At 44.0% G+C, this 144179-nt stretch overlaps 3 protein-coding genes and 1 long non-coding RNA gene across 18 annotated transcripts in view; 1 reads left to right on the plus strand and 3 right to left on the minus strand.

The window, feature by feature from the left end:
* Positions 1–6732: 6732 nt before the first annotated feature.
* Positions 6733–31339, plus strand: LOC125642718 (uncharacterized). Of its 6 annotated transcripts, none has more exons than XR_012670047.1 (8): positions 6733–6821; positions 9499–9649; positions 11511–11660; positions 12372–12454; positions 19490–19534; positions 22516–22622; positions 26451–27501; positions 29667–31339. It is a non-coding gene; the product is annotated as an uncharacterized LOC125642718 (long non-coding RNA). The 6 variants fall into 6 exon arrangements; XR_012670049.1 differs by lacking the exon at positions 29667–31339 and having other exon boundaries at positions 26451–26671; positions 27342–28207; XR_012670050.1 differs by lacking the exon at positions 26451–27501.
* Positions 31340–33343: 2004 nt separating this feature from the next.
* HPRT1 (hypoxanthine phosphoribosyltransferase 1) lies at positions 33344–62759 on the minus strand. The gene is made up of 9 exons (XM_048864428.2): positions 62602–62759; positions 55284–55390; positions 53456–53639; positions 46941–47006; positions 43816–43833; positions 40962–41044; positions 38018–38064; positions 35113–35189; positions 33344–34504 (listed from the first exon to the last, which is right to left on the minus strand). Exons 1-9 carry the CDS (start codon positions 62626–62628, stop codon positions 34457–34459), a joined length of 657 nt encoding a protein of 218 aa, XP_048720385.1. The 5' UTR covers positions 62629–62759; the 3' UTR covers positions 33344–34456.
* Positions 62760–81003: 18244 nt separating this feature from the next.
* PHF6 (PHD finger protein 6) lies at positions 81004–119521 on the minus strand. Of its 7 annotated transcripts, XR_007358487.2 has the most exons (13): positions 119356–119521; positions 118859–118981; positions 112873–113055; positions 112552–112653; positions 108754–108887; positions 108434–108477; positions 93926–94092; positions 93611–93754; positions 89434–89538; positions 88059–88192; positions 85659–85788; positions 82789–83611; positions 81004–81351 (listed from the first exon to the last, which is right to left on the minus strand). XR_007358487.2 is itself a non-coding variant. In XM_048864433.2 (12 exons), the coding sequence occupies exons 3-11, from the start codon at positions 113008–113010 to the stop codon at positions 85659–85661; spliced, it is 1098 nt and encodes a 365-aa protein (XP_048720390.1). In that variant the 5' UTR covers positions 113011–113055; positions 118859–118981; positions 119356–119521; the 3' UTR covers positions 81004–81351. The 7 variants fall into 7 exon arrangements, 6 of the variants coding, with proteins under 6 accessions (XP_048720390.1, XP_048720386.1, XP_048720391.1 ...); XM_048864433.2 differs by lacking the exon at positions 82789–83611; XM_048864429.2 differs by having other exon boundaries at positions 81004–83611.
* Positions 119522–142090: 22569 nt separating this feature from the next.
* The window catches only part of CCDC160 (coiled-coil domain containing 160), a 5618-nt gene continuing 3529 nt past the window's right edge, over positions 142091–144179 (minus strand). For all 4 annotated transcript variants that reach the window (XM_048864436.2, XM_075132578.1, XM_075132577.1 and 1 more), the window contains one exon: positions 142091–144104. In XM_048864436.2, coding sequence (XP_048720393.1) covers positions 143115–144086 — 972 coding nt within the window. In that variant the 5' untranslated portion in view covers positions 144087–144104 and the 3' untranslated portion in view covers positions 142091–143114. The remainder of the gene's footprint in view (positions 144105–144179) is intronic.

Below are 144179 nucleotides of genomic sequence, written 5' to 3' on the forward strand. Positions count from 1 at the left end.
CACACCCAATAATAAAAACATTATTGGTTTAAAGAAGTAGTCCCACCAGAATTCTTGGTAGCGATTGCATTTCTTTCAAGAGGAAAAAAAGAGTTCTAAACAAAAAGCAGCAGTGGTCCGCCTGTTACTAGATCTTGAGTAGAAAAAGCACAGAACTGTAATACCCTTTAGCAGGGAGACTTTTTCCATTTTCACTGCTGTTATCAGTTTTTGTAGTTGCAAAAAAAAAAAAAAAAAAAAGCTTTGCCCTTATATGATGTTGTCTAGCAGAGGATTTGAAAGCACTTTGCAAAATGTAATATGTTTAGTTTCACCGCTCAGTTGGGCGGCAGGTTGGTATAATTCCCATTTTACATCAGTAAAAACTGCAGCAGAGAGCTTAGGGGATCCAGTGAAGTCTCACTGAAGTCAACAGAAAGACTTCAGTAGCTCACACAGGAAGTCTGTGGCAGAGTTGCAAGTAGAATCCAGGATTTCTGACTTCCCATCCTTTGTTCTAACTACAAGCCCCATTCTTCCTCCCACTTAATGGGGCCTCACAGAATTGGCCCCAATGTCTGTAGAGTGCTTTGGGATCCTCAGATGAAAGGCACTATAAAAGTGAAAAGTATTGTGTACATATAATTAATAAATGCCTCAAAGCAGCCCTGTCTACTTTCTTCCCATGGCATATGGGGAAAAGGCTTTGGAGAGATTAAGTGATGTGCCCAAGGTCACTTGAGAAGCCAGTGGCAAAGCCCAGTGCTTGAGAACCCAGGAAAACTGCTCTAAGCACTAGATTAGAAGCTCCTTCAGGCTTTCCCAGTCTGTATGTAACAACCCCCTTTGAAAGACATTAACCATTTGGAGACATCTTCTTTACCATGGGGCTCCCAGAAACATAAATTCCCTCCTAGCCTCTCTATTCCTTAGGCTCCCTTCCCCTCAAATTCCACAGTCTCCCCTAGATCTCTGCTCCTTCAGTCCCCAAAGCCCAGTCATCCTGCCTCAAAAATCACCCACCCAAATACCTCACCTTTTACTTGGTCCTCCAAAGTCTCCAGGTTTCTCTCTGCCCCCTTCAATCTCCCTCTGCCTACTAGGTCTCCCAGAAACTGACATTCTGTGCCTCCCAGATGGTACTTATCTCCCAGTTCTTGACACCCTGCCTTCATTGTTACTCTTTCACTCCCACTCTCAAGACTCCCTTTGACTTCAGTCAGCTTTGGATCAGGCCCCCAGCCCAGAGTGTGCATGTGTCGGGGTATGGAGCTGGCTGCAATTCCTGGCTCTGCCACAGACTTGCTACATGACCTCGGGAAAGTCTCTCTGTGCCTCTGCGGCCCATTTGCAAAGTGGGGACAATAATATTTCCTGAGCTCACAGGTAGGGGGAAGGAGGGCTAGGAGGCATTCAGGTACAATGCTGATGAAAAAAAAACCCTTATTCAGGGCAGGGTTTGGTCTGTAAATGAAGCACAGGACCACACACTGAATGACAAGAATAAAACAAATCAATATTGAATGGCTGTCTCATTCACTAAGCACCATCCATCCCTGTGCACTTAGTAAGGCAAAGGTCCTGTGGGGGGAAAACAGCATACGATCATATCAAAACTGGCTGTGCTGTAAAGCAGACACACAAGTGGGCAGAGTTAAGGCTACACAGCCAACCTTAACTTTATTTTAATATAATAACTTCTGAGTTTTCAAACACTCAGCAATCTTTACATTAGTTTCATGTAATTTTTTGGTGTGCAGCTATTTGTTTATTCACTGAGGCTTCTGGGCTGTGAGAAGCTGTGGCTGACCCAGGGGAAGCTGTGGCTGACCCAGGGAAGCAGATATGGTGCTTGACAGACTCTTCCCCTTAACCTAGGAATGTAGACACCATTGCAAGGAGAAAGAGCAGAGATAGACTCACCAATTCCATTTCCCAATTAGCCACCACAAACATCCTGGTTTTCACCATATCCCTTGAAGTTTGGGGATCTCCATATCCTCGACTCAAGGAGATCAATCCATTGAGCTTGAAAAAGAGAAGGCTAAGGGGTGACTTGATTACAATTTATGAGGACTTACATGGAGAACAAAAAATTAAGAATGGTCTCTTCAGTCTAGCAGAGAAAGGTACAACACAATCCAATTGCTGGGAGCTGAAGCTAGACAAATTCCGACTAGAAATAAGGCATACATTTTTTAATAATAAGGGAAACAATTTACCAAGGGTCGTAGTAGATTTTCCATCACTGGCAATTTTTAAATCAAGATTGGATGTTTTTCTAAAAGAGCTGCTCTAGGAATTATTTTGAGGAAGTTCTCTGGCTTCTGCTATACAGGAGGTCAGACTAGATGATTACAGTGTTTCCTTCTGGTCTTGGAGTCGACGACTCCTTGTACACTTGCCATACTAAAATCCCAGGAAACCCAATAAATAAAATTGTCATTTAGAATGAAGCATAAAATCCTTCCGCCACAACACAAACCCTGAAAAAAATTCAAGAAATGCCAAGTTATGAGATACCCCAACTCCCACACAGCAGTTTTCATGGACTCCAGTGACGGACTCCACTTCTTTATAAAGAACTTCCATTTGCTGCCAAGAAACAGAGAAACACTACATCCAAACACATTTACCTCCTTCACAGTATCAGATAAAAACTTTAATTACTACCGCTTGCTCCCGTCACGATCACATGGCACAGCACAAACTTTAACCTATGGTGCATATATGTCAGTGCTAAGTATTTGCTAATGTTGCTGAGGTTGTCATTAATGTTCTGCCATCATGCAAGTGAGATCAGTGTGTTGTGTGAAGAGTGCTTGATCATCTGCTGGAGGTGGAAGGGAATTCCTTGTGAAGCTATGCAATCTGGTACTGCCAGCAGAGCATGTTCGGTGCACCTGTAGCTCTGGTTAAGAGGTGTCATATAACTTGGCATTTTCTTGCTCTTCAAAGTTTACAGTAGGTATATGCCACACTGAGACTACACGTAAAAGGAATTAAGGTTGGGTTTTGTTTATGGAATACACAGAAAATTTATTTCTACTATCCCCTCACCCACTCAGAATACCACCACCCAAGGTGTCGTTCTGAAACAAAAATGCTTGATGTGCCATCTTTTTAAAATGTACCAGGGGAACTGGATAGCTCTGGTGGTTAGTAATGGTGGGATATGGTGTTTTCATCTCTAGGGAGCTGATGTGAATATAGCCAAAGTTCACAGTAACAAGCTCATAGACTTTAAGGTCAGAAGAGACCAGCATAATCATCTAGTCTGACCTCCTGCACATTGCAGGCCACAGAACTTCAGACACCCACTCCTGACCCCTAACCTCTGGCTGAGTTACTGAAGTCCTCAAACCATGATTTAAAGACTTCAAGTTACAGTGATTTCACTATTTACTCTAGTTTAAACTTGCAAGCGAACTGCGCCCCATGCTGCAGAAGAAGGTGAAAAACCCCCAGGGTCTTTGCCCATCTGACCCAGGGCAAAATTCCTTCCTGACCCCAAATATGGCCATCAATTAGACCCTGAGTATGTGGGCAAGACCCATCAGCCAGGCACCTGGGAAAGAATTCTCTGTAGTAACTCAGAGCCCACCCTATCTAGCCTCCCATCACTGACTGATTGGGATATTTGCTGAAAGCAGTCGCACATCGGCAACATGCCATTGTAGACAGTCTCATCATACTATCCCCTCCAAAAACTTATCAAGCTCAGTCTTGAAGCCAGTTTTGTTGTTGTTGTTGTTGTTTTTTTTTTTGCCCCCACTGGCTTCAAGACGGTCCAGTGGCTGTTGGACAGCACATTAGGTGAAATGAGCCCATGATGTCAGTTCGCTTCCTACTGGATAAGGTAAATGTTACCAACCTCACTGGGCCTCCGCCCCCTTGTTGGCTGACTGAGGGGCCTAGGTACTCTCTTATCATGGCTAAGGCATGGGGGACACTGCCACTGCTGCCCCATGGGCTCTAGCCCTGTCCTGTAGGCATGGTCTGGAAGGCTCGCACTTCTCACCAGTGCTTCCCTGTTACTAAATGCCCAGTCCGCCCTTGCTGGGCCCCAGTTTGGGAATAAGGTTTGCACACCCATGGTGGGCTTTTCAAAGGAGATTAAAGGAATAAAGCATCCAGCTCGAGAAGCAGCCCAGCCCAGGCACCGTTTCCTGGTGAGAATGCCTTGCGCCAGGCACGGTAGGGATGAAAGCCAAGGTGCATCTCAGCACAACACCTTTCCCTCAATTCAGGGTACAGCTCCTGCCAATGCATCCCCCAAACTCTCCAGGAGGCAGCACCCCCCAATGCACAGCCCCCCCCAGCTATACCCTCAATGCACACACCCCAGCTCTGAGGGTGTGATGCTCCCCCCCCCCACAACCCCCAAGCTGACCCCCCCCACTGTACACCCCCAGCTTTCCAGGGTAAAGCATGCCCCAAGTCCACAATTCCTCCAGCTCCCCCCAGTGCAAGCCCCCCCCAGCTCTCTGGGGGGAAGCACTGAACAACATCTCCTGCCAGCTCTCTGGGGTATCCAATACACCTCTGCCCCACACCCAGCACCCCAGCCCCAGCACTGAGTGGCACAGGGCTCTGGCTCTGACCGATCCACCCATCTGGAGGCTTGGCCTGGCTCATACTGGCTGCAGCTACTTCAGGGCAACCCTCCCCCCACCCAGGGCACAGCTCCGCTCCCCACCACACATTGTCCATGCCAGCAAACAGCCCAGCGCACAGCCCCGCTCCCCCACATTACCCCTCCCGAAGGGCACAACCCCCCCGCTTCCCCCCCCAGCGCACAGCCCTGCCTCCCCAGGGCTCCATCCCTCCCAATTCACAGCCTTACCTCCCCCCATCACATATTCCTGCTTCCCCTGGGGCATCATACCCCTACCCGCAAAAAGATTAAATACTTTCCACTGCAACAGTAACTCAGAATGATGTTAACAGCAGCTACTAAAGTTGAACATTTTTAAATTAGTAAGTCCAAATAAGTTGTATCCAAGAGATTTAAAGGAGCTGGCCGAGGAGCTCCCTGGCCCATACATTTTGATTTCCAAAAAGTTTTGGAACACTGAGGAGCTCCATAGGACTGGATCAAGGCAATATTTAAATGGGATGACCTGGGTAATTATAGGCCTGTCAGCCTGAGATCTATCCCAGGCAAAATAGAGACTTAAAAGAGGGTAATGTAATGCCAATCAACATGGTTTTATGGAAAACAGGTCCTATCAGACTAACTTGATATAATTTTTTGACGAGATTACAAGACTGATAAAGGTAATAGAATTTAGGTAATAACTTAGACTACTGTCAGGCACCACATAACTTCTTGATTAACAAATTAGAACAATACAAAATTAACATCACATGTTAATAACCTGGCTAACTGATAGATCTTAAAATGTAATTTTACATGTGTAATCATCGAGTGGATGCGTTTTTAATAGGTCCCAGGAATCGGTTCTTGGCCCTACACTATTTAACATCTTCATCAATGACCCGGAAAAAACCAAAATCATTACAGATGAAGTCTGCAGATGACACAAAGGGCAGAGATACAGATCGCTCTGGATCGCTTGGCAAGCTGAGCGCAGGCAAACAATATGTGTTTCAATACAGCTAACTGTAAGGGTGTGCGAAGCATTCAGGCCATACTTACAGGATGGGGGACCCGGCTCTGGGAAGCAGTGACTGTGAAAAAGACTTGAGGGGTCATCATGACGGATAATCAGTTGAACGTGTGCTTCCAGCGCAACGCTGTGACCAAAAGGGCTGACGTGATCCTTGGATGCACAAACAGAGAACATTGAGTAGGAGTAGAAAGGTTATATTACCTCTGTATTTGGCACTGGTGTGACCAGTGCTGGAATCCCATGTCCAGCTCTGCTGATCACAGTTCAAGAATGATGTTGATAAATTGGTGTCCGTTCAGAGACTAAAACGATTAAAGGATTGGAAAACAGGCCTTTCTGTGATAGATTCAAGGAGCTCGACCTGTTTACTTTATCGAAGAGAAAGTTAAGGGGCTACACGATCAGTCTGTAAGTGCCTATGTGAGGAAGAGAAATGTGATGATAGAGGGCTCTTCACACTAGCAAAGTTCTAACACCATCCAATGGCGGGGAGTTGAAGTTAACCAAATTCAGACAGGAAATAAGGTGCAAACTTTTAACAATGAGGGTACCTAACCACTGGAACAACTTACCGAGGGCTGTGGTGAATTCTCCATCACTGGACATTTTTAAATCCAGACTGGACGGTTTTCCAAAAGGTCTGCTCTAGTTCAGTCACAGCTATTGGACTGGAAGCAGGAATTAATTAACACAGGGAAGTCCTATGACTGGTGTCATGCAGCAGGTCGGACTGGAGACAATTGGCCCTTCTAGCCTTAGACCCAGGGCACAGGAGGGCCATCCTTTCCCCTCCCACCAGGGCACAGCCTGCTCCCCCAAGGCCAGGCCCCCTGCCCTAATTGGACAGCCTTCTTCTCCCCTAATACTCAGTGTCGCTTGACCCCAAGACCATCACCCCCAGTGCCCAGCCCAGCCTCCCCCAGCACCATCACCCCCCAGCCCAGCACCCAGCCTGGCTCCCTCCCCCCAGCGCCCACATCCCCCTTCCCTTCCTCCCTTGCCCGGCCCGTCCAGTCCCGCGCGCATCCCCCGGCCCGGGCGCAGCGCAGCTCGGCGCTGCGCGGGCGGCGCCGGGCCGAGCCGCGCCGAGGCGGGGGCGGCGCCTGCCCCCCCCCCCAGCCCCTCTCCCAGCAGCCCTTGCAAACGCCTACAATGAAATTTGCGAAGTTTTTTCGGTTTCGGCGCCATTTTCGAGTGGACTCGGAGGTGAGGAGGGAGGGGGGGGTGCGGGGAGCCGCCGGCCCGGCCGGGTTGGGGAGAGGGTTTCGGGGAGGGGAGCCCCGGGAGCGGGCGGGGGGGGGCAGACAGCGACCCCCCGCAGGCCGGCGGCGAGCGGGTTAAAAACTTTCTAGAGGAAGGAAAGAAACCAAAAAACTTTTAATTTGCAAAAAGCCCCCAAATGCAGCGCCCCCCCTCCTCAGCCGGAGGAACGGGGACGGGGGGGGCATGTTTGGGTCGCACGGGTCCAGCGCCGCGGGAGGTGGGGGGGCAGGAGGGCGCTCACCGGGTGTGGGGAGTAAACAAGTTCTGCGAGGGGGCAGCTTCGCAGCCGGTGATGGGGGGGGGGGAAAATCCTTTTTAACGAAAATTAGGTGCGTGCCGTGCAGAAGCCCCAATGGTGGCAAAGGGTTAAAGTGCAACTCCCCCTTGCACACTGCCCCGCTCACACCAAGCCCCGGGCTCCCCCCCTTGCACACTGGCCCGCTCGCCTCCAGCCCCGGGCTCCCCCCCTTGCACACTGCCCCGCTCACACCCAGCGCCTCCAGCCCCGGGCTCCCCCCCTTGCACACTGCCCCGCTCACACCCAGCCCCGGGCTCCCCCCCTTGCACACTGGCCCGCTCGCCTCCAGCCCCGGGCTCCCCCCCTTGCCCACTGCCCCGCTCACACCCAGCGCCTCCAGCCCCGGGCTCCCCCCCCCTTGCACACTGCCCCGCTCACACCCAGCCCCGGGCTCCCCCCCCTTGCACACTGCCCCGCTCACACCCAGCCCCGGGCTCCCCCCCCCTTGCACACTGCCCCGCTCACACCCAGCCCCGGGCTCCCCCCCTTGCACACTGCCCCGCTCACACCCAGCGCCTCCAGCCCCGGGCTCCCCCCTTGCACACTGCCCCGCTCACACCCAGCAGAGCTTGCCCAACGCCCCGGCCCCAGTTGTTGACTCTCGGCCTGCGATCGATGCCCTCGCTATTGTATCAGCTAATGACGCAGTTGAGAAGTGACAGGAGACACTTTGTAACCTGCCTTCCCGGGGGGGCACGTGCGGCCTCCCCCCAAGCGAGGGGTGGGGGAGGGTCTAGGTTACAGACCGTTACAAAGTTGCAGGCCGCCGGGAGGGGACGGGTTAAAAAACGGGATGAATTAATTCGATCCAAGCAGTTGGAAAATTGCAAAAGAGATTGGGAGTGTAATTTGGCCGCGTGTGGACACGTTCAACCCAGGGCAGTTTCAATTCGACTTTTGTTTTCGGAACGAGTTTATGCGGAAACATTGCTAAACTAAACGTTTTAGGAGACTAGACCTGTAACGTGTTTGTATACATGTTACTGGTCATATACATTTTAATGCCGTTTCCCCCTTCCCACCCCCGGTCCATTTTTTCAAGTATATGCTTCTTGTTTTATTGAGAGGGAACGTCAGCAATTTTTTTATTGGCTTGTCAACAATACCAAAGTATTTTGTAATTAAATGACTGGATTCAGGATTAAAATCTAATTTAAATTGTACCGTTCTGCGTGTGGAAAGCTTTTAACGTGCTTAAAACTGAGTTTTATAGTATTTTAAAGCTATTGTATTTTGTGGGATAAACCCTGTGATTCTGTTAACTTTTGTTTTGACAGGCTGGAAATGTGAAAAGGGACACTTTAATTTCTAGATCTAAGACTCCTACTCCCTCCCCAAATTCTGTTTTGAAAAATTTAATTTTCTAATAACTTCCAACGAGTAGCTATTTAATTTCTACTGTACTTTAACATTTAGTTTGAAAATATTATTGTAATTAATATTTTTATTTGTTGAGATGTCTAGTGTAATTTAAATGTTTAATTTATATTTCACATCTAATTTGGTATCAGAATAATTTTTTTTAAAGTATTGCATTGTTTGTTACACATTAAACTTACTAAAAATTCCAGAATTAACATTATTTTAAACAATTTATTAGTGTGGAAAAGTTGATGAAAGATACTAGATTCTCATCAAAATATAAATACATGAATGTATATAAAGTAGTAGATTATTATCCATTTTTTCAAGTATATGCTTCTTGTTTTATTAAGAAGAATATTAAGACTGTCCAAAGTGCCAAATAATTGAAAGAAGGGGGGTGAACAAAAAAATCCCTAAGTATTTAACAGTTTTTACTGACCTGTTTCATGCAGGAAATATGAATATCCTGGCAAGCTTGTGAACCTCTAAAACATGTTTTGGTTAGATGAGTTACTGTCTTTCTGTCTGTTTCCAGTGAGGAGAGCAATGTGTATAATTTGTGCATATTTTTAGGAAAATAATTTTCCAAAGCTAGAACAACAAATGTGCAAAATAAATATATATTTTTAAATGTACTGTTACATATACATACATAGGTGTGCCAACATCTGTCTACCTTCAGCATAATCTGAAGAAATTAAAAGAATTTCATTGCTCACCATCTTTATGAATATTTAGTAACCCAAAAGAGCCCATTTTTATAGAAACCTAGTAAAACAGTGAACTGCAAATACAGTAAATAGGAGGAAAGCTTTAGGTGGGCTTTAAGGAAACTGATCCAAATATGAAGAATATATTTACTGCATGCTCATTAGCTTTGAATGAATATTCATCTGACCAAAAAAAAAAAAAAATCCATAGTTTTTCTTTCTGTTCTTAACAAATAAATATTTTTAGGAGTTCAGGTTCCAGATCCTTACCGTATTATTTAAAACTGGATGAGATGATGGTGAAAAAAATGGAACCAAAAAGCACCGTACTGTTCTTCAATTCTGCAGTTTTGAGGAAAAACTGGATCCTGGGAATTTTACTGATGTTCTGAAATACAGTAAGTTAGGATCTGATCTTACAGGCCTTGCAAGCACAAGTAGTCCTTTCTCACATGAATAGACTCATTTAAATAAATGAGACTAGTCATGTCAGAGTTTGCAGGATCAACCTCTTAATTTTGTAAAACTAGAAGCTTTAATATTTTTATTAATCAAATGATTATGCACTTTATTGTAACAGTTTAGTATCCAATTTTCTGTTCCATTCTCAATACTACCTTAAAAGAGAAGTTAAGTACTTAATCGTGTAACTTTTAAAGGTAGAATATGCCAAAGCTTAGGTTGCAGCTCAAATGTATTTATGTTCATATAATGCTCTTTATTTTAAGAGAAATAGTAGAAGTTAATTTGTGGTGGTGAAAGGATAGATTAAGTACTTTCAATACAGGTGCACTGGAAAAGATTAATATTTTATCTTCACCCAGTTTTATATATATAAAAAATTTAAAATTATTTTGTTCACTTTTATATGGGTACTTTGCTACCCAGTAAGGAGTGCTTAGTAATGATTGTTGCACGACACTTTGCACGCAGATTAGTTTCACTTGAGATGTCTGTGCAAAGGAAAACAACTTCACTATGATACATCTATTAATACAGTGAGCTGTTAATTTAATAGATAGTAATTTCTCTTTACACATCTTCAGCTCAATCTTGGCAGTCTGCAAGTTGAACTGTTTAGGAAATTTAATAGTGAAAAACATGTGGCGGTTGTCAATAAAACATAGGCTATGTTTCTGCCTGTTAAACACATTTGTGAATATTAATATCTTACACTGTTTAAATTCCATTGTTCAAATTAAAACAGATGAAAATGACTGACTTATGAGCACAGTCAGCTATGAACTATTTAAGTGGGTGGGACTCACCACTTCAGGTTTGTTTCATCACCATAGTCAAAATGAGTGGTGTCTTATTTGTTGGTTATCTATTTTCAGATTGCAATGAGGATGACTAGTTCTAAAGATTTTTTAGAAAGTAAATGCTTTGTCTGATTCCCTTCCTCCCCGCGCCCGCCCCCCTCGGTCCATGGCAATATTTTAGTGTTTCTGCTGTGTCGGATGTCTCCTAAATAGCCATTTGATAGCTAATCTTTTTTATTTTGAGTATATAGGAAACAGTGAACTAATTGCCATAACTTGAGGGTGAGGGAAGGAATTTGCCCCCCATCCTGGGGGCATGTGGGTTGGGATTTGGGTTAAGGAAAGAAGGAATTTCCTGCCAGCCTCAGGTTCTTATTATGCCCTGAAATGTAGACTAAGCAAGTTAACAAAGTGGGGTGGGTGTCCGTCCGTCCATCCGTCTGTCTCACCCTTGGTCCTAATACTTATACCTTTCAGTCCTTTTCTTTTTTTATAAGATACCCCCTGTTTTCTTTCATCGGTTTTGATTTTTAAGAGGTGCCTTCTTGTTTTGAAAGAGAATTTTCATATAACATCCCATTGTACTTTGGCAAGAAGCCACGGTATAGGTATTCTCCTAGGGATAGCATTACAGTGCACTTCTGCATATCCAAAATGCCCAGTTATCCAGAAATATTAATCAATCAATCATAGAATATCAGGGTTGGAAGGGACCTCAGGAGGTCATCTAGTCTTGCACCTATATACATCACTGCCATAAATCTGCTGTATCTGACCTGCAGAAATTTCTGCCTCAGTATTTTCTGGAGTTTAAATTATACCCACTGGGGTCTCCTGCTTGCTGGTAGAAAATACAGTAGCAAGTGACTTAACTGCTAAGCCTCCGTTTCAGTCTGTAAAATAAATGTAATGGAAGGTTGTGAGTCTCAATATTTTGTGAAGTGCTCAAAAAACGTTAGATACGTGAATGAGCTTTTTCCCTGTCTTACTTGCACAGCTGAGGAGGACTGTATGAAACTAAAGAGACGATAAATGTTCTTCTGCGTTGCTTGAAGGGTGTTGCGAGAGAGCACTGTGGTGTTCACTCTATTTCTCCTCTCCCTCCCTCAGTCAGGAAGATGAGATTGCTGCCAGATGAAGGCATGAGGTACCTAGCATCAATTTCTGATCCCCTTCATTGAAGAGGAGATGAACTGTATTTAATGTTCTTGTTTAATGGTAGTAGATCTTTAAAATCAGCATAAATAAGGGTTTTTCTTTTCTTCTGGTCTGTCCAACAAATCTGCTTCTATTGCTGTTGTGTATGAAGCAAATGTATGAAGTGGTGACACTTCCTTTTTCATCATATTTTTGTGTGGTATTTTTATTATGCATTAGTTTATAGAGCCCAACTCACCCTCATAACTGCCATTTCTTCCAATATGAATTCTACATAGAGAATTCATTGCATACAACCTTCCTAATATTACTGTACCTAATTCCATTATGCATGGATTGTGTATAATTTGTAATAAGCAAAATCCAGGCAACCAGTCTTTAGTGATCCTGGTATTATATAAATTATAGTACAATGATGAGAGAAGGGATAGATGTGCTGCAGCACTGTTTAAATACTTATCTTTGTATTAGTGTATTTTGGAATGAAAGCATGAGTCCCCCTGCTCCCTCCTCCACACAACCCTCCCCTGCCAGTTAATAGGATGAACACACATTGAAGCCTTTACTAGTCTTTGTCTTTCGGCCTAACTGGCAAAAAATTTGATTGCTGTTTGATTAGTCAGTGCACTATAATGTGTATCACCTGCCTAAGGTACAATCTGTTGGAACACTTTATAAACTCTACTTTGTTGTTTTCTAGTTCATATTGAAAAAGAAGTTAAATTGTGTCCCAAGAGAGTCATATTTTCAGAACAAACTGATGCATCATTGCGTTCAGTCAAGGTGAGTTGGAAAAGTGAACCTAGTATAGCCAATAACTTTTCAAGTACCCTTAGGGCAGGGATGGGTAAACTACGGCCCGTGGGCCACATCTGGCCTGCCAGCCATTTTAATCTGGCCCTTGAGCTCCTGCTGGGGAGTGGAGTCTGGGGCTTTCCCTATTCCAGCACTCCAGCCGGGGAGCAGGGTTGGGGGCCGCTCTGTGCGGCTCCTGGAAGCAACAGCATGTCCCCCCTCTGGCTCCTGTGCACAGGGGCAGCCAGGGGGCTCCACTTCACATGCTGTCTCTGCCCCAAGCGCTGCCCCCGCAGCTCCCATTGGCCAGGAACCGCAGCCAATGGGAGCTGCAGAGGCAGTGCACAGCAGAGTTGCTTGGCCGTGCCTCCGCGTGGGAGCAGGAGTGGGGACATGCTGCTGCTTCCGGGAGCTGCTTGAGGTAAGCGCCGCCCAGAGCCTGCACCTCTGAGCCTGCATCCCAACCCCCTGCCCCAGCCCTGATCTCCTTCCCCCTGCCCTCCGAACCCCTTGGTCCCAACCTGGAGCAACCTCCTGCACCCCAATCCCCTCATCCTTAGCCCCACCCCAGAGCCTGCACCCCAACCGGAGTACTCCCCCTTCCACGCACCTTCCTCACCAACCCAGAGCCCCCTCCCACACCCCAACCCCAATTTTATGAGCATTCATGGCCTGCCATACAATTCCTATATCCGAATGTGGCTCTTGGGCCAAAAAGTTTGCCCACCCCTGCCTTAGGGTCTAGCCTGGAGGTGCTGGATATATGGAATTCCTACTGAAGTGAACTGCAATTAACAGCAAGAGAGAGTCCTTCGCCAAAACTTCCTTAGGGAAGATGCTCTTAAGTTACAGTCTTTACTTCAGTACTGACTTATGCAAAGTACAAAACTGGCTATTTAAACCACAAAACAAAAAACCTAATTATACTGCATGAGATGATTAACAGCATTATACCCTTTGAGAGAACTGTTCTGATAGCTTGCATTGGTAAGAATATTTTCTCATATCTATATTATGTTGTACATCTCTACTGGCCTCGTGTTCCTCTCCCAAATAACCCTATTTACATTGTGAAAACTGACTTCCTCTTTTCTCCAAGTAAGAGCTTGGTGGTAATAGATTGGCAGTGGCTTGGAAACGTCACCCTTCTTTTTAAAAGGCAGGATCTATTTGCCCTCTTGGTTTAGAATCTGATTTATTTTAAGGATTTTGAGAGTTCTGCACACCCAATCCCTTGAGATCATCATTCTATAACTTGAATCTCAATCTAGAATCAAAATGGAGTTCTAGAACCGAGGACTTGTTTATTTTTGCTTATTAAACTAAACCACTTACCCTTTTGGGTATTATTTTATTTCTTCTCTCAAACAGACTAAGCAGGTACGGTCAAGCAAGATATTGTTAGAGAAACAGTACGAAAAAGGGTTAATAGCATTCACCCTTTGAGTTGTTTGGCCGACAATGCCAGTATTCAAGTGAGAAAGCAAAATAGATCTGCTAGCAAAAAAGCATTAGTGTAAATTTTCATAAATTCAGCACAAACCATTAGAATTCCCATTTTAAAGTTCTGTCTAAAAAGGGGAGGGATAACATGGACCCCAAAAATGTATTCAGAGTGCTTAGCACAGGTGATAGCATACCATTGGTGGGAGACATCTCAATGCCATATGTCTAACACAGTTCCTGTTTTCTTCATGATGACAAGCCCTAAGAAGATGAGTTGTACGAACATATACCTGTTAGTACTGCTCCTAACTTATTTATCACATAACTGTGAAAATGTCAAAAAGAAATGCAAAGAAAAGTCAGGCCATCTGTACTGGTGCTTAGGCTAACTTGTAATTACATCTTAAGGTGCCACACTGTGAAGTCAGGGACCCCACAAAAAGACCTACTCGCACTCCTTCTCTTCTCCCTCCTTGCCTCTTCCAAAAGTGTGGTGTTCCCTATCTGCATAGTCAGGGAATGCTCTGAAAAATTTCAAGGCAGCTGTGATCATTTCTCATCGCTGATTTCATTCAAATTTGAAAGGGGAAATCTGAGCAGCATGAACCCTAAAAACAAATAGAAAAAGAGAAATATTTGCTTCAAATTATGCCCTGAAAGTGAATCTGAGGAATCTGGATCATCTAAATTGAAATACTTCAGGGAAATGGCAAACAAATACTTTAGCACAGGGCTTCTCTAGCGCGGGGTCGGGACCCCTCAGGGGGTTGCAAGGTTATTACATGGAGGGGTCATGAGCTGTCCGCCTCCACGCCAAACGCTACTTTGTATCCAGCATTTCTAATGGTGTTAAATATAGTAAGTGTTTTTAATTTATGGGGGGGGGTTGCACTCAGAGGCTTGCTATGTGACAGGGGTCACCAGTAGAAAAGTTTGAGAACCACTGCTCTAACACTATAACTGTTCCTTACACAGCTATCACTGCTTGTAAGAGCTCCTGATCCCAGTATATGCAGCGTGCGCACAAAAGAAGCTGTAGACCTGGGGTGGCCAGCCTGTGGCTCCAGAGCCACATGCGGCTCTTCAGAAACTAATATCCGGTTCCTTGTCTAGGCACCAACTCCGGGAATGGAGGTACAGGCGCCAACTTTCCAATGTGCCGGGGGGTGCTCACTGCTCAACCCCAGGCCCTGCCCTCACTCCACCCCTTCCCGCCCCCTCCCCTCAGCCTGCCGTGCCCTCGCTCCTCCCCCTCACCTCCTGCATGCCACGAAACAGCTGATCGGGAGGTGTGGGGAGGGAAGGGGAGGCGCAGGGGTGTGGGAGCTGATGGGGGGGCTGCTGACATAATACTGTGGCTCTTTGGCAATGTACATTGGTAAATTCTGGCTCCTTCTCAGGCTCAGGTTGGCCACCCCTGCTGTAGACTCTTGAGATTTCCCAATAGCCTATTTAAAAAGGCTGGAAAGGTAGTATGGAGCGGGAGCAGGAGACCTGGCTGGTCTGAAAATGTAGTTACCTGCAACAAGTCTACTGTGCATTTTGGGCAAACGAAGTAGGTTTTTTTATTTTTGTTTTTTAAAAAATGATTGCAGTCATGATACACTTGTATAACTACTTGCTCTCTTTTTTAGTTGCAGACTTTCTGGTAGAACAGAATTGAAGAACGTTTAACGTTTTGTAATAAGCGAATGTTACAAATGTCTTCATTGGATTGTATTGTGCTCTTCAGTACCTTTGTATCATGTTTAAAAATAGTCAAAATACCATTTGGAATTTCAACATTGTTGGGCTTTGAGGAGATGTAGCAGCACATCATGGTTTGTAGGGACAAGGAGATACAGACCATTCTGGGCTGCCTCATTACCTCAAGGATAGACAAGAAAGGGAGCTTCTGGGTGTCAGCTGTGGAAGCTACCACATTCTCATGTATCTCTTAGATCAGTTGAACAGGTATGTTTAGATACATTTTTGTACTGCTTTTACATGTACGCTTTCTTTCCAGCCTGCAAAGGTAGAGTATTGGTTTTATGCCTTTGGTGAATTTGCCTAAAATGGGTCCAGGGATTTGCGTTATTCTAACCTGTTGCCCCGATCACAGGCCATGTGATTGTTCAATATTTCATTACCTTCCAGTATCCGTAATAGTCTATTAAGATGACGCTAAGTCATCTTTAATGTTGTGTCTTCAGTTGACTTACACCAGTTGCATGTTGCCTGAAGTAATCCTGCTTCCTGTTTTCTTCAACATTCTTTCCTCTGTTTAAGACAAATAAATTGTAGGTATTGTGACAACCATCAGGGATTGTAAAAACGGGGTTCTGGAAGTCACAGAGACCTCTTCACAGTGGAAGCATGTCAGCAGTGCTGTAGCAGCACGTAAATACTGGAGTTTAGGATTGCCTAGCTGCTCTCCAGTATTGCATTGCTGCTTTAGTGAGGCTGGATGGTCGTGCCTACGGCAGGAACCAGTGCTGCTGCTGCCAGCCTGTGGTGCCTAGGGCAACAAAACAACCTTATCGCACTGTTAAATGTGGAGAGATGCTGTATGATCAGGTTTTTAAGAGGGGTATTAAGAGGTTTCCTGGTCTGTAGATCTGACTTAAGAACAAAATAATATGAAGGTGGGAAAAATTGTTCTTGAACTGTGTATTATTTAATGGGCTAGTGATGCCGGAGAGGGAAGCAAGAGGCATTTGAAGGATGGGTAGGGAGAGATCTGTTTGCAGAGCTCATTCACTTCACTGTCCGAACAGCAGGTATCTTAATGCGGTTTATTAACAGCAGCCCCCAGATTCCGAATGTGCTCCAGGTGCCACGGGTCCCGTAGAATAAGAACCCAAGGAGCGTTGGCTGGGTAGGCCATGGGCCAGCCGCACGAGCACAGGACGAGGGTCCCGATGGCAAGGGCCAGCTGCTGGGGATGGCTCGTGTCTCGCTGAGGGTGGGCAGAGCCATGGGTGCTCACCTGGTGGAGCCGTTCCCTGAGCTGTGGGGCTGGGGGCTCATCGCAGACCCACCTCTCAGTCTGTCCCCTACTTGCTAAGAATAAAAGCTGCAGTAGCCAGGGCCCAGGACTGGCCTGGCTCTTCCTTGGAGGTGCTGCGGTGGGTTAGACTGGGTAGTAGCCCCAAGGGAGGGTAATGTCCATGCTCTGGGGGGGCTCATGGGGGGCTTGGGTAAGCATCATCCGCTATAAGGTGGGGTGGGGGGCTGAACCCTAGAGCTGTGCCAAGATGCCAGCTGGCTCTTCCCTGGAAGCCCTGCAGCTGGGGGGGGGGGGTCCGTACCGGGATCGGTTCCTGGGCCGGGCTGTTAACGCCAAATGCCCCGAGCGGCCGGGGTGGCGGCTACGCCCCCCGCCCGGCCGCGCTGCAGCGCCCCCGGCCTGGGGCCCCCGGTCTCGCCGCGGGGCCCTGCAGCGCCGCCCGAAGCCGGCAGGGGGCCGGGCGGGCGGGCGAGCGAACGCGTGTCCTGGGGAGCTCGGCGCGGCCTCCCCGGAGCTGCCGGCTCCCAGCCCGCTCTGCCCATCAGCCGCCCTGGGGGCCCCCGAGCCCGGCCGGGAGCTCCCCGGCGCTGCGTCCTTCCGGCGGCACCTCCAGGGGTCCTGCCCCGGGGGCGCTCGGCCGAAGCGCGGGCCCCGCGCCCGGTGGGCGCCGGAGCTTCGGGCAAAGGCTCTGCCGGGGGCGCCCCGCGCGGCAGCCGGGGTCCGGGCGGCTGGGACGGGCCGGCCCCGGCTCCCCGGGCGTCTCCGCCAGCTGCGCTCTGCGCCCGCGGGAAGCGCAGCGGGGGCCCCGGGGCCGCTCCGCGCCCGCGGCAGGGGGCGGTCGCGCCGGCGGCAGGTCCCGGTTCCGCTGCCCGCCCGTTCACACTCGCCACGTGCTCGCCGCCGCTGCGGGGTGCCGGGGGCGGTCGGGGTGCGCGGCTCGCTCAGGCTGGAGCCGCTGCGGCGGGCAGAGCGGGCGGAGATTTGAGCGGAGCCGGCGGCGGGTCCGAGGCAAAGGGGCCCCCCTCCAGCCGGGGTTCGAGCCCGACCCGACGCTCCTGGGGGAGAGGCGCCGCCCGCCAAGGCGGGCCCGGGCGGTGGGAGGCCCCGGGCGTGGGGGAGCCCGCGAGGGACGGGACGGGACGGGACGGGGCAGCCCCGATGGCAGAGACGTCGGGCAGGATCCTGCCCTAGGCGCTCAAATCTTGAACCCCGAGCCCCACGGGGCGGGGACTCGCTCCTCGCCCTGGAAGGGCTGAGCCCGGCGCAGGCTGCGACCCGCCCGCGGCTTGCTCCGGGCTACACCGCTCTGATTTGCAGCACCCAAGGGGGCTCTCGCCTCGCCTCTCCAGTCCCCCCGGGGAGCGGCCAGTGCTGGAGCTCCGACGGGCGCTGCGATCCCTGCCCCGGGCTGTTCTCAGAGTCCGAAGGTGGAGAGCAAAGCAGGGGCCGGCGCTTCTGAGGTGCGGGCGGGTGAAGCTGGGAAGTTTCTGTCGAGGAGGCGGGAAGGCCCGGGGAGCGGAGGGTTTGGGGGAGCAGCGCGTCCGAAAGAAAAGGCAGCAGCCTCCTCCCAAGTGCAAGCCCTCAATAGCAGTCAGGGCTGCTCAGTGCCTCTGAAAAAAGGGACCCCTCTTAGGCACCCGTATTTGAAAATTTGGTCAAAGTGTTCAGTCCTAAGAGCCCGTCTCTGGCAAACTCCTATTCAAGTCCATGGACATTTTGCCAGTACAAGCTGTGTGGCTGGGGGTGAGGGATAGGTAGAGAATAACTCAGCTTGGCTTTCAGACCCCAGGGAATATTTGCTGGGCTGGCAGAAAAATACCGTTTATCACAGAGAGTATATGAGATCTGGAGCCAGATCCTGCAACCTGCCTTCTCAGGCCCATTTTATGTAGCTATTTTTTGAAGCACCCTAGCCATTCACCTTTCAGGAGCAACTTGTTGCAGTCTTTCACCTTCAACCTACCAATACCTTGCCCAGCACCTCTCAACCCTCCATGGTTCCTAGGCTTCCCATCTGGCATGATGCTTTTACCTGTAGCCAGCAGGGCAGCATCTGAGCACTTCCCATGAGTGCATTAAGTAATGTGAGTAGCACCTGTGATTGATGGTTCTTTCCTCTCTTTTTCCCATCCTGTCTGTCGGAAAGTGATTGGTCACAAGAGGAGCTGGTCCCCTTGGTGGTTTGCGGCTCTGAGAAGGGATCTCCCCTTGCTAGGGTGGGGAAAATCACAACTAGCTCTTTAACCTCCAGGCTGGGGTCAGCAGACAGTTACCAGTGAGAGGTCCAGCTGCTACAGGACTCCCGCTCAGTGCAGTCGCCCACTTGTCCTCAATTAATTCATTTGTCAAAGACAAATGTTCCCTGCTTCTTTGCTGCAGCGTGGGTACATCATTCCAGCAGAGCAGCTTTGCCATTCTAATGTCTCACAATTCAACCATTTCTTTCTCAGGCTTTAAGATGGGTTGGCTAAGTTCTAGCTTTGCATATTAACATGAGAAAGAGAACAGGGATTTTCTAAACCTCCCGCAGCTTCCAACAAACACACACTTATGACAGTTTTGTAAATTCTCTTTGCTTTTTCCTTTAGTCATTTCTGAAGAAACCTAGCCACATACTAATCATGAAAGTCAAGGTAAGCAATGCAGTGGGTTCCATAAGTGAAATTGATAAGGCTGTTGAATATACAGAGGATGGCTCGTCTTAACTGGGTCATACTTTCTTGATGTGTACCACAGTAGCACCCAGACATCACCATCAGGGTTGGGGCTTTGTTGTATTTGCTGTTGTACAGATGGACAAAAGAAAGAGCCCCTGCCCTGAAGAGCTTATGCAGCCTAATCTTTCCTGCTGGATTTAGATCTGTTATCCACAGTTTACATTTGGTTCCCTCTGCAGAGTACAGCCCTGAAGCCAGCCAAAGAACCCATTCCTACAAATTATCCATATTTATATGTAGTGCACAGGAACGCAGAGCCTGCAGTGTAGCTGAGAGCTAACTGGTGATGTTACTCCTCCAAAGGAAATGGTGATTTGCTCAGGGTCCTCCTTTGTGGGAGGGTAGCTGCTCTTTTACGTTGGCTCACAATCTGAGGGGCTTCTTGGATCTCCAAGTCCTATGCTCAGACTAGCATTTGCTGGAGCTGCTCTTTAATCACCTGCACTTGACAAGAAGGTTGCAGCCTTTTCTTTCAAAGGCACCGCTCATCCCAGCCATCCACTCCTTTTGGGAGCGTGAAGCTGAAATATGGCAACCTTCCAGTAGAGAAACAGCAGAGGGCACGGGTCTAGTGGCTTGAAGGGAGGGCCTGTGAGCCTGGATAGGACCCAGTTTAAGTTCCACTGTGGAATTGGCTCATGGGTCTGAGGGTAAAGCCTTTCTAACCCTTTAAAAACGTGTATGGACGTGTTGTGCGAGAAGACGGATCTGCCGCTCACCAGCAGATGGAACGCTGAGATCATCACTAGATGAAACTTGTTAGATGCGAGGGCCAGACCTTGTTCCTTCAGATGGAGCAGGTTTTCCAGCATAGATTGAAGGGAAGACTAAACGGAGAAATGTTTCCATTTAGCCAGGTAAGTAGCCATGATGGACTTGTTCCTAACAGGCTTGCTCCTCTGAGTTCAACCATGGAGCTTCCACATGGTCAGGTCAGGGCCAAATTAATCTTTCATGGGCCCCAGTGCCCACCCCCTGCTCTGCCCAAGCTCTGTCCGGGCTCAGTCTCTTCCCCCCAGAGCCCCGTCTGCTGCTTGCCCAGGAGGGGAGGGTGGGAAGAAGTAAGCCCAGGAGGGGGCAGAGCAGAGAGGGTTGGCGCCACAGTGTGGGTGATGGGGCCCCTTCTTACTATTGGCCTGGCACGACTGTAAACTCGGTACTGGGTCAGGTGAAAGGCCCCGAGGTTTGGGTGAAGTAAACGTCTGTGGTCTTGTGAGATCAGATCTGGGCGGGGCAGGCGTGGCAGCGGGGGTGCTACTGACAAGTCGAATAGCCGGCCGAACCAGCGCAGACAGCGTGGTATGGTTAACTTTCATATGTCCAGCGATTTTGACGGTACTGATGCAGTTCCATCCTGGAGAATCAGTCTGGAAAGTAAGAGATAAATTGGGAGAATGTTCAAAGGCATAAAGGGCAGTTAAGCACCTATCTCCCAATAGAAGTGGGTGGGATCTAGCTACCTTACCCTTCTGTGACTTTTGAAAATTCCCTTTCAGTCCAAGATGGGGCAAAGCGGTGGTATAAATGTCCCTCTATAATGATGTTAGATTATGAATCAGAAACTGAGGGAGCTGCTGTAATATAATCAATACTTGCAAGGCTTTCATATGAAAGCAACAGCTTGATTGTTCTTCAGAACACCCACCTTTCAGGACACAGTTACGGGGGGGTAGTTAAGAAGTGCTTGTGAGAGAGTCTAAATATTTAATTTTCTGTAAAATAAAACTGAAAAATGCAAGTAGTTCTAACTGGAAGACCACAATCACTAGACAAAAAGAAAAGGAGGACTTGTGGCACCTCAGAGACTAACAAATTTATTAGAGCATAAGCTTTCGTGAGCTACAGCTCACTTCATCAGATGCAATCATTAGACAGGTTAGCAGTTAAAATTCAACATGTCAAACATTGGGTTAAAGCTATGCTGATAACTTTAGAATCCAGTTTCAAAGGCAGAAAATGTGCTGGGAGCCATGGCAGGCACCGTTATGGTAAGAGATGTGTAAGTGTAGCAGAGTGGTTGGCAATGATTTCACAGTAGGTGAATCATGCCATAAAGATAAGGGGGTTGACTCTTCCTCACAGTGCACATGGGAGAAGTCAACAGGATTACTTGCATGAAGTAAGTGGTCTTTAGTCTAGGCTGTAATAATCTTTAGATATATTTTCCTACTCAGATTTGTGGTTGAAGTGAAATAGCTTATTCTTTACATACAATGTCTGACTGACAGAAATAACATAATACCACATTCATTATTTAAAAGCTTTAGTTTAAAGCTTGTAAATTACCACCCTAAAACACTTTTCAAATATGTGGCATAGTGTTAATAAATCAAGTTAAATAATAGATAAGCAGAAACCTTCAGAACGGTAAGGGGGGATGTAATTCTCTTCTTTACACACACACACACACACACACGCTCTTCAAGTATTATAATTTAGATTAACTCTTTCACTTTACATTGCTAGTCTTAATACTATTGAGTGTAAACTCTGGTAATGCCACAAAGCTGTAAGTATTGCTTACAGTACAATAGTGAATCAAAATAAATGCACACATTTGGGACTTGATTTTATAGAGGCCTCACCTGACAATTTTGCAGGCACAGTTTTGTGCCCCAAATTAGTTATAGGTACAAATTGTAGTATTTGGACATCTAGCTACCTAATTGCAACAGCAAATTAGGCAGATATGTCTAGCCTTTAATTTGCATTTGCAAAATAAGAAACTTTTTGAAAATCAGTCACTGTGAAAAACGTATTTCCCTGCTAGTCATTTCACTTGAACATAGCAAACAGAACTGACCAATTTAAAGTGGAATTAGTCAGAAAAGTGATTAAGTAATTCTGAATTTCCATATTTCTTCATTACTTGCACATCAGATTTGTTTGGTTTTCAGGTCAAAGAATGTTTTGAATTGGTAGTCCTACCGATTGGGTCCGGATTTCTTAAATAATCACCAGTGATAAGACTCTGCAATCAGAACTTGACAATTTCGTTCAACAGGTAGGAGGCAAAATCTATTTGAGTCTTCTACAGCTGTAGTTGTTTCACAGCATTAACTCAAGCAACAAATTTATCAGCAATTGTGACAAACACAGGGAAGAATGTGGTGCCATTTTTATCATCACTTTTCTGACCATGGCCAAACTTTAACTGGTAAACTAAAGCTTTACATTTTAAAGTTAACTCACATGGAGTCTAAATGTTACAAAATATAGGGGTCCTTTTAGGTCGCTACGTCCACTTGCTGCAAACACTCAATGTAGTCTACCCCTAGGGGATGTTACAGGGTTAAAGTGATATTACACTGGTGCTGAACAAAAAGGAGAAGAAGCTGTAAGAACTCTGAACAAGCAGGCAATTTTGGTAGATAAATCAAGCCACCAGGAAATATTGTACCATAGTTAGTACGCTACGGCCCTCATAAAAACCAATTTAACGGAAGATGTTTACCCAATTAACATGGCAAGTCTCTGTCTAAAAGAATAGTGCATAATCGAGTAGAAGCATGATTTGTCAGAAATTAGATGTTAGATAGCTATTGTCAGAGTGGAGGTGTTAGCTGCCGTGAGCACAGCAAATCAGGAGAACTGTTACATCAGGATAGCTCACTCACGGGTATTATTTATATACTTGTAACTTCACCGTGAAGTAGGCACCGTACAGACACATAGGACTATATATAGTACCTGCTTCAAAGAACTGAAGGTATTTCTAAGCATAAGAATATTTGTGTGGTCACAGCAAGGAGAATGTAAGGATGTGTTTCTGGGCCTTTGTTCTGTTGAAAGGGATGGAATGGAAACCCTTACCCATATTTCTGTAAAAGAGAGTTCTTCAATCCATGGGTCGTGACCCAGTAAGGTGCTGGGTCGCCTTGCTGTGAGCAGCACTGCCAACCGGGCCGTTGAAAGTCCCGTCGATAGTGCTGCCCGGCTAAGGCAGGCTAGTGCCTATCTGTTCCGACACCGCACGGTGCCCCGGGAGTGGCCAGCACCAGGGCCGGCTTCTAGGTAGGAGGGGCCACGGGGCTCCACACTCCCGTTGTCTGGGAACTGGCCAATGGGAACGGGGGCTTGAGGGGCGGTGCCTATGGGCAAAAGTCACACCACGCCACTTGTGCGCCTCCACCTAGGAGCCGGACCTGCTGCTGGCCGCTTCTGGGGCACAGCGCGGTCTGCGGTGCACCCTGGCTGAGCCGCTGGAGGTAAGTCCATGCCTGTGCCCCAATCCGCTGCCCCAGCCCTGAGCCCCCCCAAACCCAGAGCCCCTCCTGCACCCCAACCCCGTAACCCAGCCCAGAGCCCTGTCCCCCTCCCACACTGCAACCCCCTGCCCCAGCCCTGAGTCCCCCCAAACCCAGAGCCTCTCCTGCACCCCAACCCCGTAACCCAGCCCAGAGCCCTGTCCCCCTCCCACACTGCAACCCCCTGCCCCAGCCCTGAGTCCCCCCAAACCCAGAGCCCCTCCTGCACCCCAACCCCGTAACCCAGCCCAGAGCCCTGTCCCCCTCCCACACTGCAACCCCCTGCCCCTGCCCTGAGTCCCCCCAAACCCAGAGCCCCTCCTGCACCCCAACCCCGTAACCCAGCCCAGAGCCCTGTCCCCCTCCCACACTGCAACCCCCTGCCCCAGCCCTGAGTCCCCCCAAACCCAGAGCCCCTCCTGCACCCCAACCCTGTAACCCAGCCCAGAGCCCTGTCCCCCTCCCACACTGCAACCCTCTGCCCCAGCCCTGAGTCCCCCCAAACCCAGAGCCCCTCCTGCACCCCAACCCTGTAACCCAGCCCAGAGCCCTGTCCCCCTCCCACACTGCAACCCTCTGCCCCAGCCCTGAGTCCCCCCAAACCCAGAGCCCCTCCTGCACCCCAACTCCATAACCCAGCCCAGAGCCCTGTCCCCCTCCCGCACTGCAACCCCCTGCCTCAGCCCTGAGTCCCCCCAAACCCAGAGCCCCTCCTGCACCACAACCCCGTAACCCAGCCCAGAGCCCTGTCCCCCTCCCACACTGCAACCCCCTGCCCCAGCCCTGAGTCCCCCCAAACCCAGAGCCCCTCCTGCACCCCAACCCCGTAACCCAGCCCAGAGCCCTGTCCCCCTCCCACACTGCAACCCCCTGCCCCAGCCCTGAGTCCCCCCAAACCCAGAGCCCCTCCTGCACCCCAACTCCATAACCCAGCCCAGAGCCCTGTCCCCCTCCCGCACTGCAACCCCCTGCCCCAGACCTGAGCCCCCCCCAACCCAGAGCCTCTCCTGCACCCAACCCCTCATCCCCAGCCCAGAGCCCTGACCTCCCTCCTGTACTTCAACCCCCTGCCTCAGCCCTGAGCCCCCCCAAATCCCCAGTCCAGACCTCTCCCACACCGCAACCCCCTGCCCCAAACCTGGAGCCCCTCCTGCACCCAACCTCTCATCCCCAGCCCAGAGCCCTGACCCCCTTCCTGCACCCCAGCCCTGAGCCCCCCAAAATCCCCAGCCTAGACCCCTCCCACACCCCAACCCCCTGCCCCAGACCTGAGCCCCCCCCAAACCCAGAGCCCCTCCTGCATGCAACCCCTCATCCCAAGCCCAGAGCCCTGACCCCCTCCTGCACCCCAAACTCCTCATCCCTGGCCCAGAGCCCTGACCCCCTCCTGCACCCCAGCCCTGAGTCCCCCAACCCCAAATCCCCAGCCCAGAGCCCTGATCCCTCCCACACCCCAACCCTCTGCCCCAGACCTGAGCCCCCGCAAAACCCAGAGCCCTGACCACCTCCTGCACCCCAACCCCCAGTCCTGACCCCCCGCATCCTGGAACTCCTTCCTGCACCCCTGGCCCCAGCCCAGAGCCTGCACCCCCAGCCCAGAGCCCTGACCCCCTCCCACACCTCAACCCCCAGCCCAGAGCCCCTTCCCACACCCTGAACAAAGTGAGAGTTGATCCAGCATCATGTTTATGAAGAGCTCATGGTCACAGTGCTGCGGCAGGCTGAGCTTATATAAAAAAAGGCCTTGCCACAGAAATCTTTGCTTTTATACATAGTTTTTTCAATACTTGTCTTTAATGCACATACACTCATTAAAATCAATCAGGTGGAACAGTCCCAATACAGGTTTATAAAAAATAGTAAGTCTGAGGCCATGGAAATGTCATAAACTCGTGCAGTTGTATGGCTGTGGAATAAGATTCTTCAATTTGTCTTAGTGATCAGTTTATAAAGTTGCAAACCTGAGGTTCTTTATGATAGGTTAATGTACATCCCACTACGTCACTTCCATTTAATTGCTGGGTTTAGGATGTAAGGTCTAGACAAGACGATCTGCCACTCACGGTTTCGCTAGTCTTTGATCTAGACTGAATACCAAGCGACACCCAACATCCGCTGCTGCTTATTTTAACAAGGTTATGTTCTGAGATCCATGTTAGATTCCCCCCCATGTGCCAAACTGTCTCATTGTCCTCCAGTTCCTTCGATAATACTCTCCTTTGCTGGGATACCTATAACCTTCCCCCCCCACCCCACACACTTGACTGTGGTTAGGCTCCTGATGCGCTGATACCGTTGTCTATCATGCTGACCTATCTTGTCTCATTGCATTCCCCCATCTACCTGTCTGTATCCATCTGTTATCTCTTGTCTTATACGCAAGTTTGTAAGCTCTTTGGGACAGAAGCGCTTTTTGTCTGTGCAGTGCCTAGGATGCTGGGAACCTGGTCCATGGCTAGGCAATACGGGAACACAAATAATGATTATTAATTGGGCCTTATTCCTTGCATCAATGGGGCTGGAAGTGCTGCAAAAGTGCTTGGAAAGAGAGTGAGGATGCAAGAAGTGCCTCCTTTTACTAACAGTACTGCCTCTGCTGAGACCAAGAGGGCATCCTATCCAGTTTTCTCAGGCTGGCATGACAGTGTCCATGACATGAAACCATGAGAGCTGCAAAGTGAGATACAGCATCACGGCTTAAAGATGTGGAAGGCCCACAAGCATCAGGCAAAACAGAATGCAAGTCAGAGCTAATAACAATAAAGCCGAGCCCTCTACAGCAAGACTCCAGTGAACTATTCACAGAGTAAGTGGTGAAGGGTCTGCTGGATCCAGTGGTAACTGCAGGGGTCTTGGAAATTAACTCACTGTAAGAAAAAGAAGAAAAAAAAAGCACAACTTGAAACCTTACTTTTCTGGATTGAAAACTGTCAAGTATCATGAAAGCGGCAGACTGCACTTACCTTACAGAGTCCCGCACGTATGAGGGAATGGTTTTCATGCTCAAATAACAAAGGAGGGTATTAAAAACTCCTCAAAATACAATTCAAAATTCAAGTTCAATATAAGTCTCTATATAAAAACTATCCAGTATCTCGGGTCTCAGTTTATGCTAAACCAAATAAGAGCATGCCTATAGCCTTACCCATAAAATGAAAACAATTACCTTTGAGTGTGCATAACTGTCAGGAGGTGTATCAGACATGCAGAGAGGGGAGCGTGGAAGATGCACAAAGGCTGGTGCTCTGTAGCAGACAGAAAAGCTAACTAACTTGTGCTGTTACTAGCCAAAAAAGTTACAAAGTCATATACTGCACATGGCATTCTAATACTAAATAACGTTTCCTTGTCAAATCCCTGTAAGTAATTTTTGGTGTGTTTGGGACAGGGAGGGGGGAGAGAAGGAAGAAATGCCAAGAAGAGATGTTTAACGGACAAATGTCTGATAAATAAATATATTGCAACATTTTTTAAAGGTGACCCTTAGCACCTGAGTCTGCCGGAGGGTCTGTAGTGCACAATGAAGCCTACTTGTCACTGGGTGGCAGCAGCAGCTTCTAAAGTGGAGTGGTTAGACACCAAATTGAAAAGTACTTGGCAGCCAATGTTATCTGGGGGAGAATCATTCCTTGGAAGGTAAATAGCCTCCGTTTTGCCCTAATGCTATTTGCAGGTGTACACTGAAGATGGGCTTTTCAGAGGGGCTCCATGTTGGCCTAAATCTGTTCCCATTTCAGTCAGTGGGAGTTTCACACTCTCTCGAGCAGAGTTAGGCGGACACGGAGCCCTGTGAAAAGCCTGACCAAATGCTTGAGCACGTTTACAACAGGCACTGTTCAGCAGAGGGCGATCTCCTCTACCAAATGCAGGGTCAAGACGAAAACCTCCGAGACCAGGGGTCGGCCACCTTCCAAAGAAGAGCCATTTTTTGGTTTTTGCCTTTGATCAAAATATTTCAAGAGCCACATCACACGCAAAGCTACTTGTAGAGTTAGAATTTATCAACTAATAATAATTGAGCATATTAAAGTTATTACTACTCACCAATCCTTTTTTTTTTTTATTGAAGGTAATTATCTGATCTATTTTATTTCTGGTGTTAGACTTTTTACACTGTTGGATGTTGGAACATACTAGTAATGGCTGAGCACATCCTTTCCTTTTCACAAGAAATTCCAAGAGTTTTATTGGTAGACAACAGTTGCCTTGGTAATGAGCTGTTTGAATTTGATTATAAACAGGAGGCGGCTCTGGGCTGAGGCAGCGGATTGGGGTGTGGGGTCTGGGAGGGAGTTTGGTGCAGGAGGGGATTCTGACCTGGGGCAGGAGGTTGGGGTGCTGGAGGGGGTGCAAGGTGCAGGCTCTGGCCGGGAAGCACTTACCACAGGTGGCTCCCATCTGGCAGTGCAGTAGGGCTCAGGCAGGCTGCCTGCCTGCCCTGGCCCCACGCTGCTCCCGGAAGCAACTGGCATGTCTCTGCGGCCCCTGGTGGGGGTGGAAGGCAGCTCTGCGTACTGTCCCGACCCCCAGCACCATCCTCACAGTTCTCATTGGCTGGGAGCCAACCAATGGGAGCTGCCGGGGTGGTGCTTGCGGGCACAGACAGCGCATGGAAACTCGCTGTCCCCCTCCCCTCAAGGGGCTTGCAGAGGCATGCCAGCAGCCAGCCAGCCGCTTCCGGGAGTAGCATGGGGCCAGGGCAGGCGGGCAGCCTGCTTGAGTCCTATTGTGCTGCCAGCTGGGAGCCGCCTGTGGTAAGCGCCTCCCGGCCAGAGCCTGCACTTCGCACCCCCCTCAAAAAACGGCTGCCCATAGCTCCGGAGCCGCAGGTTGCCGACCCCGTCCTAGACCCTAAACAGCAAGGTTGAAAAAGTTAACAGCATTTACTGCACCCACGCAATTTAATAGACTCTGGAGTAAAGGTGTTTAAACATCTGTCATATAAAATAGAAAAAGCTACCACAGAAATAATCAACATTCCGATGGAAACCGGTGACTGGTTACCACTGACAGAGCAAGAAAAAGAAATGGGGCCAAATTCTGACCCCACTGATATCCTGTGGCAATCCCAACAACAGAAGGTGTAAACTGGGCAGTGGACAGGTTGGGGACTAATTAGCTAATTGCAGAGGCCAATTTACCATGGATATGTGTGGTAAAAGTTGGACATAGATGTGGAGTTAAAAAGGGACCTAGCAGGACACTTGCTGTGTATTTGGTTCTTTTTCTGCTGCAGTTGTGAAAGGAAAAAAAAAAATCAACACCGGGCCCTCTCACAGGAAGTGGTTCTCTCCTGGGAAGAGGCCCTTCCTAATGCCACAGTTTATAGTTCACCAATATGCAACTGATTGACAGCAAACTGAAGACACTTGACAATCACAGCAGGTTTTTTTCTGATTGTAGCTGGAAGGGGAGAAGCCAAGAATCACTTTTTGTTACTTAAATAATAGCAACTGCAAGGAAGGGGAGGATCCAGCTACATCTGAACGAACAGACGCTGGCGGCCGAGGGCCCGCTGCCAGTCCTGCATTCATTTTAGTGTAATACTAGAGAGGTTTTTCAGCATCAGTGACTGATTAACTCAGAGCGGAGTCAAGTTTAAAGAAACCTGTCCACCCTAGCCATCCAAAGTAGCTTTTTCTTCACCCAGTCTGACAGTGGCAGCAGATACTTTTGTTACCTGACCACTGCCAGTACATTCCCTCCCACAGCAGCTCCCCTAGTAAAAAAATCACTCACCTTTATCTCTGTCCTTTTCTTTGCCCCACTCTTCACATGGCTCCTCCTGTCTTCATTTTCAGGCCTGCAACAGTTGTGACCATGGTGGATCCTGGTACCTTTACAGAGTCAGGAAGCTATCGCAAAACAAAAGTGCTACCTTCTCCTTTCACTAATAAAAGAGGGTTTCACACTTTTGAAACCTGATCCTGCAAGGTGCAATTGGGAACGAGCAATTTGCACCACACAAGAACAGTCCTTTGGTGAACCCTGGGCACCTACTTAGTAGCGTCAGATAGCACTGTTGATCTACTAATATAGAAACATAAAGGGACTTTAGTGCATAATTTAAGATGCAATGCAACTAATGTCTAGTTAATCAGTGAAATGTACAATTACAAGGCAATTTAAATGTTTTTGTTTGGCTGGATCCTCAGACAGTAAATTTTCTATTGCAGTATTATACAAAGATGAAACTGAATGAACTGCAAGCACTCAAACTGTATCAAGGCTTTTAGTCAAGCTTCATCAATGTGTTCTCTAGAATACTTTTAGTTCAGCCTCATTAATGCTTTATTTATCTAGCCTACTTTAAGCTTCACATAATACCAAAGATGGTGAAAAAACCAAAGTTCCACACAACAGAATTGTAATTTGTAGAATTTAGGCAGCTAAAATAAATATGTTCCATGGTTTGAATTATCCAGTGTAAAATTACAGATGCATCAGGGATTGCGTATCACCTTCTGTAAGCATTCAAAACCAAGCATTTCCCCCCCAGTAAAGACATGGCTCCTGTAAATGAAGCAGGTCAAGTGCCCCTGTGCCAGAACAGGTGGTCCCAGTTTGGCCAATTCAAGAGGATGGGGCAGCATCTGGGGCTGTAATAAAAATCAGGGAGACTCTAAGAAAGGGAGACCTGGAGAGTCAGGGCTGTCTGAGGGTCAAGTCAGGAAAGAGGCAGGTGAGAGCTGCCTGGGAGTGAGTGGTTGGCAGGTGAGAGCTGCCAGAGCCAGGAGACAGTATGTGGCTCCTGGGGGAAAGCAGGAGAGCAGCAATGGGGATTTCCAGCTGACCTCCCCAATCCAGGGCCAGAGAGGAGGGAGAGCAGCAGAGGGGCTTATCTGCTGTCACCTCCACACTGGAGAGGTGGACCCAGGTGAACGTGAGAGCCAAGGGAGTGAAGGATGCTTCCCTGGTAAGATGATCTCCAAGCACTGAGACGGGGGAGGGGGTTTCCCCACTGGGAAAAGTGGGGTTTTAGGGACTACGTACACTGGCTGTGAGAAACGGCCTTTTGTTGGAGATTATTTGAACTATGTTTTGGGACTAAACCAGCCCCAAGGAGGGGTATTAAGCAAGAGAGCCTGAAGTGGAATCACAGGGAACTCAAAGTGGAATCTGATGCAGCTGAGCCTGCTGTACCACAGCCTCCCATAGGAGGGCGCTCAAGGCAGGGCTACCCTATGACAAATGTATATTTGACTTACAGAAAGAGAGAATTTAAACTAAAAAAAAATGCAACTCAACCCCCAGTCCTTTATACCCGGACTACAGAGTAAATGATCTTCTATTTCTTTTCAGGCGATGACTGTGTAATTTGTATCAATGTAGTACATTTTAATGTTTAAAATTAGACTGCAGTAATTCAGAAGTGTTCTGAATTATTGCAGTCTAACCTAGCTAGGACACAATAGTGTACAATGAAGTTTCTTACTGTGAACAATATTTTTAATATAAATAAACTTTTAAATCAGAGCACTGCTTCTGAAGGGTAAACAAAGTTCATCTGTGATGTATACAAGATTTTATATATGAAGTGCAAAAAAGAAGGGTCTCTTCCTTCCCAGAATTTTACATACTGAGAAACTAAACAAAGCATTGTTCAGAACAAAATGTTTCACAACCGTTATAATTTATCAGTCCACACATCACGCTGGTTTTTAAAGCCTACAGGCTGTTTGATCCTATGGAAGAACAGTTCTGTGGTTAAGATAGTTTAATGGAAGTCAAGAGGACTAGAGCAATTCCCAGCTTTGCCACACCTCCTGCATGACCACGAGCATGGCACTTAAGATGCATCTAACCTGCAGCCAAGGGTATAGAAGTACCCAGGCTTGCTTTACCCCAGCTAGCTTGCCTAAAAGAGTGGGGAGGATGCCATGGTGCCAGCTTCAGCTTGCTTGACCCTCTCTGGATATGTCCTTGTTTATGCAGCTTGGGCCGCCATAGTCTCACTGCTATTTCCGGGGAGCTAGCTGGATTAAAGCCAGCGCAGGTACGTCTACGTGAGCTGCAAATCCCACCCCTGGCTGTAGTGTAGGCGTACCCTTCATCTTCCTATGGCTCTGCTCCCCATCTGTTAGGGGCATTGTGAGGATAGCAGACTCATCACTTTGAGGCACTCAGACGCCACAGTGATGGGGTGTATACAAGTACCTAGAGAGACAGAATACTTCAGGGCCTAATCCTACAATGTGCTAAACATCCTTGACTCTCACTTTTTGTCCTTTATCAAGGTAGGTACATCTATGCCCCTCCAGCCCACCATTGTAGTAGTATCTGAATGCCTTAGACACATGGATGGATTTATTCTCAGAGCATCCCTAGTGAAGCAGGGAACTATTACTCAAGTCAGTGGGTCCTCAGTATCTTGAAGGATCAGGCCCTAAATGCAGCCAGGACTGAGGCTTTGTCTACGCTAGCACTTTTGTCGGTCATAGGTGTGAAAAAACTCCCCCAATGGTATAAATGTTGGTATAAATTTCACTAACAAAAGTGCCGCTGTGGACAGTGTTATGTCGGCAGGAGACACTCTCATACCAACACAGCTGCCGCCGCTTGTTGGAGGCGGTTTAATTATGCTGGTGGGAGAATGCTCTTCTGCTGGCATAGAGCAGCTACACAGGAGACGCTGCAGCGGTACAGCTATGTTGCTGTAAAGTCCATAGTGCAGACATAGCCTAAGTCAAAGGCCAATTAGGTGAACTGATTTTGGAGAGTTTTACGCATTTCTCTCTTCAAATATTTATTTTGCTCCTTCTCTCCTTTTCTTGGCATTGCCAAGTATACCAGATACCACGTATACTCAAAAGTAAAGTCCAAGGGCCAAGGCCTGACCTTGAAAAGACATGCAAACACCATTTTAGAACCTAAGACAAAATGCTAAATAGTCAGCTACTGCATCGTGGATTTAGAGGAACTCTTTGGAATATTAAATATAAAACTCATAATGCTAAAAACATTTAAAAATGCGGTTCAGTCACACACGACCTGTATACTATTCTGTAATGACAAGATTCACAAACAAAAGCCTTCTACAGATTATGACTATTAAGACTAACCTAAATTTTGTAAATAATGCATACTGTAGTTAGGCCAATTACCTATACAGCTGTACCAGAGCACACTAGGCATGGACAATATATCTCAGAGAATGTGCACTACTAGGAAAAATTATGGAAACAAGTTAAACTTCAAAAAGAAAAACAGAATGATCCAACATATGCTCATACAGTTAGAGTAGCTTGCCTGGCAAGAAAACAGTATGTATTACGCCCTGAATTATGTGAAGTCCTGAAAAACAAGGCAGGAATCTAAGTATGTTGTACAGGAACTGTGAAAGTCAAGAGACTAAAAAATGTGACCAAGATGGACTCTGTGTGAGGCACCATGTCCAGAATAATACCAGCATTCTTCAAGGTATCTCCAGAGCAGAGACAAGTCAACAAGACAAAACATAAGGATCACTCACAAAATATTTGTATATTTCCATATGTATGTGTTTAATAAGCAATTATCTTCACTATTTACCTTGTCAAAGCAGATCAAACAACCAATATATAAACACTATATTCTGTGAATCTAGTTTGGTATAGTGCATGGAAGCATTTCTATATTTTCCCCCCCAGTGCAATATTTTTTCTACATATGGTATACTAGAATTTACTGAAGTCTTTGAGAAACTTGCAAAGGCAGAGAGTCTGCCTTCACTGTTAGAAAGACTTAGGACCAAATATCATTAGCAAAAAGCACATTTCAAGAGCATTTTAATGTATACCATGAGGGTGCAGGTGTATAGGTTTTATTTTAAAGAAACAGTCTTTAAAGTACTTTGCTTTGTGGCTCTTATAAACATTACCATATTTTTTCACAAATGTAAAATATATTATAGCTGTTTAGATTTAAAAGGCAATTCCCACTGGGTGATAAATATTTTGAAGAAAATATTAACCTACAAGAAAGGGGCAGCTCCGTGAGAACTAGTTTTTAAACATTCAGTTTTGTCAGTCCATCTCCTTTCGGCCCAAACTGACATTTTTCACTCAGACTTCCTTTAATGGCAGTAAGGCTACTCCACGAGCCGTGGTTAACACCTTGGCAATTACAGGTACTATAACTGGCTGCTCCTCATGCTTTCTAACACCCCAAGAGTGCAGATATCAATAATCACAATTGTGCATTAAAATATAATTTATACATTTCAAAATATTGTTAATAGACTTCCCTACCTTAAAATGGGCTTACATTAACAGTACTTTGAATTATTTCAGGGTCGATTAGGTTTAAGCAATTCACCACTTCAAGAGTGCAGCTCACAAACAACACAACCCACCGAGGGGTAGCGATAGTTGATAGATTCATAGTGCAGATAAAAATCAGAACTGCACTAATTATTTGACATTTCAAAACTATAAATGAACAAGACAAGTTTCTTATACTGTACATGCAATAAGCTATAGTGAGCATATGACAATGAGGTTGGGACATTCTACACAGTTAGCTGGTGTTTCAGACTTGAATCTGTTAAAACATAGGACTCAGGAAATAAAATGTTGCAAAGCTCTGTTGTCACAGCACTTGAACTATGCTCTCACGCTTTGTATTTCTGTTTCCCAGTCTCACTAATCACACAAATATGCTGAAACAAAACAGAAAGCTGATATTAGAAAACTAACATCTATGAAGTTTTAGACATTCATTCAATAATGCAATTCTACTGAGAAAAAAAAAAAAGGGTATCACACATTTCCATGTTATTTATCGCTAATTTCATTAGTTGATTTATACAGAATAATTTTAAAGTCTGTTTTTTGTATCAAAATGTTAATTCCCCCATATCCCACCTGATCCCTGCTAAGAGACTTGTGCCACCCAGAGAACAAGACTCAGGAATGGGTGGGAACTCAAGGGCAATTCATTCTTTATTCCAAATTGTCCTTCTGTTGTTAATTGTGAAAAAACCTGGTGAGACAAGACCACTACAGCTGTTCCATTCTTTCCCATCTAGTCAATAAGGAGCATGTAAGCCTCCTTTCTCCAGAGCTAAGCAGAAGATCCATGTTGGCCTGCCTAATGAGAGTTGAAAGGTTGCTCTGCTGCTAAAGTTTTTCCCTGGCCACTACATCACTAACAAAGTGATCAGGCTTGTGTATGAAAGTACAGTTTAAGTAGGAAAAAAATGAATTATCCTATTTCCTCCTCCCTAGTTTTGAAAGAGTAAAAAGTATTAAGGAAAACATTACTTACATTCAAATCTCGGAAGTATTCATTATAATCAAGGGCATAACCCACAACAAACTTGTCCGGCACTTCAAATCCAACAACTGAAAAGGACCATAATTCATTGTCTTGTTAGACTTCATGTACCAGTGGTTTTTTTGTTTTTTTAAAAAGCACTGTCATATTAGCATATTTTTTTTTAAAACCCAAATGTCCTTATTTGTTCTCCTCAAGCATCCTCAGTTTCTAAACTATTTTACAAATCTAATTTACTTTTCACTATCTAGTCCGTTAACTTCATTCATTTCACTTATCTTAGAAATGAAAACAGACTCGTTAATTTCAATTTCTGGTTTTCATGCAGTAGCACAATGCTGCAATGTATAGCTTACAAACGTTTGCTCCAAATAAAATCTATTTGTATTGAAATTTTGAAATTCATGAATGCATTTCTACTAATTTAGGTTTCATTTTAAAAGTTTCACATGCAAAAGTTCCTTACTCTATCGTAACCATGATTCTTCACGATGGATTGGCCACATGGATTCTACTTCTGGTGCACATGCCCCCGGTGCAGACAAGATCAGATTTTTTTGAATAGCAGAGTCTGCTGTGGCCAGGCCTGTACCCCCGCACTCAAGGGCATAAAGGGCAGTTTGGGTCAAACCGTCCCTCAGTTCCTTCGCCCATACAGAATGCAGGTAATTACAGGATTCCATTGTAGTGGGGAAGAAGGGTGGGTCATGGAATACATGAGGTCAACACATCTCAAAGAACCACAGTTACTCTACGGTAAGTAACCGTTTTTTCCTCCTCAAGCAACAGTCCATGTGCAGTCCACTTCTGGTGACACTCAAGCAGTGCCATGGTAGATAGGAAGTGGGTGCTTGAATTGCATCTGAATAAAGACGACTGGGCAACGTTGCCGAAGTGGGCATCGGATCTTGATGCCTCCACGCGGGAACAGTGCTTTGTAAAACCATAGACTTTTCCTGCACTACTTCTACAGGGATCTCAACAGTGTCTGCCATTCAGCACAGAAATTCCTGGAACATCTTATGGCTGTCAGGCTGTGAAGAAGGAATGTGCCTTGTCTGATAAGGACAAGGAAATAGCTGCTGTTCTTCATTTTCACGTTCCTGCTGCTGACAGTGTGAGCCACCTGTGCCTTTTTACAACCCTAGGGGATCTTGTAGAGGAGGGAGACCTAGCCTTAGAAGCAGCAGTAGAAGTTGGCTTTCTTGTTAGCTGTGCGCCAAGGGGCCCAAGCAGAGCCAGATATGACCCTGGTAAGATTAAGGGGCTACGGGGGTGGGCACCATGGAGAATGCGCTTCCCTAGATCCCCTAGGTTTGTGTGTGTAATAATAGGTTCTAGATGCCCTGTCTGACAAATAGGGGTCATACGAACGGGACCAGGGTTGGTGGGCAGAGGATGCCTCCCTGCTGTGCTCAGAAGCTGAGGAAGCGAGTACTCCTCTTCTAGATGTGGGGCTGCTTTAACAAGATTCCCAGGGTGAGCTGTGGGCTCCGCTCTTGCCAGGATCGAGAAAGTGCTCTGCACTGTAATGGCACTAGCAGAAGGCACTCTCGCACCACTGAAGACAGCAGTGGTGATTCAGGCTGAGCAGTCAGTTAGATCACTCGCTACCAAAACTGGCTTCCGTGCTCAGGTCAGTACCAAGAAGAGCTGTACTGTGGTCATCAGCACGGGAGTCGTAGATGCTGACACTGTCAGCACCAGGTGGACCAAGATCAGTGCTGGGTGAAGCACAGAGCTCTGCTTGAGATAGTACTCTTGCTTGGTGATTGGTCTCGGTGATGGATATCAGGGGGATCCCTTCTGGGCCATAACCTACCCTTTGAGGAAGCAGGTTGAGGTGATCTCTGCCTCTTTCTACTCAGTCCCTCTGAAGGTGACCAATATCTGGGCTCTCTAGAGCCTAGAGGAGCCATGTTCTTCCCTGCCTCTCTCAGATGACTTAGCTACTTTGCTGGTCTTGGCTGACACTTTCTTAGATCAGTGAGCCTGGGAACTAGGAGCTGAGCCAGAGCATACAGAAGTGCTGCAAGATGACGGCTGCTCAGACCTAGCAGGGCCTTTTTCTCCAGATACAAGGAGATCGTTCTAACCCAAGGCAAGCCTCTTGCCTTGTGCGTTCTTTTAGGAAAAAATGGCCGATAATACACAGTACATCAGATTTACCCCTCCCTGAGGCACAAAGACGCCTTGGGTGTCTATCCTGCAGTGGGATAGCTGCATTGTAAAAGGGGCGAGTTTTGAAGCTGGGCTAGATCCTTGTACTTGGTAAATCCCTAACTCTAAGAAGACTTTTTTGTTGCTTTGTTTGTCTTATAGTCCACAGGTATCAAATACTACTACTAACTCCACTAAACTGTCACTACCCTGTCTATACTAATTATTTATAAAATAAATCAGGTTTTAGGTTGCAGAGTATGCAAGAGAAGCAGACTCTATGTAGGGGTCTGGCTTGTGGCTACAGGCACCAAGCAAGAACTGAGGGATGGTTGGACCTACTCTTCCCTTTATGCCCTTGGGCACAGGCGTGATCCCAACAGACACTGCTGGCCAAAAGAATCCAATCTTGTGTGCATCGGGCACGTGTGCATCAGAAGTAGAACCTATATGGACAATCGCTGGAAGAACCACCTGTATTTTGGACATACCTACTAGACAATGTCCCTTTAATATAAAAAGGGTGTCAAAATAAGGTACATTCTGCCCATACGTATTGTTATGCACTAGATAAATCAGAGTACATTGCCCAAGAATCATCAGAAAAAAGTGAACTGGAGACAAACATTCCAAATATTCTTACAGTTTGATTAAAAACATTCTATATACTTTGATAATGTGTTTCTTTGTTAATTTCAAAATATTTATTGATGACTGGCAAAAAGGGGTCACTTACAGTCAGGCCGATATCCCACACTTCGAGGAGTTCTTTTTACCAACAAGCTGTCAATTAAAACCAGTAGAAATTTGAAATATGGAAATCAGCAGCTACAAGATGATCAAAAAAACTAGATAGAGAATTAATTACTAAAAACCAAGCCAGTCTTGAACTTCACTGATATTGAATGGGTATAACTGAAGGCAGAATTTCGTCAATTAAATATATCCTGTATTGTACCTCCCAGCAATCAATCAGATTGATCGGATGAAGACTTCTGGTTGAATCACGAACAGTTGACAGTCTAGCTAAAAGGACAAGAGTCAAACATGCGCCTGACGCAGAGAGTAGAAAAGTCAGCCAGGAGTTATAGTATAATTCAGTTCTGAAAAGTGATTCTGTAAACTGGCATAATGAGACTCCATGTTCATTTTGTCTAAGAAACCTCAGGTACAGTGCTCTGTTCACAAGAAAAGAGAGAGCTTTTCTAGTTATCACACCTGCAAATTCAGCCTGTGAGCTGAGAGCCAAACTGGGTTCCTTCCTTCTTATGCACCATCACCAGTACATAGAAGTTCTGTAAGCCAAATTGCATCCACCTTTACAACAGTATGTCTTCAACAGGTTTGCACAGGTGCTCCTGATTATCCCTGTAAGTGGAATTTAATAAACATTCCTGTTGATGAGGCACACAGGGGCATGGAATCCAGCTCCCCCTTTCTCAGCTGCGTTGATTCTGCAGAGCTAACAGTATTATCACTAAAGTCAGCAGATGTAACAGAATACAAACATGGAGCAGATTTGCCAAGTTAAGACAGTGCCATTTTTACTGTCACTTTTCAGAACAAAACTGCACTTTCCAGGAAGTAGAGAGAAAGGAGAACAGAGTGAGTGTTCTCATACTTTTTGTCCATCACCATATATTGAGGTATCATTCCAATGACTCAAGGTAGTCCATGGATGCTCCTACACTCACATAAAGGGCCATTGTGGTGTCTCGTGTTTGGCTGCAATTGTTTGGGGAAGGCTTTGTGTGAAGAAAAGGAGAGAGAAAGTCACGTGTCTGATGGATGAACACTGGAGACAGCTCAAGCTGATTATGTACTCAAAAGTGTCACCTACTTAAGGGAAGAGGCTCTCTGAGAAGAGAGGAAGAAGAAGAAGCCCTGCTAAGCCCCACTGCCTGGTATCATGATGCCTTTAGTCCTTTCTCTCAGGGATACTTGCCCTCTGGTCAACTTTTCACAACCTCTCTGTATTCACCCATATGACTTTCCCTACCTGCAAGACAGCCACATCCTTTAAGGGTGGAAGAGGATCTGCCATTGCCTATCAACGTAACACTAAATCCCTTTGTATCTCTGAACCCAGCATTCAGCTGGGTTTCTGGAAACTTGTCAGCTTTCTGACTTTGTTGACATTTGAGGTTTACAGAAGTTTTGGCTGAATGACTTAATTTTTGGGGGCTGCTACCAGTTTGGGATTTGACCAAGGAACTTCAAATCCATACTGGGATCTGTTGGAACCCCTCTGCACAACAGCTGCAACACAAAGCAATGGAAAACACAAACAGGCAAGCGTTTACAGGTACAAAAATGTAAAGCATCTTCACCTTTATGCATATTTATGGCTTAGATCTTTTGACAAATTTACAGTATTACAAAAAGCTTTTTTCAAAGTTACATAATGTGACCAGAATGTCGTTTACTATTACGCTATATGTATATGATGTAAAATGTAATGGCAGGGCCCACAAGCCCTTTAAAAAAGGCCCCTATCAGGGACATACAGCCATTTGACACACTCTTCAAACTCCCCAGTGTGTTGTCGTGACCTCAGAGATAACAAACCAATAAGAAGTCTGTAACTGTCTCACCCTCGACATGTCACTCCAAGATTACCAGAAAAAGGAGCTACCTGAGACACGTCTAACAACTGTTTTAGTATTGGTATGGCAATGCTGCCTGACTAGACGCCACCTCCACCCCCTACTTATCTATAATTCCTATAAGTCAATATATCTTTATTGTAAAATGCAAATAAGATTCAGCTTGATAATGAAAGAGAACAAGCCATCTGAAGTTGGGGGGAGGGATAGCTCAGTGGTTTGAGCATTGGCCTGCTAAACCCAGGGTTGTGAGTTCAATCCTTGAGGGGGCCATTTAGGGATTTGTGGCATAAATTGGGGATTGGTCCTGCTTTGAGCAGGGGGTTGGATTAGATGACCTCCTGAGGTCCCTTCCAATCCTGATATTCTATGATTCTATGAAGTGTAAAAACCATTAGGCTTGACAGCTACTTTGTTAGTAACATTAAATGGTCATCAGTTTTGGTTGTTTAGTCATAAGTTTTTTAAACAAAATAAGTGTTTTAAAAATATTTTGACTAAAAATGTTAAAATCCTAAAAAGTAAAACCCAGCAGATGATATGGCCAGATTATTCTCGGACATTTGATTGTTATAGCCGAGTTGCACACAGTTACTGCAGGCTAATGGCAATTTTAAAAATTGCTAACCAGGGTTCCAATTTTGCAATCAGGCTCGCATCCAATAATATTAAAAAATACCCCTTAAGATTATTGAGAAAGCTCAGAGCAGAAATATTAGGAGGCTTTTAAAAAAAATCCTAGGGTAATCAAGACAAAATGCATGCCCAACACACTCATACACACAGAGGCAGCCCCCACATCGTTCTTCACTACAAAATCCCTTAAGCAGTCGGAACACAAATGATAGAAAAGTGCTCCTGTCGGTCTAAATAAGTGCACCTTTTCACAATGAACAGACCCTATACTAGAGAAAGTGTGACCACGTACAATACTATGAAGGGTGTTTTCACCTTTGAGTCAAGGGGGAAAAAAAATTCCTTTCAAATATAAAAGTATTCTATAATCCTATTTCACTATTTTTGTAGTTCTTAAAAAAGTAATACACAACACAAGCAGCTGTAATAACAACTCACCTGACTACTTTTACCATCTTTGGATTGTACTGCTTCAGCAGAGACAGCAGTGTTTTCATTGTTTTACCAGTATCAATTATATCCTGATGATAAAAAAGCCACGTCAGAAAACTATATAAAAGCTGTTAAAGTAGCACTCCCAGATTCTAATCGAAGAGCCCATGTCATACTGAGATGCAATAATATGAAATTCTAAACAATTAAATAGAAGGTTAAATGATATGTAGCATGATAAAAATCAGTAGCCTCCATATTTTAGGCACTACTGATTAATTTAAAATAAAATTTAATAAATTGAAAAAAATAACGTTGTCCATTGGTTAATCTATTGCACCGTCTTTAAATGAAACAGCACTTTGAAACTCACAAATAAAAAAGCAGCACTCTCTTTTAATACCAACACCACTGTAACACATACCTTAGCGTGGCATGCAAATCCACATCTGCAGTCATTTTTTGTATTAACAAATGGAATGGTTATTTTCTATTTCAAATATTAGTAGCATAACATGTAAGTGCAGATCATTCTGGCCACAAGTGTGGTAAGCCTTAACAAGTGTGTATTACAAGAGCATAAAATGCATAATGTAACACTTACATCCAAAAACTTTTGTTACATTATGCATTTTATGCTCTTGTAATACACACTTGTTAAGGCTTACCACACTTGTGGCCAGAATGATCTGCACTTACATGTTATGCTACTAATATGTCTGTGTAAATAGGAAGTTGTTTAATTGTTTATTGCCACTACTTCTCTATCCTAGGGTTAAAAAATAAGGCCCTACTTAATTTGCGATACTGTGGAAATTACGGATCCCATAATATTGGGCTTCCACCACAATTTTGACATCTGACTGGGGCTGACAATGGGAGCCTGGTTGTCAGCCCTGGGTGGCTGGCAGTCCGGCTGTTAGTCTCGTGCATTAATGACTGTAATACAGTTGCAGCAAAATATCTGGTTATCAAAAAAATTAGCAGGCATAACATAATACTTGAATGCTTATATTGTTCCAGCAAATTTTTCTTAAACAAATAGGTCTTCTCTGGCTTTTCCAAATTACTGCAATTAATAAAGGACCTTTATTACCTTTCCGAGATTTTGCATGTCTTGTCCGCAACTCAGCTGCAATTATTTTACAATCATCCCACGCTGTAAGTAGGGCCTTAGTTATAAACCTTGTTCAAGAACATTATCTGCAAATGAATCAATGTTTACTCCTGGGGGGCACTCTGCAGAATTCTCCAAATTTTATTTGCCAAACAACACTACATAATCACACCAGTTTCAATTATTTTGGTAATTTATTTCAAAATACCTGTCAGCAAGTATGTCTGTAACAATACAGAAACATACAAAAATTCCTCCAGGAGGAGAGAGTTTAAAAAAAACCCCTACAACAACCCAGTTCCTGTTTCTCTGCCCTCCCCCCAAGCCCAGCCCGGCAGGCCAGACACCCAGAACCCATTCCCCCCAGAACCCAGCTGCAGGGCCGCCCATCAACCAATACAACCAAATCTCCCCCCACTCCTCCCCCCCGAGCCCAGCTGTGGGTTCCCCCAGCCCAGATACTCGCACCCCCTCCTCCCCAGAGTCCAGCTGCGGGGCTTCCCCTGGCCCAGATACCCACCCCCTTCCATCCCAGAGTCCAGCCGAGACATCCGCCCCCTTCGCCCCCAGAGCCCAGGGATCCAGAAGGAGAAACAGTCTGATGTTCAGCCCAGGCTTGCATGGAGTTTCCTGCACGCTGCCCAGTCCTTCCCTCAGGGCATGCTGTAGCTGCCAGGAGCCCTTTAGCTCCCTCCCCCTCCCCCTGGCAGTGTCTTCTATGTGTGAGCTGGGCTCTATTGGGTCCAGCAGCACCTAGAGGCAGCCAGCAGCACTGCAACCTATTTCTGTGGGGAAAAGGAAATTCTGCATGTAGAACATTAATTTCTGAAAATTCTGCATTGCGCAGTGGCGCAGAATTCCCCCAGGAGTTAATATTGACTGGCTAGAACAAGCCTCCATCCATCAATAAAAGGAGGTATCAATGTAAGAACTAATTTATCTTAACAGCTAGGAAGTCAGATTAAATTGTATTGTGCATATTAATATCCAGAGGTGCATGATGAGCTACAGTAGAAAGTGAAAAGAAAAGGAGTACAAATTTATTTGAGCATAAGCTTTTGTGAGCTACAGCTCATCCGATGAAGTGAGCTGTAGGCTCATGAAAGCTTATGCTCAAATAAATTTGTTCATCTCTAAGGTGCCACAAGTACTCCTTTTCTTTTTGCGGATACAGGCTAACACAGCTGCTACTCTGAAACCAGTGGTAAGTGAGACTCTTTATGCAACACAAATGTATTTATTGTTTATTTTTAGTATATAAATGATACGTGCAAACATCAGACACTGTTGAGTGTTTTATATATTTTAAGATATTCCCAATAAGAATCTTTTTCCATAACTATTGCAGTTTAAATTCTTGTCTGTGCATTAATAAAGTGACAGAGATCCTTAATTTCACTTAGTTCAAGTTCCTTTAGTATATAAACCAGTATGATTAAATAGGATCCCAGCAAATTGAAAGTAACAATTGCAAAACTTTGACATGGACATTCTCTCCCTGCAGTTAAGTAAGATGAGATGGGGCCAACCTGAGAATTCAGATCCAGACTTCACATATTTCTAACTTTGAGGGTTTGTGGGTCAGCTCATTATGAAAATTAGGGGCCATTTGCAAAATTCAGGCCTAGATTCAGGTTTCACAGCTCGCTGAAATATAGAGGTGTTCAGATTCAGGACCATCTCCTGTTAAAATGTTATCACAAATCACACATTACAGAACCCAAAGCGAAACATAATACTTACTTCTACAATCAAGACGTTCTTGTGGGGGAAAAAAAAGAAAAAAAAATCCATGAATATTTAGTTGGCGATTATGTTGATTCCATTAGCAGTTTTCTGTTAAATTACTTATATTATCAATGCAGTGACATATGCTAATGTCACCATTTACAGAATTTCACATTCTCAAAAGCTGAAAACTGTAGAAAAAAAATTTGTAATATTATTACATCCAATTCAAAGACATTATGCAACAATGCCAATTCTATTTAATTAACATTTCTGAAGTGCTGGCAAGAAGATTCTCATTGATAACCGTCTATTGACACATGCAGAATACTAACTGGTCTGTAGAATTCTTACGACTTTGAAAAACAGCATTATAAGTATGCAACAATAGATCAAAATATAAGAGCCTACACATTTTTGCGTGCTTTTAATGAAATATTCATCATTAAAATGATGACTTGCTACTCACAAACGGGGAAGAATTAGTAGGGGAAGCAAAAGTGGATGGGAACCTGGGAGGCAGTGACCATGAGATGGTCAAGTTCAGGATTCTGACACAGGGAAGAAAGGAGAGCAGCAGAATATGGACCCTGGACTTCAGAAAAGCAGACTTCGACAACCTCAGGAAACTGATGGGCAGGATCCCCTGGGAGAACAACATGAGGGGGAAAGGAGTCCAGGAGAGCTGGCTGTATTTTAAAGAATCCTTATTGAGGTTACAGGGACAAACCATCCCGATATGTAGAAAGAATAGTAAATATGGCAGGCAACCAGCTTGGCTTCACAGTGAAATCCTTGCTGATCTTAAACACAAAAAAAAAAGCTTACAAGAAGTGGAAGATTGGACAAATGATCATGGAAGAGTATAAAAATATGGCTCGGGCATGCAGGAGTGAAATCAGGAAGGCGAAATCACACCTGGAGGTGCAGCTAGCAAGAGACGTTAAGAGTAACAAGAAGGGTTTCTTCAGGTATGTTAGCAACAAGAAGAAAGTCAAGGAAAGTGTGGGCCCCTTACTGAATGAGGGAGGCAACCTAGTGACAAGAGGATGTGGAAAAAGCTAATGTACTCAATGCTTTTTTTGCCTCTGTCTTCACAAACAAGGTCAGCTCCCAGACTGCTGCACTGGGCAGCACAGTATAGGGAGGAGGTGACCAGCCCTCTGTGGAGAAAGAAGTGGTTGGGGACTATTTCGAAAAGCTGGAGGAGCACAAGTCCATGGGAGCGCTGCATCCAAGAGTGCTAAAGGAGTTGATGGATGTGATTGCAGAGCCATTGGCCATTATCTTTGAAAACTCATGGCAATCAGGGGAGGTCCTGGACGACTGGAAAAAGGCTAATGTAGTGCCCATCTTTAAGCTGGCTAGATTGTTGGGCTCAACAGGTAGTGATCAATGGCTCCATGTCTAGTTGGCAGCTGGTGTCAAGTGGAGTGCCCCAAGGGTCGGTCCTCGGGCTGGTTTTGTTCAGTATCTTCATTAATGATCTGGAGGATGGTGTGGACTGCACCCTCAGCAAGTTTGCAGATGACACTTAACTAGGAGGAGAGGTAGATACGCTGGAGGGTAGGGATAGGATACAGACAGACCTGGACAAATTAGAGGATTGGGCCAAAAGAAATCTGATGAGGTTCAACAAGAACAAGTGCAGAGTCCTGCACTTAGGATGGAAGAACCCCATGCACCGCTACAGACTAGGGACCGAATCGCTAGGCAGCAGTTCTGTAGAAAAGGACCAAGAAGGCCAATGACACTTTGGGATGTATAAGTAGGGGCATTGCCAGCAGATCGAGGGACGTGATCGTTCCCCTCTATTCGACACTGGTGAGGCCTCATCTGGAGCACTGTGTCCCATTTTGGGCCCCACACTACAAGAAGGATGTGGAAAAATTGGAAAACATCCAGCGGAGGGCAACAAAAATGATTAGGGGACTGGAACACATGACTTATGAGGAGAGGCTGAAGGAACTGGGATTGTTTAGTCTGCAGAAGAGAAGAATGAGGGGGGATTTGATAGCTGCTTTCAACTACCTGAAAGTGGGTTCCAAAGAGGATGGATCTAGACTGTTCTCAGTGGTAGCAGATGACAGAACGAGGACCAATGGTCTCAAGTTGCAGTGTGGGAGGTTTAGGTTGGATATTAGGAAAAACTTTTTCACTGGGAGGGTGGTGAAACACTGGAATGCATTACCTAGGGAGGTGGTGGAATCTCCTTCCTTAGAAGTTTTTAAGGTCAGGCTTGACAAAGCCCTGGCTGGGATGAGTTAGTCGGGGATCAGTCCTGCTTTGAGCAGGGGGTTGGACTAGATGACCTCCTGAGGTCCCTTCCAACCCTGATATTCTATGATTCTATGGAAATGGCATCACACTTTTCAAGGGCTTATGATTCCGGCATTAATATCTCCTCTATTTTGAAACTTTGCATGCATTTTCATTTAAAACACACACATGCCTTGACGACTGATTTGGTTATATGTCTAGCTTTATGGGAAAAAATGTGTTTTGACACTCAGAATATTTTAACCTATTTGGCATTCCACTAATTTGCCAGTTCATTTTTAAATATGAAATTTTGTAGATGATTAATCCATACACATTTTGGATATTAAAAAACACTTTTAAAGACCACTATTGCAAACATGGAATACCTGCATTATAAATGCAAAATTATGGAACTGTTGTGACAACAATAATGCTAATGCCTCATGATTTCACAACTAGATATTGCATATTGTCATGGTACCAGCTTCACAATAGGTAATGCACAGTATCCTGATTACTGACCACATACTGTAGCTGCTATGGGGTATACATGAAGAGGATACTAGTTTTAATCCAGCTACAGTATCAGATAGAGTGTGTGCTGATGTAAAATTGAGTACTGGAAAGCTGCTGGGCAATAATCTCTGCCAAAGCCAGAAAACACAGAACTGCCCTTGCAACAAGTCATAATACAAAGCAATTATATAGTGGTAGCCTTTGGAACGCCATTACCTTAAGTTAGACCATTAGAATAGTACTATATGAACATAGATAAGTCTTAAAAATAAAGCCATCTTGCAAAATTTAGTTAGAAAAATGATGCAGAGCAGCTTAAAAATGTGTTGTGTACTTCTTTTGTTTCACACTAAAAGACATACCTTTCCAGTCAAGGTTGAGAGGTCATCCCCACCAATTACTTTTATCTCTCCAGTTGACTCATCATTCTAGTTAAAAAGGGGAAAAAACAAAGTATTAGCGTGATTAGAAGTAATTAAAATAGGAACCAGGCTCCAGCAGCCGTGGAACATCCCCACCAGACGCCGGTTGATAGTAGCCCAAGGAAAAGAGATACTGGTCCTACTGTGTTGCTGGGAGGACCTGGGTTGGGATGCGGTGGAGCAGGGTGGGCTTGGGTCACCCTGTCCCCAGCCCTGCACTGGGGGCTGGATAGGGTTACCAACATATTTTAAAAATAAGGGACTGTTTTTTTTAGCACACCTGCCCCACTCCTACTCCCAATATTAATATCATCATCATCATTAATAATACTACTAAACAGTACCCACCTATATCTGACAGGGGTATTTCTCACTGCTTTTTGCAGCACTCAGCAACTCCAGATTTTGTTGTACAGAGAGGAAGAAATAAGGGACGTCCCTTCTAATATGCGACTGTTGGCAAGCCTAGGGCGCAATGAGCGAAGGCCTGAGCAACTGGTGGTTTATTTTCTCAGCCATCAGTCAGGGGGCCAGAGCTACAAACTGTGGATTTGCGCATCCCTCAACCAGGGAGCTGGAGCTACAGAGTATGGATTTGCTCAACGCTTACCCAGAAGAACTGAGCCACTGACTGTTCACTTGCTCAGCTGTAAGCCTGGATGCCCAACAGACTAGCCAGCCATGAGCACTGATTCCCTGAGGCTGTCAAAGGGGGGCACCCCGGCCCTGAGATGCAGCAATGTTACACTTTCATTGCAACAGTTATTAACATATTGTTGATAGTGATTTAAATGTAACACTGGGTATTACCATACTAATTAATTACAGAAACAACTGAACCTCAAACTACAAAAAGAACGTACAACCTAACATGAAAACTGGCAGGTGCTCAAGAATGACCTTTGAATTTAATTTTGGGCATCCAACAGACTTTGATCACCTTCAGTTTTCCAGCAGCCAAAATTAGGTATGTGTTACTTCCATTATTGTGCAGACTACAAAACAGACTTGCCATCATAACCCATCATTGGGGGGAGGAGGGAGAGGACGGAGAACGGAACTGAAATAGTAAACATGGACTTTCCTTTTTACTTTACCTTTTCTGTTTTTCACTAGCCTCAAAAGTTCTTACTTACAATTCATCCATCAAAAGAGTATTTGAAAGGTGTAAACCCAAAGGAGGAAAAGTAATTATTTAGGGACACACAATGGGTTATAAATTAGAAGTATTGGGATGAAGTTAAGAATTAAGATTATTTGAAAAACTCTCTGACACTAAGATCTGTTAGGCTCTGGAATATTCTCCACAAAGAAATGTTGAAAGTTCAATAGCTGGGGATGTGTAAAATGTGACGGGATGATCTAATAGAATCATCCATCTCTAATTTTTAGGATACAGTCTCAAGCCAAGAAAGAACAGAAATAGTCTCACTTTTCAAATATTTTGATAGATTTACTTCATATATTTTAAGGGAAAACAGTAGTTATGCTACCTTGAAAAGCTACATATTTACTGAATAAGAAATCTAGAAATACCAGTCACTGTCTCAGAAACTCCATAACTGACCAGAGACAGAGTTGCCTGACGAGAACAGCCATTTTACTGAAATGGTCCAAAAACGATGCCCAAGATGATGTGGCTTAAGACAGAGGATATTCATCTTAGTATCTGAATGTTTGAGAAAGTGGATAAATTAAACCACAAAAACATATTTAAGTTTGTGAGAGCACTTGAAAGACTTCTATATTCAAAATGCTGAGGTGCATTTCCTGTGTTCACCCCGCGTTAGGCTATTAAGATGATAGTTTCTTCTTGTCAAGTTTTCTTTGACACATTTTTAGTATATTTTATACTTACAATTGTTTATCTTCTATTATAATTATCTTTTCATCTATTCCTATACTAAGGATTTTATACTCCTTCCAAAAAGAAAGATGAAAAATTTTCACTCTTTAGAAAAGGAAGGACGGGGGGAAGATATTATCAGTATTTGTTCCTTTAAAAAAAATGAAAGCATGTACATGTGTGACAATTATTACAAGATTTTTAAATGTCCAAAAGCAAGCTATCTTGCCCACTCATAAATTACACCAGTGCTCTGGCAACTAACGTAGATTTTGGAGTTCACCTTTAGAAAAGAATCTTAGCTGCACCTACAGAAATTCTTCCATTTCAAGATACAAATAGCTCTATTCTTTGCGGTTTCTCTCTTAGCCCCTCGCTCTTCCCTTTTTAAATGTTAGGTCACAAGGAGACTGCTAAGCATCAACCGCTGATTGGAAACTTTCCCTCAGACTGGTATTCTCAGCACATGTACAAGATCAGGGTCTTGATGCAGAAAATACTATGTTGGGGTACACAGCAGCACACAGCCCATCAAACAGGAACATCATTCATCACATATTACGAGGAACTTCTGGCTTACCCCTGCTGAAACATGACAACCAGCAGAGCACACAAGTGTTTTAACAGTTTCTCAAAAGCTTTGTCTTTCAATCCAAATATTCCTACATTTTAGAATGCTAAGTACAAATGTGAACCAGCATATAAACCAGTATTCTTCACTATGTATGGACTGAATTTCTAAACAACCTAAGGATAAAAAAGCTAAAGCATTTGAAACACTGGCAGCATTGGTACCTAGTTTCAGACTATAAACCAATTTCCAGTCTTCTCCAGTGTTGAGAACTTTGTTGTTTAATAATTAAACAATGAGTTTTCATTTCACATAAGGACACTATTTGTGACATTAGTAGCAGCAAGGGCCCAGTGATGGACAATGAAATCAGTTTCTACCTTGTTTCAATATTGATTTAACATTCAGTAGAGATTTACTCTTTAAGACTGTCCCCAGACTCCATTCTGGCCACTGCCAAATGATAGCAGTATTTTATATGATGGAGGCCACTAGCTAATGGCTCAGAAATAACTTTAAATAACTTAATTTTAAACAATTTAAAGTATATGTGCTGTAAAATACTTACCATGAACTGTTTTTCAGAACAATGCACTAAGCAGACTGCATTCAGTTTTAAAGCCATTTTAACCTCCAAGATGAAACCCTGACAGTTTTCCTAAAACATTGACTGGTAGTAACGGTAACACCCCTCCCACTTTTCCTCCCTCCCGCCAAAACATCTAGTGTTTTTGGCTCTTCTTCGCCCCTATACAACTTTTTTTTCACAGTCTGTTAGGAAGGAAGAGTTCTTATTTCTTAAATGCTGCCTTTCCATCCCATGATGGCATGCCAGCTCATTCTGGAAGCATTCATTTGTAAAAACTGTGAAAGCAGAAGTTGCAAGTGAAGTTTAATTGCGATCACATTATGTGCTTCCTGTTCCAACATTCAGTAGCTGTATACTTCTAAACACTGAAACAGTCAATGAGACATATAAGAAAGTGATCTCAAAATTCCAGAACAGTTATACAAGGTTCAGCTGTCTTGCCTAGCTAATCATGGCACTTCTGATTCCTTTTTTCCAGATTGTAAAATATGTATAATGAGGAAGGCTGTGTGGTCTAATAATTGTATCCAAGAACTTGGTGTCAAGAGACCGGGGTTCAACTAGCAACTCTGCACTAGTTTGTTATGTGACCATGGGCAAGTTACAGAGCTCATAGGCCTCAGTTTCCCCATCATCAAAATATGGATAGTATTTATTCATTTTGTGTGTTTGAAATCACTGGAAAAAAGCACTCTAAGTCCTGAGTAGTAGCAGTATTAATAACAAAAAGTCTAGTCAGCCAGTTCCATGGATGTCTGTGTTAGGACAATCTTCTCCAGTCCATAGTGTTTTAATCTAAAGAGCCTAGCCCTGGATATTAATCACCATCTTACAGTGCTGCAGAAGTAAAATGTTTGTAAATTTTGTATTAGCCCTGTACATCAGTGACCAGACTTCTGCACTTATACAGAGCGGGACATCATTTTTTGTATGGTTGCCTGATAACCCCCACCCCATCCCACAAAGAGTCAACACCCCATGAAAGCATTCTGTTTAGAAAGCTTCCCATCCAGGATATACTCTGTACTTCTCTTTCCTTATTCTTTATTACTAAGAAAATCTGCATAAAAATAGGATCTTCATTTATTTAAAATTCCTCTTGATGCTTTTCCCCTCTTAATGTCAAAGGACTGATATAGCAGAATTCCCTAAAATTCTGGAGTGGAATAAGCAGAAGGAACAGAGATACTAAAGAAATTGATGTAAATATGCCCAATAAACTAGGAAAGCGAAATAAAGAAAACACACTATGTAAAACCAACCATCTTTCAACAGATTGTTTTTGCAGAAGCTTTCCAAGTGGTGTCACTGACTCTCGCTTTTTCAACTGCAATCTTGTTTTTTAAACAAACCACAGAAATTTACTGAAACTGTCCCTTGGACTAAGTGTAAAATACAGAGGGTTTGTTGCTGGTTTTTGCTCAGAAGAGCTGAAAATCATTATTTTTTTCTTCTTTTATATGTCCTTCTGTCACTGCATTAGTTCAAGGAAATTAAATTATTATAGGCTGAGCGTGTGTGTACACTCCTGTTGGTGGTAGTGGTGGGAGAGCCAAAATCTTTCCATGGGCACTGGGAGAAAAGCATATAAAAGCAGCTTGTACACTACTTCATTCATTAAGGGGCAGGGTGACAAGGAGGCATATCCCCCACTTTCCCCAGCCATGCCTCTCCTTTGCTTCACTGGCTGTAGCAGTCCACCACACCTCATGTTCAGAGAGGGCATATATCCTGGCTAATGTTCTGGCAGCCCCCTGCATGTGCGCACAAGGTGGTGGAGGGGAGCAGTCGGGGGCCGGGGGGGGTGGGGGGCGGGAGAAAACACCTTGTGCTCTCTTACCCAACTGTATAACCTCATGGGGCAAATCCAGAATCAAGCACTTAGATCTGGCTTTTTAAAAAATGAGATGTTAACGGATAATGCCACATCAGTGTGCAAGTTCATAAAGTCCTTCCACAGCCAAAACTCCTAATGTTGCAGTTTAATCTCTGGCTTCATGGTCTAATCAAATGAATGAGAAAGTTATGTTTTCAATTTAATAATCTCCATGGGTTTTTTTCTTCTCATTTACTGGAATGGGCTCTCATCCATGATAAATAGTTTGGACTACTAATTGGAATGCAAAGTTCGTTGGACACAGAGCTAACAGAAAAACCTCTTGAAATAATTTATTTTTAAAATGATTTTCAGAGTCTCATCATTTTATGATTTTATTTCTACACCAACTGCCGTCTTGTGGAGTCAATCCAAAAAGCACTTTTTTGATTTATTTTGAAGAAACAAAACCAGCCTTTTGCTAAGTCAGAAAACACCTAGCATTTATGGATAGATGCCTTCATTAGACCTATGTAGTTTAGTCTTATGCTTTCTAAGGTTTAAACATAACCTTGTGCAGCGCTGCAGTCTCCGTTTTCTAAAAAACTTAAACGCTTAAATGTCAGTACAAAAACAGTCTTAAAAAAAAAAAAATAAAAATCAGCTACAGGGTAGAATGCCCTTTCCCAGCAACTGATGGCAAATTAAGACTTATAACCCTAACATTTTTCCAAAGCTAAAAATGCTACTAGTTTTAGTCCTATTGGTTGATTCAGGAAAATAAAAGATGGGCAGGTGATGGTGTGGCTCTCAGTATATTCAGTGCAAATCAATGGATATCAGATGTAAATATTTTTGAAAAAAGAAAAGGAGTACTTGTGGCACCTTAGAGACGAACAAATTTATCTGAGCATAACCTTTCGTGAGCTACAGCTCACTTCATCAGATGCATTCATGTAGCTCACAAAAGCTTAGGCTCAAATAAATTGGTTTGTCTCTAAGGTGCCACAAGTCCTCCTGTTCTTTTTGCAGATACAGACTAACACGGCTGCTCCTCTGAAACCTTTCATTATACAAGGCACTAAATATTTTTGAAGTTTTCAAATATTCCCTATCCAGTTAGTAGGGTCCTAGCCATATACAACTTTCCGTAAACGATGCCATAACTTGAGGGAAGATTATGTTATAACCACGGCTCTGGATTTTGGATAGCAGCGGGGCTGGGGGGGAAGGAAGTTGGATAGCTGGGAGTTACATAAGGAGTCACTTAGCTCTGGAAGGAGATTTTCATGAGTTGGCGTGTTGGAGACAAGGGGGTTGTACATAATGGAACATTTTTAGCAAGATGTGTGAACAAGTAGCCACATGACCTTATTTTTTAACTCTTCTCACCTTCCTTCCTATTTCCCCGCTGTCACCATGTTGCAATATGTTTAAAGAGACTGAATCTGTAGCTTTAAACACACACACGATACCTAGCACATTTAGGCAATAATAATAATAATAATAAATTTAAAACTACCTTTGTTTAATAAAAGCCGCGACTAACACAGCTACCCCTCTGATATTTGTTTAATAACTTCAAGTTAATCAATTTTATACAAAGTCATGTTGTGTCAGCAGATATACTTACACAATAGCTCTTCAGCCTGATGAAGTCCACAGTCATAGGGATAGATTTGTCACTATTTCTATTCAGTGCTTTGATATAATCCAGTAAGTCAGCAAAAAACTTATAGCCACCCTTCAGTACACAGAGGGCTACAATATGATGTTCCCCCATGCTCTTCATAATGTCTCGTGCCAATCTTTCTGTCCTGTAGAAAGAAAAAAGTTACTTACTACTCTTCTGTTTTGTTTTTTAACTACAGCAGCAGAAGCATTTGGTATTGGCGCCAACAGTGGGGAAAATTGGAAAACATCTTCCTTGCTCCATGTAATACTTGCATACCACTTCACAGCCAATTTTACTGTTTACTGGTCAGCAAGGCTTTTCTCACTTTTCAAGGTTAATGTAACAATAACACTGCCAAACTTCCTCAGTTTCATAGGTTACTATAGCCAAAGCAAATCTTAATCAATTACTGGATAGCTGCCAGAGATGTGAAGCACACATTGGGGGTTTTTTGTTTGTTTTGTTTTTTAAGTAAGATAGGTTTGGTTTCTCAGACACAGAGCAGTATAAACTTATTTCCTAATAACCCAGCAGATCCAGCAAGTCCTTGACAAATCAGGAAAGATCAAGACATTACTCAGATTTTAAACTAGTCCTTTATAGCCAGGTTAAAACACTAGAGAGAAAGACTTTACATTAACTCCAAAATGAAAGACAATACAAAGAAACCAGATCACACAAATGATGCCTTCTTTGAAAAATTACTGCTAAAAGTAATGTAATCTTCATTCATAATTTGTCTTCTAATTTGTTTTGGAAAGTGCTCTGTATATTTGCAGCACACCATCCAGCAACACACTTCCTAGGAAAAGACTATAAATTCAGCACTTCATTTAATAAAATATTACTCAAACGACATGTATTTTATCCGGCTTTTATTTCATATTGGAAGCCCATCAGTAATGTTAATGTTAATGCTGGGGACAGATATTAAAAAAACCCAGTCACATCACTGAGAATTCAAAACCACAATGCATACTACAGGTGCATCCCTGCCTTCACTTCAGTCTTTTAAATCAGAAAGATCTTTTCAGAACTACAAACTACTTATTTAAAGATGCCTTTTCTGGTAGTCACTCCATTGAATCTGTACTCATTGAAACAAAATGCTTCATGATTATACTACACCCTTCTCTGATCGGATGCAAGATACAAACTTCATGAGCTCACCATAGATTTTCAGGAAGTACAGAAATGAAGAACTAGTATTTTGCATTTCATAGCAAGGAAGAGAATGGAGAATGTTAAGTTTGCCAACAATACTAATTTGCAAGAAGATCTGAGACAACAAATGTCTTCAATAACTTATGTTCATGCGGTTAGATTAATTTTCTGATGAAATTCAGGAGGCTACAACACTTCCAATTTTCAGTCTAAACTAACGTGATAAACATAATGTGCCTTTTACTTAATTCTTTAGACGGCAAAGGGCCCTAGAACTATTCTGAAGGAGGTCATGTACCACTGTATATTGTATAGGATCTCTTGATAGCTATGCTTTCGTTTTGAAACAGAGTACAACAGCAAATGTGCCAATTCCTAGGGTTTGCCATAAGAAAGTAATTTAAATATTTCTTAGTGCTTGCACGTCTCTCTAGAAAGGGGCATGTGGGTCCCAATTAAAGGTCTTCCATGTGGTCCTGCACTTACACCATCTCCACCACTAGAAATCAAGAGAGCTACAATTCTCTTAACAGCATGCTGACTGTTACGAATAGAAACATTTTAAAAACTATGATTTTCACGTAATCAGTTGCTGCAGTGTATTGTTTGAAGTCAAACTAACCTGTCCATAATAAGTCCATGAGGAATATAGACTTTTTCCAAATCATCTACATAATGTTTAGGTATGCAGAACAAGTCCAGGTCATAACCTTTTTCATGATCACCAATCTAAAAAAGAAATACAGAAGATGAGACTGGGTACAATGCAAAAATCCTTGCAGAGAGAAACATGATCTGGAACCATTCAGGCACTACACTGATCTGGATCATTTTATCCTTCCCTCACTACAAAGATACCAATCATATTGAACACAATGCAATGTATAGGTTAGTAGTTATCATCTACGGTGCATGAGAGTCTCCTCAAATATTGCATGAGCAGTTACTTAATAAATCAAACATCAAACATGGGGAGACATTTATTTAAAATTCTAGCAATGTTCCTCTGGATCAGAGAACAGGAAATTAAACTATACCCTGAGTTGGGTCTCAATTCCCTGCAAACCCAAAATCATATCTTTTTGGAAAAAAATTCTTCATTTCTAACAAGTTCAGTATTTCAACAATATAAGCAATAGATCAAGTACACTTTATAACACGGGCAGCTTCCAAATCCGTACACTACCATATCTACACTATGAAATTAGGTCTAATTTATAGAAGTCGGTTTTGTAGAAAGCGTTTTTATACAGTCGATTGTGTGTGTCCCCACACAAATGCTTTAAGTGCATTTAGTCAGCATTTAGTCGGCGGAGTGCATCTACAGTACCGAAGCAGCCGTCAACTTCCAGAGCGTTGCACTGTGGGTAGTTATCCCACAGTTCCCGCAGTCTCCGCTGCCCATTTGCATTCTGGGTAGAAATCCCAATGCCTGATGGGGCAAAAACATTGTCGCGGATGGTTCTGGGTACATATCGTCAGGCACCCCCTTCCCTCCCTCCCTCTGTGAAAGCAATGGCAGACAATCGTCTCGCGCCTTTTTCCCTGGGTTACCCGTGCAGAGGCTATACCATGGCAAGCATGGAGCCCGCTCAGCTCACCATCACCGTATGTCTCCTGGGTGCTGGCAGACGTGGTACTGCATTGCTACACAGCAGCAGCTCATTGCCTTTTGGCAGCAGACAGTGCAGTATGACTGGTAGCCACCATCGCCGTACGTAGGGTGCTCCTTTAGCCAGCCTCGGTGAGGTTGGTCGGGGTGCCTGAGCAAACATGGGAGTGACTCAGCCAGGTCATTTCCCTTTTAAGTTTCGTCTCATGGTGATTCAGTCCTGCCAGCAATCCTACTGCACTGTCTTCTGCTAAGCACCCAGGAGATGATGATGGCCAGCAGTCATACTGCACCGTCTGCTGCCAGCAAGATGTACAAAGATAGATGAAGTGGATCAAAACAAGAAATAGACCAGATTTGTTTTGTATTCATTTTCTCCTCCTTTCCTCTATGAAATCAACGGCCTGCTAAACCCAGGGTTTTGAGTTCTTCCTTGAGGGGGTCATTCTGTTTCTCCTTAATGCAAAGCCACCCCCTTTGTTGATTTTAATTCCCTGTAAACCAACCCTGTAAGCCATGTTGTCATTTGCCCGTCCCTCTGTCAGAGCAACGGCAGACAATCGTTTCGCGCCTTTTTTCAGCGCAGACGCCATAGCACTGGGAATATGGAGCCCGCTCAGATCACCGCAGCAATTATGAGCACTATTAACACTGTGCACGTTATCCAGCAGGATATGCAGAACCATAACCTGCAAGAAAAGCAAAACCAGGCGAGACGGAGGCGACTGCAGCGCAGTGACGAGAGTGATGAGGACATGGACATAGACGTCTCACAAAGTACGGGCCCCTGCAATGTGCACATCACGGTGTCAGTTGGGCAGGTTCATGGCGTGGAACACCAATTCTGGGCCCGGGAAACATGCACAGAGTGGTGGGACTCCATAGTGTTGCGGGTCTGGGACAATTCCCAGTGGCTGCGAAACTTTCGCATGCGTAAGGGCATTTTCATGGAACTTTGTGACTTGCTTTCCCCTGCCCTGAAGCGCAAGAATACCAAGAGGAGAGCAGCCCTCACAGTTGAGAAGTGAGTGGCGATAGCCCTGTGGAAGCTTGCAACGCCAGACAGCTACTGGTCAGTCGGGAATCAGTTTGGAGTGGGCAAATCGACTGTGGGGGCTGCTGTGATGCAAGTAGCCAACGCTATCACTGAGCTGCTGCTATCAAGGGTAGTGACTCTAGGAAATGTGCAGGTCCTAGTGGATGGCTTTGCTGCAATGGGATTCCCTAACTGTGGTGGGGCCACAGACGGAACCCATATCCCTACCTTGGCACCAGAGCACCAAGACAGCGAGTACATAAACCACAAGGGGTACTTTCAATGGTGCTGCAAGCACTGGTGGATCACAAGGGACGTTTCACCAACATCAACGTGGGATGGCCGGGAAAGGTACATGACGCTCGCATCTTCAGGAACTCTGGTCTGTTTCAACAGCTGCAGCAAGGGACTTACTTTCCAGACCAGAAAATAACCGTTGGGGATGTTGAAATGCCTATAGTTATCCTTGGGGACCCAGCCTACCCCTTAATGCCATGGCTCATGAAGCCGTACACAGGCACCCTGGACATTTGTCAGGAGCTGTTCAACTACAGGCTGAGCAAGTGCAGAATGGTGGTCGAATGTGCATTTGGGCATTTAAAAGCGCTGGCGCAGTTTACTGACTTGGTTAGACCTCAGCGAAGCCAATATTCCCACTGTTATTACTGCTTGCTGTGCACTGCACAATATCTGTGAGAGTGAGGGGGAGACGCTTATGGTGGGGTGGGAGGTTGCGGCAAATCGCCAGGCCGCTCATTACGTGCAGCCAGACACCAGGGTGGTTAGAAGAGCACAGGAGGGCATGGTGCGCACCAGAGAAGCTTTGAAAACCAGTTTCAGGAATGGGCAGGCTATGATGTGAAAGTTCTGTTTGTTTCTCCTTGATGAAAACCCCGCTCCCAGGTTTCACTCTACATTCCTGTAAGCTAACCCCCCTCCCCTACCCCCTTCAATCACCACTTGCAGAGGCAATAAAGTCATTGTTGCTTCATGTTCATGCATTCTTTATTTATTCATCACACAAATAGGGGGATAATTGCCAAGGTAGCCCGGGAGGGGTGGTGGAGGAGGGAAGCACTGGGTGGGGTGGTGGAGGTGGGAAGGACAAGGCCACACAGCACTTTAAAACTCATTGAATGCCAGCCTTCTGTTGCTTGGCAATCCTCTGGGGTGGAGTGGCTGGGTGGCCAGAGGCCCCCGCACCACGTTCTTGGGCGTCTGGCTGAGGAGGCTTTGGAACTTGGAGAAAAGGGCGGTTGGTTACACAGGGGCTGTAGTGGCGATCTGTGCTTCAGCTGCCTTTCCTGCAGCTCCACCATACACTGGAGCATATGAGTTTGATCCTCCAGCAGCCTCAGCATTGACTCCTGCCTTCTTTCAGCAAGCTGACGCCACCTACCATCTTCAGCCTGCCACCTCTCGTTGCGGTCATATTGTGTTTTCCTGCACTCTGAGATTGTCTGCCTCTATGTATTTTGCTGTGCTCTGTCAGTGTGGGAGGACAGCAAGAGGTCAGAGAACATTTCATCACGAGTGCGGTTTTTTTTGCCTTCTAATCTTCGCTAGCCTCTGGGAAGGAGAAACATATGCAGCTGGTGGAGGGGAAAAAAGGGAGAGTGGTAGTTAAAAAGACACATTTTCTAGAACAGTGGGTACACTCTTTCACGGTAAACCTTGCTGTTAACATTACATAGCACATGTGCTTTCATTACAAGGTCGCATTTTGCCTCTTATTGAGGGTATGTTGGTTTGGTGTGAGAGATCACTCATGCAGGGCCGGGCAGCAGAATTCAGCTTGCAGGCAGCCATGGTAAACCGCAGTCTTTTGGCTTCTTTAACCTTCATAACGTGGAAATGGCTTCAAACAGCAGCATCCTCATTTCCCATACGAAGTAGCCATTGGGTTGGCCATTAAAAATGGGTTGGCAATTTAAAAGGAGGGGCTGCGGTTTCCGGGTTCATGTGCAGCAGAAACCCAACTAGGCCCGCACCCCCACACACCCCAATTCTCTGAGATGATGGATTCACCCCTCCTCCCACCATGTGACTAACAGCAGGGAAGATTTCTTTTCAGCCACAGGCAAATAACCCAGCAGGAACGGGCACCTCTGAATGTCGACTCACTAAAACCACCCTATTTCAACCAGGTGACCACGAATGATATCATTCTCCTGAGGGTAACAAGAGAGATAAAGAACAGATGTTGTTTGAATGCCAGCAAACACCGGGACCATATGTAGCAAAGCTTTGTTCTGCAATGATTCCCAACTATTTGCTACTGACCTTGTGTGGTAAAGTGTCCTACCATGGAGGACGGAATAAGGCTGCCCTCCCCAGAAACCTTTTGCAAAGGCTTTGGGAGTACATCGAGGAGAGCTTTATGGAGATGTCCCTGAAGGATTTCCACTCCATCCCCAGTCACGTTAACAGACTTTTCCAGTAGCTGTACTGGCCGCGAATGCCAGGGCAAATTAATCATTAAACATGCTTGCTTTTAAACCATGTATAATATTTACAAAGGTACACTCACCAGAGGTCCCTTCTCCGCCTTCAGGGTCCGGGAGCCCGCCTTGAGTGGGTTCGGGGGTTACGGGGTCCAGGTCCAGAGTGATAAACAGATCCTGGCTGTTGGGGAAACCGGTTTCTCCACTTCCTTGCTGTGAGCTATCATCTTCCTTGCCCCCAAAACCCGCTTCCGTGTTGCGACCCACTCTTTGGACGGAGTCAAAGCACAGCGTTGGGGTAGTGGTAGCTGCACCCCCTAGAATGGCATGCAGCTCATCATAGAAGCGGCATGGCGGGGGCTCTGAACCGGAGCGGCCGTTTGCCTCTCTGGTTTTTTGGTAGGCTTAATTTTGGTAGCCTTAATTTTTACACGGCACTGCTGCGGGTCCCTGTTATAGCCTCTGTCCTTCATGCCATTGGAGATTTTTTCAAATATTTTGGCATTTCGTCTTTTTGAACAGAGTTCTGCCAGCACGGATTCATCTCCCCATACAGCGATCAGATCCCGTACCTCCCGTTCGGTCCATGCTGGAGCTCTTCAGCAATTCTGGGACTGCATGGTCTCCTGTGGTGATGAGCTCTGCATGGTGACCTATGCAGGTGAGCTCGCCACGCTGGCCAAACAGGAAATGAGATTCAAAAGTTTGCGGACCTTGTTCTGTATACCTGGCCAGTGCATCTGAGTTGATAGTGATGTCCAGAGCGGTCACAACTGAGCACTCTGGGATAGCTCCCGGAGGCCAATACCGTCGAATTGTGTCCAAAGTACCCCAAATTCGACCCGGCAAGGCCAATTTCAGCGCTAATCCCCTTCGTCGGGGGCGGAGTAAAGAAATCGATTTTAAGAGCCCTTTAAGTAAAAAAAACGGGCTTCGTCATGTGGACGGGTGCAGGGTGAAATCGAGATAACGCTGCTAAATTCGACCTAAACTCGTAGTGTAGACCAGAAGTCACACCAAATCCAGGACCCAACTTCTAATATATGCAAAACAGGTTTTACAAATATGACTAGTTATGCTTACATAGAGAAAAAGTTTGGCAAGTTTCTAAGGTTCTGCAGGTGCTCAGTGTTTCTCAGGATCAGATCCTAAAGCCCCAATTTAACAAACTGTTTTTCACAGGCAAACTGTTGTATAGTATTGATTAGGATTTGGGATTAGTATACGTATATCATTAGACCAGACATTACATTTAGGTTCAGGATATATCCTTATGACAGCATCAAGATCTGGGCTTTCACAAGTCTCACCCATATGCGTCTTGAAGTTAATACAGTTAATAAAAGTTGAAGGTACAGTTTATTATCTCCTCATTTTTGTTTTCACAATTTAACAACATTATATGTAAAGCATAGGTAGGAGCCTACTGAGGAAATAGAATCCTATTGCTGGTAATTCACCAGTGTATTCATTTGGAGGAGCCATCTTCACTACTGTTATTCCTATGGAATACCCAATATCTTTTCAATGCCAGATGAAGCTGCAAGTTTTTGCTGCGCTACCATCTAAGGATCATTTCACACAGGAATTAGTACAGCTTATAAAAAAGTAGAATTTGTATGACAAACCTGTACACCAGACTCAACATTTAGTTACTGGATTACAGATCTCTGGAAACATTAGTGAGCCTGTCAATTAGTGAGATAACTCTCTTCAAAAACAGGTTTCAGAGTAACAGCCGTGTTAGTCTGTATTCGCAAAAAGAAAAGGAGTATTTGTGGCACCTTAGAGTCTCTAAGGTGCCACAAGTACTCCTTTTCTCTTTAAAAAGCTACGGACTTTTCCTAGGGTTCAACCCTTAAATTTTATTTAACAGCTTATTTGACAATCCCTTTTTTTTGTATTTAGAGAAAGAGTGGGTCGTTCCTACAAATTTAGCATACAGATTCTTACTGAGATAGCAAATTATGTACAGTTGGGTGGAGAGGAGTGGTCACAACCCCTACGGCTAAGCAGAATTTTAAAGCATGGAACAAAACATAAGCTGCAAAGTACTGTAGTCATTCATGGACACCAGCGGTTGTCTTTTTTTTAAGAATCTGTAATATCCAGAGCAGAAATACATTCCAAATGGACAAGATACTCCTAGAGTCCCTTCAAAATAAAATAATTAATTTCTGACTATATTATATCATTATAAGTAACACACAACCCTCCAGCATATTATACCAATATATGTTAGTTTCCATATTACAAACAAGGAGGGACACCCGAAATTATTTCATTGTATAATTTGGGAAGGAAAGAAGAGTCTGCCTATGCTCAGGAGGTTACTCTTGTTTTTGGTTTTTTAAGGTCTTTAGCAAAACACCTGTCTGTAATTGAAAACAGGCCATTCCTCATGTCGGTGTAGGTTACCTCCACCTCCGGGGTCCCTTTTGCTCTACTGGCCACAGAGCCTCCCCGACCTCCAGGGTCCCCCCAATCTCTAGGGTCCCCTCACCCAGACACTCTCCATCTCTGGGGTCCCCCCCATCTCCGGGGCCCCTTTCCGGCCCCAGACACTCTCCATCTCTGGGGTCCCTCCCCCCCCCACTGGCCCGAGAACGTGCCCCCCCCATCTCCGGGGCCCCTTTCCGGCCCCAGACACTCTCCATCTCTGGGGTCCCTTTCTCCCCACCGGCCCCAGAGCCCCCCCATCTCTAGGGTCGTTCCCCCTCCCAGATCCTCCCCCCGATCTCCGGGGCACCTCCCCCCGGGACACTCTCCATCTCCGGGGCCCCTTTCCCGCCCCAGCTCCGGGCAGGCCCTGGGCAGGCGCGCGGCAGGGTGGACCTGCCGGACTCACCACGACGCAGGGGCTGGAGGTCGCCATGGAGCTCGGCTCTGCCGCGCTAGCTGCGGGAGGCCGGGGGCGGGCGCGGGCCGCGTCGCTCGAGGGAGGAGCCCCGGCGCCGCTTCCCGCTTCCTGCCTCCGCCGGCCGGCGGGCCACAGGCGGGAAGCGTGCGCCGCCGCGCCGGGTAACGGCCCCCCCCGGGTCACCCCACCCCCACGCCGGGTAACTCAGCCCCCCCCCGGGTCACCCCACCCCCACGCCGGGTAACTCGCCCCCCCCCGGGTCACCCCACCCCCACGCCGGGTAACTCAGCCCCCCCCGGGTCACCCCACCCCCACGCCGGGTAACTCGCCCCCCCCGGGTCACCCCACCCCCACGCCGGGTAACTCAGCCCCCCCCGGGTCACCCCACCCCCACGCCGGGTAACTCGCCCCCCCCGGGTCACCCCACTCCCACGCCGGGTAACAGCCCCCCCCACACACCCACACACACTGGGGTCACCCCACGCCAGGTAATGGCCCCCGCACACATACTGGGATCACCCCACCCCCACGCCAGGTAACGGCCCCCCCCGGGGTCACCCCACCCCGATGCCAGGTAACGGCCCCCTCCACACACTGGGCTTCACCCCACCCCACGCCGGGTAACGGCCCCTCCCCAGGGTCACCCCACCGCCATGCTGGGTAACAGCCCCCACGCACACACCCTGTGGTCACCCACCCCCACCCCACGCCAGGTAACAGCCCCCACACACACACACACACTGGGGTCACCCCCAGCCCACGCCGGGTAATGGCCCCCACACGCACACTGGGATCACCCCACCCCACACCGGGTAACAGCCCCCCCCCGGGTCACCCACCCCCACGCCAGGTAACGGCCCCCCCCACACTGGGGTCACCCCACCCTCACCCTGCACTGGGTAACGGCCCCCCCGGGCTCACCCCACCCTCACGCCGGGTAACGGACCCCCACACACACCCTGGGGTCACCCCACCCCCACCCCACGCCGGGTAACAGCCCCCACACACACACACTGGGGTCACCCCACCCCCATGCTGGGTAATGGCCCCCCAAACACACTGGGGTCACCCCACCTCACGCCGGCTAATGGCCCTCCTGGGGTCATCCGACCCCCCCCAAGTAACAGCCCCTCCCCCCACACACACCCTGGAGTCACCCCACCCCCACCCCACGCCGGGTAATGGCCCCCCACACACCCTGGGGTCACCCCACCCCCACCGCACGCCGGGTAACGGCCCCCACACACACACTGGGGTCACCCCACCCCATGCCGGGTAATGGCCCCCCTGGGGTCACCCCCCTGGTAACAGCCCCCCCACACACACACACTGGGGTCACCCCACCCCCACCCCACGCCAGGTAACGGCCCCCCCCGGGGTCACCCCACCCCCATGCCGGGTAACGGCCCCTCACACACCCTGGGGTCACCCCACCCCCACCCCAATACCAGGTAACGGCCCCCACACACACACTGGGGTCACCCCACCCCATGCCGGGTAATGGCCCCCCTGGGGTCACCCCCCTGGTAACAGCCCCCCCACACACACACACTGGGGTCACCCCACCCCCACCCCACGCCAGGTAACGGCCCCCCCCGGGGTCACCCCACCCCCATGCCGGGTAACGGCCCCTCACACACCCTGGGGTCACCCCACCCCCACCCCAATACCAGGTAACGGCCCCCACACACACACTGGGGTCACCCCACCCCAATGCCAGGTAATGCCCCCCCAGGGTCACCCCACCCCAACGCCGGGTAATGCCCCCCCACACACACACACACTGGGGTCACCCCACCCCAACGCCGGGTAATGGCCCCGCCCACACACTAGGGTCAACCCACCCCCACGCCTGTTAATGGTCCCCCCACACACACACTGGGGTCACCACACCCCCACACCGTGTTATGGCCCCCACACATACTGGGGTCACCCCACCCTCACCCCATGCTGGGTAACAGCCTTCCCAGGGTCACCCCACCCCAATGCCGGGTAACGCCCCCACACACACTACGGTAACCCCACCCCCACACCGGGTAACAGCCCTTCCCCCAGAGAGGTTACCCCCCTCATGCCGGGTAATGGCCCCCCCCCAGGGGTCATCTCACCCCCACACCGTGTAATGCCACACACACACACAGGGGTCACCTCACGCCGGGTAACGTCCTCCCGCCGCACACACACGGGTCACCCCACTCCCCACCCCACGCCAGGTATTGCCGCCCTCCCACATGCACACGGGGTCACCCCATACCAGGTAATGCTCCCACACACACATGGGTCACCCCACCCCCCCCAGCCCGGATAATGCCCCCCCCCACACACAGAGGGCACCCCACTCCACGCTGGTAATGGCCCACACACACACAGGGGTCACCACACCCTGGGTATTTGGTAATGTCCTCCCCAACTTACACACAGGGGTCACCCCACCCCATGCTGGGTAATGCTCCCCCCAGGGGTCACCCCACCCCGGGGAATGGCCCTACACACACAAAGAGGGGTCACCCCACTCCTCTATGGGTGATGCCCCCCACACACAGGGGTTACCACACCCCCACACTGGGCAACGGTCCCCCACACGGAGGGGTCACCCCACTCCCACCCTAAGTAATGGCCCCCACATGGAGGGGTCATCCCACTCCACCTCGGGATGGTCCCCACATACACACGCACAGGGGTCACCCCACCCCACGCTGGGTAGCAGCCCCCCACACGGAGGGGTCACCCCACTCCAACCCCTGATAATGGCCCCCCACACAGAGGGCTAGCCCCACCGGGTAATGGCCACCCACGGGGGGCACCCCCACACCCACCAGATAATGGCCCCCCACATGAAGGGCACACCCCTACTTCTACACTGAGTAATGACCCCCAACATGGAGAGGTCACCCCACCCCCCCACTGGGTAATGGCTCCACACACACATGGAGGGGCAGTCCACCCCCAAGCTGGGTAATGCTCCCCTCATACAATGCCCCCCCAGAGAGGCACACCCCCACACCAGGTAATCCCCCCCCAGAGGGGTTACACACTCCACTGATGCTATGGGATGTACCCCACATGCACATTACACATGTGCAGGGGGAGACTTCCACCAGTGTTAGCAATGCTGGGAGCCCTAACATAGGCTACTAGCTGCGGACACTGGTTTAGTCACTGGTGAGTAGCCCAGCTTGGAGCAGCGTTATATGCCACAAAAATGGTGATGGCAGCCAGCAGCCGAACTGCACTGGAAGACCTCCCACTGTTGCTAACACCCTAATGTAGACACAATCATATATTTTTCACATACACACAGAGCCAGAATTCTTGTAAAGGCAGAAGCATTACTGTCTCAGGCTTGGTCTACAGTTAAAACCTATATTGGCATAACTATGTCAGTAAGGGCTGCAGGAAAACCATCTTTCCTTGTTTACGTTAAAGGTTTGTATCTGTGCAGCTACACTTACTATTGGCCACCAATGGCTGAATTGGGCCTAATTCCTAGCGTAGAAAAGGCATTGGTTCACATCTTCAAGGTTATTTTCACAACCAGGAGAGCAAGACAGATAGGGCTTTTTATTTTATAATAAACATGTACGTTCTGGAACACAATTTTGTAGCAAAGGACAAATTCTGTGGCTGCAGAACGTAAGTAGGGTCCTACCAAATTCATGGCCATGAAAAATGCATCACGGACCGTGAAATCTGATCTTCCCCCGTGAAATCTGTATAGTATAAGTTAAAAGCACACAAAAGACCAGATTTCACGGGGGAAACCAGCATTTCTCAAATTGGGGGTCCTGACCCAAAAGGGAGTTGCGGGGGGGGGTGTTGCAAGGTTATTTTAGGGGGTCACTGTATTGCCACCCTTACTTCTGCGCTGCCTTCAGAGCCGGAGCAGCTGTTGGCCAGGTGCTCAGCTTTGAAGGCAGCGCCCTGCCAGCAGCAGCCTAGGTGTAAGCCTGACAACGCCTACCATGTAATCCTTGCTTCTGCGCTGCTGCCTTCAGAGCTGGGCGGCCGGAGAGTGGCGGCTGCTGACTGAGGACCCAGCTCTGCAGGCAGCAGCACAGAAGATTTTTTGGAAAATCTAGGGGACAATTTCCTGGTGCAAGTGCTGGAGGAACCAACTAGGAGCAGAGCTCTTCTTGACCTGCTGCTCACAAACCGGGAAGAATTAGTAGGGGAAGCAAAAGTGGATGGGAACCTGGGAGGCAGTGACCATGAAATGGTCGAGTTCAGGATCCTAACATAAGGAAGAAAGGAGAGCAGCAGAATACAGACCCTGGACTTCAGAAAAGCAGACTTTGACTCCCTCAGGGAACTGATGGGCAGGATCCCCTGGGAGAATAACATGATGGGGAAAGGAGTCCAGGAGAGCTGGCTGTATTTTAAAGAATCCTTATTGAGGTTACAGGGACAAACCATCCCGATGTGTAGAAAGAATAATAAATATGGCAGGCAACCAGCTTGGCTTCACAGTGAAATCCTTGCTGCTCTTAAATACAAAAAAGAAGCTTACAAGAAGTGGAAGATTGGACAAATGACCAGGGATGAGTATAAAAATATTGCTCGGGCTTGCAGGAGTGAAATCAGGAAGGCCAAATCACACCTGGAGTTGCAGCTAGCAAGAGATGTTAAGAGTAACAAGAAGGGTTTCTTCAGGTATGTTAGCTACAAGAAGAAAGTCAAGGAAAGTGTGGGCCCCTTACTGAATGAGGGAGGCAACCTCGTGACAGAGGATGTGGAAAAAGCTAATGTACTCAATGCTTTTTTTGCCTCTGTCTTCACGAACAAGGTCAGCTCCCAGACTACTGCATTGGGCAGCACAGCATGGGGAGGAGGTGACGAGCCCTCTGTGGAGAAAGAAGTGGTTCGGGACTATTTAGAAAAGCTGGATGAACACAAGTCCATGGGGCCGGATGCATTACATCCGAGAGTGCTAAAGGAGTTGGCGGATGTGATTGCAGAGCCATTGGCCATTATCTTTGAAAACTCATGGTGATCGGGGGAGGTCCCAGATGACTGGAAAAAGGCTAATGTAGTGCCCATCTTTAAAAAAGGGAAGAAGGAGGATCCTGGGAACTACAGGCCAGTCAGCCTCACCTCGGTCCCTGGAAAAATCATGGAGCAGGTCCTCAAGGAATCAATTCTGAAGCACTTAGAGGAGAGGAAAGTGATCAGGAACAGTCAGCATGGATTCACCAAGGGCAAGTCATGCCTGACTAATCTAATTGCCTTCTATGACGAGATAACTGGCTCTGTGGATGAAGGGAAAGCAGTGGACGTGTTGTTCCTTGACTTTAGCAAAGCTTTTGACACGGTCTCCCACAGTATTCTTGCCAGCAAGTTAAAGAAGTATGGGCTGGATGAATGGACTATAAGGTGGATAGAAAGCTGGCTAGATTGTCGGGCTCAACGGGTAGTGATCAATGGTTCCATGTCTAGTTGGCAGCTGGTATCAAGTGGAGTGCCCCAGGGGTTGGTCCTGGGGCCGGTTTTGTTCAATATCTTCATATATGATCTGGAGGATGGTGTGGCTTGCATCCTCAGCAAGTTTTCAGAGGACACTAAACTGGGAGGAGTGGTAGATACGCTGGAGGGTAGGGATAGGATACAGAGGTTCCTAGACAAATTAGAGGATTGGGCCAAAAGAAATCTGATGAGGTTCAACAAGGACAAGTGCAGAGTCCTGCACTTAGGACGGAAGAATCCAATGCACCACTACAGTCTAGGGACCGAATGGCTGGGCAGCAGTTCTGCAGAAAAGGACCTAGGGGTCACAGTGGACGAGAAGCTGGATATGAGTCAACAGTGTGCCCTTGTTGCCAAGAAGGCTAACGGCATTTTGGGATGTATAAGTAGGGGCACTGCCAGCAGATCAAGGGACGTGATCATTCCCCTCTATTCTACATTGGTGAGGCCTCATCTGGAGTACTGTGTCCAGTTTTGGGCCCCTACAAGAAGGATGTGGAAAAATTGGAAAGAGTCCAGTGGAGGGCAACAAAAATTATTAGGGGACCGGAACACACGACTTATGAGGAAAGGCTGAGGGAACTGGGGATGTTTAGTCTTCAGAAGAGAAGAATGAGGGGGGATTTGGTAGCTGCTTTCAACTACCTGAAAGGGGGTTCCAAAGAGGATGGATCTAGACCGTTCTCAGTGGTAGCAGATGACAGAACAAGGAGTAATGGTCTCAAGTTGCAGTGGGGGAGATTTAGGTTGGATATTAGGAAAAACTTTTTCACGACGAGGGTGGTGAAACACTGGAATGTGTTACCTAGGGAGGTGGTGGAATCTCCTTCCCTAGAAGTTTTTAAGGTCAGGCTTGACAAAGCCCTGGCTGGGATGAGTTAGTCGGGGATCAGTCCTGCTTTGAGCAGGGGGTTGGACTAGATGACCTCCTGAGGTCCCTTCCAACCCTGATATTCTATGATTCTATAAGTAAGGGTGGCAACACCACACCAGGCCATCCGCGCTTCTGCTGGCAGCAGCTCTACCTTCAGAGCTGGGCTCCCGGCCAGCAGTCACCCCTCTCCAGCTGCCCAGCTCTGAAGACAGCACTGCTGCCAGCAAGCAGTGCGGAAGTAAGGGTAGCAGTACCGCAGCCCCCCCTACAATAACCAGCTCCTTTTTGGGTCAGGATCCCTACAATTACAACACTGTGAAATTTCAGGTTTAAATAGCTGAAATCATGACATTTACTATTTTAAAAATCCTAAGTCCATGAAACTGACCAAAATGGACCGTCAATTTGGTAGGGCCCTAAACATAAGGGTCTGTGCCAACATGTAATGATAAATATATTTATATTTATAATATTTACAATATTAGATATTGTAAGCCTTATGGATGTTTTTGCTAATACTTGGGTGTATGTGTCTTAGATCATTACTTGGGTGACCAAGGTAAGACAATGCTATGCTGGAATGACAGAACTATGGTGGGTTATCCCAGTGAAAAGAGCATGGGGAAATTTGTGTACCCTCACTGCCTCCCCAGTAATACAGGAAATGTCCATGACTGGCTGGTGGGAAGGATCTCTTGTGAATATCGCATCTAGTGCTGAATAGAAGGCACAAGTCATGAGTGATGCATCAGATTTTGTTTCTGTTCCTAAGATGCTGGCACCCCATGTCAGCTCCTTTCCCTTTGAATGGCACTGTGTGTTGTCTCATAAATAGCCCAGAGTGAGACACTATCTACCCTGAGAGGTGCTTTTAGATATCCTGATTCCTGTGTGAATTTCTTAGGCCAGATCTACATTACAAACTTTTGCTAGCATAGTTATGTCAGTCAGGGTGTGATGAGGTATGGTTTGAGACTGACATTGCTGTGCTGGCAAAAGCCACTAGTGTAGACACAGTTATATGGCAAAACTATGCTTTTATCAGTCTAGCTTATTACATTCAGGGGGCCGGAAGAAGCTATCTCAGCAAAAGCACAGTTTTGCTGGTATGTTGTGTCTACACAAGGGATGCTTTGCCAGTATCATATAACAGGATAGCTACACTAGCAAAGCCCTCGAATGCAGAGCTGACTTTAGTTGTTTCTGCACACACTCCTTGCTTCAGAAACAGCAAAGTCAATGGCTTCCCTTCAGGCCAGGTAGACGCACAGGGCATTAGTGCACCTTTGGTAAGAAACAAAATGCTTTTGAAAGCTTGTGAGCAGTGTCAGTAGCTTGCTTCTAAAGCACATGTGTCTTAGCAAGACCTTTTAAAGCGAGGGTGGACTTCGGGTCAGTATGACCCCAGGGCAGTGGAATCAATGGTTACCAGACAAGTCGACTCTTCATGGAGCCATGCAACAACAGTGGATGTAGGTGGCCATATTAGTACTCTTATGACATAGCTCCCACCAGTGTAGAGTTGTGCTGGTTAATAAAGGGGAAACAACTACAGGTGAAGCCCATTTATCTGAATTTCAATGATCAGCCTGGATCAAGTGTGTGTCCCCCTGCCCCCTTTTAGGCCTGTGTTAGTTAATCACCTGCTGATTAACAAACATTAAAGCTGTGGGAACTGTGATTGGGAAGAGGAAGGAAAGAATAGGGAGTAGCCGCAGGAGACAGTAGCCTCTTTGGTAGCACTTCACCACTTCTTGGCACTGTCCGCCCCAGGAGCAGGAGCTAGCTATGCCCCTTGCTATTTGTACTGGTGCTTGCAGAGCACAGGGCTGCCAGTGCAGGTGTCTGTTCCCCCTCTCCCATCATATACAGGGCTTATTGCTAGGCCTAAATAACCTGACATTAAAGTTAATTTTACTTTCTAGTCCTGAACACCAGTCAAGGGGAAGACTGTTTTGGCCTGGCCCCAATCTGCTTGAAAATGGGATGGCATAGTGCTGGGTACCTAGACAGAGTGGCTGAAGTTCCAATATAACTTCCCTCGTGGATGCTCTTTTTCCAGAATAGGAGTGTTCACAGGGGAAGTTATATCAGAACAACAGTCTAAGTATGCAAGTCTGGTAAATGTCCCCATGTAGACAAGCCCAAGGATAAAAAGCTGTTTTGTTTTTTTTTTGAGAATGACATGGTAGCTAGCCTAAGTTTTCAAGAAGGGGATGGTTGGTGTGGGTAATGGTCAGAGCACATTTACTTAAATTGCACTTTTCAGTTCACACTTTCAGAACTAGTGTTTCAGGCTGTCGCAGCTAATGGGAGGTGCAGGATCTCTGTGCTGAGCTTGGCCCAGAGTCCACCTCGATGGAGAACTGCAGCCCCCATGACCAACAGAATAGGTATTTGTTATGTCTTATTAAAGTCTATCTGGACAGTAGGTGCATGAACAGTATGAGGCCAGAGCAATGCCTCCATGAGAGCAGGGACAGAGCAGTGGCTGTGTCATCCTTGAAGAGGGTGTAACCTGCCCTGCATCCTTTATGAGGGGCAGTACTGATAAGTTGTGAGGGGGCAGGGCAGGGACATGATTCCCTCTGTCCCCAGCAGAGGTTAGCAAAACCAGTTTTGCAGACGGGGGAATATAAGGACTGAGGCTGTGCCCATCCCTGCACAGGAATCTTGCACCCCTTTGTAGAAGCTGGGAACAATTACACCCTTAATTCCATAAATGTGAATTTGACAGAAATGGTTTTGGTCCCCGGGGAAGAGCTGGTATGTTGTACTGCCCAGCACAGGCTCAATCTGACCCCTTGCTCTAAGTGGTTGCCATGTGCCTCTTGCAATAGCATACCACATAGAATGAGTTACTTGGCTTTTGTTATCACTTTCCCTTACTGTATCATTGGGGTGGAGATGAAGATGGGAAAGCCACAAAATTGGTCCTCTCGGTCCCTCACCATTGCATAAGTTTTAAAATGACATTTGTCATTGCATCTTTGTGAAGATTCTGTATATACACATGTATTTCCATAGCATCCTTGCACGAGGGAATTACTGTTCACATTTTTAAGCGTTTAAATGAAAATTCTGCTCTTGAAGTAAAGCAATAAAGATTTAAAAAATTGTAGCGTTCCAGGGTCTGAAATGAGAATGGATTTTGGAAATGCAGAGCCAACGCCAGTTTGATTCAGTGGGTCTGGAAATAAGTGAGGGATTGGTTAAGAACTGTGCAACATGATGTGGAAAAATTACAATTTTTAAAAAATACTTAAACTAGCATATACCCCTCGAAACCTTTAATTGTATTCCTTTTATTGGTGGAACAGAGTCCAAGTATTATGTTCTTGCAGAGTAAATGCCAGTGCAGAGCATTGATTTTCAAACTTTTATTAACGAATTACCAAAATAATCCTTCACTCCCAAGCCACACAAAAGGAGAACATGTAGTGTATCCTCAGCATTATTACTACATCTATTCATGAAAGATGATGGCTGCATGGTCTTGAGTCAAATTGGCTGTAACTTTTGTTGAATAACCAATTTAACCAAACCCGCTGGACTTGGACCCATGTTCCAGTAATGTTAATAACAGCTACATGTCCAGTAACTATTTGTGTGGGTGACTGTGGCCTGACAGGGGTGAGTATTTGTAATAAAGCAGCAGAACGAAGTGGGCCCTGTAGCTGACTAACACCAGGGGTATATCATGATTGGCTCATTGCCAGAGCAGTAGCAGCAGCAGCTGCCCTGGCAAGCTTGCCTAGTGCTTTGACTGTGCTGGAGAGTGGGTGTTAGAGAGACATTTTTCTCTCTAATGCCTAGGACCGGACTGGCTACAACTACACTGGAAAGTGGGTGGCATTCATAGAGTGATCATTAAACCACAAAAGGACTTCGGGTGCCACTTTTATTTTAGTGACCGATGAAGTTTTCATTAATAGCTAATGTGTCACATTAAAAAAAAATGTAAAATGAAACTATTGTGATTGCATGTAAAATTGTTGGCATTGGTTCTGTGGAATTTCTCTCGAGTGGACAAAAGAGTTAGTTGTCTTTTACACTTCTGGTTGAATAATTTCTTTGTTTTTCCTGCCAAAGAGCAAATTTCCAGATCCCAATCATTCCTGGTGCTGCTGGCTCAAATTTGGGAGGAAAGGACAGATATACAGAAGCAGAAATATGTGCTAAAGTTACAGGGAGTTTGTTAGCCTACGCAGTAAGGGGATATTTACCGCTCATGGTCCAGTCACACCCATGTAGAGGTGAAGCTGCTTTATGATGACAGAGCGCTGTGGAGATAATTGGTGTGTATATCTTCTCCCCAAGGGCCTCAAGCTCTGGATGTATTCCCTATTCATTCCCCACTCTCTGAAACTAAAATTGATGGGCATGGCAGAGGTAATAGAGGTAGGTTGTGTGGAGACAGAAGTATACATTACATCTTGAAGCCTGCCCAAGGAGCACTACATTTGAATCAGCCCTGATACTAAGATTGAAATCTGAGCGATTTAATTGTCTGGAAAGCAATTATCTGTTTAAAATAGTTCTTTTTGAGCTTAGTGTTTTCCAACCGGAATCCAGCATTTAGCAGATCCATTGTGACTCAGGCTATGTCGCACTGTGTACCTTGCAGCCGCAGCATTGTAAGGTGCTCTGTGTAGCTGCTCTTATTGCTGGGAGAGAGGTCTCCTGGCGACAAAATAAAACCACCTCCAAGGAGGACGACCAAAGTTTTAACAACAAAAGTGCCAGTGTAGACAGCCTCAGTCAACTATTGGGCCTGTTTGGGTTGCTAGCTTCATGCTTGCTGTATATTAAAAGAAGACAAGACGGTTGCTTTTATAATATGAAGGTAAATTTCATGGGGCTAGTTATCCTTCAGAGGTTTCACAGTGCTAACTCTTTGCTGCAAGTCTGTGCAGAACTCTTGCTGACTCACTTACTAGAGCTGCCAGCATTTAGCAGAGAGATCATCATGTAGCGTGTTAAACTCTGACAAATACAAATGAATAGTAAGGCTAAGACTGAGCATCTTACCCACCCAACTCATCTCACTTCACATATTCTGGTTTCCCTTCCATGAGTGGCCCAGAGATCCATTCCAGTGGGCAAAGCAGCTGGGCTGAGATCAGTTATGCAATGTGACAAACAGCACCCCACATTCACCACTTTTACAAGACTATGATAAATTTTGTACAAAGTACGCCTGTGAGGTATCACTAGAACATGCGAAACATTATTGTCCTTCTAGAATGTGTGTAACAACATTGTATGTAAAGTTATAAATGTATAGAAAAGTTATACATTTCTGCTGTATAACATGGCTGTAACCTGCTCCAAGTTAGAAAGGCATGTCCAAACCAGTTCTTCTGAGACAAAAGACACCTGGCTGGGGCATCAGTGTACCAACATAATCAAATGGACTGTCATGGGCTATTTCAGGTGAGGTCTTAAAGTCATCCTGTCTTTATAAAAAAAACATATATGGGGGCCCTGCCATGAGACCTTACATCTCTCCTACCCGCCTGGCAGATATTATTGGTAGAAAGCTTGTTTTGACAGAGAGATAATCGGAGAACATATAGCTAGTAGCTCAAAGGGCAGGCCCATTAACCCTGTCAGTACAATAGTTAGATCCACAGGGCGTGGAGGTTCCCCAAGTGGGGATATACTTGCATAAAGCTTTTCTAAAGGGAAATTATTGTAGAGCATGGAAATCTGGAATACTCCTGAACTAGAGGGTGGAAAGCCAAGATGGTTGCTAGGTGGAGCCTAAGGGTGCTCGCAGAAAGTCCAGAGTTCTTTAGTGATAGAAGGTACTCTGCTAGGTCTGGTATCTATGAGTCAGAAACAGAGAACTGGTGGTGTGCCCAGCTGTTTAATCTCATCCACTTGGCAGAATACTCTAAGTCTCATAAAATTCTTTCCACAGTGGATGGAAAAGTGCAAGGAACGTAGATCCAGATGAAGGAACTGACCATCTCTCTGAGATATCTCCTCTGGGTGGAGAGGCAGTTCAACGGGAGGTGGAAGAGACAGATTCATTCTTCAGGTCCAAAAATCAAAACTGTCTCCATCATACTGGCTGAAATCTCCCTGAGCTTCCTGAGTACTCTTGATTCAATGGAATTGGAAGGTATGAATACACTGGATCAGGGGAACAGAAATGCCCATTGTATGGGAATCCCCAACTCCACCCTACTTTGGATCAAAACTTTTGACACTTCCTGTTTTCTTTGGTGGCAATGAGATCTCTGGCTGCATGACCTCAATTTGAGGAATGTGTCTTGGATAATAGTGTCCTTTACTTCCTATTCAATGGTCATGCAGATTGTCTACTGAGGTGATCATCCGCCAGCAGATTTTATAACCACGGTAAGTGCACTGCTCTCAGAGTAATGCCATGCCTGACACACAAGTTCCATAGATGTACACCTTCCTGACACAGAGGGGTGGATCTTACTCGCCCTTGTTTGTTTATATAAAACATGTCTGCACTGCTGTCTGTCATGATTTGAATGGTCAGATCTTTCAAACCTGCGAGGAAACCTGTGCTCCCCTGACAACTAGACCTTAGCTCCAAGATATTTATATTTCGTATATGAATAGTCCACATGCTCTGAGTTTGAAGGTTGTCTAAGTGGGCTCTCCAACCCAGTGTAGTAGCATTTGTCACCAACATCTTTGATCATAATGGTGAAAAGGGTATTCTCTTGCAAAATTTCAGAGGGTCTTTGCCACCAGTTTGGTGATGAGACATCTGGAAGAACGTGCAATATCATATCCAGGTGATGCTTGCTTGGCTGACATACAGGCTTCAACTATCCTTGCATAGGATGGAAGTGAATTCTGCGTGCTGAATTATGTACGTGCAGGAAACCTAGAAGTCTGAGATAAGTCCTTATTGATACTTTCAAAAGCTGGGGGGAGGAAAAAACAAAGGGTCTGTCTGTGTGATGCTTTTGCCGGGGACAGAACAGGAATGGAGTCTTAGAACTTAGTAAGTAATCTTCCCCCAGCTTTTGAAAGTATCTTGTCTCCTCATTGGTCATTTTGGTCAGGTGCCAGCGAGGTTATCCTAGCTTCTTAACCCTTTACAGGTGAGAGGATGTTTCCTCTAGCCAGGAGGGATTTTAAAGAGGTTTACCCTTCTCTTTATATTTATGACAACCCCCCTTCAGGTAGTTGAAGGCTGCTATCAAATCCCCCCTCACTCTTCTCTTCTGCAGACTAAATAAGCCCAGTTCCCTCAGCCTCTCCTCATAAGTCATGTGCCCCAGCCCCCTAATCATTTTTGTTGCCCTCCGTTGGGCTCTCTCCAAATTTGTCCACATCCTTTCTGTAGTTGGGGGCCCAAAACTGGACGCAGTGCTCCAGATGTAGGCTCACCAGTGCCGAATAGAGGGCAGTAACGACTTCCCTTGATTTGCTGGCAATGCTCCTACTAATACAGCCCAATATGCCATTAGCCTTCTTGGCAACAAGGGCACACTGCTGACTCATATCCAGCTTCTCGTTCACTGTAATCCCCAGGTCCTTTTCTGCAGAACTGCCACTTAGCCAGTCAGTCCCCAGCCTGTAGCAGTGCATGGGATTCTTCCATCCTAAGTGCAGGACTCTGCACTTGTCCTTGTTGAACCTCATCAGATTTCTTTTGGTCAATCCTCCAATTTGTCTAGGTCACTCTAGACCCTATCCCTACCCTCCATCATATCTACCTCTCCCCCCATCTTAGTGTCATCTGCGAACTTGCTGAGAGAGCAATCCATCCCCATCATCCAGATCATTAATGAAGATGTTGAACAAAACCAGCCCCAGGACCGACCCCTGAGGCACTCCGCTTGATACCGGCTGTTCAGTTGTCTCAGGCCCAGTATAAGGGACCAGCACTTTCTTTCTGGGAATCTAAGTAATGACAGTAAAATGAGTTCTCCTTGTGTCTTTGAGGTACTTCTAACACTGCTCCAAGATTCAGAAGTGATTGCACCTCCTGATATAGCAGGTTTTTATGAGAGGCGTCCCTGAAAATGGATGGAGAAGGTGAGTGGAGATCAGGGAAGGTCTGGAATTGGATGGAACAGCCCAACTCTATGATTTTCAGGACGCAGCGATCTACAGTGATGGTGTGCCAGGCCCTATGAAAATGAAATAAATGATTCCCAAGTAGAGGGGATAACCAGATGAACAGAATTTGTACTCCGCTTCTGGCCAACGAGTCAAATCTGCTGCCTTGAGGGTGATGAGGGCTCATGACCAGACATGGTGTTGGATGCAGAGGACTTCCTCCTGTGGAATGTTTTGGTGCTTTGGAGATGGTTCAGGTTGCCTACATTGTGTACAGAATGAGTTGAGACTTCAAATGTTCCCATTTTGGTGCAGGAATATTGACTCCTAAGGATCTCAGTGTCACCTGAGAGTCCTTCAGAGAGTGTAAAACTTCATGTGTTTTCACATTGAGAAGTTCATATCCTTCAAATGGAAGATGCTCAGTTGTAACTTGTACCTCTTTAGGGATTCCTGATGACTGAAGCTAAGAGGATCTCCTCATGGTAACTAAGGTAGCCATAGATATAGGGCTGCTTGGAGAGATGCATGTGTCACAAGCTGACCTTCAGCAATCAGATAAAATTCTCTCCATTATCATGAGGAAGACTGTCTGTACATTTAGATATGGAATTCCAATTACAATAATCATACTTTACTAGCAGGACCTGGCAATTGGTGATTCTCATTTGCAGATTTGATGCAGAATAATTTTTCCAGTCAGACAATTGTAATTTCTTGGGCTCCTTGTCTTGAGATGTCACTTTCTGTTGACTTCTCATTCCTGCAGTCATAACTTGACCCAGGCACATATAAAATTGCTCAAAGCCCTTGAAGGGCACTTGGTAACGACTGTGCTCTTTTTGATGTTGGTGCCAAAAGCAGCAGGTGTCTCCCAGTGCAATTCAGCTGGCTCTAAAAGATCCTTGTTGATGGGCATTGTGGGATGTTCAGGAGCTTGGCAAAATTTTCCTGGACTACCTCTAGTGGAATCTCTATTGTGTCAGTCATTCTGTGCAACATCTTGTAGTCAGCTAAGGTTGAGGTGGATAAGACAAATACCACAGCCTCATTGAGAGGGTGATGAGATGGTCCTCTGCTTGTGACTCTTCATCAAAACCATGCCCAGCCTGTTCAGCTGGCAATGGAGCAGAGTGGGTTGGTTGTGAAGTCTCTTTGTGAGGTGAGGATGAAGAGAGACTCTAGCCCTGCACTGGAATGCAGTGACTGGTCTTCTAGCATGAAGCCAAGGGTGTTGGTATACATAACGGGCAGGTGGGCAAAGAATACCATCCTTAATTGAGCTCCTAAGTCTAGAGTAATAAAACTCAGCCCTCAATTGCCTCTCAGGTGTGTACTGGCCTGAATACCTAGAGCCCAGGGAATGCAGTGGTGAAACCTCCCTCTGCTCCTCAGAGCAAGAAGATAAGAATTAATAACCCTTCTAGAAAGGCACTCTCATTGCTACCATCAATGTGCTCGGTACTGGTGTAGGAACAGCAGTCGCTACCGGTGATGGTACCTTCACTACTGCCAATAGCGAGGAGTCTGGTACCAAAGAGACCAGGAGGTTTTTCGATGCTGCACAGGATTTCAGTACTGAGTAAGCTGGTGCTGAAGTCAGAGGACTACATGCTGTTAACTGTCCCAGGCATATCTGTATGGTGGGTTCTCATTGCTAAATGGTTGGCACTTGGAGATTTTTGTGGTACTTAGGAAACCAGTTTAGAGGCACAGTGACCAGTGCCTGTCTGGGTGCCACAGGGACTGTTTGGGTTTTGTGCTACACTTTTCAGCTGACGTTTGAGAGACTTTGTGCCTCACTGAGGAACAACCTGATGAGGACGACCTAGATAGTCTCCTCCTCTGGCACCAGGGCTCTTTCCTCCTCCATTGCCAGAGGATTTACCAGGTCAGGAGGACAGTTCTTTAGGAGCAGCCATCTCAACTCCACAAGCTGAGGAGACAGCAAGAATACGTCCTGATGATGAGTGCTCAGAAATCTCTGCCCCAGGCATTCTGGTGTCTGAAGAAGGATGCATTGACCTCTCCAGCAGGAACATTTTTAGACAAGACACCCTAGTTCTTTGGGTTCTCTTAGAAAAGCATTACAGGTGGCACATTATCTTTTGTGCGCCCTCTTCCATACACATGCCTTTTCTATACTAGGGAGGGTTTGCTGGTAGAGCTCGACGGGCACTGCTCTACAGACAAACCCTCCAAATGGAGATGCAGCTTACACTGGGTAAAGAGCACCTCTATGCTGTGTTATTATGAGGGTGACTTTTTCCCCCCGCACTCCAAACCGAGACAGCCATACCAGCAAAATGTAGGCCATGCCACAGTAAGCTGCAGGTTTCCCCATCATTAAGAAGTATTGCTGCCTCCTATGATAAGGAATTTTTAATTTTGCAGATTTATGCTCAGTCATTATGAATGATCCTGGTACCAGGGCAAACTCTCAGGCAATTAAAAAAAAAAAAAGAAAGAACGAACCAAGGGGTGGTTGGGGTCACCCCATACCTTATGACTGTGTACCCCATTGGTCATGGGCCCAGTGCAGAGGGAGGCCCCAGGGAGGGTTTGGAAAGCAAGCCCCCTCTCCTGCACGCAGCAGCTCCTGTCCCACGGCCCTGAGCCTAGCTCTGTGCTTTGCAACCTAGCGCATGGGGTTGCAGTGCCCCTCGGGTTTGGTTTGGATGCCCCTAGCCCCATGGGACAGGAGCCACCCTTGTGGGGTGGGCTCCCCCCATCTCCACTGCACCAGGCTGGGATTAGGGTTGCGGTGCCAGGGCTGAGCATGTTGCTGCAGGAGGTCGGTGTTCGCTTTGTGGGGCGAGGAGGCAGGAAAGGGCACTGGCCTTTGATTTTGGGCCCTCCCTCCCCCAAGTTTGGGCCCAATTTTTGTTAATCCAACCCTGGCCACTCTCAGGGTGCCTGGATGTGACAGCAATGCTCAGACTGCTTTCCCTTAACACAAAATCAATATTGTGTTGCAGTTACAGGCTTAAAAAAAAAAGTGAATAGTTGCCACAAGGCCACTCAGGATGTGGCTTCACTGCAGCTGCAAGGTGTGATTCGCAGCATGGATAGATTCACACTAGTGCTCTAAAAACAGCCGCGTGGATGTAGCAGGACGGGTGGCTAGTCTGAGCTGCTACCCCATCAAGCTTGAACCCAAGGGATCAGGTGGGCTTGACTTCAGAGGCTAGTTTGAGCCACCACCCATGTTGCAATATCCACACGGAGTTAGTGCAAGTCTATTTGTGTCGGGACTCATACTTCCAGCTGCAGGGAGACATCTGGAGAGCCGACGGGCAGCCACAATGGATGCTGCTGGCCAGGAGAATCCAAACGGGAGTTCACTGGGCATACGCACACCAGCAGTAAATATTTAGGAACGAGCACCTGAACAAGTTTCGTTTGCAATATATTCAGCTTCACAAACCTGAATGGTAATTAAATAAACCACCAAATTTAAACACAATGGGTGGATATTGTTGGGCTAACCCTGAAGTCCACAGGAGTAATAGTTTCTACTTGGATTTAAGTTAACAATTGCCTCAGTAAGGACTTCATGATTAAGCCTCTTTTTTCCCCCCCATTGTGTACTTACCACCTGTTTTGGCAACTTTTGAACATTTTTCTTCAGCAAAAACGTATGCAATCATTGCATTTAGCAAATCACCCTCATATGCAATTTGCCTACAACAGCCTAATGCGAGGACAACCACTGAACACTCGTCATCTTACTCCAGGCAGTTATACCACAAATCCTGGCACATAAACCCCCATTGATGCTGCTGCGTCTTGCCTGTTATCCTGCAGCTGAAGTTTCCCCCTGCACATGGCGAGCTATTAGTTTCTGCAGTGAGACATAATTACAATAATCAGTCCTCTAAGACTCTCATTATGAAATATATCACTAATGAGATCCATTGCAGTTGTGCGTGAAAGTGACATGCGGAAGTGTGCAGTTTTAACATTATGCTTTCATAAAAAGCAGAGCCACACAAATATGAAATTCATAACTCATTTATTGAATATATAGGCAGATACCAATAAAAAACTAATACTGCAAACTACAACTTTGGAAGTAAAGCCAATATAACAGGAACAAAATATACATTATAGATAGGAATGTGTTTACCCTCTTTATACATTCCTTGTCTTGACATCTGATGTAAATGTATGCTAAAGCTGGTCTAATCGGAGTGCTTTTCAATAAGCAACAGTCCTCCAGAATCTTTTCAGGGTTGAGATGTCTCTGCTGACTAATGAGTGTGCATACATAGAAACTGCTTCAGCAAGTATATATAACATCAAGAGCTGTGCTCTGTTAATCTCCATCATTACTATGGTGGAACCTGTTTATAGTGAAATGGAAGGAGAGTTACTATTTGTTGCAATATGCTTTCAGTCCTCTAATAGTTAAGTTTCACTGTGCTTATAATGAAGGTTAATTCCACTAGAATATTGGTTCAACTTTACTGATCTTCTTGGAGTATAGCAATTATCACATCAGAGAAGTGTGACATTTCCAGGGGGTGGGGGGAGGAAGAGATCACCACTTCCTTGCTCTGGTCTAGTATAAGAGAAGTTACTCCTTCCTATATGGAACAGTAAGAAGCAATTCCTGGCTGCTGGTCTTGCTCGAGCTGCTGTCCACTAGAATAGTGGTTCTCAACTGGGGGTAGGTGTACCCCTGGGGATACACACAGGTCTTCCAGGGAGTACATCAAACTCATTTAGAAATTTGCCTAGTTTTACAGTAAGCTATATAAAAGCACTAACTAAAAATTTCAGACTGACTTGTTTATACTGCTCTATATACTGTAAGTACAATATTTACATTACATGTAATTTATTTTATGGTAAAAATGAGAAAGCAAGCACTTTTGTATTTTTCTGTCTGATTTTGTAAGCAAGTAGTTTTTAAGGGAGGTGAAACTTTGGGTATGCAAGACAAATCAAGACTCCTGAAAGGGGTACACTAGTCTGGAAAGGTTGAGAACCACTGTACTAGAAGGTGAGATTTAGGGCCAAATTCAGCAAAGCTGGCACATGGAGGTGTAATTATACCTCCCTAAATCAGCAAAGTGCTTGTATGCAAGGGAGATTCATCTTTGTGTCGTAAGCGGTATATTCACTGCTGCCCTCTAGGGTGTTGGCAAGTGGAACTCCCACCAGGGCTCTAGGAAGAGGTTCTCCTGTTGGCAAACACCTGCTGAATTAGTGAACCCTTTAACCACAATACCCACGTCCCCTTTCCAGCCAGTGTCACCTACATTGGTGCTAGGCTTCCCTCACAAATAAATTTGTGGCCACTTTGTGCCACTACCTAGAACCTCTTCAGACGTGTATAAGCCAGAGTCTCAGGGAATTTTACCAATAGCCTTCTAGAGCCCTTCCTCCCCCAGCTGCTAGTATCCTGCAACTGCTCAGGTATACAGGCCCTGCCAGCACTCCCTGGGAAAAGAGCAGTAGAAAGGATCTTTTTAAAGGCAAGCCCTTTGCTGATATGAAACTATTTAATATATTATTTTGTGGAAAAAAATCTTCCATTATAGGAGGGTTCCATGAGTCTCTTGAACAGAGACACACTGTTCTTGTGAGCAAGAAATGCCCAAAAAGGCCTAAACTAACTAAATTCAGTTAAATCAGTTTCATAAGACAAGTTCTTAAATTCAAGATTGTTTTCCGATCGTGAGATGAAAGCAAAAGCTGCCTATTTAAAAAAAAAATTGCCAGGAACAAATAAACCTTATTAATTTAACTAGTTAATTTAAACAAGTCTATTTTACCTATAAAGCACGTTCATTTCTTCTAACTTCTGGGAAGGCAGTAAATGCTGCAGAATAATCTTCAATATATGCTTGCAAAAGATTACATTGCTTTACAAAAAAGACAAACCGTCCAAAATTTCAAGCTAAAATGCACATAAAGAGACAGTAATGGCAGTATTTTGTCTTTAAAAAGTGTAAGTGTTGTATACCTGTCATACATTTCCATGCCTATTAAAGCTACAGTTAAGAACTTCGGAGATGTACAGTAAATACACTGCTGAGGTCCATTTTTTCTAAATATTAACACCACGACAGAATTACTCCCCAGCAAGTGATACTACTTGGGAACATATAAATACAATTCTTACATTGTAAGGCACTTTTACCCAGCATACATGACAAGATGAAGTAAATTATAACATGAATTTGAGGCTTGTAACAAAAAACGCTTTCGGTATTGACTTTTAGTTTCCATGAGTTCTGAATTAATGATGGTTTAGTCAGCCACTTGCTCTTCTGCTACTGTTGTTATGGTTGCTAGTGGCATGCGGAGAGATAAATGATTTTATCCATAATGAATTATTAGACTGAATATTAAATCCAACAATTGACACAATGTGAATTAGAACTCAGTGAAAAATACAATGATTATATTGGCAAATCTACCCCATTGTACCTTTCATTCTTCCTTAACCAAAAATACAGTAGTTGCAAACAATAAAGTGCCTTTATTTCATGGGAAGGCCATGTTTGAGGCACGCAACCTAGAACCTAATCTAGGCAGTGTGACAGACATTTTGCATTCTGAAACCCTTCCACGCAGCTGAAAAATTTTCATATTCTAGAAAAAAAAGCAAACACCTTGGTAAACAATCTCAATCAATCTGTCATTGCAATTCAAGTCATGCCTTTAATTTTGAAAGTTACAAATACAAAATAAGAATGATCAATGGCATGTTTAGAGCAGTAACTGAATATTTTCTGTACACAGTAATATTACTAAAACTGCATTCTTCCCCAAAACAGATTGAATTCTAACATGGTAAAATGTTAGAAATTTAATATACAACAGTTGAGTCCCTTGAGACATTAAGGAAACGCATGAAAAAACAATGACATGTTAAATCTTTTAAAAATACAAGTAAAAAATGCTACAGAAACTTGTTACAAATGAACTGCTTCTTAATATCAACTGCAGATGAACCTTCACTGTTTTTAGTCAAATTGTCAGAGTATCTTGCTTCCTGCTTTACTTCAAATCTAAGCGGTTTATTGGGTATTCAGAAAGAGCCAGAACCCTTCCCAAGCAACGAGGTGCCCTGGAAGCATTAGAAAGACTTACTTATTGGGTTAAGTTTTTGATTTTATTTTAAATGAATCTGCTAATGTGCTTCAATAGGACCAGCAGAAGAAGCTATTTATTAGCAACTAGACATGCCAGAGCTGTATGAAAAAAGTTAGGGAACTGAGCTGGAAGATTTGGTATAATCTAAACCTGATTATTCTCTAATGGAACGTCGACCTCTAGACATATGAAGTGCCATGGCATGATCATTGATTTGACGAGAAAAAAAATCACATGCTAAAAGCATTAAGAATGGTAAGTAAATCTTATATAGTGGTCACAAGATTCAAAAATAAATACTGATCTACCCAAAAAAAAGAAAAGAAACAAAGTTGATTCCTCCTCCTTACAGCACGCGGGACCGGTGTCTGTATTTTGGACAAAGATGAAGTGCTCCACACAACACAGAGCACTTGAGGTCTGGATGTCAGATAAGGTGACTAAATTCCATAGACGTTAAAGTAGTAACCCTCTTCGAAATCTAAAGATGTTGGGTTGCAGCTTCCAAAAGTTAGAGTCACTTGGTACATTAGGAATATAGAGGTGGTGGACTGTTGGGGAAAGAACAAACTACAGCCCTTTGGCATGAGTACTGAAGCTTGCAGCTTGTAACCAACAGCTGCTCAAGTAAATCTCCAGCAAGGAATGCTGGGCAGTAGGAACAATCACAACAGGAACAAACTGAAAGGTTCAAGCACGCTTCTGCATGCACGGAGTTTTTTTTTCTACTGTGCCTTGCAAGCAAAAACAGAGCAATTTGCCCCCCCACACATTTATCCTCCATATTTTGTATAAGAAAATGCAAAATTCATGAGTTACCAGCTTGTTGCCACCATGGACTTGTCTGTCCACGTTGTGAATTAATCTTACTAAGACTTTCCCTTGGTGCATGAATCCACTAAACAACTTACACATTCCAAATCTTAGATTTTTATTCAGTCCAGAAATATAGAGCTTACTTCATTTCAATGTCTGCCTTAACTTTTGACACTGTACATATTACATATCATTTATATAGTGTTTCAATTTTTTCCCAGACACTGCAGACTACGAACTACATAATATTGACATGTAAAACTCTGCCACTTATTGAAGGCTCACACACATGAACGTTTCAGGCAGTTCAATGAAATTTCTAACAGAATCAGGCCGTAAAAAGTTACTAACCCTTTTCTGATCTTAGAAAACAATTTAAAAGAATTAGTAGTTATGGATGTCTTATTCATTCCCAGTTCTCTAACTCTGTCCCTTGAACCTGTTTAAAAAACGATGAAAACAATAGTAAATTTAAAATCATATAAAGAGCAGAGCATCTAACAGATCTGACATTACATCTACATTTATCAGACATGAGGCCTCCTTTCTAATATTATTATAAAATCAGCTGAAGTTTAAAAAAAAAGTTCCCCGTTCTTCTGCAGTACACCAATAAAAAGCACTGATCTGCATATACTAGATTTAAACATTTTACTGTTATTAACTACATCAAATGTATGTTGTGTCTCAGTCTCAGTAACAGAGCTGCCAGGAGGAACTTCCATACCTAGTTTCCATTGAGTTGCTGCTGAGGAATGCTGCTATGGTCAGAGCCTGATTTCCCACGGCTTTTGCTTTCTCTTTCTTCATCCTCTTCATCCCTTTCATCGTTTCCACTATGGTTTTTACAATAGAGTCTAAGACAATAAAAGAAACAATGGAGGATTTACCAGGAAACAAGAAAATATATATATATTTTAGAACATTCTGGGCTCTCTCCACTAGTGAAGAGGCTCCATTTTAAAATTTTGCTGAATTAATGTATAAGGCACCTGTCAGACATCTGACATTAGAAATAAAGATTAGCTAGGCTACTAGATCACTGGCTAGAACCAAGGGCTCCTGTTACAGGGTCAAACCCAAGATCACTAACCAAACAAAAAAGGGAACAGTTCCCAACCGATAAAAGTTAACAACGAGGGGTTAAGCACAAAAACAAAGGCAGAAGCCCAAAAAACAGTCAGCGGTACTCATTACTGTAAGAGCCACTGCCTCATGTCCTAAAAAGCAACCAAGGAAGAACACCAGCAGACCTCCTTCTGAGAGAGTTCCACCGCCAAGAACCTTAGACTGAGAAAGCTCTATTGACCTGTGCCAACCAACCGTAAACAGCTAGGCTGAGAGAAAGATTTAGTTTATGATAGCATTAGCAGATCCTAACAAAGCCTACTTACTGTTTTTTCCTAAAAAGTAACCACTACCTATTACAATAGCAAGCTTGTTCCAATATAGATAAGGCTGTGACAGCATTTTCATTACTTTCAATGGTTTACATCTTGCCTGTGAAAACTGACTGAGATGTACCAAGGCATAAGCCTGGGACAATTTAAAAAAACCCATTTTAGACAAGAATCAAACTGATGTTATTTTAAAATGCTGTATGAACTGTCTAGGTGTTTAATGATTGCATATGTAAAGACCTACTTTCTCGTAGCTCTACCATAAGAGAATGAACATGGTTAGTAGTACCAGTGAGTTCTAAGGAGTTTTGTGATAGATTGTCTAAAATCTACATAAAATGGATCAAACTCTGTTCTCATGAACATTTACATAACAAAAAACAAATAGACACTCCGAGGGAGCATGGGCGCTCATAAAAAAAAGTATGATTTTGTGTGTGTCAATTTGTAATCACTTTCCATTTGTTCATGGATCTTAAGCTATCAATCTGAAACCAATAAATAAGTTGAGATAAGCAGAGGAAAGCCAGGCTCCAGTGCAGTCTTTATAGACTAGCATAAGCAGAAAATTTAAAACAGATCAATTCTAGTTCTCAAGAAGCAGGATTGTTGTTATCACGCTGCTCATAGAATGCCCCCTTGTGCCCAAAATGAGATGCAACCGGTCAACTTCAATTGGAGTAGGTTTGTGGTAGCAACTGGGAAAGGAGGTTGGAACAGTACAGAAATATGAAAAAAGATAGTTATCCCTAAGAGAGTATAAACATGGCAGGAGTTTACCTGTGACTTCAGCAATTTGAGTTACAGATTTTACTAATCAGGGAGAAAAATTTTTTTTTTGCTTTTTTTAAAAAGACATATTTCATGTACTTTCAAGTGGGTATACAGAGGTTCTGAATTAAGTAGGATCACTAAAATATTTTCTATATGTGTGAAAGTTATTTTGAAAATTATATGAAAGTTATTTTCATGTTTATGATAAACTTAACAGAAATACTTCCACTTTTGCATATGTATTTATCCTCATCTGACTTGGTAAAATGAGCTTAAATAGCTTCAGGTTAGAGAGAAAGAATATGAAGTCAGTCCAGTGGTCTAGTGTCAATGATCTACAATGCCAGAAAAAGCTATCGTGTCAATTAGTGGTCTGACTCTATTGCTCCCTGGGTTATTAAGGGCTAAGAGCATTCCGACAGCAGTATGCTGAGCCTCACTGGAGAGGAAGAGCCTCAGAAGTCAAACAGCAAGACTTTTGACAGGAGCACCCATCCAATTCTCCTAATTGGTTTGAGAGTGATGATGCAGGGCCTTGGAACAAGAGGAAATGGAAATTAAAGTGGGAAAAATATGAAGAGATTCTCCGAGTTCTGTGCAGAGAAATCTATTTTTGCCTGTTATAGGAGAGGCTTTTTAAAAAAAGTTCTAAACTCTACATTTATAACAGAACTTGATTTAATTTTTCTATGACACTCAACTTGAACAAGATGTTTGAAGTAACAAAATTGATCTTGCACAAGCTTTTACCTTACCAGCTTTTGAACTGCAATAGTCACCTTATCTGAACTTCCAAAGATGTAGGATAGTTTTGCCTAGTGCCTGCAATGCAGCTGAATGATGTGTTAATCAGCATTACTGCATGATCAGAATGTTTTATCTGAACAGAAAAGCAGTTCAAAGAGGACATCACAAAAAATGATCATTACAGACTTAACTGCTAGGGTTCTTACTTGTAAATGCCTCGTGACATATTCTCAATGTATTTAGCTTTGTCTTGTACTCCACAGTGGTAATGGTAAGTCTTGATACAGGCTTTAATTTCACATCCAATAGTAGCCCCAGGCTGACTGCAAAGAGTGCATTTCTGTTGAGAAGAAAGGACAGTACTCTAAATTGTGATGTTAATCCATTTAATCTCTTGTCGATTAATGCTCACTTTGATGTCCCCAAATTTTAGCCATAAACATGAAGAAATTTGTGCTACAAGAAAAATTAATCTTAATTTATAGTAAGCCAGAAACAGTTTTAAATCTGCATCAATATATATGAACAGAGAACTGTTTTACCTGTCTGCTGCAAAAATAACTGCATGATTTGTACACATTGCTGCAGTTCTAAGTTCTATTTTGTTGCTGTTGTTGAAGTTGAAGCTAGCTTTTCCAAGTACCTAAACTCATTACTATAATACAATTAATATTCAAAGTATTATATTTTTTCAGATGGTAATAGAGTTCCATATATTATTGAATTCTAATATTCATGAAACTGTGTGACATATTTTACTTATAAAACATACCTGAGTGCCTGTCACATACTCTGGGGCCCGTATATAAGATGTAATTTTCCACACTAAAATGTCATGACATACTGCTCAGACCACTCAAAAATAAATATATGAATCAACAGACAAACTGACAAGACACCTCCCAAGTAGGCATCCTCATCATCATTAGAAGTCCTTCCAGAGGCATGGGAGAAAAGATGGGCCTTGCACCCCCATGCCCAAGAGATTAGCAAATCTGGCCCTGGACTGACTAAGGGGATGTGAATTTGAATCCAAGAGCCATGCTAACAGCTCCCTCTCTCCTCTAGCTGAAGACTTTAATAAGGTAATACTTTTGGGGCCTTTGAGACCCCAAAACAAGTATTTAAAAGATGCAATTTACCAGAGATACACATGAGATTCATCTTCCTTTAACTGGCAATACAGAGATTCAGTGTCCTTTTAAAGAGTGTTGAGAATGAACTAGCCATCATTTAAAAAAAAAAATGAAACAAGTCAATAATTATACAAATTGACTCCCATAACCTATTTAGCAATTTCATGCCATACAGATTCTGTGGTATGGAAAACAAACCGTCAATTCCTTCCTTTCTATTATGGTCCCCAAAGAGCCTACATACTGCATTCATAAAGTATGCTGTAGTTAAAAGAAAAAACACCACCACCACAGTAATTGTTGAGACACTTTATATCCTGATATCTAAGTGACAATACATTTAAATTGTTTTCTAAGAAAGTGGAAAAATTTTGTTCAGATAAGGAAAAGAGAATCGTACATATACTCCCAACCGAAATCACTGAAGCATTCTTTACAAACATACCATTCTTTTCCCTCTCTTGATCTCCTGGAGTACAGTTTTAATATCAAAATCACCAAACTCTGCCCTTGATGTTGTTGTTAGCTGCACGGTGCCAGAAGAGAACAACTGTAAAGCAAACAAATGCACAATAATGTTAGGAGGTTACAGATGTGGCCATAAGAAGATTAAGGAGCAGGAGCAACAGAAGGGAATGCACTGTACTCAAGTTATCTGCTGGTAAACTGTGCATTGCCAATGAACTAGAAAAAAACTGCAGATTGAGCATATCAGTAATTTGGATATTCCTTCCAATGCCCACTTGATTGCTTCAATTATCTGTGACTGCCTTTCAGAGGATTTTTTTTGAATGACAAAGCAGTAGTTAAAGGATGATTATGATAATGGAATATACAAAGCAATAAATGATTACTGCAGTCAATTAAGACACTGAAGACATGCCTTGGGTCTGTAAAGGATATTTCATCCCCACTCACTGCCCCCACCTAAATAATTCAGCTTACTCACACTGCCAATATCAGTGTCCCTGGAAAGCCTGAAATGGTGATAATGGGACATTTCCAAGTAGTTGCAAACCACATGTTTCCATTACCTGCAGCTTTTATTGGCTGAATGCATTTCCTTTTATATAGTTACACTAACATCACTCACAAGATGTAACTATATAGTATATGCAGTAAAAGCTCTTGGAGGAGGACTTCAGCTAATTTGGACGTTCAGAGGTGGAAGAGAGGTAATGCAAAAGTCCAGCTCAACTTTCAGATAGGGTAATTCTTTTCTGCTTACCTGCTATCTCAGTTGGATGTGTGCCTCTATTTGTAGGACAGGAAAGATAGTCTTTTTGCGGGTACTGGGATAGCAGGCTCAAGCCCATCCAAAACTAAAGACCAGCCCCCTCAACCAACGAGGAGGAACCACAAAACCCTGGCCACAACTGAATTTGGGGAACAACAAATGCAAAAACAGGAACAGGAGTGGGGGTTGAAGGTTCATAATCACAGTTCTGGATGGAGACACTGACCAGAGAACCCTGGGCAGTGCCCACTGCTCCTCAAAGTCCAAGGAATCACTCAAAGCCACCCAGAGGAACTCTCATGGACTTTATGATCACAATAATCCTTTTCGATCTTATAGTCTGACTCCCTTCACATTGCAAGCCACCCACTCTTGTAATAGACCCCAAACTTCTGACTGAGTTACTGAAGTCCTCAAATCATGGTTTAAATACTTCAAGATACAGAGAATTCACCATTTATACTAGTTTAAATCTGCAAGTGACCTGTGCCCCATGCTGCAGACGAAGGCAGAACTCTGCCCAGATACGTGATACTAGGGATTGGAAACCGATCACACAGTTGCAGAGCATCCCCATCCAAGCAAGCTTCCTCCTCCAGGTCTGGTGGATGACCACCTTGGCCAGAGCCAGGAGTAGGCTGACGAAGTCTCGTGACTCTGTGGGGCCCTGGATAGGACGTTTGTATAGAAGCAGGAATGGGGGGGGGGGGGGGGGGAGTGCAACCAGAACCTCAACAGGAGGTTACAGAGGAGCCAGAAGAAGGGCTCCAGTCTGACACTACGTAGATATGCTCCCTCTTGCCACAGAAGGCGCAGATGTCGGGGGACTTGATAAACCATACCAACTACACACCCGTGCTCACAACACCATGAAAGAGCCACCAAGTCTCATATCTTATGGGTGCTATAAGACCAGACTAGAGTACAAGCTGGCCACTGAAGTGCCCCTCCATTCCACAGGTTGCAGCAGGTCCTGCCACTTGGTGTCAGGGCAGGACACAAGGGCGAAGAAGTGGATGGTACAGATCATAAGCATGCAGAGATGTTCATGTGATACAGTCTGGAGATGGACTAGCTGGATGGTGTCCAGCCGACTCAGGTGGCATATCACAAGCATCTGGGGGTTGCAAGGCAGGGGCCTCATGACATGCTCTAGAGGACCGGGTGAAGGGTGTGGAGAGCCCTTCTGCAAGATCTGCCCAAGAAAAACGAGAAGGGGGATGGAGGGCAAGGCTGCCCTCACCTCCTTAAGCACGCAACAGGGTATGCACAGGGTGGGCAAGCCCATGTGCTGGCCAAGTACCACAGGCTATACCCATTTCCTCCAACTAGCCCAGGTGGTCTCAGATTCTAGTGACAGCAGCCAGGACCAGCCTCTGGTGCATCAATGCAGACTCCAACACCCGTACATGAAGATTGAGGTTGTGTACCAGGGGCTCAAAAGCCAGGAGGTATTCCCCCTCAGTAGCTGCTACAGACCTAGTTGCTGAAACTAGCTTCCGGGTCCTGTGGAGGTCCTGGTAAAAGGCAGCATCTCCGAGGGGTCCCAGGGGAGACCTCTTGGGAAGAAAGGCAATCTTATGTTTAAGGCAGCAGAATGGGATGCAGCAGGATTATATTCTATTCCTACCTCTGCCACAAACTATGTGACATTGGGCAAGTCACTTCATCTCTACCTGCCTCTGTTCCCCATCTGTGAAACTGGGGATAAAACTTAGAGGGATAAAAGGCTCAGATTCGATGGCTAGTGATGGAGGCCAAAGAACTACCTAGATCAGAGGTTGTCAATAGACTACAGGCCAAATTTGGACCATCAGATGCTTTTGAACAGACTGCAAAATTTTTTTACTTACTTATTGGGGTGTGAAAAATGCTGCTCTGGAGTCTGGACCTTGACCAAGAAATTTGGACCTGGACCAAAACAATTGATTACCCCTGCCAATCTCCTATTGGGAAAATGTATGGTCTATTACTACTGTATGCTATTAAAAACAGCAGCTTTCACTTCAGAGATGGATGCATCAATTCCTTTATGTGGTGTTTTGTGATCCTTTTGCATGAAATGAACTGTAGTATGGAGGTGCCAGTTTTGCACTTAAAGCACACATCTACTCGGTTATAAATGAATGTCAGTATTATTGTTAAAATATCACTGTATTTTCAGTTTAATCTGCTTCTCAGCATTGCAGCTCTTCTTCCCCAAAGTCATGCATACAATAGAGCAAAGAATTCTCAAAAGCTACAAAAGGTGTGGCTCTCTGCTTAGTGAGACTAGCCATAAGGAGAAAATTATATAAAAAAAAATATCTACCAGCTGCATTGGCTACTTATTCATTTCCAAGTCCAACTCAAGGTGTGGACTCTCTTTTATACAGCCCCACCTGGATCAAAAACATAACATAAGAATGGCCATATTGGGTCAGACCAAAGGTCCATCCAGCTCAGTATCCTGTCTTCCAACAGTGGCCAATGCCAGGTGCCCCAGAGGGAGTGAACCAAACAGGTAAAGATCAAGTGACCTCTCTCCTGCCATCTATCTCCACCCTCTGACAAACAGCCAGGATGGGTAAGGAATGGTGTCCCTAGCCTCTAATAGTCATTAATGGACTTAATCTCCATGAATTTATCTAGTTCTCTTTTAAACCCTGTTATACCCCTAGCCTTCACAACCTCTGCAGGCAAGGAGTTCCACAGGTTGACTGTGCGCAGTGTGAAGAAGAACTTCCTTTTATTTGTTTTAAACTTGATGCCCACTAATTTCAAGGACCTAGCCATAGGAAAAAAACTGCGTTCTCTGCTCTCATTCTTTCAGAGCCCCTGAGATCAGTTGATGCACATGAGCTAATAGTTCCCTAGATGTGATCATTTAGAAGCAGAGAGTTTCCAGAGGGGAGCCACTGACTCTGGAGGTCACTTCCCTTACTCTTTTGATACAGCCTGAATCAACTGATCTTCGAAGCATTGTGCAAAGCTCATCTGTTTCTGCAGGCTTTTTTTTGGGGGGGGGGGGGGGGGGAGGCCTGGGGTTAGGGGGCATTAGTGGTACTTTATTTTGGGGTGTAATCTTTATTTAATGTTATTGGAGTTATACTTTTGTTGTTTAAACATTGTACGTACATACACCTAGGTACAATGAGATTTGTAGTAAGATGGAGAGTCTACCTGAGCTAATTCCTCCTTCTCTAAACATAGTCAACTTTCATCAACAGTGCCTCTGGTGAAAATAAATGAACTGCTCAGCTCACAACACTTTAGTGGGTCAGAGAGATTACTGGAAGCACAGGCTGTATTAATACATAACTACACGTTAGGGCACTGAACTAACAATGTATCATATAGCAGGACAGTTTAGAAAAATTAAACACTAACCCAATATTCTACTTACCATGCACTTATAGTGTGCTGCTGCCTTTTTGGCATTAAATATATGAAGCTTTCCTCTAGCTTCATTTTCTTCTTCACCTGCATGACAGAATCCACATTTAGGTTTTGTATCACTGGGACTGCTTCTGTGGGGAGACCTGTCTCTCTGAAAGAAAAACATTTTACTAAAATATACTGCTGTGTTCCAAGTAAGGTAATAATTTAACAAGTCTCTGGCCACCAGCTGGATACTCAAATGCCAGTTTTAATCAAAATCTTTAATTTCAAAGACAAACTTTCTCCTAAGAAGTTTAGCATATTTATGTTTACTGCTTACATAGGAACTGCTTTCTATTTCATCTGTGCCATGTGAGGATGTAGATCTAGTGTCTTCTGACTGCCCTTTAAGATTTGTTTTTCTTGGCTTTCCCTTCCGACCCCTCTTTTTTCCTTTGGGAGGTAAAGGCTCCAATTCGTGTTCATTGACACCCTCTTCTAAATCTGCTTAAAAATTAGAACACAACGTCAAGTAAATCTCAAAAAGGAAAACTGTTTTACAAAAAGATTCTCACCATTTCTTACCCATGTTTATAAAAATTATTTCCAATTCATTAAAATTGTGTTTTACAATCTTCAACCATATATATGTCATCGAATAGATCTCTGAAAACTACTGTCTAAAATGTTTAAAGTTTCTTTAAAATCATACACAATACATTTAACATTATGTCAACATACCATTTCAGGGCTAAAATCTGATTTTAGGTACACATGCTAATCTCCCACTGAAGGTAATGGGAGCGGAGCAAGTATCTGAAAGCAAGAATTGACTATGTCCACTGGTAACCTAATTTCTTCAAGGTAACCTGCTGTCCTCCATTAAACAGCTGAACTACTACTTTGAACCAACAAATGTTCTTTGCCAGAATGAAACAAACACCAATGTAAGTCGCATTTTATCTTAAGCCATTCACTAAGGAATGCCTCTCTCCTTGCTTTAATCCTTGACATCTTCACAGCTTGTTTAAAAGGAAATTTCACCCATTCTGGTCATTCCAGTGAAATGACCATTTAGAACTGTAAAAATCATTTATTTCCCTGAATAAATTATAAAACAAATTTGAACATAACATTTTAGTTGCAACATACTTTTAAGTCTACTGATAGTGGCAGCAATCAGCTAGCTGGAGAGCAACCTCCCGACACTGGAAATATTACAGCCCAAAGACTTAAGTGGTTTCTATAAATAGACATTTTATATATTTTAACACAAATGTGTTAAAGCTGGTTAATGTTGTTGGATTTTCACAGTCTTCACATTTTTTGATCCTCCTCTCTTGACATATGGGTACTGCCTGTTCTAAGCAGCTCAACAATCTTATAACTGCATTACCAGAAGAACTTAAAGGAAAGGTCCCCTTAAAGTGATAAAAGTACTAAAAACTTTTAAAAATCATGAGTTATATATTAAGCCTGGGTTCTTCAAAGGGGCCTAAAAGAGTTAGCCATCCAACTTCCTCTGGCTCCTTGGAAAACACAAGCCTAAATGTTTAATTGCTTCAGCCAGCTGTAGTCAAACACTGAACATCCCTTTGATTATTCCAAGTGTGTAGTTAACACAGACCTAGGGCAACACTTTTGGGCTTGTTTACTTTGTTGCCCAACTGACTTGCATTTAATATTAAATAGCCAGTTCTTGTACTTGGTTGCTAAGAGCTTTCCTGACAGTCAGCCATTGATAAAAAAATCAGTCTTTTATAAAAGACCAAAATGGAGATTCTACAGCTAGATTTCTGTGAAACCATGCGCTGTACACGTTGCTAGACCAAAACAAAAAACAAACAAACAAAAAAACACCCCACACGAGGAGCACTTGTGGCACTTTAGAGACGAACAATTTTATATGGACATAAGCTTTTGAGGGAAATCTTATGCCAAAATAAATTTGTTAGTCTCTAAGGTTCCTCAAGTACTCCTCGATTCTTTTGCTGATACAGACTAACACAGCTACCACTCTGAAACCTGTCACCATTGCTAGACAAGCTACTCTTCACAATCCAAAAAACAAAGATGTAGATAAACCCTTAAGTGGAATGGAGTCCAAAGTCAGAAGGTCTGATCTCCCACTTTTTACAATAATGACAAATGTTGTGTTTTTTTATTTGGGCATTATGTGGGTGCCTATCAGCAGGGTACTCTAGCCTCAATGTCTAAGCAGGATATTCCTGTTTCAGGACTAAAACACTGTACCACAAATCAGAAGATTCCAATTTACACCACTTTTGTTTTTTCCAGTCCTAGGATATGACAAAACCTAGTTGCATGTTATTCTACCCTGATGGCTAACCTAATGTACTTAACCAAGGCTTATAATCATCATATCCCATTGCTATCATAATCTAGCATAGATGACAAAGTCATTGGCCTGAGACTTAACATATAATTAAACCATTCCTATCCTACCCTTCCTACTGTAGCTGTTGCCAGTCTCCAATAAAACTAGACACACTTGTACTCCTCTTAAATCAGGAGAAGAGACTAATCCACATGCTTCCACCACAGGTTAAATATAAGCTCAAATATAATGCCTAAAAAGCATTTTTCTGTTGTATATTCTGAAAGAGGCCAAAATTTGAGAAGCTATGTAATTCTCACAAGTTTCTGTAAATCAATTTGGATTAGATTTGCCAGGTTTATCAACAGTACACATTTTTCTCAAAACCTCTATGTAAACTTAATGAGTCAACCTAGCTCAGCATGACCTACTTTTTAGCAGGTAATGTTTTATTGAACCAGCCTCTGTTGGGAAAAGAGACAAGCTTTCAAGCTACACAGCTTGTCTCTTTCACCAGCAGAAGCTGATCCAATAAAAGATATTACCTCATCCACACCTTGTGTGCCTCATCTTCTAGGACCAACACAGCAACACTGCAAACTACTCTTTAGCAAGAATATATGCCACATTCCAGAGTTTAAGATACAGGGGGCAACAGAGCAGCACATTATATATATAATTAATTTCATTGTTAAGAACAGTTTGAGAGCCACAAAAGATGACTGCCATATTAGCCTAGTTTATTTTGCATTTCAGATTAACTGTTAAATATCCACAATCAATATGGTTGTGCAGAGATGAAACCCTAAGGAAACATCACACTCCAGACTGTGTGTGACAAACTGAGTCCTATACATTTGAGAAGCTCTTCTAAAGAGTAGAACCTTATTTTATTGTGTCCCTTCTCCCATGCATATAATTCTGGGTCCTCTGCTAAAATACTGAAATCTTTCAAATCCTAGCCTTAAATCTTTCATTTATAGTAATCCTAGGTGTTTTTTGGAACAGTATGTAAAAAAAATTCAGACAGATGTGTAAACTGGTGTCCCTTTAATAATATCAGTGTTTGAAAATTTCAAACTGTTCCTTCCAACGTGCATTTGTCTACACTGGATTTCACCCGCCATCATGCAGTCCATTCACCTAGCTTTGTTAAGTTTTACCAGAGTACCTCAATATTTTTCAGTCTTGACTACCCTCAATAATTGCTTGTCAGCCACAATGGTTTTCCACCTCTACATCCACCCTCTGGCCCCGATAATTAACAAACTTGTCCTGATAAACATTCTTGGGACACTGCTCTGCTCAGTACTTTCAGTGCTGAAAATAGGACTATCAATAATTAGAAGAAAATGAACATACATGATGAAAACCAACTTTTTATAAATAACTGTCACAGGCTTGTGACAGAATCCTTCCTGAAATACTTATTTTATACTTTATTTGCTCTTGTAATAGTAGTTTTAATACTAAACATTTAAACAGTAAATAGATGATACATTTAAAAAATGAACATAACATATGAATCCTCAGCTTTCCTCAAAAACAAGCCCTCTCTGCCCCATACTAGCATCTCCAACAAAGTTCAGAATTCACTGAAATCCACACATTGTTTCCCCCTTTCCTGAAGGTGGATCTAAGTAAATAAAAAAAAAAAAAAAATCCAAAACAGATTTAAGTCTCAATCCTACAAAGTGTGAACCTGGGGCTTGATTTTGAAGGGACTCTACACAGATGCAGGGGCTTGTGTTAGCACATCTAGTTTCAGGACCGATTCCCTGGGAAATTACAGTTTCTCGCTTATTAACAGCACTGTGAACTAGTTTAACAGTACGGAAAATAAAAACCTGCAACCAGGTTTAACACAACAGCGCCTTGGACAGTCTTTACTATTTAAAAGACAATTTGGTTTGTGCCCTATCCCTCCCCTCAAGCCCACTGCCAAGCTTACCCTGTTTCCCTGGCATCTGATGGTTGGGTGTTTCCAACTTCTCATGTCAGCTTGAACTAAGGGAAACACAAAAAGTTGTTCAACACCTCCCTGACCATATGAAGTGTTATCATGGGCCCCACCCATATTGTGAAATCCCCTAAGGTTCCCTAGATGTTCTTCACCTGCCCCCCTCCCTGCCCCATTAGCCTTTCATAACAAATTCTTATGTCTAAAAAACTGCCCTCAAAAGTACCTAAAACGCTGTATCTGAAGAAGTGATTCTTACATGCCTGATCCAGTATGTGCTCTCAGAACAACATATTCCAGAGAAGAGTCTGCATTTTCAGATGCACTTAAAAATGTTTTAATCAAGAACATACTAACTTCAGATCAGCTATGACAAAATCCGGGAGTGACAGAGTCCCATATTTGTAGCTTAGAATTCCACTATAATTACCAAGCAGTATAAAAGATGGATTTATATAACAGTTGATTCCCTGGGTTCTCAGCCTGGAGGTCCCAACTCTTAAGGGGTTGGGAGAGTGTCCCTTTTGTTATGGGTAGAAGGAAACTGGGCCCTGAAACTTTTTCCTGTTGGAGTCATGATATTGAAGAGGTTGAAATCCACTAGTTTATTCTTTATTGTGTCATCCTTAGTTATGTTGGGGATTTCCTCCCCTTCTTTAAAACCTACTGTTAAAGCAAAGTAACACAGATAACTATATTAAAGTAATTTTAAGATGGTTACACAAACCAATATAAAGGAGGACATATAAAGTGGAGGCTAAAGCTACTATATCTAACTACCAAGGGGGGGGTCTCTGCACGGCAATACATAGCACAGCAGAGCAAGTTACACAAGAGGAAAAAAAAAGACTCAGGATGATAAAATAAGGATGGTACTAAGCAAAACTGACTGGTAGAGTTTTTAGAAAGTGGTATTGTAGATATGTGATTCAAGTTAGATATTGTGAAGATGTCTCTGAGTGTGCTTACTTTTATTAAATCTACACAAAGTATATACATTTTGGTTTAAAATTGTTAAAGTGCATTACAAGTAAAGAAGGATTTCTAGAAATCAGAGCAAGTCAGTATTAAGTTCTACAAAATAAAAGGGGTTTAAATTAAGAAAAGTATAAACTAAACGATAGCCAAGGATAATAATGTGATATTCTTTAATCTATCAGAGGACTGAAAAATAAAAGAACCACAAGGCGGCAATGTAATTATTTTTACTGGAAAAGAAATGGCAGAAAAACTAAACAGTTTCTTTGCAGCTGTATTTGATAGTGAGACTGTGACTGCATCCACAGATATTAGTGAGGATAAATTAGGAAAGATTGACATAAAAATAGTGGAATGTATGTATTTGAATGCATAGAGACAAATCACCAGGTTACATCTATAAGTGATGCTAAATTACAGATGAAAATGTTCAACTGCTTATTTTCAGGAAATTTTTTTGATAATGGAAAAAGTTTCTTCTGGTCTATCAATATGATTCTAAAGTGTAGAGAGATTTTCTGGGGAAAAGGCTTAAAATTCCACACCTGCAAGTCCAATTACTATTTTAGATTTTCAAATATACTAGATTCCTCATTGCAACCAGTAATGACATGGACCTTGACCAAAATAATTTATAGCCTGAACAGCATTTATATTAGGAAGTGTTTGAGACTATTTCTACGTATAATTTAAGGATGCTTTTGTAAAGTTCGACACTGCTGTCTCATGTGAGAGAGGTGGCAGCAGACTAGGATAATTTGTTAAAATGATTTGAGTCCTTCCTGAAAGGACAAGTAATGATGCCAACAAGTAATGATGCCGTGCACCTCCACTAGTAGGCCCCTCACTCGTGGGCTTCCACAAGGATTAGTTCTCTTTCTGGTCCTTTTCAATATCTACATACAACTAGTAGTCACTCACAGACTCGAGTGCCAGCAATATGCAGATGGCACACAGCTGTGCCTACCCTTCATCACATAACCACACCACTACCAACACGATGGCCCAATGCTTCAGTGAGATCAGCTCATGGATGAAGTACAGCTGCCTGAAGTTGAACTTAAGCAAAATAGAGGTGATGCTGGACGAAAGTATTTAGAGGAGTTTGCAGGCACCGTACAGTCTCCTTTGGTTGAAGGTTCACACCCACAAATGGTCATTTCAGTCTATAGTCTGAGTACTCTTGGATTTCTCACTGACCCTGAGCTCTCTCACTGCAACATTCGTGAGTAATGCTTTCTATCATCTCCAGTTGGCCAAGAGCCTCCATCTCATCATGGCAGATGAAGAGCTGGCCTCAGTTATTCATACCTTCATCTTTTGGCTGGACTACAACAATGTGATATACCTGGGCATGAAACCTTCAGCACTTCGGAACCTCCAACTACTATAAGGAGCAGTCTCCTCAGCAACACAGGCTGCTATGAACACATCCTACTCTCTAAACTGACTCCGGATAGAATTTTGAATCAAGTTCAAGGTATTGGTCCTTATCTTCAAAGTGTTCCATGGCCTGGGCTCAAGATACAATCAAAAATCTCAGAGTTACAAACACCTTGGGAATGGAGGTTTTTTGTAAATCTGAACAAAACATTATGGTTGTTCTTCCAAAAGTTTACATCTGAACATTGATTTAATACAGCTTTGAAACTTTACTATGCAAAAGAAATATGATGCTTCCGTCCCCTCCTCTTTTTTTTTTTTTTAAAGTAGTTTATGTTTAACCCAGCACTGTAGTATATGTGTGTGTGTGCGCGTGCTTGCTGCTGCCTTACTGTGTACTTCCGGTTCCAATGAGAGGAGTAGTTGACTGGTCAGTTTGTAATGCTGCTGTTCCTACCTCTGAGGTTCTACTGTACCTAAAAGATTGCCTGAAAGTCTGGGATTAAGAGACTGTGGTTGACACCTTTGCTCCTCTGGCACAATGGACCTCTCAGCAGCAAGAGAGTAAAGCTCATCTGTGTGAGAGACAGATCCTTCACTAGGACAGTTCGGAGACTTTGGAATGAACTCTCCCACAAACTAAGGATAATCACAAATCTCCCTATTTCCCAATCCAAATGCAACACACATTTATTTAACCTTGCCTAACACAACAGGTATTTTTAAAGATAAATTTTAGAGCCCCTACTAAAACAAGACACTCCACTGCACTCGCTTTGTCCTCTCATCCTCTTCTGAGAGGAACAACGGCATGTGACAAATGTGTAATCTCATTGCTTAATGCACTACTTGAATCAGATACTACAGTGATGAATGCAGTGTAAAAAAAAAGTGTCAGATTCAAACTGAAAGAATTATGTAAAATCTTCCATAAACACAATGCACTGTTCCAATATCACGGTAAAAGATGCTTCTTTTCCTCTAGTTACCGAGTGGACTTTTTCCATAGGGAGAAGTCTTTGCAAATCAGACTATTAAAACAGTTGCTATGATGATGTTTGTTCAGACTTCTAGGATGGAGTAACTGCTTTTTGATATAAGAACATGTAGACATTTTGGGGGCATATTTAGAGGAACAGTCTCCAAAAAGATACAAAACAAGGTGACTCTGGTTAGTTGGGCCTAATCTGTCTTCCGCAGAAAGACTATGCAACCTCTCTGCAGTAGGAATGGAAAGACAAGAGGACCTGACCTTGTGAGTTAGGATGCCATTGTAGTTTTTATGTGACTAGAGAAGTGCATGCATAGTGAGGCAACTATATGGGGTGAAAAGTGTAGTATGCGCCTGACATTAAAGAAAATAAGGCTGTCTCAAGAAATACTTCTAACCAAATCTCATCCCAGATGAATCAGAACATTGCCTAAATCTGATGCCAATATGTCTGATGTTTTTCTTATTGGCATCTGGTTTATGCCGAGCATGGAATAAAATAATTGCTTTGGTACAGAATGTGCTATTTCTGAATGGATTTTCTACAGAAATGTTGTCCTCACTCAACTCCCTGAATTACGTGAGATTACAAACTTCATATTTGATCCAAAGAAATGAAAAAGCATAACTACTAAGGGAATATTTAGATTTCCATTAGTGGAAAGACCATTCCCCTTAAATCCCTGAGAGCTTTGGGTGCAGCAACAGTGGTAATAATGGACACTTCATTTTCTGACCCCACAGCGTCCAGGCATCTGTTCCAAACATTAACAATGTGTACAGTCATATGGTTTCTTATTACACTCAGTTTTATTACTATGTAACAGATGTAAAAGGAATGAGATGTAGTTGTTTCTTTCTTGAAATATTGCTCATCAGTAAATAAGTACAGTTTTGAAGGGCTAAGACAATCCATTAGGGGAACTGAAGGATACCAGAGTTCATTTTTGCCCATCAATAGGTCCCAATAAACAAATATTTAAAATCATAACTCAACAACATATCAAAGGTATAGGGCCAGATTTTCAGAAGAGCTCAGCATGCAGCAGCAACTGTTCTAATTGGGATGCTGAGCACTTTTAAAAATCTGGTCCATACTCTGGAATGAAGAGGTAAATTTACCATCTTTATAGTAATAATAGCAGTCAAGGCTATTGGCAAGGAATTCCTCTGAGAAAGCTCTTGTCTACATTCAGAAAGGAGAGTTAAATTACTGAAAGTTCTTTTCTTATTCTTGAAGATATTCACAACAAGGTACTTAAGTACTGATATTCAGTAAGCCTTACTTTAGGCATGTTCCTGGAACAGAACACAAGCACCTCAGATAAGTATTGTCCCGGTTTTATGCAAGACCAGGTACTTCTCTGCAATAAAGAAGTGATATCTGTGGGTTGGTTGCATAAATTAGAATACCAGTAGCAAACGAAAAGTGGACACCTACATTAATGCCCTGAAAGTATTAACTGGTTCTAGAAGTAGGCCGTCAAGGATTCTACCCCAATGGCCAAAAACAAAAACAAAAAAAACCACACAACACCACACAGATAAGGAACAGGCTTGCAGAAAGATCAGACTGATAATCCGATATGGAGTATCGACAATAATTCCGTTAAATTTTTATCATTCTTAAATTAACATTTGAAGGACCTGTAATTGCCCTAAGAGTAAAGCATACAACTGACAATCTTGGTTCTATTCTTGGCTTTGACACGGATTTACTGAGTGACCTTGAGCACATCAATTATGTTCCTTAGTTTCCCCAGTTCACTTGGAGATCTGCAAATACAAGGTACTAAAGAAAAATTATTTTTGAACCAGACCATAGAAACAACCAAAATGACTGACCAAAATCGCAACTAATGAAGGAAAATAAGTTCGAGTCAACTTTAGCTTCAAACTTCTCAAAAAATAAATACAATTGTGCCAAGTTGCGTAACAATTCGACTAATGAAATACTATGATAACATTTACAAGCCGAACAGAACAATGATAGCAACTCCCCCATGATGCTGGGGGAAAGAAGAAAAAAAAAGTCCACTGTGTTTCCTGAACAGAATGCTTAATGGGGTTGGATTTTATTTTATTTCCTAGATAAAAGATTTCTAAGCAGTGAGCGAAATGAAAACAAGAATCTAGCCAGTTTAGAGGACAGCGCACTTCAAATAGCTCTCAATCTGCTCTTCTGAACAGCTGCCTTCGAACTACTTTAAACTGACATGCTCTTCTAGTTAGTTGGAATACAGCATGTAAGATTCCAGGTTGGTCTCTATCCCTATGCAGTGACAACTAGTTAACCCTGGAGTTGTTAGATTAAAGATACTGTGCAGAGGCACGCAACTATCTGGTGTACCATTTGGATTTTATTGTGATTACTTCTGCATCTGAGTGAAGAGAAGAAAAATAGATTCATCGCATATAGCTCTGATATCACGTGAATGCAAGACCATAAAGAAATATTAAAGGAGGTCAACAATCTGCAAAACTAGAGAATGACTATGTATAGCTTCTTGTGCCACCAAGCTAAATTTAATAAATTCAAAAACAAACAGAAGACACTTCATATTTCTGGGGGAATTCTGCACCACTACTCACGTACAGAATTTATGTCCCCGCAGATTTCTTTGCTTCCCCGCAGAAAAATGACTTTGACAGGGAAGTAAAGGGAAGCCACAAAAGCAGTCATGCGACCCTCCCCAGCAGTATGTTTCAGGTACATAGAGCAGCAGGCAGAGAAGTAAATCACTGTGCGCAGGGGGTGGGACTAGTGAAGATCCAGCTGGTGGCTCCCACCCTGTGCCAGTCTTAGCTGCTAGCCCTGGCTGGGCTGGGCTGGGCAGGGCTTCCTCTTCCGCTGCATGACACCCAGGGCCAGGTTAGACCCACTCCCAGATTTCTCTCCCAGCTGCAGAAAGCTCTGCAAATTCCCCCGCCCCGCATCACTCCTCAGCTGTAGGGGGAGGGATCCCTGCACAGAGAGCTGCTCCCTCATCTGCCCAACCCCTGTGCATCCAAACCCCTTCATACCCAGACCCTTCCACCGAGCCTCACCCCACCGCACTCAGCACCCCAACCATGAGCCCGACTCCTCCTGCACCTGGATCACCCAGATGAGATACCCACACCTGGATCCCCACCCCATTGAGCCCCAACTGGATCCCCACCGCCTCAGCATCTGGACCCTCCACTGAGCCCCAAGCACTTTCATCTGGACATCCCTGCAGAGTATCATTACCGTTGCACCCAGAACAAGCCCCTGTGCATCCAGATCTCCCCTGCACCCAAATTCCCTATTGAACCACATGCACCCAGATTGCTCCCCACAGAACCCTCAGCCCACATCTGGATCCCCCCACATTAAACCCCTCCACACTTGGACCCTGCATTGCTGAGCCTGCACGCCCACACCTGCTGCACCTGGTGTGGAGGGGCAGGGTCCTGGGGTGTTTCTGGGGCAGGCCCAGTTCTTGCACCATGTGAGGGTTGGGTGTAGCCTCACTGCTGAGTCAGTGTCTCTATGTGCTCTCCAATGCCATGCTCAAACCTCCACATTTGACAAATTAAAATTCTACAATTTTGCAGAATTTTAAAACATTGTGTGCAGAATTTTTTTGGTGCAGAATGCCCTCAGGAGTAACTTCAGCATCTCCTCCCAGACATTAAATGAACAAGATATTGCATTAACTCATGGATTGGTCCGGAGGAGAGAAGCAGTCAGCATAATGAATTCTTGGCCCTCTTACTCTTTGATGTCCAGATCTCTCATGAAGCCCAAATGTTCATTAGGGTGAACAGGTTTTTAGCTGTTCAACTTTAATTAAAGTAATTTAGCCAAATCTCTGTGCACTACACTGAAAGTTTCCTCAACAGGTACCAGATGGCATACCATTCCTCTGGAAAGGGGAGAAGGACTTGGTAGCAGGAGCATACATTGGTCTCTAACAGCTATTGGCCCACTAAGCTGGAATTGCTAACAGACACCACAATACGTACCTCTCAGGCTTTAGCAAGAACTCCAAAGAAAACAACCATTTTGTAGATAAATGAGGAAGAATAAATGCTAGTCTTAATAGATATTTTGGGGCAGCACTGTCCACAGAATTTAAGTCCCAATCATTTGATTGTCTAAACCGGACATGACCCAAATGAGAAACTATTATTCTATTAAAAATATTATATTCCAACAGCTGCTTCCAAAAGAGCTAAAATAAAAATAACTGAACTACTGCAATTAGATTAGGACACACAACCAGAACTGCTCTACACTGATTAAACCCCTCTCCCCCAAAAACCCAGCCCGAGGGGCAGGGTTCATATCCTTCCTTCACATCTGACTTTCAGACCCAGTGCCCCACACATAAGCTCTGAGGCACATGACCACAGATTAGCATTAACTGTTCTTGTTTGCAAACCACCCAAGAGTGGAATTCATGAAAACAAAATAAATGACAAAAAAGTTACAACAGCATTTGATTATTCAGTCCAATTTGCTTATTCTTCTCTAGTGTGCCAAGCCCTAGTTTCCCTCTACACATTCAACTCCCTCTTTGACACTCACTTTTTCCATGAAGAAAAGGAGTACTTGTGGCACCTTAGAGACTAACCAATTTGAGCATAAGCTCAATTAAATTTATTCATAATTTATTTATATTCATATAAATATAATAATTCATATCATAATAAAATTTATTCATAATTTGAGCATAAGCTTTCGTGAGCTACAGCTCACTTCATCGGATGCATACTGTGGACAGTATGCATCCGATGAAGTGAGCTGTAGCTCACGAAAGCTTATGCTCAAATAAATTGGTCAGTCTCTAAGGTGCCACAAGTCCTCCTTTTCTTTTTGCGAATACAGACTAACACGGCTGTTACTCTGAAACTTTTTCCATGCTGGCCACAAAAAATAAGCCAACAAAATATGTAAGAAAAACTCCTCTGGGCTTCTCATTATGCCATGTCTTTTTGTGACAGACTCTATATGTGTCCGTTCCAGTCTTGAGCACAATATCAGCACTTATAGTAAACACAGGAGATCCTGTAAACCCCTTCTCAGAGTGCTGAGGACCACCTGATCTTTCATTCTTTTCAAGACACAGCAACTATCTCTCAGGATATAAGTATCTAGCAGCATACTATAGAATGATGTAAGGTGTTTCTTTGCCAGAGACTAAATGTGCTTGCTTTGTTATGGTCATTTGTATATGGCCTAGGAAAATGGGACCCATGCCTGGTAGGCACTACCAAAATACAAACTATAAACAATAGTACTGTTTTGTCAGTATAGCATACTCAGTCCCCAGAAGCCTGAGAATAGAGAGAGTCTGATTTTCAAACTTGGGACCCTAGCTAGAAAGAGCGCACACACTATGGCAAAATAAATACTTTGGCCCAAATCCTCCATTTCAATTCAATGGAGTGAAAAATGAAAATCTAAACAAGATATATAGGGTTTTTTGTCTTCAACAACTCAGATAGCTTTGGTTTTTAAAAGAGGTTTAAGTTTGTTATAGAAAATACTGCTTTTGTATTTTTAAAAAAACTGCAATCATTAATATTTGAACAAACAGCTCTTGCTCTTCTGCAATAATTTTTTTCCATGTCCTTTCCAATACAAATACCCATATTAAAATACAGAGCTCCTCCCAGTAAAGAGTGACATACTAGAATAGGCAGAAACAGCTCTTACAGACTCTCAAATACTAGCACAGACCTTGGCCTTGCAAGGAGCTCCACAAAGGAGCAGAGGTCCACTCCCATCGAACAATTTGCAGGATTAGGACCATAATTAGCTATTGCCCTCTATTGAAAAACCTGTGTGTCAACAGTGAGTATATGTACATTATGTGTCTGTCTAAAATAACTATTTACATGAGACTAGTCTCGTCCTTCACTCCAAAAATCTTTCCATAACAATTTTCATCCTACTATACTGTTTATAAAAACCCCCAAAACAGAAATTAAGATACCAAACTACACTAAAGTAACTGGATCTAGTCTATTTAAAATCCATTAACTATTAACACAAATTCTGTGCTGTTTCTCCAGTCTCCTTAAATAAAGCCTTGTTAGTTAAAGAAGTCATAGTGCAGTGCACGTTACATGCAGAGCACACTATGATATTTAGGTATAACTGGATAACAAAAATCCAGTTTTAGCCTGGAGTTTGATTTACATTGTGCAAAAAGATTTGGGGGGAGATTAAATGAAATCTCTAATTATTTAATATGAATGGCACAAAATAATATGTATATGCTAAATAAAATGCATTTGGCAGAAACAAATGACATTTACAAAAATATCACTAAAAGACACAGTAACGCATTTCTTCATTGTTTCAATTTGAGGTTACATTTCTATTTCGAAAGATGCAAAGGTAAATTAATTTCTACTTACCCAAATTCAAATACAATAGAAAAAAGGCAAAAACCACCACCACACAATTGTGCAAATTGTTTTGAATGTCAAAAGACCATACAACATATTAAAGCTATTTTTAATGCATTGCCCAACTGCATCACCCATTCCAACAGTCTCCCCTGAGTTATGAGACTGTTGCGTGAGTGCTTTCATACAATTACTTGTGTTAATCAACTCAATTGGTCAAATAGCCAAAGGGAGCATTTCAAAGGGTAATCTGATCACAACCCCTTATACATAATACCAGATCTCTTTTCTAATTTATGAAAAAATTATCAGGAGTATTACGAAAGGAAGACCTAAAGCTTAACCTTGCAACAGTTAAAAGAAATACTGTGGTTTTGTAGGATTTTCTTACAAACAGTGTAAGATCTAGCCATTGCTTGACAAAATTGATGCATTTAAGATATAGAATACTTACCTGCACACACAAATCAGATTCTTCCTAAAAGGGACCCTCTTCCCCAAGAGGGAACACATTACCTTCACAGAATCTTTATTATGACAGAGTATCAGAACTCCAGAGCATTCTGGGATTTAGCTGGGTTTTTTTTTTTTTTTTTTTTAAAAACCAGATGCCTACCTTTTAGCATCACATCATATGCTAATTCCCTATATGTGTTCAGCTTCTAGATTCATTCTTTCAGAAATGCATCTAATTCTAGTCTAGTCTAATTTGCCCAAAACATTGATTGCATTTTAAATTGTGGAAAACATAAAAGTATCTCTTAAAAAAAAAAAAAAGGGGGGGGGGGGGAGAAGTTACATTGAATAGTTTTACCTTCAGAGTTATGTGTAGTTTTCTTGTGTTTTCGGCATAAAATCCTATAAACAAAGTAGTTGAAAGCTGTCAGATAAGTCATGATTTAGAGCTCATTTAGTTTAATTTAAATAGCAGTACATTTCACCCTATTTACAAGACTCTACAGTTCCAACTTTGTGAATATGGAGTTTAAGATAACAGTGTGCTAGACTGCAGTTAAAAATGTACACAATTACAACTTTTTTATAAAGCCCAAAATGTTTGTATCCCAATGATAGTTTTACAAAGAGGGTGAAATATAAATACAAGCAGAAACATGGTAGATAAATAGTAGTTACATGTAAATGCCTTGTGAGGGTTTCTCTCTTATTTGAGCTTTATCATGCAATGCACAGTAGTAGTGATATGTCTTGTGACACGTTTTCACATCACAACCAATGGTTGCTCCTGGACAATGGCATAAAGAGCACATCTATAACAGAAAGGAAGAGAAAAACAGAATTCATGCTAGCAGCAGTTTAATACTTTTGGCTTTGGAAATAATTGGAACCAATAGTCATAAAATAACTCCCCTCCTCACGAAACAGATGGCATTACTGAGAGCAATGTATTTAGTCATACGGTCTTTATCCACATTTTTCCCCAAGTGTCATTTTAAATTAATTTTAAAAGGAGAGACAGATGTGTCAGCTACTCAGTTATAAAATATAACAGTAAGATAATAATTTTATCATCTTAATTATTAATGCAGTGGAAAATAATCCAATAACTTTAGCTAAGTAAGAAGTGCCATGCTGGAACAAACTTAATTTTTCACTTAGATGTTATGCTTCCAAGAGTGGGTTATACCAAACACTGATCAACTGTGGATTATACGATGAAAGAAGGAGAGAAAAGGGACTTTCTTGCTGACCTCAGCTGGCAAATCAGTTTATTCCCTGAAGCATAAGGACTGAATGCTTGAAATTTTACCTTCGTTAACTGCAGCTGCCTCTTTTCCCCCCCTACAAATGTCTAATCCTCTTTTCAAATAATTGGCTTCAGTCATATTCTATGACACTATGGTACACAAAAGGAATGTCTAAATCATATTAATACCACCATCTTTGTTTTTATGCTGTAGAAAAGGCTACATAGAGGGCAATTGCTTTACTCTTCCTTTTCCAAGGACAGGCACTCTCTCATTTGAGAAATACCTCTTACGCTTCTAACATCTTCATGGCCCTTCTTCACGTATTGAATTAAAGGGGAAAAACATACAGTCAATGTATATAATGCCATTAATATTCATCATAATTTTTCTAGCTTCTTAACACTGCTCAAACTCTTAGAGTTTGACTGATTCTGAGGTATGTTTACTGAGCTATATTTATTTTTTCCCTGCAAATAATCAGTATATATTGTTCCTTACAATATACATTACCTTGCATAAGGCTACGAAGAGAAAAGTTACCCACGCATCCAACATGCCTAACTGCCTTGCTTATCAGGTCTTTCTACAGTTCTTCCAATTCTTCTTTGTCTCAACTAACCTAAATAAACCTGCCACCAGCAAGTTTTGTAACCCCACAGTTTACCCCATCTTTCATAATGTTAAAGTTAACTGAACAAAACAAAAAAGGAGTGAATCTTGGATCATCCTGCTATTTACCTCCCTACAAATTGAGAAAAAATGGCTCTATTCATACTGTTCCATTGCTCTTAATCAGTTTTTAAATCCATGGTAGGTGTTCAATCAACCCTCTGTATTTCAAGTTTCCTAAGTAACTTCTTGTGAGCAACTTTATTAAAATGTATTTACACTTTCAGAATAAACTAATCAGTTCCCTTTTATCCACTATTTTAATTCTTTCATATATTTTAATAGGTTAGACAAACAATTTACTCTTACATAAGCTGTGAAATCTCTCTAGTGAAATGACAAACTGGAAGAACCTTTATATTGATTTATTGATCTATTTCCCTTTGGAATAAATTTTAAATTTGTTGGAATGATTTTTATTACCTGATTGGCTTGTAACATGTTTAATTCTCTAGGTACATCAGGCAAATGAAAAGTTCTAAGCACAATAAGAGACCACATTTTAAGGGTTTCTCCTCACATACAGCTAATAGAAGTAATAATGACCTCAGATCAGTGCATTTACTGGGAAATAACAAGCTGATATTACTGGCCTATCATTATAGCTTAACCCCTCAACTATCACCAGAAATATTCTGCATTTCTCCCATCATTGCTTTAATATGCAGAAGTAGCTTCAAGTAGCAACATCTACCAAAAGAGGACAACTACTTAAACTCTGCCTGCCAGCAAACAGAATTTAGTAAAAATTACCAATATGACTATTAGATTTGGAAAACCACACTGAGTGCTTTACTGCTTCTCCTATGAAGAAGAAGTCAAGAATGGAAAACAATCACTAAGTACAAAATGTTTAAAGAAAGACAGTGCACATTCAAGCTTATCAGGACAAAACCATTTAGCCTCTTCATATAAAACTTGGACCTAGTTCAAGTGCCTGGTTTCGCTAGATGGTGTGCTTTAAGAATCCATCCTCTTCCAACATGTTACTGATAGAACAAAAAAAGATTCAGAAGCACAAAGAAAAATCTATATTCTCATGAATCCCAAACATACAAATCTTGTAAAACCATTTAAAAAAAGACTTAATCGTCAAGAAGTTTCTTGTTGGCCCACATAGCCATATGCTACTCTGCTCTTTATAAATATCAAATCTCCAATCACACCTATACTCTCCAACTGCTATAGCTCAATGAACACATAATATAATTAGAGCAAATAAAACTCCACACTGAAAAAGACTAAGCAAAGTACTGTACTGTTTAGTGATGAGGCTGTAAGTAGCATGAGGTGCATCATGTAACTTCAACCTCCAAATAAAGCATCCCTGGTAGAACCTCTTTCCAGACACACCTCCCCGTCCCAAAAACTGAAAGTGCTTAAGGACTGTTTTAGTTATACTGTATCACTTGTTAGAAAATATTTGCAAAAGCAGTCATCTCCCAGCTAAGAAAGATGATTGTAATAATACCTAGCTCTTATATCAAACTGAAATCAGCCTTAAAAATTGAGTAATGCCTTGCAAACGAACGGCCCTTCATATCACACAGCTCCATAGCAGTTTGGTGAGGCTACGATTAAACTAGTTTTCAGTATGTGCATCTCATGAAAAATCTGCATCCCAAGGCTCTATCAAATCATTAAAAAAACCGAAGCAATAAGTATCTTGGCAGTAAAGGCCAGTTTTTGGCAGTGAAACCAACTGCTGGTAAAGGAGCAGTGTTACACTTGCATAGCTCCCTGGAATGCAGGGCTTTGGAGCGGAGCCCACGGAGCAGCTCCGGAGCAGCAGGTTTTTGCCTGGAGCTGGAGCAGAGCTGGTGCACAGCTCCAAAGCCCTGCTGGAATGTGCTTCCATTGTGAAATCTGTCTGAAAATATTAAATAGGAAAGTAAATTTAAGAAATGCTGGTTTCTCTTTGTATGCAGCCCATTAAAAAGAACAAGTAGTTTATTTTGTTTATGAGTTTTAAAACTTGATTGGAAAAATTATGCCACATATTCACTATAACCATCTTTATTTGTTGATAACATAAGTACAGTGCTAGTGAAAATGTTAAGATTTGCAGTTCATTTTTAGTAATTCCAAAAGTATTCCACAATCTCCAAAATAACCTATTTATATATTTGAATTAGACTATACACATTATGATTAAAATAAAAACAAATTGATTGCTTTAAGACACTTCCCACTGTTAGTCATTTGACATTTAGAACTCAGTCCTGTTCCTATTGAAATCAACTGCAAAACTCCTATTGATTTCAATAAGGGATCACACCTATTGGTGGCTATCCATCTAGCTACCACCCGACCCTTTAAGATTTACCCCCCCCCTTTTTTTTTTTAAATGCGTGACCAGTTTTATCTTAATGACTCCTCACACGGGTTAATTACCCATTACACTAGAGGTCACAGACAAAGGGAAAATCTTTTTTTTAAAAGATATGATACAATAACTAAGTTCAGTAGTACACTGAATTAGTTCATTAGATACTTTGCAGAAGTTAAGAAAATGCTACTTTTCCATTTTCAAGAGGCAGAATTACAGACTTACCAGTTTAGTGCCTCTTTTTATTTCCTTTTGAACATCTTCAATAGAAAATCCACCAAGACTCTCATTATCAGAGTGTGAAGATACCAATGCAGATGAAAATAGCTGCAAGTTGTGTAAAAACAAAAACTTAATTTTAAAGGGCTTCCCGTAATATGGAATAATTATAATTTGTAATAAGGAACAATTTCAAAATACAAACAGTGGTATTAGTAACTTATATACCACTGCCACAAGTGGGCTGAAATTATTCAGGATTTCATTTATTTACATAACGCAGTTAATAAACTCACAGCTTTAACTTCCTTTCCCTCCATTACTTACCATACATTTGTGATGTGCTGCCACCTTCTGGTTTTCAGACATCAGTAATTGCCCACATTCATTATCTTTATTAGACCTACAAAAACCACACTTCCGTTGCCTTGAAGACCCTTTTTTCTGTCCAACTGAGCTCGTCATGATTTTTAAAATGGCTTTAGAATGACACTTCAGTCCTCACAAATGCTACAGGGAATAAAAATGTCCAATAGTGATGTTAATTTCAGCTGAAATTAATTTAAATTATATTTACTCAAGTTACTTTGCATTTCTCTTAAAATACCTGAAACATCCACTACGTCTCAGAGTGGAATATAATTTGTCTCATACACACAGCTAGAGTATAATATATGAACAAACATGTATATCGCAAAAGATGTATTTCCCAAAATCTTTAAGAATGTGGCAACAGGATATATAATGGTCCCTAAAGTAAGAGAAGTAATAAAATTTATACAAATGTAAAGGCTGAGAGAGGGGAGGGGAAGGGGGAAATGAAAAATATAACAAGTACAGGAATCATTTAGGAAATCCTGATGCAATATTGTCTCTCATTCCATTTATTCATTCATTCATTCCAGAAGCACACTGCACAGGGAGATCTTTACCTTAGCATACAATAAAACCCATTCTACTGAACTCCTTTAGAATCAGCAATAAAAAAACTGGGCTACCATCCATAAAAACTAATAAGTATTGAATTTAAAAATACTCATCTTCAGCTTTACAAATATGAGTAACTGTCCTTATGAGATGAGAAGATAAAATGTTACCATTTTAGGTATTACACAGATACAATGTGGCTAGTTGAAGTCACGAACAAAGTTTTAGAGGTGAATATTTGTGACTAATATGCTGTAATAGAAACCCTTTAAGATCCATGGTTGTTTTTCACAATCTTACCCTAATCCTTAATATGTGCATGACAACAGCTGTTCTTATCCTAAGAAAATTTAAAATTAAACTCCACATAAATCACATGCTTGTAAAACATAAAAAGTAACAGTTAAAAATACAACACCAAGGCCCCAGTTCAGCAATGAGATTCACATAGGTGGATCCACTTCAATGAGGCTTCATACATGAATCTGTCTATGTGGATCTCATTAGAAATTGGATGTTTTAGGGCCCAAACATTCAAGGATACACACTTTTTGGACCCATTTTAAAGTTGAGGTTTGCGTCCATTCACCTTTACATCTCTAAAAGAACAAACAAGCTATAATTTATATAATTAAATGGTCTAATTTAGAGACCCTAAGTAGTATGCTTGTTTACTGCTTTTCCTCTTTGAAGATCTGGGTCTCAGTATCGTTCTGGTCACATATGCAATGAATATGGGTTTCTCAGCCTTCGTCTCCAGTAGACGCCCATCTAAATCAGGAAGACCATTACATAGTTCAGAACTTCTGCTAAAAAGAGGTCCTTGGCTACAGTGGCTGAGGCGTCATAGGTCAGGATTGAGTTGCAATGGTACAACTGACTGGTGAAATTTGTCTAGTCCAACTCTGCATGGTTCTTGAAAGTGCTACAAGTTCCTCACTTTCCTAGCCACTAATATCACTCCCTATTTTTATAACAGAAATAGGAGGAACACTTAAGTTTATATACCTCTGTACAGAATAGAGTTAATGAAGATCCTTTTAATTCTCATGTGGTGTTATTCACAAATTTTCATAGATATAATTTAAAAACATTTTTTCTTGCCATGCTAATACAAGATTCGTATATCAAAATGTAAATGTATGTCTTATCTCTAGTGCTTGTTCTTTTTACTGTTTCATTTACTTCCATTTTTAAGTATAAAGCAATATACTAGATTGGTGACACATACTTGTAACAAGAATGCACATATTCTAGACCTAGCTCATTTACACACAAAAAGAGTGCCATGTGAATAAATGAGTCACACCCTTTTGCAGTGGCAACAGAGAGCCCTTAAACGTTAAGCACAAAAAAAGTACTTACTATATTCTTCTTAAGAGAAATCAAAATAAGATAACTCTGCACTCCATTTATTAAACAGAAAGAATGGCTGGCTTTTGAAGAAAGTAAAGAGAGACTTCCAAAATGTTCTTTAATTCTTTAAAATCTAAATGAGATTTTGGAAGCAGGGAAAAGGGCTTCAGAAGAACAGTAGGAAACTATATAAAAAGATTTTTTGTTCTTAGGTCACATTCAAAAGCTTCACATAAATCATGCAATAATGGGCTGAAATACTGTAACAATTTAAAATGCAAGAACTTCTGTTTTGATAATTAATATTACAGTAGTTATATATACACACACACGTACAAGAGGCTATATGCATGCACTGTGGATTAGCTTTAATTTGACTTTTCTTTTTTTTCAGATTTCATTTAATTTTTCTTACTTTATTTTCTTATTCAGGAACTAACTCTTGTGTCAGCAACAATGACAGCCCTAATAAAAGTAACTTAAGACATTTAAAGTCAAATTCTGTCCTTGGATGTGTGTTCACAAAGTCCCATTGACTAAAACAGGAGTTATACACACAATCATATGGAGAATTTGGCTTTAGGTATGTCAATCACTCCTGCTGCTACATCAATAGACTCTCCCTTTTAATCTCTATCTGAATGGCAAACTATAAGATTTTGGAAGATTTGAATAATTCATAACCACGGAAGTCAAAATGATTGCTCACTTTAATATTTTGCTTCTTGGAAGTTACTGATAAAGAAATATGTTCACAGGTCACTTGGCCTTCAGCATTATGTTGTACAGTGCATCTAAGACACACACATATAATAAGATACACGATTAATAGGGTATGCATGTACCATTGTTTATATTACCTCACTCCTTGAAATAATTTTGTATTTTTTACAACTTAGAAAATGATGGTAATGTGTGCTCCATTGAGCAGGTCCCTGTTAGCATAGCAATGAAAAGATGCAATTAACTGGCTGAAATTGTGTTTTGGCATGATTATTCAAATACAGATATTTTTAAAATGCAAGTACAACTAAAAAGCAAAGATTAGGTCAGAAAGGAAACACATTCCTATCAAAATCAGATTTGATTATTCCCAAAGCATTTTTAAAGGAAACCTAAAAACGCTCTCTAATTGTGCTTTTTGTTTGCACGTGTTTTCTGTATACCTAGGCATTTGTACATTATTTATACATTGTTAACGCTTGCAAAAGAAATTGATTAGTACCAGAAGTATTTTATCCATACTACTGACTTTAAGTTACATTTGTTCACCCATGATGTACATTAATGCATTTTCATCACATATGACAATCTGGTATGGACTGGAAATTCTTTCCTTCATATCATAGGGTGCAAATGGCATCCTGTTCACATGTATATATTTTTTCATAAATTCACATCACAAACCACCATGGCTTGCAGTGAATGTATATTAACATAGGTTAAGACTGAGTAAGCTACTTAGTATAGAAAAATTGCTAGGTTTAGATTTTCAATAAGACTACTTACAAATAACAAATGTATCTGACAGCGTTTCAGAAGAGCAGAAACCTTTATATTTAGCTCTATTTTAACTAATTTACATTTTCTGAAGACAGTTAGAACCAATTGCCCTGCCACATTACAGATCCATCATCCTGAATGCAAACATTTAAAATCTTGCCATTTAATTTCTTATTGAAAATAGTTTATGTCTAATCCAGATTACTGACTAAACACCAACCTACTTCTCACTCGACCAAAACAGGCACAACTCAAAATCGGCAAAATATTCTTCCAATCCACTTTTTAAAATAAACTATAAACTGGGTTGTTTTTTTAAAAAAAAAATGTGACGTGTACACATATCGTTGGACTGAAACATTAGTCGCCAAGTTTCAGTCAGAAGCAAGATTTACAATTATGCTATAAACCCTGTAAACAGAGCTATATCATAGAAACATTGACTATGGACATCTGTACCAGTAACAGCAACCTATTTAAAAGAGACAAATGAGTCTTTTTTTTGGAGCTGTACTGACAATACAATACTAAAATCATGTCAGTATCTTCCAAGATCCTATCTAAAGGGGTACCTAATTTCACAATAAAATCTCCTATAAAATGAAAAAAAAGGAGTACTTGTGGCACCTTAGAGAATAACCAATTTATTTGAGCATAAGCTTTTGTGAGCTAGAGCTCACTTCATCGGATGCATACTGTGAAAAATACAGAAGATGATGTTTTTATACACACAAACCATGAAAAAATGAAAGCTGTGATAAGAGATTCTCAGCTACAAAAAAGGATTCTTTTTGTAATTCTCTCTTCAGAATTTGTTCATCTGTGCAGTTTAATTGATGCATATTAAGACAGTACTCAAGGTCATCTTTTCCTTCTTGATATCTTTTTTATTTTTATAAGAGTTTTTCACACAAACTATGTTAAGCCCTGCACTCTAGTTTTATTGCCATCTTCTATAGGACTAATTCTAAATGCACAAACAGGCATACTCCTTGTCCTCATATGAAATCTTGCAAAAAAAAAAAAAAAAGAGTTTAGGAGCTTGAATTCATAACTTGGCTAGACACTAAAAATCATTATCTTAATAAAGACGCTCGATTTACCGCTTATTACAACAATCTGGAACTCACTAACCCCTCCTTTTGTCCTATGTCTTCAAGGATGTTAACAGGCCACTTTGCCTTGAATGGTCCCTTAGAATATGTGCTAATGACTTATAGTAAACTATCTGTTCGATCTTGCATTTAGCTGTGACACTGAGTACCTTTCCCAGACCTGAGGAAGAGCTCTGTGTATCTTGAAATCTTGCCTCTCTCAGCCAAACAGAAGCTGGTCCAATAAAAGATATTCCCTCATCCATCTAGTCTCTCCAATACTCAACATCTCTCAGGAAAAAACAAGGAGGGCACTTTCTCAATATATGAAACATTACTCAGCACTGAGGGAGGAAAAGATAGATAAGAAAGGAAGTTCAAGAGCTTTTCTTCATGCTCTATTTATTAGAGAAAGTCAGGCCCAAGCTTGCTATTTCTTACATAGAATACTGGATTACAGTTTATATGCAAGGCTCTCTACAGTAAAGTTTAATTGTTTTGCTAAAACCTCTGGATTCTTCACGATTAGATTTCAGAGTAACAGCCGTGTTAGTCTGTATTCGCAAAAAGAAAAGGAGTACTTGTGGCACCTGAGAGACTAACCAATTTATTTGAGCATGAGCTTTCGTGAGCTACAGCTCACTTCATCGGATGCATACCATGGAAGTCTGCTGCAGTTTCCACGGTATGCATCCGATGAAGTGAGCTGTAGCTCACGAAAGCTCATGCTCAAATAAATTGGTTAGTCTCTAAGGTGCCACAAGTACTCCTTTTCTTTCAGGATTAGAGGTGCTATGCAAACACAGGATTGTTTGGGTTTTTGTTTTAAAAAAAACATGTAACAGAATTTGAGACATGGGACAAGCACAAGAGAAACATGCCTAGACATTTTTCATTTAAACTTGTTAGAAAAGGGATTTTGGATACTTTCAGATGAAAAAAATAAATATTTAGGCAAGTATTTTTACAAGTGACTGGTGATTTTGGGTACTCAACCTGAAGTACTTTAAAGGGGCCTAATCTTCAGAAAATGCAGATTACCGATCCCCTGCCAATCAAGCCTCTTTAAAGTATCTACTTGAACAATGAGCACCCAAAATCATTAAGCACATGAAAATCTTGGTTTTAACGCATATGCAAACAAGATTTGTTAGCCTCTAAGGTGCCACAAGTCCTCCTTTTCTTTTTGAAGATTTTCCATGTACCTCATACCTAGCGAAAACACCGAAGGCTGGTGTAACAAGCCTGCAGCAGATAATTTGGATTTACTTTCAGGAAAGTCTGGGATTCCCACCCATGAAGGGGGCGTGGAGGGTTTGATCGAGCCATGATGCGGGGCATCCACCTCACAGGAGGAGGGTTCAACCCTGGCTTGAATAGTTTGGTGGGGCAGGCAGCTGAGTGGGGTCCCCCCTCTCAGAAGGAAGAATTACCTCTGCCGTAGCTTGCAGTGTCCCTGGGGTGGGATTCTCACGCGGAAATCGATCCCGACGGCTCCCTGCAAGGCAGGGGCGCTTCCCAGCTGGATTATTAACGCCAGGAGAAGACGGGGGGCCCTGAGAGACGGGAGAACAGTCTAGGCTTGGAGGGAAATGGCCCCCAGTTTTGGGGGTCCCCTTACAACACGCGCACGAATCCCACCGGGCGCAGGGGGGACCGCTGGGCCCTTCGGGCGCTACCCCGGGACGGGCTGGGGTCCGCCCCTCCAGAAGGGCGAGCCCCCCGCCAGGCTTGGGCGGCTGTTCCCCGGTTAGGCCGGCGCCTCAGGCCTGAGCCCCGGCGGCCCCCCCCAAGCTGCAGGGGCGCTCGGCGGGGCGGGCGGGGGGGGGTCTCTCCTCAGGCGGAGGGGCCGGGCAGGGGCTCCCCCGCCACCCGCCCGCAGGCGGCTGGGCCAGCGCCGCCCTCAAGGCTGGCTCGCTCGCTCACTCACCCAGGTAGGCGGGGCGCCGGGGAACAAGGACTCGGGGGCCCCGCGCCGCTGGGCACTCAGAACCGCTCGCTCGCTAGCGCTGGGACCTTCCCTTTCATTCGGGGCAGGGGACGCTGCGCCGCCGCCGCCGCCGCACGCACGCACGTCTTCGCGCTGGCGCCCAGACGTCACGGCGTTCCAACCGGCGCGTGATTGGTGCACGAGGCTGCGAGGCGCGGCCGAGGAGAACTGGTCCCGGAGCGGCCTGCGGTGGCCACGCAGGCGCACACGAGCATCCGAAGTCGTCGGCTGCGGAGAGGGCGGTGGGGGGAGCGCGCGCACAAGAGAACCCGCGCGTGCGCAGCTCTCCCTGACAGCTGGCGGGGATGGGGAAAATGGAGAACCCGCGCGTGCGTAGAATGCCTTTTGGGTACAAGGAGGGTGACCCGCGCATGCGTACAGATCATTTTGAAGGCTGCTGTGGGTAGAATGAACTGGAGGTTGGGAGGCTGCGCGTGCGCATGGCGGAGCTGGCTCTGCAGAAGGGCTGGAGGGCACAGTCCCTCATGCACCAGAGGTGGGCCTTGCTTGTGGCACTCACACCGCCAGACTCCCTTAGGGCCGGGGCTGTGCTCTTCCTGGGTACAGTTACTTTTGGGCCTGTGCCAGGTGCTGTACAAACACAGAACAAAAAGGCAGCCCCTGCCTCAAGGAGTTCACAACCTGCCACCCACCATGGCTCTTGTGTCACCTGCTGCTGCTAGTTACATTAACACAATAGCTTTGCTTAGTGACAGATCCATTGTCTCAGGACACAGCCCACCCAACTCTTAAAACCGTGTCTAGAGGGAAAATCTGCTTGCCTTGCCTGCTTCCTGTTCTGTTGGTAACACGGTCTAATACTGGGTAAAGGTTTTATTTCCATCTCCAGTCAATAGCTATCAAAAAAAACCCCAACACATAGCTGAGGTCCATTAAACTTGCACTCTGATGCAAACCCTTAACAGTGACCTCAAAACACTCTTGCATCAACAGATCAGCACATTTAATGATCACATTTCCTGGGTATTTGGGAAGTTATTCTGCATTAACATTGCTGAGGTTGCCACTAAGATTTGGTCTTAGAGTGCAAACCTGAATGAAGCTGGAATAATATTTTTTAGTATTTGGGTCACCTGTGTCTGCCCCTGTGAAGCCTACCTTCAGACTTGCCAACGTATGACAAACAAGTGAAATGAAGTATGCATCACACGATAATACACAGATTATAGTAGTTTTTAGGTTAAAAAAGATGTTTTCTTACTGGATCCCCCACTGTGGGCTGTTAACAGGGTTTAACCCTGGCGTTTGAGACTCAGATCAGTACACTTGAACTACAGGAGTAATTACTAGTATGTGAACTATCTCCCAGAGGACTTGATACACTTTCAGTGGGTTGGTTGCACAGCTATTTGTTAGTAGTAGAATGGAGGTCAGGAATCCTAGGGGCAGATCCACAGCTGGTGTACATTGCATTGAAGTCAATGGAACGATGACAGTTTACACCAGCTGAGGATCTGGCCCCTGGACTCTAACCCTGGCTCTGGGAGGACAACATGGTGTAGTAGTGGTTAGAGATAAGAGAACCAAAGCACCTACATATGGATGAATTGATCTGAAAGGCAACATAGCTAAAAGTCAGGCCTAACCCCCTTCAGGGCTTGTCTTCATGGCAAAGGTTAGCTCAAGTTACTCCATTTGAGCTAGCCACCTGGAGTGAGAGAATCCACACTGCAAAGCTACACAGAGTGATTGGATTAGAAACACAAATGTGCTAACAGCTCACAGCCAGTAGCTACATCCTCACTGCACTGCTAGCTTGGGCATCAGCAGCACTCAAACTTCAGTCCATATCCCTTGACAGACCAGCTAGCTTGAGTTTGAAGCACCACTTCACTTGAGCTGGAGATGTTTGTGTGTAGACAGGAGTCAGAGTGGGGTGATGTTAGGGGGCTTATTCCTTCACCCACTTACTTCCCTGGTCCTTCTCGCATGAACAGAGAGCAACAATATCCGAAGTCCAAAGGTGCAAACAATTCGATGTTTATTGGGGTGAACTTCCAGCAAGCATGATTCCAGTTTCCTTCCTTAGTATCCTCCTTCCCAGCTCTGACACCACAGAGCCTTACACCTGTGTCCCTGTTCCCATTCCTGCCCTTAGCCAAACATGATTCCAACTTCCTTACTCCCATTCCCTGTTCCCATTTCCCCCTTTAGCAAAACATGATTCCAATTTTCTTACCCCCATTCCCTGTTCCCATCTCCCTCTTTAGCAAAACATGATTCCAATTTTCTTACCCCCATTCCCTGTTCCCATCTCACACACCCACATGCCCACCCACACCCACACCCAGTCACTTCCTCATTGACTACAGATTATATAGTAAAACTTGAGTTCTGCTTAGCTATACCTTAACCAATCATTTTCCTGAAATTTAACTAACCCATCCTAACATATTGTAACATGATTATGTAACCAATTATATCCCACCACCTCAATTAGTTTACACCCAGCAAAATTAATTATACAGCAGACAGGAACAATCACAGAACCAGACAGAGATTATACAGACAAACAGCAAAGTGGGAACTATAATGACAAAACAATACAGAAGTGAGGATTTCACATCCCAGCTATTGATAAGTGAGTTCTTGCCAGACAGGATGCTATCAAACTAAGTTTCCTTTTACATTTTCTAGGCACTTCCCTTTCTCTGGAGGTGATAGGAATACAATCCTGTCCTGATAGTGCCTAACAGCCCAATAGCACCTTATTTCAATGTGACTAGTTTGGAATGTGAGGATGTGACCGTTCGCTTCCCAGCTTATGGCTGCCTCTGCTGCTTAGCCAAAGGCCTGAGCCTAAGCACAGGGCCACAAACTGTCACAGTAAGAGAAGGCCCTTACACTGGCAGACAGTGGTTTTGATTCTTTCTTTTATACCTCTATCACTAGCCAAGTGATAAGAATACACCTAAATTCTTAGAGTATAGGCCTTTACAGACAGGCCTGAATATCTATATCCTAACAGGTGACACCCAAATTATACATTGAGCTGACATTACAGTTGATACAAGACCTCAGAAACTTGAGCTGTATTCCCAATTTATTATTAATAATCATGTTTACTACCATAGTGCTTAAGGGACCAACCTAGAATGGGGTCCCATTGTGCTAAGTCAGTGGTGGGCAACCAGCAGCCCACGGGCCACATGCAGCCCATCAGGTAATCCGACTGTGGGCCATGAGACATTTTCCGATGAAGTGAGCTGTAGCTCACGAAAGCTTATGCTCAAATAAATTGGTTAGTCTCTAAGGTGCCACTAGTACTCCTTTTCTCTTTGCGAATACAGACTAACACGGCTGCTACTCTGAACTCATTTTGCTGACATTGACCATCTACAGGTACGCCCCCCCCCCCCCCCCCAGCTCCCAGTGGCTGCGGTTCCCCATTCCTGGCCAATGGAGAAGATTGTGAGGGAGGAGCAGGAAGAGGGTTGGAGCAAACAGCCAATCAACACAGGGCAGAGAAAGTGCATTCAAAACCATTATTGTTCTAAATAGCACAAGTGGAGTAATGTGTAAGACAAAGATCAGATCCCAGAAGGTTACCCATTTTTGCTAAAATAGATTTAAAAGAGGTGAAACACCCCATGGATTTCCTAATGCAGCATTCTGTCAGATCCATAGGCATTAAGATCGGTGATCTCTCGCTCTCAGACCTTGACTATGCAGATGGTGTTCTTCTTCTAGTACAAAGCCCTGACAGCAGAGGCGGATTAGAGATTTGTGGGGCCTTGGGCCAGAGCAAGTGGGGGCCCCTCCCCATCCCTTCCACCTGCAATCCCTCCCCTAAGCCCCACCCCACACTCCTGCTTGGGAAACAAGGTTGGGGCACGGGGACTTCCCCTGTCTGCCCGGCGCTCCTGTGGGGCAGTGGGGTCAGGGAGTGGGGTCAAAGCATGGGGGCTTCCTCATTCCACCCACCCGGCACTCCTACCAAGGAGCAGGGTCAGGGCACGGGGGCTTGCCCTGCCCCACACACCCTGCACTCCTACCAGGAAGTGGGGTTGTGGCGCAGGAGCTTCCCCTACTCCTGTTAGGAGTGCCAAGCGGGCAGAGCAGGTCAGGGCACGAGGGTGCCTCAATTAGCCAGGGCCCCTGGGCACAGGCCCCATTGACCCAGTGGCTAAACTGCCACTGCCTGACAGATTTTGCAAGGCACTCTAGCAAATGGAGGAGTCAGCTAAGGTTGGCCTCCACATTTTGCAGTAAAGGACAAAGCTGCAAAATCTAGGATCAGGTCCACCCTAAGGATGTAAATATTGGTTTAAAAAGTTAACCGGTTAAATGATTAAAATTATATTGTTTAACTGGTTAATCATTAACCGGGGTCACTCCGGCTGGCCTGGTGCAGCGGAGGCTGGGACTGGGGTCCTGCCGCATCTGCAGGGCTGGGGTACAGGCTGGCACGGCCAGGGCGGCCAAGGCTGGGGTTCCACTGGCATGGCACAGCCAGAGCTGGGGTCCCACTGGCACAGCGTGGCTGAGGGCAGTCGAGCCTGCCCGGCACGGATGGGTCTGGGGTCCCGCCGGCCCGGCCAGGGCTGGGGTTGCTCTTGCCCAGCGCAGCCATTTTTTTGCTTTGCATTGATATTATCCCTGTAAAGTTCCATGATATTATTCCTAATTACTCACTCCTTTTTTGAAATGTACATCATTCACTGGGGTTTGTGTTTATTGTCTGCCTACAGACTTTGTTTTACTTTGAGATTCAGTTCTTCTTCAGAGCAAAGACCAAGTTTGTTTTCTGCCTTTTTACAGGCCTTTCTCTGATTTTATGAGGGAAGAGACCCACAGTACATGTTTGGTTCAACTTATTTAATGGTGTTATTCTTTTCCAAAGAGAGAAGGAGAAGCAGTAAATTAATTTTGCTGGGCAAGAGGGGAATCTGAGGCAAACCCAAACTGCTTCTTTGGTTTTGGGTGTGAGCCTGGAATTCCAAAATGCATGGAAGATGGATAGAGACTATCCTAGAGCACAGGTTAATTCTCCATGGGAAGGCTTTCGACAGAGACCCATATGACATTTTCACAAGCAAACTGGGAAAATGTGGTCTAGATGAAATTACTGTAAAGTGGGTTCACAGCTGATTGAAAGACCATACTCAAAAAGTAGTTATGAATGGTTCCCTGTCAAAATGGGAGGGCGTATCTAGTGGGGTCCCACAGCGGTCTGTCGCTATTCAATATTTTTATTAATTACTTGTATAATGGAGTGGAGAGTATGCTTATAAAATTTGCAGGTGACAAACTGGGAGGGATTGCATGTATTTTGAAGGACGGGATTAGTATTCAAAATGACCATGACAAATTGGAGAATTGGTCTGAATTCAACAAGATGAAATTCAAGGAAGAAAAAACCCCAAATGCACAACTACAAAATGGGGAATAACTGGCCAGGTGGTAGTACTGCTGAAAAGAATCTGAGGGTTATAGTGGATCATACATTGAATATGAGTCAACAATGCAATGCAGTTGCAAAAAAGTCTAATATGATGCTGGTGTGTATTAATAAGACATGGGAGGCAATTGTCTGCTCTATTCAGCACTGGTGAGGCCTCTGCTGAGTACCGTGTCCAATGCTTGGTGCCACACTTTAGGAAAGATGTGGACAAATTGGAGAGTCCAGAGGTGAGCAACAAAAATACTAAAACATTTACAAAACCAGACCTATGAGGAAAGCCTAAAAAACAACAACAAAACACTGAGCACGTTTAATCTTGAGAAAAGAAGCCTGAGGGGGGACCTGATAACAATTTTCAAATATGTAAAGGGCTGTTATAAAGAGGACTGTGATCAGTTGTTCTCCCTGTCCACTGAAGGCAGGACAAGAAGTAGTAGGTCTGATCTGCAGCAAGGAAGATTGAGGTTTTCTAACTATTAGGGTATGTCTACACTACGGAATAAGGTCGAATTTATAGAAGTCGGTTTTTAGAAATCGGTTTTATATATTCGAGTGTGCGTGTCCCCACAGAAAATGCTCTAAGTGCACTAAGTGCATTAACTCGGCGGAGCGCTTCCACAGTACCGAGGCTAGAGTCGACTTCCGGAGCGTTGCACTGTGGGTAGCTATCCCACAGTTCCCGCAGTCTCCGCTGCCCATTGGAATTCTGGGTTGAGATCCCAATGCCTGATGGGGCTAAAACATTGTCGCGGGTGGTTCTGGGTACATATCGTCAGGCCCCCGTTCCCTCCCTCCCTCCGTGAAAGCAAGGGCAGACAATCATTTCGCGCCTTTTTTCCTGAGTTACCTGTGCAGACGCCATACCACGGCAAGCATGGAGCCCGCTCAGGTAACCGTCACCCTATGTCTCCTGGGTGCTGGCAGACGCGGTACAGCATTGCTACACAGTAGCAGCAACCCCTTGCCTTGTGGCAGCAGACGGTACAGTACGACTGGTAGCCATCATCGTCATGTCCGAGGTGCTCCTGGCCACGTCGGCTGGGAGCGCCAGGGCAGACATGGGCGCAGGGACTAAATTTGGAGTGACTTGACCAGGTCATTCTCTTTAGTCCTGCAGTCAGTCCTATTGAACCGTCTTATGGTGAGCGGGCAGGCGATACGGACTGCTAGCAGTTGTACTGTACCATCTTCTGCTGAGCAGCCATGAGATGTGGATGGCATGCAGTCCTTCTGCACCGTCTGCTGCCAGCCAAAGATGTAAAAGATAGATGGAGTGGATCAAAACAAGAAATAGACCAGATTTGTTTTGTACTCATTTGCTTCCCCCCCTCCCCTGTCTAGGGGACTCATTCTTCTAGGTCACACTGCAGTCACTCACAGAGAAGGTGCAGCGAGGTAAATCTAGCCATGTATCAATCAGAGGCCAGGCTAACCTTCTTGTTCCAATAAGGACAATAACTTAGGTGCACCATTTCTTATTGGAACCCTCCGTGAAGTCCTGCCTGAAATACTCCTTGATGTAAAGCCATCCGCTTTGTTGATTTTAGCTCCCTGAAGCCAACCCTGTAAGCCGTGTCCTCAGTCGCCCCTCCCGGCGTCAGAGCAACGGCAAACAATCGGGCATCTGAGAGTGCTGTCCAGAGCAGTCACAATGGAGCACTCTGATGGGGCTAAAACATTGTCGCGGGTGGTTCTGGGTACGTATCGTCAGGCCCCCGTTCCCTCCCTCCCTCCGTGAAAGCAAGGGCAGACAATCATTTCGCGCCTTTTTTCCTGAGTTACCTGTGCAGACGCCATACCACGGCAAGCATGGAGCCCGCTCAGGTAACCGTCACCCTATGTCTCCTGGGTGCTGGCAGACGCGGTACAGCTTTGCTGCACAGTAGCAGCAACCCATTGCCTTCTGGCAGCAGACGGTGCAATACGACTGGTAGTCGTCCTGTCGTGTCCGAGGTGCTCCTGGCCACGTCGGCTGGGAGCGCCTGGGCAGACATGGGCGCAGGGACTAAATTTGGAGTGACTTGACCAGGTCATTCTCTTTAGTCCTGCAGTCAGTCCTATTGAACCGTCTTATGGTGAGCGGACAGGCGATACGGACTGCTAGCAGTCGTACTGTACCATCTTCTGCCAGGCAGGCAAGAGATGAGGATTGCTAGTAGTCGTATTGTACCATCTTCTGCCAGGCAGGCAAGAGATGAGGATGGCTAGCAGTCGTACTGTACCATCTTCTGCCGAGCAGCCATGAGATGTGGATGGCATGCAGTCCTTCTGCACCGTCTGCTGCCAGCCAAAGATGTAAAAGATAGATGGAGTGGGTCAAAACAAGAAATAGACCAGATTTGTTTTGTACTCATTTGCCTCCTCCCCTGTCTAGGGGACTCATTCCTCTAGGTCACACTGCAGTCACTCACAGAGAAGGTGCAGCGAGGTAAATCAAGCCATGTATCAATCAGAGGCCAGGCTAACTTCCTTGTTCCAATAAGAACGATAACTTAGGTGCACCATTTCTTATTGGAACCCTCCGTGAAGTCCTGCCTGAAATACTCCTTGATGTAAAGACACCCCCTTTGTTGATTTTAGCTCCCTGAAGCCTACCCTGTAAGCCGTGTCGTCAGTCGCCCCTCCCTCCGTCAGAGCAACGGCAGACAATCGTTCCGCGCCTTTTTTCTGTGCGGACGCCATACCAAGGCAAGCATGGAGGCCGCTCAGCTCACTTTGGCAATTAGGAGCACATTAAACACCACACGCATTATCCAGCAGTATATGCAGCACCAGAACCTGGCAAAGCGATACCGGGCGAGGAGGCGACGTCAGCGCGGTCCCGTGAGTGATCAGGACATGGACACAGATTTCTCTGAAAGCATGGGCCCTGACAATGCATGCATCATGGTGCTAATGGGGCAGGTTCATGCTGTGGAACGCCGATTCTGGGCTCGGGAAACAAGCACAGACTGGTGGGACCGCATAGTGTTGCAGGTCTGGGACGATTCCCAGTGGCTGCGAAACTTTCGCATGCGTAAGGGCACTTTCATGGAACTTTGTGACTTGCTTTCCCCTGCCCTGAGGCGCATGAATACCAAGATGAGAGCAGCCCTCACAGTTGAGAAGCGAGTGGTGATAGCCCTGTGGAAGCTTGCAACGCCAGACAGCTACCGGTCAGTTGGGAATCAATTTGGAGTGGGCAAATCTACTGTGGGGGCTGCTGTGATGCAAGTAGCCCACGCAATCAAAGATCTGCTGATATCAAGGGTAGTGACCCTGGGAAATGTGCAGGTCATAGGGGATGGCTTTGCTGCAATGGGATTCCCTAACTGTGGTGGGGCTATAGACGGAACCCATATCCCTATCTTGGCACCGGAGCACCAAGCCGCCGAGTACATAAACCGCAAGGGGTACTTTTCGATAGTGCTGCAAGCTCTGGTGGATCACAAGGGACGTTTCACCAACATCAACGTGGGATGGCCGGGAAAGGTGCATGATGCTCGCATCTTCAGGAACTCTGGTCTGTTTCAAAAGCTGCAGGAAGGGACTTTATTCCCAGACCAGAAAATAACTGTTGGGGATGTTGAAATGCCTATATGTATCCTTGGGGACCCAGCCTACCCCTTAATGCCATGGCTCATGAAGCCGTACACAGGCAGCCTAGACAGTAGTCAGGAGCTGTTCAACTACAGGCTGAGCAAGTGCAGAATGGTGGTAGAATGTGCATTTGGACGTTTAAAGGCACGCTGGCGCAGTTTACTGACTCGCTTAGACCTCAGCGAAACCAATATTCCCACTGTTATTACTGCTTGCTGTGTGCTCCACAATATCTGTGAGAGTAAGGGGGAGATGTTTATGGCGGGGTGGGAGGTTGAGGCAAATCGCCTGGCTGCTGGTTACGCACAGCCAGAGACCAGGGCGGTTAGAAGAGCACAGGAGGGCGCGGTACGCATCAGAGAAGCTTTGAAAACCAGTTTCATGACTGGCCAGGCTACGGTGTGAAAGTTCTCTTTGTTTCTCCTTGATGAAACCCCCCACCCCTTGGTTCACTCTACTTCCCTGTAAGCTAACCACCCGCCCCTCCTCCCTTCAATCACCGCTTGCAAAGGCAAAAAATCATTGTTGCTTCACATTCATGCATTCTTTATTCATTCATCACACAAATAGGGGGATGACTACCAAGGTAGCCCAGGAGGGGTGGTGGAGGAGGGAAGGAAAATGCCACACAGCACTTTAAGCACAGCACTTTAAAAGTTTACAACTTTAAAATTTATTGAATGACAGCCTTCTTTTTTTTGGGCAATCCTCTGTGGTGGAGTGGCTGGTTGGCCGGAGGCCCCCCCACCGCGTTCTTGGGCGTCTGGGTGTGGAGGCTATGGAACTTGGGGAGGAAGGCGGTTGGTTACAGAGGGGCAGCAGTGGCAGTCTGTGCTCCAGCTGCCTTTGCTGCAGCTCAACCATACACTGGAGCATCCTGGTTTGGTCCTCCAGCAGCCTCAGCATTGAATCCTGCCTCCTCTCATCACGCTGCCGCCACATTTGAGCTTCAGCCCGCCACTTACTCTCTTCAGCCCGCCACTTACTCTCTTCCCGGTCATTTTGTGCTTTCCTGCACTCTGACATTATTTGCCTCCACGCATTCGTCTGTGCTCTGTCAGTGTGGGAGGACAGCATGAGCTCGGAGAACATTTCATCGCGAGTGCGTTTTTTTTTCTTTCTAAGCTTCACTAGCCTCTGGGAAGGAGAAGATCCTGTGATCATTGAAACACATGCAGTTGGTGGAGAAAAAAAAAGGGACAGCGGTATTTAAAAAGACACATTTTATAAAACAGTGGCTACACTCTTTCAGGGTAAACCTTGCTGTTAACATTACATACATAGCACATGTGCTTTCGTTACAAGGTCGCATTTTGCCTCCTCCCACCGCGTGACTACCCCCTCAACCTTCCCCCCTCCCTGTGGCTAACAGCGGGGAACATTTCTGTTTAGCCACAGGCAAACAGCCCAGCAGGAATGGGCTCCTCTGAGTGTCCCCTGAAGAAAAGCACTCTATTTCAACCAGGTGACCATGAATTATATCTTACTCTCCTGAGGATAACACAGAGAGATAAAGAACGGATGTTGTTTGAATGCCAGCAAACATACACTGCAATGCTTTGTTCTACAATGATTCCCGAGTACGTGTTACTGGCCTGGAGTGGTAAAGTGTCCTACCATGAAGGACGCAATAAGGCTGCCCTCCCCAGAAACCTTTTGCAAAGGCTTTAGGACTACATCTAGGAGAACCGCAAATGCCAGGGCAAAGTAATCCTTTCACATGCTTGCTTTTAAACCATGTATAGTATTTTAAAAGGTACACTCACCAGAGGTCCCTTCTCCACCTGCTGGGTCCAGGAGGCAGCCTTGGGTGGGTTCGGGGGGTACTGGCTCCAGGTCTAGGGTGAGAAACAGTTCCTGGCTGTCGGGAAAACCGGTTTCTCCGCTTGCTTGCTGTGAGCTATCTACAACCTCCTCCTCCTCCTCCTCCTCATCATCATCTTCTTCGTCCCCAAAACCTGCTTCCGTATTGCCTCCATCTCCATTGAAGGAGTCAAACAACACGGCTGGGGTAGTGGTGGCTGAACCCCCTAAAATGGCATGCAGCTCATCATAGAAGCAGCATGTTTGGGGCTCTGACCCAGAGCGGCTGTTCGCCTCTCTGGTTTTCTGGTAGGCTTGCCTCAGCTCCTTAAGTTTCACGCGGCACTGCTTCGGGTCCCTGTTATGGCCTCTGTCCTTCATGCCCTGGGAGATTTTCACAAAGGTTTTGGCATTTCGAAAACTGGAACGGAGTTCTGATAGCACGGATTCCTCTCCCCAAACAGCGATCAGATCCCGTACCTCCCGTTCGGTCCATGCTGGAGCTCTTTTGCGATTCTGGGACTCCATCATGGTCACCTGTGCTGATGAGCTCTGCATGGTCACCTGCAGCTTGCCACGCTGGCCAAACAGGAAATGAGATTCAAAAGTTCGCGGTTCTTTTCCTGTCTACCTGGCCAGTGCATCTGAGTTGAGAGTGCTGTCCAGAGCGGTCATAATGGAGCACTCTGGGATAGCTCCCGGAGGCCAATACCATCGAATTGTATCCACAGTACCCCAAATTCGAGCCGGCAACGTCAATTTAAGCGCTAATCCACTTGTCGGGGTGGAGTAAGGAAATCGATTTTAAGAGCCCTTTAAGTCGAAATAAAGGGCTTCATTGTGTGGACGGGTGCAGGTTTACATCGATTTAACGCTGCTAAATTCGACCTAAAGTCCTAGTGTAGACCAGGGCTTAGGGGAGTTAAGTTCTGGAATAGACTTCCAAGGGAAGTAGTGGAATCCCCATCATTAGAGCTTCATAAGAACAGGTTGGACAGACAACTGTCCAGAATGGTGGTTTACTTGAGACAAGGTGGGTGAGGTAACATCTTTTATTTTGACCAACTTCTGTTGGAGAGAGAGAGATATGCTTTAAAGCTTTCACAGAGTTCTTCAGGTCTGGGAAACGTACTTAGAGAGTCACAGCTAAATACAAGGTGGAACAGGTTGTTGAGTGTAAGTAGGTAACACATACTTCAAGGGACCATTCTCTCTCTCTCTGGCACAAGTAGTCTTAAAACCTTTAAAATATATAAGACAGATGACAGTGGTTTTGATGTTCTGCTTCAAGTTCTGCACAAGATCATACTATACATCATGATGCTATATAGTCCAGGCAAACTTGGGGAGAAAAATGGTGCCATGGAGTCAATTAATTTCTCGTTCCAGTTCAAAAGATGAGATCCAAAGGTGGAGGGGACATTTTATGTGCAGATCTCAGGCTGATATTTGGCCCTATTTTATTTTAAATTTTGCAAACACTAGTGTCTCTACCTCTGCTACTAAAGGAACTTGAAATGAATGTAGTATTTTGCTTTACTTTCTTATTGTGCAGCATTTAAGAGCTCTCTTTGGACTTGAGCCTTCCATGAGTAGTAAATTCTGACAGTTTCTCTGAGAAGCTCAGCAAGGAAAATGAATTAATATTTTATAATCTACATTTTCAGAGCCAGAGATTTTGAGAGTGATGGTCACGTGAAATAGTGTTAACAAAGGTATATTTAAGTTGCTAAGGCTACCAGACTATGGCTGACTGATTGATCATAATGACTACATGACAACACAAGGAGATTCTAACTTTATGTTAACATACATTGACTACACTGGCCAGGAGCCCAGTGAACATTAACAACAATGGGATCTTCTAGAACTTCTCAGTCTATTTGAGAAGCTCATTACACGTAAACTCATTTATTTACTCTCTCCCATTTCAGCAGAACAAATGTCATAATCAAGCATCTAAAACGAGTTAAATTATAAGGCAGAGCTTGTCATTTGCTCACAGACATAGCATTAATCCAGTTGCTTTATATACCACAGATTTGTATGAACAACATTCATCTTCCATCAAAGACATGATCAGTTTCTTTGGATTTTCTATAGGCCAACTGTAGGGGAATACATTTTACAGGAAATCCAGCGTGTATATGTAACTTTTGATTACAACAATGGGAAAGAACGCATACTTTATTTTCCTCAGAGTAATGGTTGATTTAAAGAAAACCCCATTACACAGTTCCTTCAGAATATACCAAAAGAGCTAGTAAAAGATATTCTGAGAGGTTCAATCAGCCTGAAACAGTTACAACTATAGATCTACTTAACTGAAATAAAACTCTGTGAGCAGCTGGCTTCCCCACCATGTTTCAAATACAGTACACATAAATGGAAGTGGATCAAATCTTATCCCCATCAGGGATTTGGCTTTATTTACAAGAGGAACTTGAAATGAAACATCAAATCCAGCCAAGCCTTCTCTCCAAGGCTGGCAGCTCCCAAGGATCCTCCTCAAAAACTGCTCAGCCCATACCCTAGGTCTCATTATAAAGCACTTCTACATCCTTTATATTTGTATGAGTATCAACAGACATGCAATAATGAGTCAACAAACCTCACTTACCATTTTCCTGCCAGAAAAGGTGTGTTCTTAACTCAAGTGAGCTAACTCGAGTTAACAAGTGTAGTTAACTAACTCACGGTAAAATCCTTGTAAAGATAAGCCAGTTTGTAGTTTACAAATGAATTAGGAGGTCAAGTTAAAGACAAGCACCCTCACTAAATTTCACTGAGTCTGGTATTTTCTTTTATACAGTCCCATTTATTTACAAGGAATGTACAAAGTCCTGCTTCACCAAATGCAGGAAGCACCAAAAAACAAGTGATAGTGTCTTTGCTTAGAGTATGACTACACTACAGCTATGGAGAATCTGCTTACAAGAGGAGACTTGAAGAGTTTGGCTTGTTTATCCTAACCAAAGGTTGAAGGAAGATAGGATTGCTCTCTGTAAACACATCAATGGGATAAATAGCAGGGAGAGAGAGGAGTTATTTAAGTTAAGGGTCAGTGTTGGCACAGGAACAACTGGATATGAACTGGACATTAACAAGTTTAGGCTTGAAATGAGACAATGGTTTCTAACCATCAGAGGAGCATAGTTTCGGAATAGCCTCTAGTAGAGTAGTGGGGGCAAAAACTCTAACTTGTTTCAAGACTGAGCTTGATAAGTTTATGGAGGGAATGGTATGATGAGGTTGCCTATAATGGCATATGGCCTATCCGTGACTGCTATTAGTAAATATCTGCAACTGCTGGAGATGGGACTGTAGATGGGGAGGGCTGAGTTACTGCAGAGAATTCTTTCCCAGGTGTGTGGCTGGGCAGGAGGAAGGGTCTAACTCACATGCTCAGGGTCTAATTGATTGCTATATTTGGGGTCAGGAAAGAATTTCCTTCAGCTCAGATTGGCAGAGACCCAGGGTTTTGTTTTGTTTTGTTTTTGTGCCTTCCTCTGCAGCGTGGGATATGGGTCACTCGGTGGTTTGAACCAGCGTAAATGGTGGATTCTCTGTAATGTGAAGTCTTTAAATCAATATTTGTAACTCATCCAGAGGTTATGGGCCTATTATGGGAGTGGGTGGGTGAGGTCCTATGGCAGAGGTGGGCAAACTACGGGCCGCGGGCCGCATCTGGCCCACCAGCTGTTTTAAGCTGGCCCTTGAGCTCCCGCTGGGGAGCAGGGTCTAGGGCTTGCTCCGCTCCAGCACTCCAGCTGGGGTGTAAGGTCGGGGCCCGCTCCATATGGCTCCCAGAAGCAGCCGCATGGCCCCACTCCAGCCAGGGTGCAGGGGCAGGGGCGGTTGCACATGACTCCTGGAAGCTGCAGCATGGCCCCCCTCCAGTGCTGCAGCTGGAGAGCAGGGTCAGAGGCCGCTCCACACGGCTCCCAGAAGTTGCAGCATGGTCTCCCTCTGGCTCCTGTGCACTCCAATGGCCCCGCTCCAATGGTCCCCTCCGGCGCTCCAATGGGAGCTGCAGGGGCGGTGCCTGTAGGTGGTGCAGCGCGCAGAACCACCTGGCCATGCCTCCACATGGGAGCTGGAGAAGGGACATGCCATTGCTTCCGGGAGCTGCTTGAGGTAAGCGCCGCCCAGAGCCTGTACCCCTGAGCCTCTCCCCACACCTCAACCCCCTGCTGCAGCCCTGATCCCCCTCCTGCCCTCCAAGCCCCTTGGTCCCAGCCCAGAGCACCCTTCTGCACCCCAGCCCCAGCCCAGAGCCCACACCCCCAGCCAGAGCCTGCACCCCTCCTGCCCTCCAAACTCCTCAGTCCCAGCCTAGAGCTCCCTCCTACACCCCAAATTCCTCATACCCAGCCCCACGCCACCCCACTCCTCCACCCCAGCCCAGAGCCCCCTCCCAAATCCTGAACTCATTTATAAAATGATCAGCAATGAACTAATTTAAACAACAATATTGTAAATATCTTTAGGTTTAAGAGTTATCAATCCAATGAAATTAATTGGTGGTTCTTACTTCTCAGAGTTACTGTTTCAAGCTATCTATAGCCTCAAAAGGACATCATTGCATCATTTTATGAGTGGCACATATTGTTAGGATTATTTTCACAAACATAAGGGCTGGGGAAATTATTTAATTAAAGCTTAGATTCTGGAGACCATATCTGCAGCAAGGGATGGATTCTACCACTGTGAATTTGTGGCATGTACAGGGCCCTGTGTTTAAAAGTACTAAGAAAATTATTAAAATACATACCTTACAGTGAGGACAATAAAGACAGACTATTATGACAGCAGCACTGATGTAAAAAATTAAAATCAGACCCAAAGTGCCTCAAGTTAACCATCCAAAAGTTAGTGGACACCTCTGAAACTTTTGGTCTAAGCACCTTGCCCAAGGTCACAGATCTGGGACTAGAATCCAGAGGGCGGATCCTCAGTTCATGTAAATGATCATAGCTCCAGCCTATGATCACTTTCCCCAGTTGAAGATCTGCTCCCACATGTCCCAACTCTTGCATTAATCCTAAGAGTTACTGTTTACTAGTATGGGACTAGAAGCTTCACCCACACAAAAGGGCCATGTCCAGCAGGTAGAGCAATGGAGTCCCATTTCTTTTCTAGGCTTTCCCATAGACTTGTCAAGTGTCCTTGGGCAGGTCACTTAAATTCTGTGCCTCAATGTTCCCACTTCTGGTACTGGTGTAATACTTACTTTATAAGAATGCTCTGAGGCAAAATTCATTGGGCCAGATTCTCAGCTGCTGTAGACCCATTGACTTCAGTGCAGTTACTGCATTTGACAGCAGTTGAGGATCTAGTTCTGTAATATTGTCCTCCGCCACCACCTAGATCTTCAGTTAGTATAAACTGTCATACCTCCAGCTGCAGATATGTCCCCTGGATTGGACAGTGGTAGGTGCTTCAGAAGTGCCTTGATTGGTGCAAGTGCTGTAAGAGTGTGAAGCGTATCACTGAGGATTAGAGTTCTAAAGCCATTTAATATTCAGCAGCTACGTAATTCAGCAACGCTAGATCCTCTTGGAGAATCAGACTATTGTTGAGCTGTGTTTTTAACCTCACTGTACCTTTTCCTTTTATTTATGCTAAACCTAGACAGAATATATTATACCTTTATTTATTCACCTTAATATCATGGAGTATGGTCATAACATTTTAAACACTTTCTGACACAGGTCTTTACTTTTGTAATTAGCATGTAAAATGTTTGGTTTTCGTAACTGTAGCACTGGACTTTTTAATGTGTTGTACCAATACTATTGTATACCTGTACGATTTACTGTGAAATACAATGCTGACGGAACTGTTGTTTCCAATCTTTGCCTGAAATGTTTCCCCACTTTAAAGGGCACTTAAGCAGAACGGCCAAAAACTAAAATAAGGGGCAGCCTTCAGTCTTCTGTTCATGTAGAAAGATTCAGAAGTGGATATCATCACGAACTACTGTCTGGCAAGCAGCCAGCCCTTTGATAAAAGGTGCAGTTAAAGTGATTTCAGTCATCTCTGACAAAAGTCCATAAACAGCAAAATAACAGTCTTTGGGCTAAAGCTCACTGATATTCACACACAGTATCATATATGTCATGTCAAATAATTCAATGAGGTCTCCAACATACTATAAGAACACTATAGTTTAGGAAGCCCACTAGACAAAAGTTAAAAGATTTTTTTAAAAAAACCCACTCAATGCAAATAAACTGTGAAATAGATGTGGAAAAACAATGTACTAGTTACAAGTGACATTTATAAGCCTACTTCTAGCAATAACTATCATGCTAAAAATATGGCATTTGGGACTCTGACAATATTCAAGCTCAATATACTCTAGCCTGAGGCCTGTAAGGAAGTTTAGCATACTAAAGGCCTGTATAGGAAGACTATAAAGAGGTTTTCAAAAGTGAAGCATTTTGAATAAATGTTAACATTAATTTTTCAATTGTTAATCCAATACTAATCAAGGATTGATAGTGGTTTAAAGAGTGGAGGGCAGATCTTCAGCTGTTATAAACTGTCACAGCCCTGCTGACTTCAGCAGAGGAGCTGCTCCTCTGAGACCTGCAGACTCAGACAGGGCCACAAAAAGACTTCAGATTATTAGGCTAAGCAAAACATGGGGCATTTTGCATTAAAATATTTACCCTCTGTCATGGGGCACATCAATCACCATCAGCCTGGCACCTCCTCTTGTTCACTCTGGGGATTAGCTCAAGGTTGACACCCACATCTGCAGTCTGCACACCATCACTCCTTCTCTGCAGTCTGCCTGCAGCCCCTCTTACAGCAACACAGCATCCTCTTCGTGACACAGCCCTCGGCCATGTCCCTATCAATGTTCCCCTGACCGGGGGAGTTTAGCTCCTAGTCCAGCCACTTCCCCAGTAGCAACTGTAGTCGATTGTCCTGCCACTTCCCCAGTGGTGAGTGGGGGGGACCCAGGCTCCCAGACCAGGTACCCTCCAAATCACAGTCACTTACTGCATTCCTTTGCTTCTATTATCACTGCATTTCCCTGGGCCACTTCCCTGTGGCCACAGCACCCTTCTCAGTCTCAGCAGCCCGTCCAGAGCACCTACTCTTCTCCCCGGGTTCCTGCCTGTCCAAGATGCTACAGGGTTACAGCTTACTCCAGAGACAATCCTCCCTCCTCAAGTTCCAAGCAGCTACTAAGTCTGCTTTGCCCTGAGGCTCTTTTTATATTGGCCTGCTGGGCTGACTGGCCACTCCTCCCAGCCCCTCTCCTATTGGCTCTATTAACCCCCTACTGGGCAGTGTGGGGCAGATGCCCCATCACACTCTCCTTCCCTCAAATATAGGGAAAGCAATACTGTAACTTATGTTAAATATGTGTTCATCCTGGCTACTTTATCAAGACTGGTTTGCTAAGACACCCAGTCCATGAACAAAATAGCACAGTGCTACAAATTGATCTACTTCCTTTTTAATTAAGTTGGATTAAATGCGTGTTTCATGCCCCTCCCTCAAGGACAAGCTTGCTGGAGGGACATGAAACTTATCCTAAAAATCCTACATACTAGGCACTTTTGATCTGGGATTCAAAATTAAAACTGGCCTCCCATGTCCTTTAAACCATGCAAGCAAATTGGGATCCTTACTGTCCCTCATAAAACACATTCACACTTAACATTCTTCCCAAAGTGCTGCATGGAGCACTCTGGCCAAAAAGGATCAGAAAATAACTTTTGTACAGCTGGAAGATAAGAGGCAGAGTCAGCCAGTTCTGCTGTTCAGTGGTGTTTACAAGGTAGAAGGCTAATTTTCATTTTTGGCCTCAAGTTGGATATGCTGCTAAATTAATGTACCCAAATTTAAGTGCACTTCAAGAGCTTGCCTGGTAGGGAGTAGGAAAGGAAGGAGAGAGACAGTAAAAAGGATCCTTTTGCACTGGAACAGGTGCAGTTTTGGTGCACAAAATGAGGGCTGGAGACTGGATGAAGCAGCACCCAGCTCCGTGCAAGGTTGCTGCACAGCAACACACAGGGGACAGGGCTTACATGTGGGACAGAGTACAAAGGCCCATGGAACACATCCATATTCACTCTGCACTCTCCCTCCCACTTCCTAGACAGCAACCATCTCCAAACTTGACTATTCAGGACAGCTATCAGGCAGAATATTTGAATCTACATGATTAAATGTCACTTTCCTGGACCAGGTTTTTGATTCTCTCAATCCACTGGATAAAAGGGTTCTTCCCAGCCTGCTTTGGAAGTTTGGGAAAACCACTCAGACCCCCATTAACAAAGACATAGCCTCTACCCTTAGGATGGGTTGCGACTATATTTTTACAATTGTATTTATTTATTTTAAACTAGTTATACTAGTACTTAAGTCAATTAGCAGAAACATTCCCTAGTTTAAGGTGGCTTTCTGCACCCCCTCTTAGCTATTCAGTAGAGCATTCATCCAAGGTACAAAACTATGTTGACACTTTGGGACTTGAATGGACCACTCCAACAGAGATTTTAATTTCCATTACATTCCTTAGTGAAAATGCACTCACTCTTAGATCTGAGGGACAGGCAAAACCTAGCCAATACCTTTGAAATGGGTTACATTTAAATGTATCCCCCATATAAATATAAACCACTGAACAGAAGCCCAATATGAATTGTGTAAACGAAACTTAGTTTTAGTGCTTATCTCTGCAGTAGATTAGAAACAGTCTTTCTGTCAATCAGCTTCTGAGTCCTCCCCCTTTGAAGTTTGGCTCTACCGATGATAGGACACAGAAAATGGCAAGAATTCTGCAGTCTCAGCAGAACTGGGGGGGGAAGAGATAGCTCAGTGGTTTGAGCATTGGCCTGCTAAACCTAGGGCTGTGAGTTCAATCCTTGAGGGGGCCATTTGGGATCTGGGGCAAAAACTGGTCCAGCTTTGAGCAGGGGGCTGGATAAAATGACCTCCTGAGGTCCCTTCCAACCCTGATATTCTATGATTCTATGAAACAAGCCCATTCCCTACAAGGAAACAAACCTACTTATTACAAAAGAATAAGTGTTGGAGATACACAATATAAAGTACTTCACATTTTATTATAGTGTGTATTATTATATTCCAGCAAAATATTTTGGGATGCAGATATACTTGAGAAACAAATGGTTAGAGTTAAAGGAAGTATTTTTTCACACAATGCAGTCAACCTGTGGAACTCCTTGCCAGAGGTTATTGTGAAGACCAAGACTATAACAGGGTTCAAAAAAGAACTAGATAAGTTTATGAAGGATAGGTCCATCAGTGGCTATTAGCCAGGATGGACCAGTATGGTGTCCCTAGCCTCTGTTTGCCAGAAGCTGGGAATGAGCAACAGGGGATGTATCACTTGATGATTACCTGTTCTGTTCTTTGGGGTACCTGGCATTGGGCACTCAGAATACTGGGCTAGAAGGACCTTTGGTCAGACCCAGTATGGCTGTTCTTATGTTCTAACTTTTTGCGTGTTATAACATATAAACAAGTAATACTTATTGTTTGGTTGAAGGTTTAAATAAGCTCAGTTAACATTATATACCACTTGCTTGACTGATGTAAGTTACATTTATAACCAGACAAAGCATGAGATTTTTCAGGGAGCGTAACTCATATTTAGGTGATAGATTTATAGAAACTCTTAGCCAAAACAGGTAAAATGCTACAATAAATTAGATTTTAGATGTAGCAGTACCCCAGTATTTGACATTTTAAAAACACATAAGGCAACAGGTTTCAGAGTAGCAGCCGTGTTAGTCTGTATCCGCAAAAAGAACAGGAGGACTTGTGGCACCTTAGAGACTAAGAAATTTATTTGAGCATAAGCTTTCATGGGCTACAGCCCACTTTATCGGATGCATAGAATGGAACATATAGTAAGAAGATATATGTACATACAGAAAACATGAAAAGGTGGAAGTTGCCATACCAACTCTAAGAGCCTCTAAGGGTATGTCTACACTACGAAATTAGGTCGAATTTATAGAAGTCGGTTTTTTAGAAATCGTGTGTGAGTGTCCCCACAGAAAATGCTCCAAGTGCATTAACTCAGTGGAGTGCTTCCACAGTACCGAGGCTAGAGTCGACTTCTGGAGTGTTGCACTGTGGGTCGCTATCCCACAGTTCCCGCAGTCTCCGCTGCCCACTGGAATTCTGGGTTGAGATCCCAATGCCTGATGGGGCTAAAACATTGTCGTGGGTAGTTCTGGGTACATATCGTCAGGCCCCCGTTCCCTCCCTCCCTCCGTGAAAGCAAGGGCAGACAATCATTTCGCGCCTTTTTTCCTGAGTTACCTGTGCAGACGCCATACCACGGCAAGCATGGAGCCCGCTCAGCTCACTGTCACCGTATGTCTCCTGGGTGCTGGCAAACGCGGTACTGCATTGCTACACAGCAACAGCAACCCATTGCCTTGTGGCAGCAGACGGTGCAATAGGACTGATAGCCATCATCGTCATGTCCGAGGTGCTCCTGGTTGCCTGTGTGAGGTCGATCAGGAGTGCCTGGGCAGACATGGGTGCAGGGACTAAATTTGGAGTGACTTGATCAGGTCATTCTCTTTAGTCCTGCAGTCAGTCCTATTGAACCATCTTATGGTGAGCAGTCAGGTGATACGGATTGCTAGCAGTCCTATTGCATCATCTTCTGCTGGGCAGGCAAGAGATGAGGATGGCTAGCAGTCCTATTGTACCATCTTCTGCCGAGCAGCCATGAGATGTGGATGGCATGCAGTCCTTCTGCACCGTCTGCTGCCAGCCAAAGATGTAAAAGATAGATGGAGTGTATCAAAACAAGAAATAGATCAGATTTGTTTTGTACTCATTTACAAACACCCCCCCCCGCCCCCCGTCTAGGGGACTCATTCCTCTAGGTCACACTGCAGTCACTCACAGAGAAGGTGCAGCGAGGTAAATCTAGCCATGTATCAATCAGAGGCCAGACTAACCTCCTTGTTCCAATAAGAACAATAACTTAGGTGCACCATTTCTTATTGGAACCCTCCGTGAAGTCCTGCCTGAAATACTCCTTGATGTAAAGCCACCCCCTTTGTTGATTTAACTCCCTGTAAGCCAACTCTGTAAGCCGTGTCATCAGTCGCCCCTCCCTGCGTCAGAGCAACAGCAAACAATCGTGTATCTGAGTTGAGAGTGCTGGCCAGAGCAGTCATAGTGGAGCACTCTGGGATAACTCCCGGAGGCCAATACCGTCGAATTGTGTCCACAGTACCTCAAATTCGACCCGGCAAGGCCGATTTAAGTGCTAATCCACTTGTCAGGAGTGGAGTAAGGAAATCGATTTTAAGAGCCCTTTAAGTCGAAATAAAGGGCTTCATCGTGTGGACGGGTGCAGGTTTACATCGATTTAACGCTGCTAAATTCGACCTAAAGTCCTAGTGTAGACCAGGGCTGAGAGTTGGTATGGCAACATCCACCTTTTCATGTTTTCTGTATGTACATATATCTTTTTACTATATGTTCCATTCTATGCACCCGATGAAGTGGGCTGTAGCCCACGAAAGCTTATGCTCAAATAAATGTGTTAGTCTCTAAGGTGCCACAAGTACTCCTTTTCTTTTTTCATAAGGCAACAATTAGTTAATAGTCATTTCATCATTAGGAATGAATAGAACTGCATGATTCATTTATTTACCCAATTAAAATTCAAGAAAATGTTATAATGAAGAGGAAAGAAACGATAGGAATTATCCTATACCATTCTAGATTTCTACACTTCTGCTCTCAGGATAGTTTCTGGAATTTAGTTTTTTCAGCTTTTGAGAGTTATCCTTTTGAGCCAAAATTAAAACGAGATTTTAAGTGACTGTGTATACCGTACACATCAATAATCAAGATACTTTATTAAATAAATCATTCATATTCATACTCTCAGTAGAGAAAGACCATAGTTATAACACAGACTGTTTAGAAAAAATTCACTAGCTCCTCTCACATGCAGGTGCACTATTTAATAATTAAACATTTAGTAGTAATATTATTTCAAATTAAGGTATAGATTTATAATGTTCTCCAAAAATCAACATATAATTTTAACATGAATTTCCAAGAGATTTTAAAGAGAAAAAAAACTTTGTTACAGCAGTTATGAGCAACAATATAAACTGCAAACCGAATGCCTTCGTAACAACAACATGATTTTTAGCAAACTGTAAGAAAGTAAAATCTGGGTACAGCAGATTTTAAAGGTTTTAGTGGAATTATGCTTCAGAGCTGTGTAGACAGTACACCCTGCTGGGTAATCAAAGGACCTGCATGTGGTATTGTCTAAAGGATTGATACTGTGGCAATGGATACCCGTTCAGACATGAACAATCACAAGCTGACCAAACGGAAAGAAAATCAGAGCTACAAGTCAGGACTATTATATTAAGGTATTTCTCTTAGCATTTAAGATGACTGGAATATGTCAGAATTTGTTTATTCAGCATTTGTCAGTTCATACATCTAAACAGTGAGGGATATAGAACCCAGCATTCAAATTAAGTATCAAAGCCATGATTTATCTCAATACAAACTAGTGTTTCCTCTCTACAAAGCAGTTCTCCGGGGAAAAGGAGATGCATATTACTGCAAGAAGGGTGTAATGGATGTCAGTGGCATGAAGACTCACAGGGATGCTCTTGTCAAAGAATCAAGGTACAATTTCACTCAAACAAAACTCTGAACAAAGCTATTTTAAAACTAGATAGTGTTTTAGTGTCACACTTGGCTGCCTTAAAACTTGAAAATAAAAGTTCAACATTAAAGCAAGAAGAGTTTGAAAAGTAGAAAGTCAAGTAAAACTGCAAATATAGTTACTAGGGCTTTTTGACTACAACTAGCAAGGATTCTCTCTCCTTGTTTTATTTTAAAGAAAATCTACTCTTAGATTGTCAAATGTATTAGATAATGGTTGGGCTGAAAAATGTTTCCTAAGTATTTCTAAAGCCTTAACAGTCTTAGCATGCAAAAGCTTTTCATCACTCAGCTCACTTTTAACAGCCTCCAGTTCTTTTTGTATGTTTCTTATTTTGAAATCATAATGCAGTTTCACCTTCTCTATGGAGGCCTTATTTCCAAGATCATGTTGCCGTTTTAACTTCTTAACTTCTTGTTGTAAATCCTTGTTCTTTAGATCCAAACTCTGAATTTCTTTTCTTGCCTGAAGCAGCTCTTCATTTAAGCTTCTTATGTTTGCTGATTTTTCATGTAAATGTTGTTTTAAGGCTTGAAGCTCAAAATCTTTTTTTAAGCTGTCCTTTTGAATCTGCTGTAATTGGGTATTTTTGCAGCGAACCTCTTTTTTGGAGTTTAGAAGTTCTTGTTCAGCATTTTCAAAGTCCACTTGTATTTTTTTGCATTTAGCTTTCAATTCCACTAACTCCGCATTCAAGGTGGACAGCTGAAGTTTTAGAGAAACTCCTTCCACATGGTTCTTGTGCATTTCTTGTCGCAAATCTGCTAATTCCTTTGCATTCCAGATACAATGACCCTCTGTTTTCTTTAAGCTTTCTTCAGTCCCAACATCTAAATTACCAGCTCCACAGCAGGCAGAATCCCCCTCTGTTTTCTTCTTTGAAATGTTTATCTTTGCACTTACTATGTTTGGTTCATATTCTTGTACAATGAGTTTGGAAAAACATTCTTTCCTTTTGAGCCTTTTTTCTTCTTGATATTTTTTAATTGCTCTATTGTAGATTTCTTCCACTCTCTTTGCTCTTGCCAAAGCCAATTTTTCAAACATCAGAGATTCAGGCTGATAGGCTTGACTAAAAAAATATTGTGCACTAAAATGAGGAGAAAACAACTTCTCCACCCAATGTTTATCTTTGTTCTCCATTTCTAAGATTTCCACTGCCTGTTAGTAGAAAAGTAAAATCAATACCTGAAGGATCACATTTAAACTTTGATGTGAAGTTTCATCTGAAAGAAA

The sequence above is a fragment of the Caretta caretta genome, chromosome 9 (assembly GCF_965140235.1).
Source record: "Caretta caretta isolate rCarCar2 chromosome 9, rCarCar1.hap1, whole genome shotgun sequence".
Classification (NCBI taxonomy): domain Eukaryota; kingdom Metazoa; phylum Chordata; order Testudines; family Cheloniidae; genus Caretta; species Caretta caretta.

Bases quoted from the DNA above. Each gene is read 5' to 3' on its own strand.
- HPRT1 (XM_048864428.2), bottom strand. From the start codon at position 62,628: ATGGCGACCTCCAGCCCCTGCGTCGTG. The intron at 47,007-53,455 runs GTAAGTATATCT...CTTTTTAACTAG, and splicing joins TCAGGCTGAAGAGCTATTGT to AATGATGAGTCAACTGGAGA. The intron at 35,190-38,017 runs GTAAGTGACCCC...GGTCCTTTTCAG, and splicing joins TGTGGGATATCGGCCTGACT to TTGTTGGATTTGAAGTGCCG.
- PHF6 (XM_048864431.2), bottom strand. From the start codon at position 113,010: ATGACGAGCTCAGTTGGACAGAAAAAAGGGTCTTCAAGGCAACGGAAG. The intron at 112,654-112,872 runs GTAAGTAATGGA...CACAACTTGCAG, and splicing joins CAGCACATCACAAATGTATG to CTATTTTCATCTGCATTGGT. The intron at 94,093-108,433 runs GTAAAACTATTC...CTAATTTTTAAG, and splicing joins AACTACACATAACTCTGAAG to CAGATTTAGAAGAGGGTGTC.